The sequence below is a fragment of the Oryx dammah genome, unplaced genomic scaffold (genome assembly GCF_014754425.2).
Source record: "Oryx dammah isolate SB20612 unplaced genomic scaffold, SCBI_Odam_1.1 HiC_scaffold_12, whole genome shotgun sequence".
Classification (NCBI taxonomy): domain Eukaryota; kingdom Metazoa; phylum Chordata; class Mammalia; order Artiodactyla; family Bovidae; genus Oryx; species Oryx dammah.
The window spans coordinates 50,303,121-50,445,532 of NW_024070196.1; the positions used below are offsets into that span (position 1 = coordinate 50,303,121).

The 142,412-nt window shown below is 48.6% G+C and overlaps 1 protein-coding gene, 1 long non-coding RNA gene and 1 other non-coding gene across 7 annotated transcripts; 1 reads left to right on the forward strand and 2 right to left on the reverse strand.

The window, feature by feature from the left end:
• Nucleotides 1-1,425: 1,425 nt before the first annotated feature.
• LOC120871012 lies at nt 1,426-5,810 on the reverse strand. Its single transcript, XR_005722925.1, has 2 exons — nt 4,617-5,810; nt 1,426-1,538 (listed from the first exon to the last, which is right to left on the reverse strand). It is a non-coding gene; the product is annotated as an uncharacterized LOC120871012 (long non-coding RNA).
• On the forward strand, nt 3,946-97,763 carry SCARB1 (scavenger receptor class B member 1). Of its 5 annotated transcripts, none has more exons than XM_040250593.1 (13): nt 3,946-4,292; nt 54,175-54,332; nt 57,436-57,577; nt 61,534-61,737; nt 64,196-64,291; nt 66,553-66,668; nt 69,358-69,524; nt 76,477-76,595; nt 82,078-82,151; nt 86,865-86,916; nt 87,778-87,924; nt 91,833-91,961; nt 96,817-97,708. In XM_040250593.1, the coding sequence occupies exons 1-12, from the start codon at nt 4,167-4,169 to the stop codon at nt 91,959-91,961; spliced, it is 1,530 nt and encodes a 509-aa protein (XP_040106527.1). In that variant the 5' UTR covers nt 3,946-4,166; the 3' UTR covers nt 96,817-97,708. The 5 variants fall into 5 exon arrangements, with proteins under 5 accessions (XP_040106527.1, XP_040106528.1, XP_040106531.1 ...); XM_040250596.1 differs by lacking the exon at nt 3,946-4,292 and adding an exon at nt 6,296-6,378 and having other exon boundaries at nt 96,817-97,763; XM_040250595.1 differs by lacking the exon at nt 3,946-4,292 and adding an exon at nt 28,973-29,445 and having other exon boundaries at nt 96,817-97,763.
• A 7,881-nt stretch (nt 97,764-105,644) lies between these two features.
• On the reverse strand, nt 105,645-105,717 carry TRNAG-UCC. Its single transcript has one exon. It is a non-coding gene; the product is annotated as a tRNA-Gly (tRNA).
• Between the last annotated feature and the right edge of the window lie 36,695 nt (nt 105,718-142,412).

The window sequence follows — 142,412 nt, forward strand, 5'->3', positions numbered from 1 at the left end:
CTTGTGTATCCCCAGCAGAGGAACAATGGGGACTTATGGTAATTCTGTGTTTAGTTTTTTTATTAGAAAACTAATTAATTTACGTTTTGGCAGTGCTAAGTCTTCATTGCTGCACTCAAAGTTTCTCTAATTGCAGTGAATGGGGGCTACTCTCCAGTTGTGGTGCACAGGCTTATTGTGGTGTTTTCTCTTGTTGCGGAGCACAGGCTCTAGGGCACATGGATTTCAGTAGTTGCAGTTCCTGGGCTCTAGGGCATAGGCTCAGTAGTTGTGGTCCACGGGCTTAGCTGCCCTGAGGTATGTGGAATCCACCTGGACCAGAGATTAAGCCCTGGTCCCCTGCATTGGCAGGCAGATTCTTAACCACTAGGGAAGTCCTGTACTTAGTCTTTTGAGGAGCTATTTCCAGACTCTTCTCCACAGTGGCTGGGCCATTTCACAATCCCACAAGCAGTGTATATGAGAGTCTCGATTTCTCCATGTCTTTGTTGACACCCTCACCAACTGTCTTTTCTTCGTGGGGGGATTTGGAGCCAAGGAGGAACATCGTCTGACTTGGTGTTTACAGGGTTCTCCAAAATTGACGTTGATTATATTTTGTTGCTGTTTTTCAGTTGCTGTCCTGTCCAACTCTTTGCAACCCCATGGACTTCAGCACACCAGGCTTCCCTGTCCTTCACCATCTCCCAGAGCTTGCTTAAACTCATGTCCATTGAGTTGATGTTGCCATCCAACCATCTCCTCCTCTGTCACCCCCTTCTCCTCCTGCCTTCAATCTTTCCCAGCATCCAGGTCTTTTCCAGTGAGTCGGCTCTTTACATCAGGTGGCCAAAGCACTGGAGCTTCAGCTTCAGCATCAGTTCTTCCAGTGAATATTCAAGATTGATAATATTGTACTGTCTTTTATCTTTCTTTTTCTCCTGCATCTTTGTCTTGCCTTGTCCTGGCAAAGCCTTTCCCTGAAACATGATGGAACATCTTTTCTCCAACTTCCTAGGTCACTGCCCACCTCCCCCCATCGGATGTGACTACCCCCTAGCAAGGTCATGGCTGGTCACGTGTCTCAGATATCCTTTCATCTCTGTCTTTCTCTTGTCAAGTGACAGTGTGGCGTGACATGAAAACACTCTTGCTGCGGCCTTGGGGGCTCTCTTGGGTAAGCGTCACGTACATTTGGACCTTGAAGATTTGAAAGTTAGATTGGGTGAGATGGTCAAGGCGAGTCAGTCCTTGCTGAGGGAAGCTGGGTATCAAAGAAGAGGGTGGTGTCAGGATGAGGACAGACCGCAGATTGTAGTTAATTAGTTAATTTCCAAGAATTCCAAAAATCAGCAAACATAAGGCAATCCCCAGAGCTGATGGCCGCTGAAGGCCTTAAAGAATTCAAGGCAAGTATATTAACAAATTAATGAATTGGTCGATTAATTAAAGAAGTAATTATTTAAAGCCTTTAATGAGTATGTACGAGATGTCAGTCATTGTTCCAGGTGCCTCGGATACATCCAAGCAAAAACAGACCAGTTTGTCTCTCTTGGGAGCTGGAGAGAGAAAGAGGCAAACAAATAAATGAAGAAGACAATTTCAGATAAAATGGGGTGAGTTGATAGAGTGATGGTAAACCTACATGGGAAGGAAATCCAGAAAAGAGAGGATATACGTATATGTACAGCTGATTGACATTGTTGTTCAGTAGAAACCAGCACAACATTGTAAAGCAGCTATACTACAATAAAAATTAATTTAAAAAAACAGTGACTGGTGGGTTGGGACTTTCATTTTGGACAGATTCAACAGTGAAGGTCTCTTTAAGGAGTGAGGTTTGAAGTGAAACCTGGAGGAGAAAGAGTCACACCTGGGCAAGGGCAGGCAGAGGGAATAACATAGGCAAACGCCCTGTGGCTGGAATAAGCTGTTTAAGGAACAGAAAGAAGGGCCAGGAGCCTAGGGTACAGAGAACAAGCTGGTGAGGTTGGGAGATGCAGGCAAAAAGGTGGGCAGAAGCCAGGACAGCTAAGACCTCGGGGCAGCAATAACAAGAATAGTTAGCTTTATGGTGCTTTCATCCCGGGGCACTGTTCTATGTCCTGTTACATCTTCCCACTCATTTAATCCTCACAATAGCCCTTGAAGAGAGGCTTTTATTTTTATTTATGTATTTAGTATTCTTTTGATATGGACCATTTTTAAAGTCTTTATTGGATTTGTTACAATATTGTTTCTGTTTTATGTTTTGGTCGGGAGGCATATAGGATCTTAGTTCCCCCACCAGGGATCGACCTCACACCCCCCTGCACTGGAACATGCAGTCTTAACCACTGGACTGCCAAGGAAACCCTAGAGAGAGGCTCATCTTATTTTCATTTGATAGGTGAAGGAACTGAGGTGCAGAAAGGGCCAAGCCACTTTCCCCAGGACCCTAGGGTAGGAAACCCTGGAGTAAGGACTTCTTGGAGCCTGTCCCCATCTGACACTATAGCCACCTGATCCAGTCACCTCTGCCCCAGCCACCCTGATCTAGGTCGGGGGTTAGGTCTCTGCTCCTGGTAACCTGGACTATGTTGGGTCCCCAGAGGAGAAGACAGTGGTAGGCAAGGCAGTCACAGCAGCTGCTTGATACATACTGACTCAGGCCAGGCTGTTGCTTAAGGATGGGTGTGGAAGAAGGCTGCTTCCTGCCAGGGTTGAAGAAGAATTTCATTCTGAGCCCTCAGGGACTGGGCTGCCTTACCCATGTGTTGGGGATCCCTGCGTGACCCCAACTAGATGATGAGGGGACTGACCTACATCAGGGGTCCAGGACTCAGTGCAGGGTCGGGGGGCCTTATGGAGGACTGCAGAGGGGCATATGCCCATGTTTTACTATTTTGGGGGAGTGTCAGTAATCCATCATTCATTTCCACACTTGCCCATCCTCTGTCTTCCTGTTCATTAGAAAGCAGACACTTGGATTTGTTGACCTAACCCGCTGTGCCTGATTCCTTATCTGCAAAATGGAGTCGGTGTGGGCAAGGCTCTAGGCACAGAACCTGGCTCCCAGAAGGCTCCTCACCGCTTCATTCTAAAATGTTCCTTGTGAGCAGACATTCCTAGGCAGGCAGCGTTCAAGCTACTGAGAAGGGGAGGGCGGGGGCAGAGAGACAAAGCTTCTGCCCCGTAGCATTTTAGGGCCTGGCGATGGTCACAATGCGAGAACAAATGACTGTGGCACAGGCCTGGTGGCGCCCCTTGATAAGGGTGAGGGGACAGCTGCCGCTATTCTGTTTCACACAGGGTGGCTGGGAAGGCCTTTCCGATAAGATGGCCCCAGCAGTCGTGAAGGAAGAAGCCGGGCAGATATCTGGGTGCGGGTGGGGGGCGGACAGAATTCCAAGTCGTGGGGAGTATGAGGTCCAGAGGCAGGAGTCTGCTAGGCTTGTTCCAGGCAGAAAGAGGCTGGAATAGAATGTGTGTGCACGTGTGTGGGGGGTTGGGGTGGGGCGGGGAGTGGGAGCATGGGGCCAGCTGAGGACGCACAGGTGGGTGCGGGGTTGGGGGGGAAACTCTGGAGTTCCTGCAAGAGTTGGGAAATTTCTACTAAATACCAACAATGATGACGGTCAGGACAGAGGAAGTGGGAGGGGAGGAGGGGTGAAATGAGAGTAGGAGCGGGAGGGAGACAGCGGGAGGAGGGAGAGAGAGATGCGGAGGAGGGAGAAGATGGAGGTGCTCATGGTAAGGGATGAGCGGGGAGCAGGTGGGAGTGAGGAAGCGGGGAAGGGTTAGGAGGTGGAGGGGAGCCAGGTCCAACTTTGCACGCGGGCCACGAGGGCCCCGGGGCTCCCTCCGCCAGAAACGGAAGCTCGGGCGCCGGGTTCCCGGCGGTGGCCCCGCCCCAGTCGGACCTTCTGATCCGCGCCCCGCCTCGAACACGCCCCTTGCTAACTTAGGCCCCGCCCCCTCGCCCATGCTCGCCCGCGCCGGCCCGAATCCCGGTGCCCAGGGCGTCCTGGGGGGGCGGTCCGACCCGGTGATGGCGCATAAAACCGCTGGCCACCTGCCGGGCCGCTCCTCCGTGTGCTGCGAGCCTCGTCCTCGGAGTCGCTGCCTCTATCACCTCCGTCCCCGTCTCGGTCCCTCCACAGGCGCGGAACCCCGCGAGCACCGCGCGGGCGCCGGGGCGCGCAGACATGGGCAACCTCTCTAGAGCGCGCCGGGTGACCGCGGCGCTGGGTTTCATCGGGCTCCTCTTCGCCGTGCTGGGCATTATCATGATCGTGATGGTGCCCTCAATCATCAAGCAGCAGGTCCTCAAGGTGGGTGAGGGGCTTGGCCTGAGACCCGTGCGCGGGATACCGTCCGAGGCTGGAGGGCGTTGGGCGCCCGGAAAGGCCAGGCGCGCAGCCGGCGGGCTGGCGACCCGGTGCCGGGATCCGCGTGCCCTGGGCCCGGGCCCCTGAGCACTGAAGAGACCAGAGGGCGTGAGGCAAGCCAGTTGGCCATCTTTCCCAGGAACCTCCCCGACTCAGGACGCAGGCTGAGTTTGGGGGCCAAGGAGGGCCCCCAGGGCCTTCTGCTGGAGGCACTGGACTGGGGTTGGGGAAGCCTGAAGGAGAGACCACCTGGGAGGCTGACCTCACCTGAAGGTGAGGGGTCCAAGGCGGGCGTGGAGTGTGCTTGTGTTTCTGATGCCGCCAGGAGAGGCCCAGGGGCAGACTCCATGCTTCTTGCCTACCGTACAGCAGCCTCTGACGGTGTCTGGTAGAACTGGCACTGCACTTTGCTTGCTTCCTGTGAGCGCAGGCGGACAGGAACCCTCCAAGCATGTGCGTGTGAGGCTCACATGGGTGCTCAGGCCGCCACTTGTTCCTGCTTCCAAAACCTCCCCATGCAGACCTCTTCTTAAAGGCAGAATGGGTTGCCCTCTCCTCCCCTGCCGCTGCCTTCCTGATGCAGATTGGCAGTGATAAGCTGCTTTACTCCCCAGATCCACGCATGGGCAGGAGTAAGCCCAAGGCTGCATAAACAGGGTCCTTCAGGAGCCCACAGCCTGAGAGTTTTCCTCTGATCCTAACCTTATACACCACTGCCCTTTCAACCAGGGAGACAAATTAAGGCTGTCAGCTGGCCTTCAGACCGGCAGACTCTGCCCTGGGTGTCTGGGCAGCCTGTTTGAATGAGCCTGGAGTTACTGAAGGACAGGCAGATTCCAGAGTATCACATTCGAGCTAAAAGCATTCAGAGCTTTGAGGCCAAGGCTACAGCACCTGCAGGGCTCAGAGGGGAAACTGAGGCTTACCTTGGTGCCTCCCAGATACAACCGAGATGCAGAGCTGGGATAAAGATGTGTCTCTTGTCACTTGCTAATTGATTGCTCTTTCCCCCTGCTTTAGGTGAGTTTCTTGAGAATGAGGACTGGGTCACATTTCATGTCCATGCCCCATGCCCAATGCAAGATGCTTGAGATGAATGAATGAATGAAGGCTGGATCTGCGTAGACCCGGCTGCCAGTTTTTTGGCTTTAAAGATGGTTTTTCTTGAAATCTCTGGGCAAGTGGTTGTCTGAGTCATATTGGCCACTCCATGTCCTTTGTTTTGTTCTCAAATCTTGTCCCATTAAGTCCTGTAATCTGATTGCAGGGAGGTCCTGGCCAATGGTGACACTGAGTTCCTAGTTCCTCTTAGTGGTTTGTTAATTTTGCCTGTGAAGTGGCGGGAAAAAGTTTTGTGGGGAGACCTCAGAGCAACAGAACTGCGTCTTTTTATCCCATGGCGGCCAATGGGTGTTTTTGCTTTGCTTTTCAAAGTAGCTGTAAGAAAAAAAAAAAAAAAAGTAGCTATGAGAACTTAATCTCAGTGAAAGCCTGCTGTAAATGCCTGCCGATTTTGTAAGTTTCTGTGCTGTGTGCATCATGGAGGGATGGTCTCTCATGTGCTGTATGCATGGTGAACCCTGTCGTGATCCTGTGCAAACAGCCTCTTGCCTTGGGGGCGGCGGGATGGGGATGAGTGGAATTTATAGTTGATGAAGAATCTTGTCAACCCAGTCCTTCTTGGACTTAATGCGGGTGTTTTCTTTTTATGGCAAGTCAGAAGGATGTGTGTGTGTGTGTGAGTGTACATGCACACATGCACGCCCTACCTAATTTCTCATTCCTCCTCTGGGCTTCCAGAGAGGAAAGCGCCACTGTCCTCAGTTGTCCCGGAGCTAAGATTTCCAGGCTTAAACTTGAGGGAGAGTCACCTAGCATCTACCACAAATATCCCAAAGGTGATTGGTCTGTGGCTGAGTGGTGTGAAGACACGGAGGCGAGCCCAGCCTGTGCCAGCTTCTTGGACAGCTCAGGCCACGCTCCAGCCAAGAGCCTTCCGTCAGAAGAGTGCCTGTGTTCAGGAGACTGAGTGAGTAGTACATTAGGAGAGGAAGGGATGGCCTGTTGGTGTTTGCTTTGGCTGCACGTGTCCATATACAATTCGAATGGGAGGACTTGTCCTTTGATTTCTACTGTTTTATGCTTTGGGGTTAATGAAAGAAGTCCCTGTATATAAAAAACATGCATTCTTTTTTAACCGAGAAACTATTTCTTTTCTTTTTTAAAATATAATTTTATTTATTTGTTTTGTGGCTGTGCTGGCTCTTCACTGCTGTGCGGGCTCCTTTCTAGTTGCGGCGAGCAGGGGCTCCTCTTTTCGGGGCACAGGCTTCTCATTATGGTGGCTTCTCTTGTTGCGGAGCAGGGGCTCTAGGGCACTCGGACTTCAGTGGTTGTGGCATGTGGGCTCCGTAGTTGCGGTTCCTGGACCCTGGAGCACAGGCTCAGTAGCTGTGGTACACGGGCTTAGCGGCTCTGCAGCATGTGGGATCTTCCTGGAACAGGGGTCAAAACTGTGTCTCTGCCATTGGCAGGTGGATTCTTTATCACTGAGCCACCAGGGAAACCCCAGGACATGCATTCTTGTTTGTAAAAAAAAATTCAAGTTGAGGGAAAACAGGGCCTCTCCCCCCGCTCATTTTATTCCCCTTCTCGATAGTACCACCATCGTCCAAGATTATCTTCATAAGAAGACTTTTATAGAGATACACATCATGGATGTGTATTTAGACATAGACATAGACATAATATATATTTACATGTATTGAACTATACTATGTCTAAACAGCCTGCAGTTTGCTTTTCAATTCACAGATACCATTTGAAAATTTTTCCATATCTGTCACATTTTCACTATTGCATAGTATTTCTTTGAATACTATACACTTACTTACCTGTTTCTCCATTGACTGATAATTTTCTCATACATACCTTTCTGTGTACGTGGATAACCACTTCCACTGGGTGCATTTCTAGAAGAGAAGCCTCTAGACCAGAAGGTCTGTCCGTTTTGAATTTGGTCACAGCCTAATGACCCCTCTGAAGATCAAGAGCATTTATAATTCCATCCAGAGTATGAAACTACTCACTCCCCCACATCTCTGCTATTATTGGTGATGACCAATTTATTAGCATCTTGAATAATTTTGGCGGGTTAATCTGATGCATGTAATTTACGTTTCTCAGGTTGCTGATGGGGTTGTACCCGTTTTGAAACTGGTGTCAGTTTCCAGAGCTCAAGGTTTGCAGCTCTGGCCGTGCCCTTTGCTTGCTGGGGACCTCAGGCCAGTTACTTCACCTCCGAGCCAGGGATTGTGTCTTCAGCTCTGAGGCAGGAATCAGATCTAGTTTGCTTCCTGTCAAGATGATGAAATACAAAGGTGATGACATGTGTGTCACACTGCCCTGGATGTACCCGTTTTCTCATTTGAAGGTTATCACACTTTTGTAAGCTGTTGTGGTCTTTTTCCTTCCTACAGATAAGGAAACTGAGGCATACAAAGCCCAGAGACATGTCAGGGTTCGCACAGCTCATGGCAGTTATGGTCAGGAATCCTGACCACAAATCTGGGTCTACACTTCAAGAGGGGAATAGGAAGGAATGCAGAAGTCTTTTTTATCCAGTGGATTTCTGGGCAGAGATTAGAGAGAAAGAACTAGATCTTTATATATTTGGGCACAGAAAAGCAAAGCGGACGAACACATGACTAATTGAAAAAAAGCTATAAGGTTCTTCGTGTTAAAAAAAAAAAACACTCCACGAAACTCTGTATTTTCACTAGATTTCTATCAGTGCATGTAAAAGCACAGAAAAAGGTGTGGAAGGGTACACCAGACTGACAAAAGTGGTTACTCAGGGAATTGGGGGTGTGGTGGGGGGAAACATGCTTTATCTGTGAAGTTCATACTTCTTTTTTTAATAATTAATTAATTATTAATTTGTCTGGGCCAGGTCTTAATTTTGGCCTGCGGGATCTTTTTTTTTTTTTTTTTTTAGTTGCAGCGTGCGGAGTCTTTTTTAGTTTCGGCATGCAAACTCTTAGTTGTGGCTTGTGGAAACTAGTTCCCTGACCAGGGACTGAATCTGGGCTCCCTGCACTGGGAACCCCCTGACTTTTTCTTTTTAAACAAGGAGAATATTTTCACGTATTATGTGTTTAGTTAAAGGTTAGTTATGAATCCATAGCTTTCCCCCAAAGAATGGCCAAATGAGTTCAGTACAGAGTGTGGGAGGCACACAGCCGAGGGGACCTGTGGATGGAGCTCCCTGGGAGAGGCCTTGAGGGAGAATGAGACTCATTCCTTCTCCTTTCTCCCCGCCAGTGGGGAGGGTTGGATGAGAGGTGTTCAGACTGAACGCATTTAGGAGTGTAATCAAGGATGACTTTGTGCCAGGCATCTTTGTAAATGTCAATCATCTCAATTAGTCCTGGGAGAATTCTGGGACACACCTCTCATTGTCATCGTATACAGTTAGGGAAACAAAAGCTTAAGAGAGTATTTGCTGGTGTGTGTGTGTGTGTGAAAATATCCTGAGACAAATCCCAGGAGGATGGTCATGCTTGTATCCATAGCCTCGAATGGAGCCTGGCATGCGTGGCCCTCTGTTTGCGTGGATTGGGAACCCTGGGCAACATCTCTGGGCATGTATTCCCAAATTACTGGCTGTCTCTGGTCCACCAGGGGAGGTCTTGCTGGGCCAAGGGGAAGGGGCTTATCTGCTGGGCCACCATGTGTAGAGACGGACCTGGTAGCCTTCTTCATGGCTGGGGGTGGGGGAAGTGGGAAACTGAGTCTCTCTCTCTCTTTTTTTAAAAAAATATTTTATTTATTTTGGCTGTGCTGGGTCTTAGTTGAAGCATGTGATTTTGGCTGTGCCGGGTCTTAGTTGAAGCATGTGAGATCTTTAGTTGTGGTGTGTGGGATCTAGTTCTCTGACCAGGGATTGAACCCGGGCCCCCTGCAATGGGAACTCAGACTGTAAGCCACTGGACCACCAGGGAAGCTCTTTCTCTGCCATCTTTAAAGTTTTATAGTTAGAATCAGCCTTGGGTGCTTTATCCACTCATTTTTCCAGCTGCCAAATTCTTCCCTCACCTGTGTCCCCAGCTCGATAAATGACACCTCCATTTGTTTCCTCCAAGTATAGAGGTACAAACCTTGGGTTATCCTGGCTGCATTTTGTGGTATCCTTGTATCTGCTCCATCGGCAAAATCTATTAGGATTACCTTCAAAACATATTTGCATTCTGACACCTTCTCAATATCTTTACCATTCTGGCCTCCTCCATTCACCACTTGGACCGATGCCGTAGTCTCATCTCTGGTCTCCATAGACAACCTGATCACGTGTCCTCTCTGCTTACAGCCCTTTGAGGTATCCCCATTTCACTCTGAGTGAATACCGAGGTCAGTTTGGTGACCTGAACTCCCTGCCATGATCCAGCTCCTGTTACCTCCTTCACTGCACCCCCTGCCTTGACCCCCTGCTCACCTGCCACAGTGTCCAGTCTTCAGCGTCCTTGAGCCCACTGAGCCTGGTTCCACCAAACTCTGGCTTGCTTTCCCCACCGCCCTGAAGGCTCACCCCCCAGGCGTGCATAGCTCGCCTCTCACGTCCCTAAAGCCTCCCCAACTTATGTTACATGTCGATTTGTGCATTTTCTTTCTCCCTCGTGGGCAGGAGTGGGGGCTGTCCAGTCACTCTCTCTGTAGTGTCCCCAGGACCAGATCAGTGCTTGGGTTCACAATGGGATGGTGGGATGAACAGACCCTGAGTGCTTTGAGGTTGGGCTCTCTCCTTGGCCTTTCCCCACCCCAGTCCTCAGCCTCCCTATTTTTACCCCTTCTCCCTCTGCAAGGGCCACCCAAGGAACCATGCTCTGCCCCAGTTGCTTCTCACCAAGGCGTAAATGCTCAGTCATGTGTGACTCTTGGTGGCCCCATGGCCTGTAACCCACCAGGCTCCTCTGTCCGTAGGAATTTTCCAGCAAGAATGCTGGAGCTGGTTGCCGTTTCCTCCTCCAGGGGATCTTCTTGACCCAGGGATTGAACCCACATCTTCTGCAATGTGTCACCTGCATTGACAGGTGAGTTCTTTACCATGGAACCGCCTGGAAGCCACCAGTTGCTTTTCGCCCTCTGGCAAATTTCTTTTGTGCATCAGTTCAGAGGTGGGGGTTGGGAGAGATAACTATCGGTAGACACCAATTAAGCACCAGATACTGTTCTAGGTGTTTTACCTGCAGTCACTCGCTTTATTTAGCGTCTAAATAGCTTCTGTTGCCTCTTTTTATTGAGGGAAATGGAAGCACAGAGCCAAAAAGACACTTGCCCCAGGTCACACCACTGTAGTGCTGTGGTGGGTAGCTGTAGCTCTAGCTGGGTGGGCTGCCGCCTGTGGACCCTCTCTTCCCCACTCTCTGTATCCCTGAGAACTCAACTTGGTGTTTGGAGGCAGGGCAAACCCTTCCCCTGGTCTCTGCTTGGGTCCACTGTCCCTTGTCCTTTTCCTGCACAGACAGTGGGGCGGTGGGGTCCTTCCCAGGCTTTTCTCCTGATCATCACCTCCCTCAAACTGTGAGTGCAGGTGCCTCCCAACGCCTTCCCTCTATGGCTGTTTGATAGGCCTGGGTGGGCTCTAGAATCACCGATGCCAAGGGAAGCTGGCCTGTGGTCCCAGCGATTCTCAGGGTGTCCCCGCTGTCCTGAAGGGTCTGCTTGGCCAGCTCTGTTCCCTGTCCCCTGTCTGGGGCTCCAGAAAGCCCCAGGGGTCGTGTCTCGGAGGGTGTCAAAGTGTTGAGGGCTGACTGCATCTGGCTGGCCCTGGCCATGGAGGATAAGGCTGTAGACTTGACCCGTGGCCACAGATCGCAGGGGACGCACTCTCTTCTCAGGGGGCAGTGGGGTCGCAGGTGTGTTCCAATTTTGTTGTGTTTTTCTTCCTCTTTCCTGCCTGGGGCTTCCTACCCCTCTGGTGTGTGAGAGGGCGGCTTCCACTTACTCCAGAGCCAGGGCTGAAAAACATGGGCTATTTTTAGTTTCCCTGAGTGTCGGTTATTTTTGTTTCCCTCTTTGTATCCTCATGGATTTGCTTCACCAGTGTGTGTGTTTGAGAGTGTGCTGGATATACATGTTGATGTATGTATATGCATGCCGGTAGTACACGTGTGACGCACGAACACATGTTGGCATGCACCCATGCACACTTGTGTGTGACCATGTGCTGAAGCATGCACACATTCATGTTGCGTGTTGGCATGGGGCACAGTGTCTTTGTGATAGCATATGCGTGTATGTACATGAACACATGTGTACACATACATTGACATGTGCCCAGACTTGGTTCTTGGCACACATGGGTTCACACGTATTATTGTTATCCATGTGTATATGCATGGGTTCACATGTGTGTCAACACATGCTGGGCATATAGTTACACATGTAGACACACATGGTAACACGTGTTCTGAGTGTGTTGGGGTGTGTATGCACACGCATGGTCATGTGTCCTATTGCGGTCTGGCCTTCTGGAGGCCTGGCCCGAGGCTATGTTCAGTGCACCTAAAGAAAGAAAGAAAGAAAGAAAAAGTGAAGTCACTTAGTCGTGTCTGACTCTTGCGACCCCATGGATTGTAGCCTGCCAGGCTCCTCGTCTATGGAATTTTCCAGGGAAGGATACTCGAGTGGATTGCCATTTCCTTCTCCAAGGGATCTTCAGGCGGGCTTCCCTGGAGGCTCAGATGGTAAAGAGTCTGCCTGCAGTGCGGGAGACCCGGGTTCAGTGCGCCTGGCTTTTCCCATTTCATGACATGTTCCCCAAGCCTTCCTAGGATGACTCATACTTGCCAGGCCTTCTCTCTGACCCATGTGATTAGCTAGAATTTAGAGAAGCTTGGCTACCTGGAATCATCCTGTTATGACTTCAACATGTAGCAAACGGGACGGAAGTGAGTGGATGTCAAGGACTTGCTCGTTGAAGATTTTCATTTTCTCTTGGGCAGTTTTATTCTCCTGGAACTTGGGCCCAGGCATGTCTGCTCCGTCAGTGACTGTGGATCTTGGTGCCTGGAAGCATGGTCCTATGCGCTTGGTCAGCAGCAGAGAGGGCCCCCCCCCCCCCAAGGCAGGTTTCAGCCACAAGGCTGACTTCTCTGGCTCATCATCTTAGAATTAGAGAATTTGGTTACAAGAGCACCTACTCGCGCGGCCCCCCCCCCCCCTTCGGTGCCATAGTGATCCAGCAGCTTCATTCCCATAAACACATTTAGAGTGCAAATAATTCAACTGTAGGTAGGACTCAGCCAAAAAAAAAAAAAAGACAAAAGGAGAAGTTCTTTTATGTGCCTCATCTCCTGCCCGCTGGTTCAGATGTGACCTTGGCCTCCACTGACCCTTGGAGGGGCCAGGGGAGCTGAAATGCAAAGAGAAACAAAAAACAACACCAAAAAGCTCATTCTTGGTTTTGGGGCTCTCTGGGGCCCTGGAGCTGGCGAGTTACAGCCTGTCCAGGGGTGCCTGGGACCCATATTTGAAGCTCAGAACCTCCCTGAACCCAGAGGTCCGGGCCCCTGGTGACCCTGGGCGCAGCTGGCTTCATTGTCTGGCTTCCTTCCCCCACCTCCACCCCATCATTTCCTCCTGTGCCCCGATTTATTGCTTCGTGCTGGGTAGGAGGAAGGAACAGGAGTGGCCCGACCTGTGCTTGCTTCCTGGCATTTGGGGTGAAGTTCCTTCCACCTTTTCTGGAAGCTGCTAGAAGGACTCTTGAGACACTTTGATGTGTGGTCTCTTGGGCTGCTCTTGAACTCAGATGCTGGTGTCTCCTTATCTCCCTGACCGCTGGCCATTGGCACGTCCCTGCACTAAAGCCTTTCCTGGCTGAGTTCACACGATCTCACACGTCTAATGCCATCTTTGTCTCGGCCCCTCCTAAATTGATATCCTAGGCCCAGGCCTTTCCCCTTGAACTCCAGCCTTGAGCATCTAGTGGCCAGCTCTGTATCTCAACCTGGGTGTTCAAAGGCAAGTCACGCTTACTCTAGCCAGCGCTTGACTTCCCATCACTGCCCCTGCCCCAGAACTTCATTCCCTCCTGCCATGTTCCCATCTCAGGCCATCGCTTCTCATCTTCGGCCGGGGGAGCTGGCTGAAAGCCTTGGAGTCAGCCTTGACTCTCTCACTTCCCACGTTGGACCTTCTGTTTTTGGCCTCATCTTCAAAATATATGCAGAGAGACCTCCCTGGTGGTCCAGTGGCTGAGACTCCACGTTGTCGATGCAGGGGGCCCAGGTTTGATCCCTGGTCAGGGAGCTAGATCCCACAGGGTGCAACTTTTAAAGTTCTCATTCTAGGACTAAAGATCCTACATGCTGCAATTAAGAGATTTCGCATGACATAACAGGAAAAAAAAGGTCTGTTATGCCGCAATGAAGATCAAAGATCCCCTGTGCCCTAGTTAAGATGTGGAGCAGCTAAATAAATAAACAGATAAACGTAAGATACTAAATAACCCGAAAAACACAAAAGTAAAAATATCCCCCGAGTCCAGCTTCTCTCCACACCCAGGGCCACCACGCTGGTCCAAGGCACCAGCCTGGATTCTTGCGCATCTCCTTGTGCCCACCTTTGCTCCCTGGCTAGGTTTTTCAACACAGCAGCCGAAGGGATCCCATGAAATCTGCAATCAGAGCATCACCCTCTTCTGCTTAAATAAAGCCCAACAGCGGGCCCACACCATCCCCTCCGAGTCAAGGTGAGACTTTATGTTGGCCCTTAAGGCCTGTACCATCCGAACCTCACCCCTTTCTGTCCTCGCCTTCAGCTTGACCTTGCACCTGGCCGTGCTGGCTGTTCCTCAGACTGACTGGCACATTGGCCTTATTGAGTTCTTCCCTTGCCCACAGCTCTTTCCCTGATGGGACATGTGCGTGATTCTCTCTCCTGCCTCCTTTAGGCCTTTGTTCGGATCTCGCTTTCTCATGAATCTTTCTCTTTTTTTTTTTTGGTCTCACTGTGCGGCATGCGGGACCTTACTTCCCCTACCAGGGATCGAACCCGTGCTCCTTGTAGTGCAAGTGTGGATTCTTAACCATGGGGCCACCAGGGAAGTCCTTCTCTTTTTGAATATCGCAAGTTTTCTTCCCTTTCCCTGGTGCTCCGAACCTTCCTTACCCTGCTGTTTTTCTTCTGTTGCCCCATCATCCGCTGAGATACTGCAGAATTCACCTTTGCATCCTGTTTGTTGCGTATTGTCTGTTTCTCTCCGTGAGAGTGTCAGGCCCATGAGGGCAGGGACCTTGGTTTTTGTTCATTGCTGTGTCCCAAGCACTTGGAATGATGCCTAGCACATAATGGTAGGGTCTCGAATCATTACTGAACGGATGTTTAGAAGACGAGAGTGGTTTCACAGGGAGGTACGTGACCAGTGGCAAGTTGTCACCCTCTATGGTGACACGCGGGGGCTCCCCTCCCCTGTGTGGCCCCACTCCGCATGAAGTGTTCCCATGTCTCACCCACTGCAGGAGGTCCCTCTCTGGGCCGTCTACTCCCACTTACGCCACTCGTGTCCATTTTCCCTGCCACAGTAGAATGTTCTTTATTGTTTTTCTTCTTACTTGGGATTATTTTTGATATTTCTTTCTTTCTTTGGCTGTACCTCACAGCCTGCAGAACTTCCTTGACTAGGGATTGAACCTACACTCCCGGAAGTGGAAGCATGTTGTCTTAACCACTAGACCGCCAGGGAAGCCCAGCTGCACTTATATATGTATGTAGTGTATTTACTTATGCTTGTACTGGGTCCTCATTGTGAGGGTTGTTTCTAGTTGCAGGGAGTGGGGGCTACTCTCTAGTTGGGGTGTACCGGCTTCTCATTGAGGTGGCTTCTCTTGTTGTGGGGCTCGGGCTCTAGGACTCACGGGCTTTGGTAGTTGGGGCCCACAGGCTTAGTTGCCATGTGGTGTGTGGAATCTTCCCAGACCAGGGATTGAACCCATGATCCCTGCATTGGCAGGTGGATTCTTATCCATTGGACCACCAGGGAAGTCCCCCTATGCTCTTAAAAATAATGTAAATTGCATCATTTCACAATACGGATGAAAACCTTCTTGGGTGTGGTATGAAACCCATCTGCTCCTCACGGCCTGTGAGCCCCTTTCCTGCCTCCACTCCCTGCACTTTACTCTGTTGTAGCCTCACAGACTTTTCTTCTTGTTGTTTTTTGTTTTTGGTTACGCCACGCAGCTTGCAGGATCTTAGTTCCCCAACCAGGGATCGAACCTGGGTCCTAGGCAGTGAAAGCATGGAGTCCTAACCACTGGACAACCAAAGAATTCGCCTCATGAGCTTTTCTTTTCCTCCCATGCACAGGTGTTCTTTCCTGCCTCAGAGCCTTTGCACAGACTGTTCCTTCTCCCCAGAAGCCTTTTTCCTCCTGACTTTTATGCTGGATTCTTTTCATATTTAAGCTCAAATGATACTCTTGATGATCACCCCTTTCCTCCCCCCCGCCCCACCCTATGAACCCACCCTATCTGTGTTATAAGCATTCCATGTTATTATCTTCTAAGCTGTCACCATTCTAGAATAATACTGTTTACTTGGTTGAGGTTCCCCGAGGCAGGGGCCTTGTCTGTCTTATTCATGACTGTATCCTGTGGTTGGGAACCCTGGTCTAGGGCAGAGACCTGGCTGCGAAGGGACCTCAGGCCGAGGCAGTGAGAGGAGACCAATCGGGATCTTCAAATTCATGGATTTGGAAGGCAGACTCTTTGGCTTCAATGCTGGCTCTTCCCCTTCTTCCCCTCCTATCTCCCGCACCAGAGAGGACCTGGGAGCCTGGTCTTTGTGGTGTGTTCATGGATTCAGGACCTGAATCTCAACAAGTCCTGCCTGTGTTCCAGAGATATCTCTCTGACTCCAGTGACTGGGTGTTTTTCCTGGCTGAGCGTTGGTGTCTTCTGATTGATTCCTCCTCTGCCCCAGTTCGAAGGGACACCGGTTTATGAAAGTTGTCACTGGGGCCATCTGAGGGTGGTAGGTAAAGAAACAGCACCTGTCTTGGCCCAGGGACCCAGGGAGGTGTGGAGGCTGGCCTGGAGCCACCTCACTCTGCCTCAGGGAGAAGGGATCCTCCTGCTGGCATCTTGGCTTCAGCTGGGTGGCTTGGATTGGGGGAGAGGTGGTATTTCCCTCCCACAGCATTGAGGCCCTGGTTCATCATTAAAGCGGAATTGTTTACGTTTCTTGTCCTCATGGGCAGAAATGGCGAGAGGCTGGAGTTGGGAGACCCAGGTCCAGTTTGCTGGTGATCCGTACTTCCTCTGTACTTATAGGATCTCATGTCGTCTCAACCAGGCAAAATCATTTACCCGCACTCAATAAACCACAAGTCAGCTGGGTTAGTATTGGCCTGGAGGGTGCAGAGAGAGGGGGGGGAGGGAGCTTCCTGTGGCCCTGTTGTTTCTCCCATGGGTCCTGAGAGGGGTCCAGCCTGAATGCAATCCAAGAGTTAAACATTCATTTTTAAACCGAGGGCTCAGATGGGCACCTGCATCGTGTTGGGGAGAAACTGGTCGCTTTTAATTTCCCCATGGGTCTCCACAGGGAACTTTATGGAGGGACCTTCAGAGGTAGAGAATTTTCCCAGTGGCTGGGTAAAGTTGTAGTATGAAGGCTCATGGGCTCTGATTGGCAGGGCTTGTCTTGTACGCTTATCCCTGAGCCGGTCACTGTAGCTTGAGAAATGGGCTGCTCTGATTGGTCAAGCTTGGATTAGATACCCATCCTTGGAGTTGGAGAGGGAGGTCTTTTGCCCCCCTCAAGCAGGGAGACTGAGGTGAGGTGGGTGGTGCCCTAAAGGAAAAGGGTGGGAAGGACTGTTAGGAGAAGGAGGAAAGGATGACAGGCAGCAGAAATGGGTGATGGATGCTTTTCTCCAGAATAGCTTTCTCACTTCATCTCACTGCCTCTCACTGCCTTCTGCCTATTGTAGTGTTAAAGATTATTTTCTTTGTCACTACCTTGAACTGCTTGAGAAGGGTGGTAACTGATCAGCTAATTGTTTCTGTCAGGGAATGTTTCATAAACTCAGATTGTTAGATCTGGCACTCAGTTCCATCTTTTATTCTTTGAGGAAACAAAAACCCAGAGGGAGCAAGGATTTAAGTAAGGCCAGAGAGCAAATTAGCAGTGAGTATCTGCCTGCAGTGCAGGAAACCTGGGTTCAATCCCTGGTTTGGGAAGATCCCCTGGAGAAGGAAATGGCAACCCACTCCAGTATCCTTGCCTGGAAAAGCTCATGGACAGAGAAGCCTGGTGGGCTGCAGTCCATGGGGTCGCAAAGAGTTGGACACGACTGAGCAACTAACAGTGTCAGGGAAGACTGTTGCCAAGTGGGCAGGGAAAGTGGGCGAAGGTCAGATGGGCTGGGGGAGCAGGGCTTGGGAGAAGCCAAGCAGTTGTGAAAGCAAGTCATGAGCTAATGTTTTTCAGGTAGAAAGTTCCCAGGGTCCCTGTCTGCCCGCCTGCCCACCCACCTCCTGGAAGCAGGATTGGGAGGAGGTGTTTGTTGTAACCTGGGAGAAGTGTCAGGGCTGGGGTGTGCCAAAGTGCAGGCTTTGTCTTTCCCGGGTGGGAGCCGCCCTTGGTGTGCACTGGAGGGGGTGGTGTGGAAGAGAGATAAGCCAAGTTTCTCACCTTCATCAGAACTTGCCCAGGTACAGATGCAGAGGAGTTGACCAGGAATCATTGTAGCCAGCAGGTATATTCTGCAGTGAACCAGCACAACTGTCATCGACAGTCCCCCAGATGAACTCCTGACAACCTTGTTGATCCTTGTCCCAAACCCTAGGACATACCCTTCTTCACCTAGGACAGTGAGGAGGTCGGTGTGGGAGTGACCTTCCTGGACAACCAGGCCCCAAGGGTCTCTGGGAGCATCCCCTTGTGCACAGAGAGTGCCCTGTGTGCCCACGTGAGACCCTTCCACCTGAATGAGAAGCATGGGACAGACTGGAACAGGGGGAGATGGAAGGCAGTGTTGACATGTCCCCATCAAGGTCAGGCATGGCTTCTCAGACCCCCAGGATTCTCTCTAGGGTCTGGCCAGAGTTTTGGCATCCAGGAGCTAGGTGGACCCAAGAGCGTAGACTTTGGAGCCAGGCAGCCTGGGTTCAAATCCTGGTTCTGCCCTTTCTTAGCTGTATGTCTTTGGACAAGTGACTTAACCTCTCTGTGCCTTATTTCCTCCTCTGTAAAATGGAATTAATGAAAGTATCTCCTATACAGGGCTCTTATGAAGACGACGGAGTGGGCACATGTAAAGTGCTTAGAATAGTGGTCCCAGCCTTTCTGGCACCAGGAACTGGTTTCGTGGAAGACATTTTTTCCAGGGACCCAGGTGTAAGGGGGATGGTTTTGAGATGATTCGACGCATTACGTTTATTGTGCACTTTATTTCTGTTTTTCTTACATCAGCTCCACCTCAGATCATCTGGCATTAGATCTTGGAGGTTGGGGACCCCTGACTTAGAATAACAGCTTGGCAAGCGTCACCTGAGTTTTTTCTCTTGTCATCATATTAACCTTATACACACACCCATTGTAGGATTAGTTAGTTGGTCACTTTACCGAAATGGGACTGCACTATGCCCACTTTCCAACATCTTGCTTTTCTGACTCCATTTCTTCTCTGAATTTTCCCCAGGCACCTGGGTAGCTCTCAGTGGGTATCTAGATCACTGAACATCCCATGGCTGTACCAGCCATTCCCATGACCAGTAGTGTTCTTTTCCCACCCTGATGTTTCAGTTTGAAAAATTTTGTTTTGGGAAAGTTGCGAACACAGTGCAATGAATTTCTGTAAGCCTTCTCTCAAGCTCCACTGATGCTGCAATTTGTAGCATTTGTGTTCTCTGTCTCTCGTGGTCAAACCATCTGAGAGTTGCTTGCAAACGTGATGACATCTCACTCTGGAGCACTGCCGCGTGCGTGTCTTAAGGACAGGAATATTTTTTTCTGTAACCACCAGTCACTGTCACACGCAGGAAGGCTTGTGATGGCTTGCTTCTTTGATCTCATGCTCAGATGATATTCAGAGTCCCTTACTGTCCCATGAGCCCTATTACAACAATTTTTTGTCTTTATTGTTTGAATCATGTCCTATGTCTGGTTGCCTTGTTTCTTTCTCCTCCTTTAATCCAGACTATCCCTCCAGCCCTGTTCTTTTTACTGAACCCTTCACAACATTAGCGTTTATAAAGGGACAGGCCAGTGTTTTGGCAGGATGCCCTTCAGTTTGGATTTGCCTGTTTCCGCGTGAGCGCACATTTTCTTCTGACAGATTCCTACACAAAAGTCTCCTTGTTTGAATCAGATGGGAGTAGAGCCCTCCCGGCTGAGTCGGGATGGCTGTCGGGACTCCCCTCTCTCACCCCTAGCTTGGCAGCCAGACCCCTCCTGCAGCCGGCCTGGGCCCCCCCGGGTGAGTTTGAACCTCCCCTTGGACTGGAAGAAGCCCCTGATTCCATCTGGCCTCGGCTCTTTCAGCTGTTCCTCCATCTGCTTCCTAATTTTCTTAGCTCTGATTCCTTGCCCTCACGCCCAGGTGTGTGGATCCTTCCAGCCGCCCTCAGCCAGTCTGCCCGCTCCCCTCCAGCCCTCCTCATCTCCCAGGACCATGGAAGCGTGATGGCCTGGGGGCTGGGTTGCCGCCTCATCCTCTGGCCTGGGAAGGCTTTGCACCTCTGGGGTGCCAGAGGCTGTCTGGTGGAGATGGGATGCAGGTGAGGGCCTTCTTGTCTTCCCCGCCTGTCCCTCTGAGCCTTACAGAAGTTCTTGTGCCAGGTGCCCCAACCCCATCTGGCCTCTTGGCTGGCGGATGAAGGTCACTCGGGCTTTACTCGGCTGAGAGCCCGCCGCCGCCGGAATCCCTTGGCAGCTTTGAAAGACCAACTAGGCCTCGGGACTTCCTTCAACTGCCTGTTCCCAGGGTCCCCAGATTCCACCCGCTGCAGCCTCCTGCTTTGGATTTTCAACTTTGAATTTTGTTTTTGCTGCGTTTCTCTTGTTGCGGCGCACAGACTCTAGAGCGCAGGTTCAGTAGTTGCAGTGCATGGGCTTAGTTGCCCGAAAGCATGTGGGATCTTAGTTCCCGGACCTGGGATCGAACCTGAATCCCCTGCATTGGAAGGCGGATTCTTAACCACTGGACCACCAGGGAAGTCCCCTTTGATTTCTTTTTATTGTGAAACATTACATACTTGAAAGTAAGTGTCTAAGACACACATGTTAAATAAATATCTAAGATAAGCATCAGTATGATCATCTCCAGGTAAAAAAGCAGAACCTCAGCTGCCCTCCAGAAGCCCCTGCAGAAGAACCTGTGCTTGTTTCCAGCTTGCTTGGCTTTTTATCGTGTTACGATGTCTACATCCCTAAACACTGGGATTAGTTTTGTCTGATTGTGAACTTTACATGAGTGGGATCTTACTGCTATGATCTGACTTCCTGTATTCTCTCAAAATTCATACTTTGAAATCCTAATGTCCAAAGTGATGAAGTTAGGAGGTGAGGCCTTTGGGAGGTGATTAGCTTATGAGGGTGGAGCCCTCATGAATAGGATTAGTGCCCTTTAGAAAAAACACCGCCCCCCCCCACCACCTCACAGAGAGCTCCCTTGCCTCTTCCGTAATGTGAGGACGGCACAGTAAGAGTCTCTAGCCCAGAAGAGGGTCCTTACCCAACCAAGATCTCAGACTTCCAGCCTCCTGTTTTCGTAAACCATCTGGTCTATGGCATTTTGTGAGAACCACCCAAGTGGACTAAGACAGAAATTGGTTCCAGGAGGGGCTCTGCAGTAATATACTTAAAAATGCAGAAGTGCTCTGGAGGATCTGGGTGATGAATAGAGGCTGGAAGAGTCTTCGGGTGCTTACTGGAAAAGCCCTTACTGCCAGGAAGAGATCATTAAAAGCAATTCTAAGGACTTCCCTGGTGGTCCAGTGGTTATGACCTTATGCTTTCAATGCAGAGGGCCTTGGTTCCATCCCTGGTTGGGGAACTAAGCTCCCATATGTCACCCTCATGCTGTGTGGTATGGCCAATAAAATATATATATTTTTAAAAAGAATAAAGTGATTCTAGTGGGGGTTCAGATAGAGAGGAGCATTGTTGAGAAAGCCTCTGGTTTGTTAGAGAAACCTAAGAGGTTGTGAGCAGAATGTTGGTGAGGCCATTCTGATGATATCTCAGGTGAAAAAGAGGAACTTGCAAACTGGGGGAAAGGCAGTGTTTATTGTGAAATGGCAGAGAACCTGGCTGAGTTTTGATTGTGTTGCAACGTTCTTGGTAGAATTAGTGGGTGATGAAAGCGGCTACCTGGCCGCAGCTGGTTCTGAGCACGGTAGCTCTGGAAGGCTTATGATCAAATGCCAGCAGAGAGACAGGACTTAAAGAGAATTGATACTCAAAAGGGAATCTGATCTTTAAAAATTTGGAAAATTCTCAACCTATCTCTATTGGAAAACAAAAACAAAGAAACTGCCTGTTGGGAAGAGAAGACCAAGGGTGTGGCTAATGACAATTTGATAAGATTACTGTGTGTGTCAACAAGACAATCTCCCACCTGAGCAGGAAAATAGACAGACTGGACTGAAGTAGAAGATGGGAAGGCGTGAGGTAGGAGGTCAGGATTCTTAGATTTTCCAGGACAGGACTAGGGAGCTATTTGACTGGGAAAGTGCTGTTTAAAACGAGGGAGGAAGGACCAGAAGGCCATTCAGAGATCACCAGGGCTTCCTCCTCAAAAGTGAGGTCATTGCCCACGTTTCAGATGACCTCTGCTCAGTGGAGCCATGGGGCCCGGGCTGCCCCCGCCACAAACCCAGGTAGGTGGAGCCACCAGGGTGCAAGTATCGCCTGGAGAGCCTTAGGCCTGCAGCTACCCCCACAGAGCTGTGGGGGCCCAGCCACAGCCCCAGTGGGTCTGGAAGACAGGACATCAGCCCAAGGATGGGTTCTTCTTGAACCTTGGAGTATATGTTGATTGTCCCATTAGGTTTGGGGGTCACCTTGCACCTGTTCCTTTTTTTTTTTTTTTTCCTATTTCTCCCTTTGGAATGGGAGTTCCTGTCCTATACCTGTCTCACCACTGCATTTTGGAAGCACATAACATATTTGATTTCACAGGTTCACAGCTGGAGTCTCACCTGTTCTTTTTTTATTTTTTTAATTTATTTTAATTTTTTTATTGGAGTATAATTCCTTTACAATATGTGTTAGTTTCTGCTGTACAATAAAGTGAATCAGCTATACGTATACATATATCCCCTCCCTCTTAGACCTCCTTCCCACACCCCCCTCATTCATTTTTGACTTATATAGTTAGATGAGACTTTGGACTTAACTTGGATTGATGACTTGTGAGAGAGACATGGATATGGGGCAGCATTCATTATGGCCTGAATGTTTGCGTTTCCTGGCCACCCCACCCCCTGCCCCCCGCCAATGCCTATGTTGGAAACCTAATACCCTCGGTGATAGCGTTGGGAGGTCAGGCTTTTGGGAGGTGATTTGGTTATGAGAGTGGATGGAGCCTTCCTGAATAGGATTAGTGCCCTCATAAAAGAGACCTTAGAGAGCTCCCTCACCCCTTCCACCATGTGAGAACACAGCGAGAAGTCTGCACGCCAGAAGAGCACACTCACTGGACCACGCTAGCACCCTGACCCCAGACTTCCAGCCTGCCGCCTTATGAAATGAATGTCTGTTGTTTATAAGCCACCCACTTGGTGATGTTTTGTTACAGCAGCCCAGTCCTGATGGAATAAGACATATACTCTGTATTTGTGTGTGTGTGTGTGTTGTTCTTGCTTCCCATTATGTTTGTGAGACCCATCCATGTTGTTGCAATAAACTACACCCCATCTTTATATCTGTAAAATATTCCATGAGGCTGTCCTGGTTTCTCCATCCTGTGAGCATCTCCACCTCCAGGTTATGAACACCCTTGGCCCTTGCCCTCAGAGTGCACACGCCTGATTTCCTCTAGGGTCCACAAGAAGGGGCAACCCTGCTGGTTCCCGGAAGTGCCAGACTTCTGAAGTGATCCAATCAGTGTTCAGTTTCATCACAGGCTTTTTATTTAATAACTTAGAGAGGTGAAATTCACATAACAAAATTAATCATTTAAAGTGATCCATTCAGTGGCAGTTAGCACATTCACGGTGCTGTATAACCATCACCTCTGTCTGCTTCTAGAATGTTTCTATCACCATCCTTTCTTCCTTCCAATTCCCCTGTTCCCTGGCAGTCACTAGTCTGCTTTCTGGCTCTAAGGATGTATCCGTTCTGGACATTCCCTATAAATGAAGACCGACACTGTGTGGCCCTTTGTGCCAGGCTTCTTTCCCTCGGCATTATGTTTCCAAGGTTCTTCAGGTTGTAGCCTGTGTCAGTGCTTTACTCCTTTTTATGACTGGATCGTATTTCACTGTGTGTAGAGGAAACACGTTCTGTTTATCCATCGGTGAGGGACACTTTGGTTATTTCCACCTTTTGGTCACTGTGAATGGTGCTGCTGGGGATTTGTGTGTACACGTGCTTGTTTACTTTCCCTTTTAAAATACTGTCTCCTTTAAAAAAACGTCATTTTACTTTTGGCCGTGTTGGGTCTTCGTTGCTGCACGTGGGCTTTCTCTAGTGCTTGGCCTTCTCACTGTGGTGGCCTCTCTCGTTGTGAAGCACAGGCTCTAGGCTATCGGGCTTCAGTAGTTGCAGCTCCCGGGTTCTAGAGCTCGGGCTCAGAACTTGTGGTGCGTAGGCTTAGTTGCCCCAAGTCGTGTGGAATCTTCCCGGATCAGGGGTTGAACCCATGTGCCCTGCATTGCAGGGCAGATTCTTAAACCACTGGACTATCAGGGAAGTCCCTTTGTCTCCTTATATTTCTTCTTCTCCTCCTCTTTCTCATGTCTCACCCCTCCCTGCCCCTGCCCCCATCCCCTGGGGGGTTTGTCTTTAAATAGGACATGTGTGTCCTTGTGCCTCAGGCGGTGCCAGGGGTCTGCTCAGAACAGTGGTCCGGAGCTCAGTTTTGAGCCAGGTAGGTGTGGCAGCCCATCCTGGCTCTGCCTTTTGCCTGTGCGTGACCTGGGGCAGGTTTCCCAAGTCTCTGGGTTTGGTTAGACTCCCATAAAATGGTACAAACCACACTTTCCCAAAGGGTTGAAATGAAGATCGAATGGGCTAATAGGTGGCAAGTGCTTTGAGCTGGGCATGGCCAGGCAGGTCATGGGCTGCCAGAGCCTGGGAAGAGAGCAGACCTCTTTCTTGGTACCCGACTCCTGCTCTTAGCCCTACACTTGTCCCTTCATCATTTGGAAATCTATCCACGTATTCTTGTCTGGCCCATGGCTTCTTCTAATGCCTGGATTTCCGAGTTTATATTTCTCTCATTTTATTTATTCTTTTTATGACGGGTGTCTGGTTCCTTCCACTCCTACCTCCCCAAGCAGCAAACATCCTGGAACTTCCCATCATAAAGTTCTCACGTATTTCCTTGGGATGTGCAGGGCCTGGGGCAGCCAGGTCGTAGGGCACGCATGGGAAAGGGGAGGCGGGGGAGCCAGAGTCATCAGATGTGCCTTCCAGAAGGGTTCTTGCCATGCCCTCCCACATCTCCTCCAGCGCCTGATACCATCTGGCCTTCTAGAATGCCAGCGGTTGCCATGGGTGTTGTTTTGTTTTGCCTTTCTGAGTTGTGTTCGATCCTTCTTCCATTTGTAAGCCAATGGGAGGACAGGGTTGAGGCTCAGAGTTTGGGGGGCCCGTGGGGGGGCACACAGTAAACTGAGGATAGACCCCAGGATTTGGACTTGGTTTAATTAGAAATCTTTTGTCCCCAGTGACCGAGGTCAGCTGCAGGGAGAGGACAGAGGATGCAAAGGGCATCTGTTCAGCTGTAGAGGCTCAGCGGGAGAGTTCAGGCTCATTCAGGATGGGGAGGGATTGCGGCTGACCCCACGTGCCCTGGGCTGTTGCCTACGGTCAGCGTAGGGGTCCCCTCCTGCTAAGGGTGTGCCTGTGGTCACCTTGCTGTGTAATTGTCACCTGTGTCTTAATTTCCGAGGGCTTTGTCTTCACGTGGCCGTCCCCTCTGTAAGCCTCTGTGTCCTTGTCTCTTATTTGATTTAACTTTTGGCCACACTGTTTTCATTTGGCTACACTGCGCACAGGCAGGATCTTAGTTTCCTTACCAGGAGTGACAGCCACACCCCCTGCAGTAGAAGTCTTAACTGCTGGACTGCCAGGGAAGCCCCCTCCCTGCCTTTTCCTATCTGTCACTGAACTTAGGACCCACCCTCAGTCCAGGAGGACTTCATCTGGAGATCTGTAACTTGTTCGCATCTCCAGAGACAGTTTTCCAGTGTCGCCTTCTGAGGTTCCAGCTGGGCATGACTTCTTGAGGATACTGTTCGACCCAGAACCAAGTGTTTGTCCGATCTTCGGACTGGCAGAACTCCAGGTTCAAATCCAGGCCCTGGCTCTTGGGTTCTCTAGGAACTTGATTTTCTTCTGAAAGTCAGTGTCCTCTTCTGCAACTGGCAGCCCATTTTCTCAGCTCCCACAAACTAAAATACAGGTAGAGTGGCCTCTGATGTGGCATGACAGCTTAAGACATGTCACTTAAGACAGCTGGACGGGATGTGCTTGGTAGGACGGGCTCTTGCCGAGACAGCCCCCACTGGCACCAGAAATAAGGAAAATAAAATAGGGGCACAGTGAAAAAAATTGAAAGTGGGGACTTCCCTGGTGGCCCATTGGTTATGACCCTGAGCTCCCAGTTGCAGGGGTCACAGGTTCCATCCCTGATTGGGGAACTAGGATCCCACATGCCACCCATAGCCTAGCCTAAGACAGGATAAATGAAGATTAAAGTTTCTTTAAAAAAAAAATAAAATGAAAACATACAGAAAAAGAGTCACAACTGCAATTAAAAAAAAAGAAAGAAAGAAAAGGCAGTACATGAAAAGTCATAGCTCCCTTGCCCCACAGCGGGTCCTGGCTCCAAAGGCAACTTGTGTTAATAGTTCCTTCCTGACAAACAATGTTTGTGTTCTCGGGGAGCGGGATGTCTTCCCGTCTCAGGCCCACCCACCAGGACCCCGCATGCCTTTCTCCACCTTGGGTTTGGCACCAAGGGGTTATCTTGGAGACCTTTGTTCTAGCCCGGACACCCTCCTGTTCCTGGGCTGAGGGCCTGTCTCTGTGTGTACAAAGCTGTGGGCTTTGTATAGGGAGCGCTGCAAAGGGTGGGGCTGTTTCTCTATTTACTGCTGAAGCAGTGACCAGAGGCCTCGTTCCTTGGGACCTGACAAAGGAAGACACAGGTTGGGATCCATTCTGAAGAAACCTTCCTGCTGGTGACAGCCATGGTGTCTTCTGGAACTTTCTCAGGGCAAGTGTGTTTCCTGGGGCTTCTGTATCACATGATCACAGATGTCTTTTATTTTACTTTTTGACCACACCTCGAGGCATGTGGGGTCTTAGTTCCCTGACTAGGGATTGAATCCACACCCCCTGCATTGGAAGGTGGAGTCTTAACCGCTGGACCAATGGAGAAGACCCATACAGATGGGTGGTTTAGAATAAAGATGTCTTCTCTCTCAGTTTTGGAGACCAGAAGTCTGAAGTTGAAGTGTTGGCCATACTCTCACTAAGGAGCCTTGTGTCTTTTGGTGACTCCAGGCACTCCTTGGCTTGTGTCCTCATCCCCCTAGTCTCTGCTTTTATCTCCCATGGCGTCTGCCTCTGTGTCTTTGCTACTGTGGACACTTACCATTGGATTTAAGGTCCACCCATGTAATCCATAATGATCTCATTTTGAGATCCTTAATTACATCTGCAAAGATATCTTTTTCTGGGATTTCCCTAGTGGCCCAGTGGTTAAGACTGTGTATTCTCAATGTGAGGGCACAGGTTCTGTTCCAGGTTAGGGAACTAGATCCCACATACAGCATGGTGCATGCAGCCAAAAAAAAAACAAAGACCTTGTCTCCAAATAAAGTCATGTTCACAATTAAAGAAAAAATTAATTTGGCAGTGCCAGCTCTTTGTTGTGGAATGCAGAATCTCTTAGTTGCAGCATGCAGGATCTTTGGTTGTGGCATGTGGGTCTAGTTCACTAACCAGGGGTTGAACCTGGTCTCCCTGCATTGGGAGTTTGGAGTCTTAACCACTGGACCACCAGGGAAGTCTCCACATTCACAGGTTTGGGGGCAGAACTTCCTGTGTGCTAGGTACCAGGCTGCCTATGGTATAGGCTCATTGGATCCTCATAACCTCTTCTGAGTTGCGGGAATGTTTATTTTCCCGCTGGAGTCATGGAGGCTCAGAGAGGTTGAGGCACCTGCCGGAAGTTACACAGCTGGTGTAGACGGAACTTGGACCAGTGCTTGAGCTCCTCACTTTTGTGCCAAGGTTGCAGCCCAGCCTCTCCCAGAATTCAGACCATGTTGGAGAGATGTTTTGTGTGGTCCATGCTGCTATTAAAAAAATGAAACTGGTCACTAAAGTTTAACGATGGGCCGATGATAGATACAAATCTAGATTTCTAGGCAATGGTGACAGTTTGGAAATTCTACACGGCAGCCATTGGCCAGGGACGGTCCCTGTTGGATGAGGTCTGTTCCTCGGTAGACCTCATTCTTGCCGGGTTGATGTTTCCTACTTCCATGGCTGTGGGGAAGTGACTTGGCCCTTCCAGGCCTCAATTTCCTCCTCTGTAAAATGGGGATAATCATAGCCTTGGCCTCATGGGTTATAGCTGTGAGGGATAAGTGGGTTGATAAATGGGAAGTGAGTAAGTGCTGTTGGCTGCGGTTGTGAGCTGTGAGGTGGCTGCATCAGGCTGGCCTTGTAGCTGTTAATTATGTGTGCATGCGTGCGTGCTCAGTCGTGTCTGACTCTTTGTGACCCCTTGGACTGTAGCCCACCAGGCTCCTCTGTCCATGAGATTTTCCCAGGCAAGAAAACAGGAGCAGGTTGCCGTATACAGGGGATCTTCCCGACCCAGGGATCAAGCCCGTGTCTCCTGCACTGGCAGGTGAATTCTTTTACCACTGAGCCACCAGGGAAGCCCAGCTGTTAATCACCAGCCCTCTTTTGGAATAAATTCAGACTTAGTTCATGGAGGTCGTCCAGGGTCCTGGGTGATGGAAGCGTTGGCTGTAGCGGGAAGCTGGGCAGTCGAGAGCCTCTCAGGGTTCTGGTGCCTTAGGTGCATTGTAAATCTCGGTTTCCGTATCTCTGACAGCACTTGTGCTTTCTGCCTGAGGGAATAATGAAAATAATTTTAAAATATAATTTATGACTATAATTATCATTCTATTGATAGTATATGTGACAGTATATATAGAGAGAGGGTGAGAATTCAGAAAACTGGCCATACTTGGGCAGTGATCTCATCTTCCTGAGTCTCCGTTTCCTCAAATGTCAGATGAGATGATGTTAGTGTCCATGGCATGGAGCGCTCTGCGGGAGTCAGGGAGCAAAGTGCTTTCGAGTGTTCCCCTCCCTTACAGAGAGCCAAGGGGATGGTGGGGGTGGTAGAGGGGGTGGGGCTGATGAGAGTGGTGGGGATGGGGGTGATGATGGGGGTGGTGGTGCTAGGGATAGGAAAGAAGGGTGTATGTCAGGGCGCATGGAATAGCGTGGCCTGGGGAAGTGGGAGCCGAGGTGGCTGCGGCCACGGGCCTGGGCTGGGGCTGGAGCTGCAGCCTGTCCCTGGGGGCATCCTGGTCCTCCCTGTCTTGTCTTGCAAGAGGATGACATCACTGACCTCCATGTTCCCTTGGGCTCCGGCAGCTGTGATGTGTGGCCTGGGAGCCCAGATAAGTGGGGCAAAGCTGTCAGCAGTCCTGGCCACCTGTGTCCTTGGTGGGGGAGGGAGAAAGGCTGGGGGCGGGGGCAGAGTCCAGCTGAGGCTTTTGATGTCCTTTCAACCCGGAGGAAGGAGGGTGAGTGTGGGGAGGGTGTTTTTTGAATCCTCTTCATGGTTTTGGACTCGAGCAGGCTTCAGTGCATGTTTTCTGAGCAGGTACCGTGAACCGGGCATTGTTCGGGGCAGGGGCGATGCAGTTGTGGACACCCCAGGCCAGGTCCTTCTCCTTTGGGTGGGTGGTTGGGAGGCCCTCCCTGAGGAGGGGCTGGTGGAGGTGATGAGGAGTTGGGCGTAGGAACAGCAGGGTGGACTGAGGGCACAGCAAGCGCAAAGGGCTGGATGTGGGAGGTTGCTTACTGCACTGGAGGAAGAGGAAGCCGTGGGCTCGGGGAGCAGGGTCAGGGAGAGGGTGGTGAGAGTGAGAGGCGGGCTGAGGGCCTGTGGGACCTGGGGAGGAGTTTAGATATGGTTTTCAGTTCTTGAGATGCCGGTGTTCCTGAGCAGGGGAGCCCACGATCTGATGCGTGTAACAGAGCCCTCTGGTGCTGTGAATAGAAAGCGGGGGTGGGGTGGGGGGCGGGGCTGGGGGGCTCGGCGAGGAGACAGTGTAATTGGAAGGAGCGAACAGAGTCCAGATCCCTTTTGCAGGGAGAGTCAGCCACATGTGCTGACAGATGAGACTTGCGGTGAGGGGGCAGAAGAGAAGTCAAGCTCTTCAGTTTCTATCTGAAGGACCCCGTGGATGGTGGAGGTGTTTTCCCAGATGGAAATATCCAGGAGGGCGGTCAAAAGCAGGTGGAGGGACTTCCCTGGTGGTCCAGCGGCTCAGATTCCATGCCCCCCATGCAGTGGGCCTGGGGTTTGATCCCTGGTTAGGGAACTAGATCCCACGTACTGCAACTAAGAGCCTTGGTGTGTGCAGTCGCTCAGCCATGTCCGACTCTGCCACCCCATTGACTGTAGCCCGCCAGGCTCCTCTGTCCATAGGATTTTCCAGGCAGGATACTGGAGTGGGTTGCCATTCCCTGCTGCAGTTTATCTTCCTGTCCCAGGGATCGAACCACATCTCCTGCGTCTCTTGCATTGGCAGGCGGATTCTTTACCACTGAGCCAGTTGGGAAGCCCCACCTAACAGTCTGCTTGCCACAACTAAAAAAAAAATCCTGTGTGCCGCAGCTAAGAGCTGGTATAGCCAAATAAATAAGTAAGTATATATATAAAAGGAGATGGAAAGTATGGGGCATAAATCTGGTCTTAAAGTCTTGGTAGGACAACTCAATCACACCAAAAAACAATCCAATTAGAAAATAGGCCAAGGACTTAGAGATTTCTCCAAGGAAGATATACAGATATCCAACAGGCACAGGAGGAAGCGCCCTGCGTCACTCATCACTGGGGAAATACAAATCCTAACCACAGTGAGTGATCACCTCATGCCTGATGGAAGGGCTGCTATTAAAAAAAAAAATGACGGTGATTGGCCAGGGCGTGGAGAGGTTGGAACCCTTCTGCTGTGTTGGAGGGATTGTAAAATGGTGAAGCTGCTGTGGGGTAAGTCTGGCAGTCAGTGCCTCACTCAGAAAATGAAAACATAGAATTGCCATCAGATGCAGCAATTTTACCTCTGGGATACATATTCAAAATAATTGAAAGCAGAGACTTGAAGAGATAGGTGCACACTCTTCTTCATTGCAGCCTTATTCACGATTGCCAAAATGTGAAAACAACCCACGAGTCCCTCCATAGATGGATGAATAAACAGAATGGTTCATCCATATTTTGGAATGGGATTCAGCCTCAGAAAGGAAGGAAATTCTGACACAGGCTACAATATGGATGAACTTTGAGGATATTGTGCTAAGTGAAATAAGCTAGTCATGAAAAGAGACATATTGTATGATTGATTCTACTTATGGGAGGTCCCCATGGGAGGCAAACTCACAGAGACAAAGGATAGAAGGGTGGGTACCAGGGGCTGATGGGAGTACAGTTTCCGTTGGGGATGAGAAGTTTTGGAGATGGCTGATGGTGATGGTTACACAGTAATGTGAATATACTTCACGCTGCTGAGGTGTAGACTTAAAAATGGTGAAGAGGGTACATTCGATGTTAATGTGTATCGGAGCACAATTTTAAAGTCATGATAGAGTTTAACCTGAGGGAAGGTCGGCACCTGTCCCCTTCTTGCCCCCCAACCTCATCCCAGTGGCATGGATCGGGTTCAGTAGGTGGTAGCCCGGGTTGCCTGGCCCCCGGGTGATTACAGCATGCCCAGCTACTTGCAAAAGAAGAAGCCTTTGAAGGACGCAGCCCTGAGCCTCTGATTCTTCCAGGCTTACAGCACCATTGCGCCATCTTACGAGACCTTGGCAAGTTTCCCCATGTGTTCTTGAACCCGGGCCAAGGTGAGTGGAGGAAGCCTCATTTAGCAACCATCGTTGTGTGGCCTGTCTAAACCCGGGTGCCTTCTTCAGAGCAGTTCATGTCCTTGGCCACTTGGCGCTGCCACCAAGGAGGAAGGGGAGGTACTCGAGTCTCCATGGGGACTGAGGGGGAGGGGACAGGGGTTGCCACATTAGTGGTAGAGGACAAATAGTAAATAGTTTTCAGCTTTAGAGGCCAAACAGGTTCTGTCTCAGCCTCTCACCTCCACATGGTCCTCTATGTGGACATCCTTGAGACATCCTGAGCGGGGGCTGTCTAAGTGTCACAACAGCTTTGCTTGAGGACACCAACTTGTGAATTTCATGTAAATTTCATGTGTTGCCAATAAGTATTCTTGTTTTTTTTTTCTTCAAACATTTAAGAATGTATGGACAGGAAGAGAGTTTGGGGGAGAATGGATACATGTATGACTGAGTCCTTTGGCTGTCCACCTGAAATTATCACAGCATTGTTAATCGGCTCTACTCCAATATAAAATAGAAAGTTAAAAAATAAAATAAAAATGTAAAACCATTGTTAGCTCCCAGGATGCCCAGAAACAGGCACCAGGCCAGATGTGGCCCACGGGCTGTAGTTTGCTGAGCTGTTTCATGCTTGAGAAATAGCCCACTTTCTTATTGGGGTGAAATTAGGGTGTTTGAAGGCTTCCCTGGTGGCTCAGAGGTTAAAGTATCTGCCTGCAATGCGGGAGACCCGGGTTTGATCCCTGGGTCGAGAAGATCCTCTGGAGAAGGAAATGGCAGCCTACTCCAGTATTCTTGCCTGGAGAATCCCAGGGATGGAGGAGCCTGGTAGGCTACAGTCCACAGGGTCTCGAAGAGTCGGATACGACTGAGCGACTTCACTTTTACTTTCTAGGGTGTTTGAAGGAAGGGCTACCCTCTGCCTGATTTATATTATACCAGCCACTTGGAAGCAGGTTTTCTGTTGCTTGCAGCCCAGAGGATTCCATCTAAAGCAATGCTTTCATGTAAATCTGACAGTCCATGAGGTAGGCTGAAGTCAGTCCTGGGGGAGATTGTGCTTGTCTTAAAGAGCAGGGTCAATTGCACTGCCTGGAGTTCTCATCATGGTGGTGTAGTTGGTGGAGGATGAGATTGTGCCCGATTCGCCTGGGGTCCTAGAATCGGAACAGTGTGTGTTTCAGCAGTTTTCTCCCTTCCCTGTGATCCTTTCCCATCCACACCTATGATGAGCCTTTACCAAGGCAGTAGAATGTTAGGGCCCAGGCTCTGGGTGCAGACTCGAGTTGAGGACCCTCTGTCACTACTGGGTTTGTGCCCTTGGGCAAGTAAGTGGTTTAATCTCTGGGTGCCTCAGTTTTCTCATCAACAAAACAGAGCAGATAATGGTACCTACCTCATGGACTGTCAGATTTACATGAAAGCATTGCTTTAGATGGAATCCTCTGGGCTGCAAGCAACAGAAAACCTGCTTTCAAGTGGCTGGTATAATAGAGAGCTTTATTATTGTGCTTTGGGAGGTGGTGGATGCTTCCAGATTTATTTAGCAGTTCATTTATTTCAGGGCACTGGTTCAGTGTCTATGTGACTTTCTGAGCCTTGCCCTCATAATCTCATGATGGCTGCCACAGTGCCAGACATCACACTGTCACACACATCATTCAAACCCAGAAGGAGGGATGGTACAACGGGAGAGCTCTGTTCAGTTCTTCCTCTTATCGCAGAGGATTTTTTTTTTTTCCTCAGAAGCTACCAGAAGCTAGACAGGCTCATGGGCCTGGACTACAGTCGGGGCCCATCTTCTCTGAGATTTAAGGCTTTGTGCCCAATACTGGAAGCAAGTCAGGGATTGTTTTGTGGGAGAAGGGGATAAAGGTGACCTTTGAGCCTGGTATCCAGTAAATGCTGGCATCATCATATCAGACAGGCAGAACTTTCACAACTGAACATCCTCAAGTAACCAGCAGCTCTTAGAATCCCCTGGTGCTCCTCACTCCCTTTCCACCCAGCCCCAAGGATGACTGCTACCCTGACTTCTTCCAGCATAGCTTAGTTTTACCTGGTTTTGTACTTTATCAAAATGGAATCACATACTGGGTACTGATATGGTTTGGCTTCTTTGCTCAACGTTAGGCTTATGAGATAGACCCACATTGCATGTGGCTGTTGTTCCTCAGTTCAGTTCAGTTCAGTTCAGTTGCTCAGTCGTGTCCGACTCTTTGCGACCCCATGAATCGCAGCACACCAGGCCTCCCTGTCCATCACCATCTCCCGGAGTTCACTCAGACTCATGTCCATCGAGTCGGTGATGCCATCCAGCCATCTCATCCTCTGTCATCCCCTTTTCCTCCTGCCCCCAATCCCTCCCAGCATCAGAGTCTTTTCCAATGAGTCAACTCTTGGCATGAGGTGGCCAAAGTACTGGAGTTTCAGCTTTAGCATCATTCCTTCCAAAGAACACCCAGGGCTGATCTCCTTTAGCATGGACTGATTGGATCTCCTTGCAGTCCAAGGGACCCTCAAGAGTCTTCTCCAACACCACAGTTCAAAAGCGTCAATTCTTCGGCTCTCAGCTTTCTTCACAGTCCAACTCTCACATCCATACATGACTGCTGGAAAAACCATAGCCTTGACTAGATAGACCTTTGTTGGAAAAGTAATGTCTCTGCTTTTGAATATGCTATCTAGGTTGGTCATAACTTTTCTTCCAAGGAGTAAATGTCTTTTAATTTCATGGCTGCAGTCACCATCTGCAGTGATTTTGGAGCCCTCAGAAATGCTGTGTAAATATACCATTGTGTGAATATACAGTGAAGTCCTGGTTAATAGCTGGGTTGTTTCTAGTTTGGGGCTACCAGGAGTAAAGCTGCTGGGAGCATTTGTGTGGACGTGGATTTCTTTTCTCCTAGCGAATACCCAGGAATGGGATTACTGCGGTATTGGGCTTGGACTTTTGCTTTAGTAGCTAATTCCCCAATAGTATCCCAGAGAGTATACCAGAATGTATCATCACTCACACCAGAGTTTGCTTTAGTAGCTAATGCCCCAGCAGTATCCCAGCCTATTGACAGTCCTGCCAATAATGTTTTGTTTCTTCGGCCACATCATGTGGCATCCAGGTTCTTAGTTCCCCAACCAGTGATCGAACCCGTACTCCCTGCAGTGGAAATGTGGAGTCCTAACCGCTGGGCCGCCAGGGAAGTCCCAGTCCTGCTAGTGTTAAATGATGTCCCACTGCTAGTAAATAGGCTTAATGAGCTGAGCTCTTCCTATTGTGTGTCTGAGTCATTTGTGAATAACCTGTCATTTTCCTAATCCCTACTCAGCTCTGTCTGATGAACTTTGCTTCCCCATGGCACTTGAGGACCAGTTGTGAGCATATTAGATGCTTAGGCAGGGTTGGAATGAATGAATGAGTACCATATTCTCATCCTGTGTTATTGTAGGTCAGGGCTTACAAACTCAGATCCCTGGAAGGGCAATGCCAGTGAATAAAGCAGCCTGGTGTGAGGTGTTAGGGAGCCATGGAGCCTCTGGTGACCTGGATTGCAAGTCCTGTGCCAGGAGCAGCTGCTGCTTAGTTCAGCATGCTAGGCTACGTGGGGATGCAGACCCAGAGCCAGCACACCTTCATGTTTTTTGGAAGAAGCTGGAAATCCGGAACGTACCTGCCATTTTTAAGATGTTGTCAACAAGTTCAAGTATTTTGAAATACAACACGATCCCAAACTCATCCAGTGGCCAAAGCTGACAGTTTGTGGAGTTGGCTTCAGGAAGACAGAAGATCTGTTTCTCTGAGGGTACGGTAGGGGTTGCAAATTATAACTAGTTTAAAAGAACATGTTATGAAAATTTCAAATGTGCATTTAAAAAAAGAGCACAGCAAGGTTGCCACGTGCCCTTCTCCTGCTTTAATAGACATCGAGTCCCTGCCTTCCGGTTTCATCTGTACCGCCACCCACATCCATTTCCCCTTTCCTGAGTTATTCTGAAGCAAGTATCTGACATCAGTTCATCTTAGTCTCTGACACTGTGGTTCTCTAACCGTCTCATGTGGCAGGAGCCCCAGGAGCGCTTGTTAAAACACAGATGTCCGAGTCCCTCCCCGAGAGGCTGAGTCCGCAGGTCTGAGAAGGACCTGAGAACCAGCATTTCTATCAGGTGATGCTGCTGGTCCAGGGACCACGCTTTGAGAACCACTGCTCAAACAGGCCCGAGGTAAACAACAATGATGTCAAGCAAAGGACCCCCGCCTCTGAAGCTGCCACGGGGCTGTTATCCATCAAAAAGAATGCCGAGGTATAGTGGGGAGTTTTCGGAATGGTGAACTTGCTCAGTTGTTCAGAAATGCCCTGGGCCCCCGCCTTTGGGTCCCTTTTGTGGGGCTGAGGGAGTGTGCCTCAGTGGTCACTTGGTCCCTGCCCAGCCAGGAAGCTTCCTGAGACCCTTAGAACCCTGAGTCTGTCTCTCCTCTGACCATTGCTCCCCCGTCTGCCCTGTGGGAGCCTGTTGGCTTTTGGAGGGTTGCTTTGGGAGACACCCCCCCACCCCCGCGTTTCTGATGCTGCCCTGGGGGGGGCCTGGCCTTTTAGACTCTCCGCTTTCCGGCTGACGGTGCAGCTGGCGGAGCTCCCTGGGGCGCATCGCAGTCCCTGTTCCGATGGACACCCTGTGTCCTTGTCAGGCCAGGCTGTGTTTTGGTCTTAGAATTTGGGAGGAGGAAGGGGCCTGTCTGAGGCCCCAAAGGGGCTTCTCGCAGACCTGAGTTTTGAGGACAAAGGCGCCCAGACCCACCCAGACTGTGTTCTCCCCCATGTTTCTTTTTTTACAAAAATAATTTTATTTATCTATTTTTGGCTATGCCGAGTCTTCGTTGCCACAGGGCGTCTCTCCGCTTGTGGGGACCGGGGACCACGCTCTCCCTGGGTGACTTATCTTGTTGTGGAGTACAGGTTCTAGGGCACTTGAGGTTCAGTAGTTGCAGCACGTGGGTTCAGGAGTTTCAGCTTTCGGGCTCTGGAGCGTAGGCTCAGTAGTTGTAGTGCACGGACTTAGATGCCCTGCAGCACGTGGGAATCTCCCAGATCAGGGATTGAATCTGTGTCTCCTGCATTGGCAGGCGGATTCTTTACCACTGAGCCACCAGGGAACCCTCCCCTGCTCTGTTTCTTTTAAGGAAGTTCAGATTGCAGATAAAGGGTGGAAGTTCACACAAGGAGGGGTGGACTGAGCACCCTGGGTGTGGGGCTGCACTTTAGGAGGACAGTGGGCCTCCCGCAGTGGGAGCTGGTCCACCTTGTTCTGGCGGGGTCCCTGCTTGGTGGCTGCAGACAAGGATGCCTTGGAAAGGAAAGGGCACATGGGGAACAAACGTCACCCTGCCCTGGCAGTGGGGCGCTCCTGGGTGTGGATGGGGCTGTGTGGGAGGAAGCCTCGCATCTCTGAATGGGTGTGGGAAGCAGGATGATGGCCCCTCAAAGAAGTTCTAATCCCGGGACCTGTGGATGTGTTACCGCTATGTGACAAAAGGGGCTTTGTAGATGTGATTACATTAAGGAGTTCAGGATGGGAAGATTGTCCGGAATGATCTGGATGGGACTAACGTCATCATAAGGGTCCTTGTAAGAGGGAGGCAGGGGAGTCAGAAAGGATGCAATGATGAAAGCTGAGGTTGGAGTGATAAGGGGGCCAAGGAGTGCAGGCGGATTCTAGGAACTGGAAAAGCTAGGCGACTGGATTCTCCCAGAAAGCCTCCAGGAGGAACCAGCCCTGCAGACACCTTGATTTTAGCTCTGGTATGGTGTGTGCGTGTTAAGTCACTTCAGTTATGTTCGACTCTGTGGGACCCCATAGACTATAGCCCTCCAGGCTCCTCTGTCCATGGGAATTCTCCAGGCAAGAATACTGAAGTGGGTTGCCATTCCCTTCTCCAGGGGATCTTCCCAACCCAGGGATCGAACCCAGGTCTCTTAGGTCTCCCACACTGGCAGGTGAGTTTTTACCACTAGTGCCACCTGGGACCCATTTTGGATTTCTGACCTCCAAAGCTGTCAGATAGTAAATGTGTGACATTTTAAGCCAGTACATGTTTGATAATTTGTTACATGGCAATAGAAATCGAATGCAATGAATTTGTTTCCATTTAAGCTAGGGAAGTAAAAAAAAAAAAAGAAAAGCCAGGAGTAAATTTATAATAAATTCTGGTTTGGGTTTAAATAAAATATTTAAACTTAATGTTAAATAAGTTGTGGCAGAAAGTGAAGAGGAACTAAAAAGCCTCTTGATGAAAGTGAAAGAGGAGAGTGAAAAAGTTGGCTTAAAGCTCAACATTCAGAAAACGAAGATCATGGCATCTGGTCCCATCACTTCATGGGAAATAGATGGGGAAACAGTGGAAACAGTGTCAGACTTTATTTTTTTGGGCTCCAGAATCTCTGCAGATGGTGACTGCAGCCATGAAATTAAAAGACGCTTACTCCTTGGAAGGAAAGTTATGACCAACCTAGATAGCATATTGAAAAGCAGAGACATTACTTTGCCAACAAAGGTCTGTCTAGTCAAGGCTATGGTTTTTCGAGTGGTCATGTATGGATGTGAGAGTTGGACTGTGAAGAAAGCTGAGCACCGAAGAATTGATGCTTTTGAACTGTGGTGTTGGAGAAGACTCTTGAGAGTCCCTTGGACTGCAAGGAGATCCAACCAGTCCATTCTGAAGGAGATCAGCCCTGGGATTTCTTTGGAAGGAATGATGCTAAAGCTGAAACTCCAGTACTTTGGCCACCTCATGCCAAGAGTTGACTCATTGGAAAAGACTCTGATGTTGGGAGGGATTTGGGGCAGGAGGATAAGGGGACGACAGAGGATGAGATGGCTGGATGGTATCACTGACTCAATGGACATGAGTCTGAGTGAACTCCGGGAGTTGGTGATGGACAGGGAGGCCTGGGGTGCTGCAATTCATGGGGTCACAGAGTCGGACACGACTGAGCAACTGAACTGAACTGAACTGACTGAATGTTATTTTATTTTTTATTAATTTTTTTTTATGCTGGGTCTTCGCTGTGGTGTGTGGGCTTTCTCTAGTTGCAGTGCACACAGGCTTAGTCTCCCCATGGCATGCAAGATCTTCGTTCCCTGATCAGGGCTCCCATGCATTGGAAGGTGGTTTCTTAACTGGTGGACCACCAGGGAAGTCCCAGTATTGTTTTGGTATATCTACTTTTAAACATTTCAATATTTTCTCAACAAATTTAATGTTCTGGAGCATTACTGGGGCTCTCATTTTTCCTTTGCTTCTCAGCTCTGATATAACTCAGCCAGGCACTGATGTGACCCTCATGGAGCCCTGTGTTTCTCGATAGCTTCCTATTTTTAAAACAAGTTTAGATTTACAGAAAAATGGAGAAGACAGTACGGAGGGTGCCCTCGTTTCCCACACTTGGCTTCCCCTATTGTTAACGTCTTTAATTAGTGTGGTCCATTAGTGGTAATCCATTAGTATTAACTGATGACAGCGCTTTGTTGGGGTTTCCTTAGTTCCTGTCACATTTCCTTTATCTTTTCCCTTTAAAACAATTGTTTTCGGCTGCACCTCGAGGCATGCGGATCTTAGTTTCCTGGCCAAGGATTGAACCTGCGCCCCATACAGTGGAAGTGTAGGGTCTTCAGCCACTGGACCTCCAGAGAAGTCCTTCATCTCCTTTTTTCTCTCCTAGGATCCCGTCCAGACACCACGTCACACTTAGTCTTTGTGTTTCCTTAGGCTCCTCTTGGCTGTGCCTGTTTCTCAGGCCGTTGTTGGCTTTGGTGACCTGGATGATTTTGAAGAGCACTAGTTAGGAGTGTGGTCGGATGCCTTTCCATGGGGATTTGTCTGATGTTTCTCTTGTGATGAGACTGTGGTTCTGGGTTTGGGCAGGAAGGGCACAGAGGCTCAGTGCTGTGCTCATCTCATTATGTCAATGTGACTCCCCAGTTGAGGTTGGTCCTCCCTGTTTCCAAACCCTATTTACAGATGAGGAAACCAGGGCACAGAAAGTTCTGGTAGATGGAGAAGGGCAGGAAGTTAGGAGATGGGGAGTGGCTGGCTGCAGACATAGAGCTGGGTCCCCTTGCTTATAGGAAGGGCCTCCAGACCCCACCCCCACCCCCCGCCCTTCCTCCTGGGTCCCCAGAGGTCTCCTTGCTGGTCTCCCAGAGGCAGGCTGAGAGCTTCAGAGGTCAGATTTGACGGGATACAGTCTCCCTGTTAAGCCTTTGTGGGCTGGGTGCCTCTTGAGGGAGTGCTAAACAGCTCAAAAGCCCTCACCCTTTATATTAAAAAATTTTTTGCTTTAATTTTTTTCATTAAAAATAAAATCTAAATTGCCTGGCAGTCCAGTGGGTAGGGCTCTGGCACTTCCACTGCAGGGTACATGGGTTTGATCCCTGGTCCTGAAACTAAGATCCTGCAAGCTGAGTGGCGAGGCTGGGGAAAAAAAAAAATTCTAAATTTAGCATCAGTGCAGGAAAGTGTACAACCTTAGGTGTAGGGGTCGATGAATTATATGGATGTATGTTTGGCATGCTCACCTGTGGAAGGCTCTCCTGAATCCCTCCATGTCAGCTCTCATCCCAAGGTGCTACAACCCCCGCCTCTAGCACCAGAGATTAGCTTTGCCCATTCCCTGGAATACCACATCAATGGGCGTTGAGTTTCTGTTGGTCATCACTGTGCTCGTTTAGGTCATCTGTGTCCATTCCTTTTCTTTGCTTGGGTGATGTCCCATTGTATGAACATGCCATTTGTCATTCATTTGTGGACATTTGTGTTATTTAGCTTTAGGAGACACTGCCACATCATTTTCTGTACTGACTGCACTTTCACCAGTGTGCATTCTGGTGGCTCCACATTCTTGCTGACATTTGTCAGTCTTTTTCTTGTTAGCCCTTTTGGTATATGGTATAGGATCTCTTTGTGAGTCTAATGGACCTTTCTCTGAGGACTTACTGAACAGGGCTGATGGGGTGACTCCATGAAGTCACGGGGATTGCGTTTCCTATCTTTCTTCTCTACCTTCCTTTGTGTGTGGCTTCCATTCTCAAGGCTGCCTCATGACCCAAGGTGACTGCTGTGGCTCAATCTATTGTGACTGCATTCCAGGCAGTAGGAAGGGGGACTTATCAACAAATACATAGGAATTGCTGATGTTGATAATGCTGGGCAGACAAAACAGGTGATGGATGGAATGTGATGGGGGAAGGACTGCTTTAGAAAGGATAGACTCTTTGTCCATTTTGTTCACTGCTATAGTCCCCAGGACCTAGAAAAGAGACTGACATGCAGTGCTGCTGCTGCTGCTGCTGCTAAGTCGCTTCAGTCGTGTCCAACTCTGTGTGACCCCATAGACGGCAGCCCACCGGGCTCCCTCATCCCTGGGATTCTCCAGGCAAGAACACTGGAGTGGGTTGCCATTTCCTTCTCCGATGCATGAAAGTGAAAAGTGAAAGTGAAGTCGCTCAGTCGTGTCCGACTCTTAGCGACCCCATGGACTGCAGCCCACCAGGCTCCTCTGTCCATTGGATTTTCCAGGCAAGAGTACTGGGGTGGGATGCCATTACATTCCCCGGACATGCAGTGAGAAACCAGCAAATATTGTTGATGGAAGGCCTCATTGAGAAGGTGACTTTAGACTTGAGAAATGAAGGGATCACCTATGTGGACCTTGGTGGGAAGATTGCCCTTGGAGGAGCAAACGGTCAATGCAAAGGCCCTATGGCAGAATCTTGCCTGGTGGGCTCAGGAACAGTGAGGCCAATGTGGCTGGATCAGAGTGAGCGAGATGGACTGTAAAGGGAGCTACGATTAGCGTAGCTGCAGGGAGCTAGAGGGTGCGAGACTTTGTAGGTCACTGTTAGAGATTGGGATTTAATCCCTAGATAAGTAGGGAGCTGTGGGAGGTGTTTGACCAGGAAGATGCCATGATCAGATGTACCTTTTAAACCAGTAGCTCTGATCTGGGTGGGGAACAGCCTAGGGACAAAGGCAAACGTGAGAAAACCAGTGAAGAGATGACTGCATTGGTCCAAGCAAATGATGCTGGCAGCCAGGGTGGTGTTGGAAAAAAGTGGATGGATTTTGGGTGTGTCTTAGAGCAAGAGCAGCCAAGACTTCCTGATGGATGGCTTTTGGGTGGGAGAGAAATGGAGGAGTCAGGCATGACTCAACTTCTTAGCTTAAGCAACTGATTCTGCTGTTTTAGCAATGTGCTTAGGTTTCCTGGTTTTTTTTTCTTTTTTTTTTTTTAATCTTTTCTTTAATTCTTCTTGCCTTTAAAATCAAAGGAAGTCAGAACTTTAGTCAAGGGTATGGCATCCCAAATCCAGACTGAATCAGCCCACACTACAATCTTCCCTGAGTTGAGTTAACTCATTGGAAAAGACCCTGATGCTGGGAAAGATTGAGGGCAGGAGGAGAAGGAGGTGACAGAGGACGAGATGGTTAGATGGCATCACTGACTCCGTGGATATGAGTTTGGGTTAGATGCCATCACTGACTCAATGGACATGAGTTTGAGCAAACTCTGGGAGATTGGAGGGCCGCAGTCCCGGGGTCGCAAAGAGTAGGATACAACCCTACAACTGAACAACAATGACAACAAAATGGGCCCCATGGGGCTGGCGAGTGTCTCTGGATCCTCAGATCCAGGAGGTAGAGAGTGACTGACTGGAGCGGGAAGAGTCTGGTCTCATCCCAGAACCCGGCCTCGTACAGGTGAATCAGAGTCTTGGCTCATCTGGTTATTAGAGGTGTGTTTCCTGTTATCAGTCGGGGCAGGATTGCATTTTGCAATTCATTGGGCAGATCAAATTAATGATTAATTTGTGCAACTCCTGTCCTGTGTGCTCCAAGCCCAGTGGGAGAGAGACGTGAGGACACGGGCCTGCATGTTGATGCAAAACCAGGGGCTCAGACTCTTCCTGCACCTGTGGCCTCAGGTGATATTTGGCCCTCAGGCCTCAGTGTCTGTGTCTGTTCAGTGGGCCTTTGAGAATATAATGAGGCAAGGTAGGCAGAAGTGTTTTGTTACTGGACCAGTGCTGTACAGATGGTGGACAGGATTCTCTGGCTTCCTTGCCCTCCCCAGCTTCTCAGGGACCCCATCTTATTCATTTATCTTTATTTTTAAAAAATATTTACTTATTTATGGCTGTGTTGGGTCTTAGTTGCGGCATGCAGGATCTTCCTTGCGTCACGTGGGATCTTTTGTTGCGATGCACAGACTCTAGTTGTGGTGCACAGGCTTCAGCAGTTGCGGCACTAAGGGCTTAACTGCCCCTCGGCATGTGGGATCTTAGTTCCCTGACCAGGGATTGAACCGGCATCCTCTGTCTTGCGAGCAAGGAGAATTCTTAGCCATTGGTCCACCAAGGAAGTCCCTTGTTCATCTATGTTTAAATTCAGAACATAGCATCTAGCATGAGATGGGGTGACTGTTTATGGAATGACCCAGGTCTTAATTAGATCAGAGCAGGCTCATCTTAGGTAGTTCCCTGAAGGCTTCTTAGAGGAGGTGGCACCTGGAGAGTGGAGTTTTGGAGTTGGCAGTCAGAGTCATCCTGGGAGCCAGGAAGAGTGCAGTGGGAGGCAGTAGGCACTTGTGGTTCAAGCAACACCCTGATCACTCAGCTTTGCCCTGGCTTTTTCTCCCTGGATTGGACTGAGCAGGGTCTCCCCCTGCCCCGCCGCCAAAAAAAAAGTATGTCCAAGTCCTAACCCCCGTTACTGGCGAATGTGATCTTATTTGGAAATAGGATCTTTGCAGATGTGATGAAAGTATGGATCAGATGGACCCTAAGTCCAACAAGAATGTCTTTATAGGAAGAGGACACACAGAGAGGAGGGGGATGCGATGATGGAGGCCAAGATTGGAGGGAGGTGGCTACAAGCCAAGGAATGCTTGAGACCACCAGGGGCTGGAGGAGCAAGTTAGTCTCCTCCCCTGGAACCTTCAGTAGGAGCCCACACCTCAATTCCGGACTTCCAGCCTCTAGAATTGAGAGAGGATAGGTGTTTTACGTCATCCCGAGTGTGGCTTTGTTACAACAGCCCAAGGAGCCTTACCGCTCCGGAGATGGGTAAGGGGAGGTTTCCTGGTGGATGGTTTAACCGGGGTTGCAGACTTCCTGGCCCCAGTGACCCCTTGAGAGATGCTTTCCTGGCGTCTGTGAACAGAGATCCTGTGATTAGGCTGCTCACTCCCAAGGGTGAGAACAGAGGCCCCTGGAGTTGTGGGGCCCCTCTCAGCCTCTGCCTGCTTCTCTACTCCAAGCTCATCCCAGGCTTGTGCTGGAGGCCTGCATGGCTGGCCTGAGTTCCTTGGAGGGACAGTTATGTGAAGCCTGAGCCTTTCCCCTGCCTTCTGTGGGCCTCTCTGTGAAGCAGAAGACTGGTCTGGGGTCCCACTTCCCTGCCTCTGGGCCTCAGGAGATCTGCTCTGAGCCCCCTCTGGGCAGGGTCTTTACTGCCCCACCCAGAAAGGAAATGGGAGCTGTTGGAGGTGGACCACTGCTGATCTGAGTCTCAGCATCCATTCACCCCAGTCTCAAGGCTGCAGCGTGGCCAGAGAGGTTGCAGATCACATTTTAATTAAAATTATAATGTTTGTTGTTGGTCAGTCACTCAGTTGTGTCTGACTCTTTGCAACCCCGTGGACTGCAGCACAGTGGGCTTTCCTGTCCTTCACCATCTCCCAGAGTTTGCTCACACTCACGTCCATCGAGTCGGTGATGCCATCCAACCATCTTGTCCTCTGTCACCCCCTTCTCCTCCTGCCCTCAATCTTTCCCAGCATCAGGGTCTTTTCCAATGAGTCTGTTCTTCGTATCAGGTGCCCAAGTATTGGAGCTTTAGCTTCAGTGTAAGCCCTTCCAGTGAATATTCAGGGTTGATTTCCTTTAGCATTATAATATTTAAGATTTACTTAATTGAGATTTCTCTAGTGGTCCAGTGGTTGAGACTGCACTTCCACTGCTGAGGGCCTGGGTTCAATCCCTGATCAGGGAACTAAAATACTGCAAACCTCGTAGTGTGCCACCCCCGCCCCCAACCCCTACCTTGTAGTACCTCAAGTACAAGCTTTTTAAAACATACACAAAGGAGAAGGCAGGTAGCTGCTCCCAAGACATTTCTACTCTGATTCTGTTTGTTCCTGAGCTCATATTGCTGAGTGCCTGCTGGGTGCCAACCTCTGTTCCAAGCCTGGGAGATCCATCAGTGAATAAAGCAACTGAGGATCTGGTCCTGGTGGCTTTATGATCTAGCAGGAGAGACAGATGAAGAACAGTAGACATGATTAATTATAAGTATGCTGGAAGGTAACAATGACTCTGGAAAACATAGAGCAGGTTAAGGGGTTTGGGGATTTGGGGGTAGATTTTGGAAGGAATGATGCTAAAGCTGAAACTCCAGTACTTTGGTCACCTCATGCAAAGAGTTGACTCATTGGAAAAGACTCTGATGCTGGGAGGGATTGGGGGCAGGAGGAGAAGGGGACGACAGAGGATGAGATGGCTGGATGGCATCACTGACTGGCTGGATGGCATCACTGACTCGATGGAAGGGAATCTCAGTGAACTCCGGGAGTTGGTGATGGACAGGGATACGATTCATGGGGTCGCAAAGAGTCGGACACGACTGAGCAACTGAACTGAACTGAACTGAGGGTGTGTCTTCCTAAGAGGAGGCATGTGAGCAAAGATTAAGAAGGATGAGAGATTTGGCTATGCTGCTACCTTATGAGAAACATTGAGGGCAGAGAGAAGAGCCTATGCAAAGGTCCTGGGGCAGGGCTGTGCCTACTTGTACAAGGGATGCCAAGGAGGCCAGCATGGCTGGGCTGAGTGCCAGGGACACGGCACGATGTCGGATCTGGAGAGACCACAGGGGCCGGGCCAGTTGGCTTCTAGGCCAACACTGTGCTGGCAACTTAAATAAAATGTTTCACGTTATTCTGTGTGTGAAAAATTCACGTGAATAGGTAGTTGCTGTTCAGTCGCTCAGTCGTGTCCGACTCTTTGCGACCCCATGGATTGCAGTACTCCAGGCTCCCGTGTCCTTCACCAGCTCCCAGAGTTTGCTCAAACTCATATCCATTGAGTCAGTGATTCCATGAACAGGCCGTAGTGACTGTTATCTTTCTGCAGCTTGTCTTTTTTTCCCTCAAGTTTCTGTCTGCCACGAAGCATGTGGGATCTTAGTTCCCCAACCAGGAGTTGAACCCATACATTAGAAGCATGGAATTTTAACCCCTGGACCACCAGGGAAGTCCCTCGATGATTGTTTTGCAACCATCTTGCATGTGTGTGGAGACCTGTAGGGCATAGTTGTCCAGCTCCGGGCTGCACGCAATCCTGTCTTGGGATGCGAGATGACTGGGGTGGGTGGGGACCAGCACTGTAAGAACAGAATGGACGAGGAGAGGATATCTGAGCAGCAGATAATCCTTTGGGAGTGTAAGTCGCATTGTGCTGGAAAGGTGGGTGTTCTTTCCTGAAGCTTGTTTCCATCGCCCCAAGTGTGCAGCAGTGGGGTCAGCAGTGTCTGAAAGCCAGTGTGCCAAGCCTGGCACTGTAGGGTCATGAGGAGGGGGAGCGGTGTGCTCACATTCTTGGGCATTTCTGACTCCCACACCTTTTCCTGGGCTTGTTTTTCTCAGGTGACTTAATTTGGGTCCATCTTTAGGGAAGTGATCTTGTTTTAATTTGCAGTTAGTCTTTTTTTTTTTCTTTTTTAAAAGTTGTGTCAAGGCTTCCCTGATTTAGCAGTTGGTAAAGAATCCGCCTACAATGCAGGAGACCCTGGTTCGATTCCTGGGTTGGGAAGATCCCTTGGAGAAGGGCTAGGCTACCCACCCAGTATTCTTGGACTTCCCTTGTGGCTCAGCTGGTAAAGAATCCTCCTGCAGCATGGGAGACCTGGGTTTGATCCCAGGGTTGGGAAGATCCCCTGGAGAAGGGAAAGGCTACCCACTTGTATTCTGGCCTGGAGTAGTCCATGGGATCCCAAAGAGTTGGACACGACTGAGCAATTTTCACTTTCATTTTCTTTTTTCAAGTTTCACTTAATAAAAAACTCACTATTTAAACCATTAAAAACCATACGATTGAGTGACATTTAGGACATTCACAATGTTGGACAACCATTACACACACGTCTAGTTCCAGAATATTTTCATCACCCCAAAATGAAACCCTGTAGCTGTTAAGTAGTCACTCCCCTGGCAACTCCCAGGCTGTTTTCCGTGCCTATCGGTTTAGTTCAGTCACTCACTGGTGTCCGACTCTTTGCGACCCCGTGGACTGCAGCACGCCAGGCTCCCCTGTTCTTCACCAACTTCCAGAGCCTGCTCAAACTCATGTCCGTGGAGTCGGTAATGGCATCCAACCATCTCATCCTCTGTTGTCCTCTTCTCCTCCTGCCTTCAATCTTTCCCAACATCAGGGTCTTTTCCAATGAGTCAGTTCTTCACATCAGGTGGCCAAAGTATTGGAGTTTCAGCTTCAGCATCAGTCCTTCCAATGAATATTCAGGCTTGATTTCCTTTAGGATGGACCGGTTTGATCTCGTTGCAGTCCAAGGGACTCTCAAGAATCTTCTCCTATAGATCTGTCCCTATAGATTTGCCTATTTTTTTTTTTTAAAACCATCTTGCACAGCTTATGGGATCTCAGTTTCCTGACCTGGAATTAAACCCAGGCCACAGCACTGAAAGCCCGGAATCTTAACCACTAGCCTGCCAGGGAACTCCCTTGCCTGTTCTAGACACTTCACACAAATGGAATCATATAATACGTGTTTTTTTCGACTGTCTTATTGCCTATAGGAATGTTTTAAAAGTTCCCTCATGATGTAGCACATATGAGAATTTCTTTCTTTTTTTTTTTTTTTTTTAAGGCTGAATAACCTTGGCTACACCACATTACATCCACCCATTCATCTGTCAGTGGACACTTGGGTCACATCCACCTTTTGGCTCTTAAAGATAATGCTGCCAGAAGCACAGAAAGGCTCATACACATCCTTTTAAGCAAGGCGTGATGAAAATGTCCCATTTCTTGTTGCCAGACAGGTGAGGTATGTACAGTTGATAAAAGTCAACAACTGGGACTTCCTCGTGGGTCTGGTGGCCAAGATACCTTGCTCTCATTGCAGGGGGCCTGGGTTTGATCCCTGGTCAGGGCACTAGGTCCTACATGCCACAACTAAGAGTTCGAACGCTGCAACTAAAAGATCACCCATGCTGCAACTGAGACCTGGCGCAAACACATTAAAACAACAAGAGTCAGCAAACTACACTTTAAAAAGATTAATGATCAGGACCTCAAAAATATTTTGCTAAGTAAAAGGAGACGTAGATGGTCTTTTGTATCTCTGCTTGTTTTCAAGGAATAGAGAATTATGGATACATTTGAAGACTTGTATGATTCTCTTTACAGGGCTTTGCAGGTCACTCTAGTGGTAAAGAACCTGCCTGCCAAGCAGGAGACGTAAAAGATGCAGGTTCAGTCCCTGGGTGGAGAGGATCCCCTGGAGGCAGGCATAGCAACCCACTCCAGTATTCTTGCCTGGAGAATCCCATGGACAGAGGCGCCTGGAGGGCTACAGTCCATAGGGTTGCAAAGAGTCTCTCAAGAGTCTTCTCCAGCACCATAATTCGAAAGCATCAGTTCTCCTTTTTATCTATTTATTCCCTTGTATAGATACACAGCAGTTGATTTATCCATCGTGAACATTTGAATTGTTTTAAAAACATTTGAGATTGGTGGACTTTCAGGTAGGTCACGTTCTTGGAAGCTACCGAGCTTTTGCACAGGCTGTGTCCCCTGTCAGTAACACCCTCCTCGTCTTTTTCTCCTGCCAAAGCCCAACTCTTTCACGTGCCCTCTCTTCCAGGCAGCCCTCTTGCCTGTCCAGAATGAGCTTAGAGAATCTGGTTGGATAAGAGGGAGCTGCATCCAGGAAGGGATCACCTTGGCTTGCTTTCTTGGTCTTTGTGTGTGGGCTGTGATCTTTGACCTTGGGGGGTGGGGGTGGGGGCAGGGATAGAATCAGCTATGTTGGGCAAAAGGCCGTGAGCTTGGCCTGCACACTGCTATCTAATCAGCTGCCTGGTCCTAATGCTTCTGGTCCAGTGTGACCGAAAGAAAGTTATCCCTCTGATTGTAAGCAGTGCAAAGTCCAACCCCCACCAGAGGTGGGGCAGCAGTGGGGGAGGGGGAAGGGCTGGTCACTTTGTGCCAGGTGACTGCATGGCTGACCTGCTGGGTCCCTAGGCTCTACTTGCCACTGTTCTAAGCATTTTACAAAGGCACTTAAACTTCACATCAGACCTATGAGATGGATGCTATATCATTACACCCATTTTATGGATGAGGAAACTGAGGCACAGAAAAGATTAATAACGTGTCCAGAAGGCAAAGCTGGCTAATGGAAGATTCCCCGTGAGTGAGTACCCACGAACGGAGTGGAGCCCCAGAACTCCACAGTCCCTTCTGTTGGAGAGAGAAACGTAAGCCTTCGTCTGCTGATTCATTGATCTGACCTTGATTTAGCCCTAAATTGGGTGGGAAGACCAGGAGATTAGGAAAGCACAGCAGAATTCTGGAATTTCAAAGGCTTCTCCAGGCTTCTCTGGGTCACCATACCTTTACTAAAAAACAGGGCTGTGGGAGGGAGGCAGGAACTGGAAACTTTTTTTTGTTGTTGTTGTTGTTAATTTTAAGCCACTTTACTGCTGTATGATTGACATAATAAATTAGTTGTATGTATATAATTATACAACTTCCCTAATGGCTCAGCAGGTAAAGAATCTGCCTGCAATGCAGGAGACACAAGACGTGGGGTTTGATCCCTGGGTCAGGAAGATGCCCTGGAGAAGGAAATGGCAACCCACTCCAGTATTCTTGCCTGGGAAATCCCATGAACAGAAGAGCCTGGCAGGCTATAGTCAGTCCATGGGGTTGCAAAGAATCGTACATGACTGAGCGACTCAGCACATGTACAACCAGATGAGTTTAGAGAGAAGTGAAGCCATCACCACAATCTGCATTGTAAACAAGTCCATCACCTCTGAAAGTTTCCTTGCTTCCTTTTTATTAATGGTTGTTGTTGTTCAGTTGCTAAATTGTGTCTGTCTCTTTGCAACACCATGGACTGCAGCACACCAGGCTTCCCTGTCCTTCACTATCTCCCGCAGTTTGCTCAAACTCCTGTCCATCAAGTCGGTGATGCCATCCAACCATCTCATCCTCTGTCGTCCCCTTCTGTTCCTGCCTTCAATCTTTCGCAGCATCAGGGTCTTTTACAATTATATTTCCAATATTATATAATATTGTTGTTAGTCATGATGAATAAAAGATCTGTATAGTGCCTAGAGTTAGCAGAGCTACATGGTAGGGAACTCCCTGGCGGTCCAGTGGTTAGGAATCTGTGCTCTCACTGCCGAGGGCCCAGGTTTGGTCCCTGGTTGGGGAACTAAGGTCTCACAAGCACAGCAAAAAATAGAAAACCCACTGCATTGTATATTTAAATATTTGCTAAGAGGTTAGAGCTTATGTGTTTTATCACAAACACGTAAAAAGAAGGAGACTGGGTTGATGTGTTTTCTTCTGACCGCTGTTCTGCGGATGAGGGGATGGAGAGAGGGCAGGACAGACCGCCTCCGCCTGTGGGCCTGTCTTTGTTCCTTCGTATTAAAATCTGAGGGTTCCCATCCGACCCCCAAACTCACCAACAACTTCCAGGCTGAGGTCTGAATTCCACTTTCTGGCTTCCTCAGTAGCTCATGTGGTAAAGAATCTGCCTGCAATGCAGGAGACATGGGAGAGGCATGCTCTCTCTCTGGCTCGGGAAGATCCCCTAGAGGAGGAAATGGCAACCCACTCCAGTACTCCTGCCTGGGAAACCGCAGGGACAGGGGAGCCTGGCGGGCCCCAGTCCATGGGGTTGCAAAGAGTCGGACGTGACGGGGCAAGCATTCACCTCGTTCACCAAGCCCGTGCTGAGGGGCAGGTGGTGGGGCTGGAGAGGAGCCACACAGCCTCGCTGGGCCTCAGTGTCCCTGCCTGTGACACGGAGAGGTCCCCCCCTCTGGGAGATGGTCTGGGTGAGGTGCTTTGGCAAGTGTGGCAAAGGGGTCTCCTGGGGTCCAGCCGTGACCTGAAGATGCGCCATCTGCCTCCTGGGTGTGTTGATTTTGAATAATACCGTGTTGCTCTTGAAACAATCGGGAGATGCCAGAGAAACATCTGGATTTCTGGCAGCTCACAGAATTTGGGAGAAGCTGGAAAAACCTGAGCCCCAGGGACCTCGGGGCCCAGAAGGGAGTTGCAGCTGCTACCCTTGTTTAAGGCGAGGGCCGTGACCCTCTTGGTTTGAGGAGTCATGGTGTTGGTTAGGGAGGTGACAAAGATGTGAAGAGCCTAGAACAGCACCTGATACACAGGCAATCCCTGGGAAATGCTTGTTTGTTTTTAAATTTTATATTGGTCTAAAGTTGATTTACAATGTTATGTTAGTTTCAGGTATACAGCACAGCAATTTGTATATAGTAGTGTCTCTGTGTTAATCCCAACCTCCTGATATATACCTGCCGCCACCCTTCCTCCCTGGCACCTATAAGCTTGTTTTCTGTGTCTGTGAGTCTGTTTCTGTCTTACAAATAAGTTCATTTGTATCATATTTTAAGATTCCTCATGTGATACCATAGGATATTTGTCTTTCTTTGTCTGACTTACTTCACTTAGTGTGACAATCTCTAGTTTAATCCATGTTGCCACAAATGGCATTATTTCATCTTTTCTATGGTGAGAATATTCCATTGTATATATGCCATAACTTCTTTATCCATTCATCTGTGAGTAGACACTTAGGTTACTTCCATGTCTTGGCTATTGTGAATAGTGCTGCAATGAACATTGGGGGTGCATGTATCTTTTCGAATGAGTTTTGTCCAGATATATGCCCAGGAGTGGGATTGTAGTATCATATGGTAATTTTATTTTTAGTTTTTTGAGGAATTCCAATACTGTTCTCCATAGTGACTGCACCAGTTTACATTTCCACCAACAATGTAGGAGGGTTCCCTTTTCTCCATACCCTCTTCAGCAAGGAAATACTCATTTGTGTTGCTTTGTACAAATCACATTTTCTAGTCACCTTTATTTGCATGTACTGGATGCTCAGGTTATAAAAATGATCCTGGATTTCCCTCGTGGTTCAGGGGTTAAGAAGCTGCCTGCCAGTGCAGGGGACGCGGGTTCGATCCCTGGTCTGGGAAGATTCCACATGCTGTGGGGCAGCTGAGCCTGTGCACCGCAAATACTGGGCCTGCATGCTGCAACTACTGAAATCTGAGCACTGCAACTAGAAAGTAGCCCCTGCTCACTGCAACTAGAGAAAGTCTGCACGCAGCAGTGAAGATTCAACGCAGCCAAAGATAAAGAAATAAATTTTAAAAACCTTAAAAAAAAAAAGATCCTTGTGACTCTTGTAGCTGGTAGGAAGATGTGTTCATCAATAAAGGATTGTTACACCCGAAGGCAAGTCTCTGATCTGATGTTTTCAAGAGAACTTTGAAATCCAGATTTTATGTTAAATCATTTTTGTTGTTGTTCTTGACAGTGAGTTCAACTTTTCTTCATTGAAGTGCCATGTAGATCAAATGAAGCACAGCTGAGGCTACAGAGTCACTGGCCCCATTGCACAGATGGGAAAACTGAGGTTCAGGGCTGGCCAACTTGCCCTCAGGTCTGACTCTCTCCAAACCCACTTCTTCCCCAAATCTACCAGTTAGGGACATGGGGCTGGGCCTTACTGGCCAGCTCCAGTCTTCTTCCTTCTCCAGAGCCCCTGCCCACTGGTTCTGGGACAGTCTGTCTGGAGACAGTGGGAGTGGCTGTCCTTGTCCTGGGAGGCCACATTCAAAGAAAAAGTGAAGGTAATGCAAGCTGTTCCAGACACTTGGCTTTGCAACATGGAGCAACTACCTGATGGGCTGGTCAGGTTGGGAGCGGGGTTGGGTGGCAAGGGGTTTTTGCCAAGCTTTATAAACCTGGAGATTTATAGTTCATATGGCGCTAGTGATAAAGAACCTGCCTGCCAGTGCAGCAGACACAGGAGACACGGGCTTGACCCCTGGGTCAGGGAAGACCCCCTGGAGGAAGAAATGACAACCCACTCCAGTATTCTTGCCTGGAGAATCCCATGGACAGAGGAGCCTGGCAGGCTACAGTTCATAGGGTCACAAAGAGTCAGACATGACTGAAGTGACTTAGCACAAGAGCACAGCACATAAATTTCTGTATTTCTGGCTTTTCATCGAAAATTGCTCTTGCTCTCATCTCCTGCCCTCCCACTCACAGGCTCTGCTCCCCACCACACTGGCCTCCTTGCTGTTCCCCATTGCTCTCAGTTCTCCCAGCCCCAGGGCCTTTGCATGGGCTGTGTCTTATGCATGAAATTACCCATCACCACTAAATCCACGTGTTCCCTCCAGTGTCTTTAGTTATTAATTTTGGTTTAGTTTTTTGTGCTTTGTTTTTCCTTACATTTTACCTGTCTGACTCCTCTGTTTAAAATTGCAGTCCTCCTCCCAGTCCCTGCTTGTGTTTTCACTATGTCCTTTCATACACCACGTATTTTACCCTAATTGTTGATGACCTGTCTTTCCTCTACTGGAATTAAAGCCCCATTAAGTTAGAGATCTGCGTCTGTCTTGTTCTCTTTTCTAACCCCAGCTGTTAGAAGAGGGCCTGGCATGTAGAAGGTGTTCAGTAAATGTGTAGTGACATGGAGAACAAACAGGGTTACCAAAGGGGAAGGGGGGAGGGATAAATTAGGAATTAACAGATACACATGACTATATATAAATATATAAACAACAAGGACCTACTATATAGCACAAGGAACTATATTCAATATCTTATAATAACCTACAGTGGAAAAGAATCTGAAAAAGAATATATATATATATATATAATTGAATATTTTGCTGTACACCTGAAACATTGTAAATAACTATACTTCAGTTTTTAAAAATGTGTGTTAAATGAATGAGTGAATGAATGAATGATGAATTTGATACATGGAGCTCACTTCCCACCAGGTGTCATGAGCTGTGGTTGAGCAGTGGCCACCTCCTAGTCTCTTGATCAGGCTGTTGTTATTAAAACACATTTAAAAATAATGCATAAAAATAATATCAACTATTAACGTTAATTATGTCATATGTCAACTCTGGAGCAGCAGGTGTCAGCAGCTTTCCCACCTCCTCCTGCCCCTAGAGCATCTCCAGGGAGCCCCTTCCTCAATGACCCTGTGGAGTCTGTGATGCAGGCTGGCACCAAGCAGCCATTTTGGAGCCTTGTGGTAGGGCAGGTGGGTGGGTAGGGGCCCTGGCCCTCTTCCTCATGAGTTTGTTTGTCTCGTCCCCCACAGAATGTGCGCATCGACCCCAACAGCCTGTCTTTCAACATGTGGAAGGAAATCCCTGTCCCCTTCTACCTGTCTGTCTACTTTTTCAACATCGTCAACCCTGAGGAGATCATCCAAGGCCAGAAGCCACAGGTGCAGGAGCGCGGGCCTTATGTGTACAGGTGAGGATGGAGGTTGGGCTGGGACTCAGGTCATCACCCCATTTTACAGATGATGAAACCGAGGCCCCTTGCAGAGGGCTCATTCAGGGCCAATCTGCTTGCTCCAATCCGGTGCTCCAGTGCTTGAGACTTGGGAGTGACTGTCTGGCTTTGCCACTCAGCAGGTCTCTGACTATGGGCAAGGGCCTTTACTTTCCTGTCCTGCAGTGTCCCCTTCTGTAAAATGGGGATGACCGTATCCATGGTGGAGTGGTTATGAGGATTGGATGAGATAATGGGGAGCCTAGCACAGTGCCTGGCATGCAGTAAGTGATCAGTAAATGTTAGTTATTAACACATTATCGTTACCTGAGTTTGGCTGCTTGCCACTCAAAGGGCAAGTGTTGGGATTTCCTTGGCAGTCCAACAGCTAAGAATGAGCACTTCCACTGTAGGGGGTGCAGGTTCGATCCCTGGTCAAGGAACTAAGATCCCACATGCTTCGAGGTGTGGCCAAAATGTTAAAAAAGAAAAAGAAAAAGGCAACTGCTGGTTGGAAAGGAAAGATTGCTTTATTCAAGAGGCCAGCAATGTGGGGAGAAGGCGGATTCATGTCCAAAAACCAACTCTAAAGATTCTGCTCAACCATGAAAGTTTTTAAAGGGAGAATCATTTGGAGAAAAGGTCAGGGCCTTTATCTTCTTCCACTGTGTGCAAAACTTTGTTCTGATTGGTTGGTGGTGCAGTTAACAGGGAAGTGTTCTAGGAATCTTCCGCTCGGCCAGAGGATACCATCTGCCACCTTGGTGGGGTCCTTAGTTCCTGCAGAAGAACTCAGAGATACTGTTCTGTGTGTCCCTTGAGGAGGAGCCAGGACCCTACCCCAAGGCTGCACTATTGTTTCCTGACTGCCCCTCCTTTGCTTCTGCATCCCCTCCCTCCCCTGATAAACAACTGTTTGAACCTGCCCCCTGGAACTCAGGGAAGGTCAGAGAGGCTGAATGAAGCTTATTCCCTACAAGAAAATTGGGGACATGGGAAAGGATTTTTACCTGGGAGGGCCCCACAGGGTCCTGCTGTCTTTCTTTATGACCACAGCTGTCACAACTTCTTCATTTGATCATTTTCTTTGGGAGGGTGAAGCTCTCCAGTGGCTCCTGGGCTCTGTGGGGTTGGCTGGAGCAGTTTTCCAAGAGAGGCTCTGCCACAAGGCTCCAGAAGAGCTGCCAGGTGCCAACCTGCACCACAGATTCCACAGGGACATCGGGGAAGGGGCTTCCTGGAAGACAACACCCAATTTCTGGTGCTGCCCATTCTGCCCTCAGGAAACTGCAATCCTGGCTTAGCTCATCCACGCAAGGCTTCTGTGTCGAAGCTGAGCCTGGTTTGCCAAAGTTCTTACTTATCTCTTCATTCCATAAGTGTTTATTGAGTACTGAACATCTCCTGTATGCCAGGCACTGTGCCAGTTCACTGTTAAAGGCAGACAAAAGACCCTGCCTCACAGAGCTGACATTCCCATTGGGAGAGAATAAACAAGTGGACAAATGAGGGGAAACCCGGCAGCATAAGTGTGGTGCAAACAAAGCAGGTCAAGCCATGGAGGGGGCTGGAGGCAGGGCTTGGCGGAGGCTGGTCTAACTGAAGGGTCAGGGAGGACCTCGACAAAGGGGGACAATTCCCTAGACCCAGATGGTGAGAAACGGGCACTTCAGTGTGAGGATCTGGGGGGAAGTGAGTCCTGGACAGAGGGAGCAGCGAACGCAAAGGGCCTGAGGCAGGAATAGTCTGGTAGTCCAGGAGGGGAGAAGTCATGTGTGGCTGACGTGTTAGGAGTGAGGGGAGAGTGAGGGGGAGAGAGGAAGCCTGAGAATTGGACGGGGCCGGATGGTGAGGACCCTGGAGGCCACAGAAGGAGCTCAGTTTTATCCTGTGTGCAAAGGAGGGTTTGGGGGAGAGGATGACGTGATCTGATTTCCCCTTTTCAAAGATTCTTCTGGATGCTCTGCAGAAAATGGATAGCAGAGCATGATGGAATAAAGACAGCATAACAGCAATAAAAACTGCAGCTGATAAAATGCTTTACTCTATGCATTAGGCAATCGTTTTAATTGCTTGACATGCATTGAAAGTGAAAGTGAAAGTTAAGTCGCTCAGTCGTGTCCGACTCTTTTCGACCCCGTGGACGGTAGCCCACCAGGCTCTTCCGTCCATGGGGTTCTCCAGGCAAGAGTACTGGAGTGGGTTGCCATTTCCTTCTCCAGGGGATCTTCCCGACCCAGGGATCGAACCCAGGTCTCCCACATTGCAGGCAGACGCTTTAACCTCTGAGCCACATTAGTTCACTCAATTCTCACAAGTAGGGACCTAATGACGTAAGTCTGCTTATTACTCCCATTTTATTTTTTTCCTTGGCCGCACTTCGTGGTACGCGGGATCTTAGTTCCCCATCAGGGGATTGAACCCATGCCCCCTGCAGCGGAAGCATGCAGTCTTAACTTAACCACGGACTGCCAGGGAAGTCCCATTACTCCCATTTTAAACGTGGGAAAACAGGCTTGAGTAGTAAGAGATGGAGACAGGATTCAGGCCCCCTGCCTTCTGTCTCCATCTCTTACTCACTGCCTCCCTCAGAAAAGCTAGGATGCCCAGGGGGAGGGTGATGAGGGACAGGGGGATGGTGGCAGCTTGCTCAGGGGGAGGGAGCATATGGGATTTGGTGACAAAAGGCTTCTGTGCCTGTCCTGCAGTAGGTGGGCTTCCCAGGGGGCTCAGTGGTAAAGAATCCGCCTGTCAAGGCACGAGATTCAGGAGACCCGGCTTCGATCCCTGGGTCAGGAAGATCCCCTGGAGAAGGAAATGGCAACCCAATCCAGTATTTTTGCCTGGAAGATCCCATGGACAGAGGAGCCTGGCAGGACACAACTGAGTGACTAACACTTTCACTTTAAGAGGATCCTGGCGGGCTACCTACAGTCCTTGGGGTCACAAAGAGGCGACTAAGCACATCTCGCAGTGGGTGGGTGGTGGAACAGACGTGTAGGAGGCAGTCAAGCTGGGCACACAGACAGCCGAGGGCCCCCTGGGCTCCTGGCAGCTGACCCACCGGCTTCCTCCCCAACAGGGAGTACAGGCACAAGAGCAACATCACCTTCAACAACAATGACACGGTGTCCTTCCTGGAGTACCGCAGCTACCAGTTCCAGCCAGATAAGTCCCGCGGCCAGGAGAGCGACTACATCGTCATGCCCAACATCCTGGTCTTGGTGAGATACCCCTGGTCCGTCTCTCTGCCTGCCCCCTGCACTGGGCGGTCCCTTGAGGGCTCACTCTGTCACTCCTGGATTGACTCGGCGGGCTTCCTGGGTGCATCTTGGTCTCTGCTTGGGGGCATTGGCCTTTCCCTTTTCAATCTGCAAATCTAGAGACTTCCCTGGTAGTCCAGTGGTTAAGACTTCCACTGCAGGGGTACGCAGGTTCAACCCCTAATCGGGTGCTGCAACAAAGGCAAATCTAGAATCTCCAAAAGGAAGTACTTGGTGGGAAGCTGAATGGGGGCGCGGTGTGCTTGTCTGTGGTGTTTGGAGGGAGGTTATGGACAGAATGTCCATTCTCTGCAGGTAAGAGTCACAGAAGTAGCTGGGTTTACTGCCTGCCTGCCGTGTGTGCCGGGGTCCCCGAGACCACCCCCAGGTTCGCTGACTCACTTGTAGGGCTTGCAAGACCCGGCATATATGGTTGTGCTCTTGGCTATAGGTTGGTAGAGTGGAAGGAGGCAGAAGAGAATCAGCAGAGGGAAAGGGCACGTGGGGTGGTGACCAGACGCAGGCTTCCAGAGCCACCTCCCAGGGGATTCATGCTTCATTCCTTGAGCGGTGATTTATGACCACACACAGGTAGGTCTCCTTTACCAGGAATGCCCACTACAGAGACTCAGCACCCAGGGGGTGTTTACTGGGGGCTCATCACAAGACGCCCTCTGCCTGGCACGGATCTGCATTCCAGGAAAGCAGGTGGTACAGTCCAGGCACAGTGAGCCCCTCTTATCAGTTAGGGAGCAGTGGGAGGCCTCCTAACATCAGGATCTCAGACGCCAGCCAAGGCCCAGGCCTTTCTAGAGAGAACTGTCTCAGGTCTGCTGTATGAGCATCTTGCTGACACTACGTGTTAGAACTTGTGTGTCAGGCTTCACACATACCACCTTGTTTACTTGTCAGCAGTCCCATGATCATTAGGTACTATTATTTTCTCCGTTTGTAGAAGAGGAAAACTGAAGAACAGAGAGGTTAGGTGACTTATCTAAAGTCACTCAACTAGCAGGTAGCAGATTAGGGTTTTGAAACTAGTTTGGTCTATGAGGCTGCCACTCTGTGGTACTCAGCCTCTCATTCAATCCTCTGTCCACCCAGCTGAGGATTAGCAGATGTGTGCTCCGGGGCTGGCCCCAGGCTGGGCTCAGGACCAGATGTGAATGCACCTAGGAAGTCTGTTGGGTGGACAGGAGGAAAGCTCAGATAAATGCAGCCTGAAGCCTTGCTGCTGCCTCCCTCAGAGTCAGAGGTGCATGTTTAGGCACTGAAGTCACTTTCCTCACCAGTTAGGTTGGCAAGGACTGTGTGATAAATGCCCAGGGCTTAGGAGCGTTTGTGGGAACAGACACTGTCGTTAGGAACGGAACTGGTATGAGCTGTTGGAGGGTAATTTTCAACTTAAATTGAGGTGATTTTCAGTGTAAATTGCCTGTGCCCTTGACCTCAGAAGTTTCATAGGTAGGAATGTGTCTTCTTGATAGAATAACACATGTGGGCAAAGATGTTTGTTCTCAAGGATGTTTATTTCAGCAACGTTTTCAGAGCAAACATCTGCTGATCATCATGTGGAGTTATGTTGTGATATCTACTGCAAACAGTGGACTAGTATACATCCAGCAAAAGGAGGCAGGGCTGCAGAGGGTGTCGTGGAGCAGTCTCTTTGTTATGTCTAACTAGGGAAAATCGAACACAAGCATAGTGCCCCTACTTATTGTTTCTGAAGGAGAAATACTTGCGTGCATGCACACACCCACTTACACACGTGCTTTTACATACCTAGACCAGCTGGGCTTTTTCTATAAAGGGCCAGATAATGTTTTAGGCTTTGAGGGCTAGACATTCTCTGTTGCAGCTGTTCAAGTCTGCCATTATAATGCAAAAGCAGGGGCTTCCCTGGTGGTCCAATGGCTAAGGCTCCGAGCTCCCAATACAGGGGGCCTGGGTTCGACCCCTGCTCAGGGAACTAGATCCTATATGCCATAACTAAAGATCCTGCATGCCTCAGCTAAGTCTTGAAGCAGCCAAATAAATAAATAAATATTTTTAAAATGCAAAAGAAGCCCAAGACAAAAACATAAATGAGTGGGCGTGGCTATATGCCAAGAGACCTATTTCATGGATACACTGAAATGTGAGTTTCATATAATTTTCATGTTTTTCATACGGTCTTCTTCTGTTTTCCTTTCAACCACTTGAAAACATGCAGAACGTCTTAGCTCCTGGACTGTAAAAAGCAGGCCATGGGCTGGCTTTGGCCCATGGACCACAGCTTGCTGACTTCTGGTGTTGATGCTTCCTGCAGGAATACTCAAGAACCCAGAGCAGTGGGTTGTCTTGGGGGAGGCGATTAGGAAGAGGAGGGTCACGGGTTAGAGAGGGACTTTATATCCTTTCACGATTTTTAAAAACCATCTAAGAGACTTCCCTGGTGGTCCAGTAGTTAAGAATCCACCTTGCAATGTAGGGAATACAAGTTTGATCTCTGGCCGGGGAACTAAGATCCCACATGCCGTGGGGTAACCAAGCCCACACGCCACAACGAAAGATTCTGCATGCTGCAACTAAGACCTGACACAGCCAGAAAGGAAAGAAAAAGAAGAAATACTGACTTAGAGAAACACGATGCCAGTATTTATACAAAATAAATAAAACCCATCTATTTATTACCCTAAAAATCATAATGTTAAGGAGACCCTTGTGAATTCTTATAGAATCAGACCTTTATGTTTAAGAAAATGCTGGTTGCCTTCCCCTTTCTACAGGTAGAGATTAGATACTCGATGTGCTTGTGCTTATTGTTCAGTCGTGTCTGACTATTTGTGACCCCATGGACTGTAGCCCACCAGGCTCCTCTGTCCTTGGGGATTCTCCAGGCAAGAATACTGGAGTGAGTTGCCATGCCCTCCTGCAGGAGATCTTCCTGACCGAGGGATTGAACCCAGGTCTTCTGCATTGCAGGTGGATTCTTTACCATCTGAGGCACCAGGGAAGCTCAAGTATACTGGAGTGACTAGTCTATTCCGTCTCCAGGGGAACTTCCCAACCCAGGAATCGAACCAAGGTCTCCTGCATTGCAGGCGGTTTCCTTACCAGCTGAGCTACCAGGGAAGCCCAGATACTGGATGAGGTGCCTTTAAAAAGTAAACCAAGTGCCAAGATGGTATCTCCAGAGGAAAACACAAATTCGAAAATAAATTCACCCATATTCTAAGCACCCAGATACTAGGTAGAACTGGTGCTTGGGGCTCTTGGAGTTTGGAAGGGAGATGCTAAGGAAGTAGAGTAAAGTCTGCATCGAGATTCTTTGCTTATAAGGTGACAGTGAAAGGTACTCTAAATTGGCATAACTAAAAAGGGCATTTATGGGCTCATGTTACTGAAAGGTCAGGAGTTGGCCTGGTTTCAGATGTGGCTTGATCCAGAGTGCAAACGAGGTTGCCCAGGTCTGTGTCGGTTCCATGTTCTGGCAGATCCACCCCTCAGGGTGGCTGCAGCCTTGCACACACCATGTTCCAGGGCAGCCAGAGCCACCGTCCCTCTCTACCTCACAACCCCAGCTGATTTGCTTCTTGTGGCTTGTTGGTTCTGATGGGGCTGCATACATATTCCCAAACCAATCACTGTAGCCAGAGAGAGGAAGGTTTCTGATTAACCAGGACTAAGGCACATGACTGCCTCTGGGGCTGGGGGTGGAGTTAACTCGGCCTGAACCCGAGAGCACAGGTGGTCCTGTTACTGAAGGATCAGGGCATGGTTCCGGATGCCCCAGATACCCCAGATGTCCACTGCAGGGATCCTTCTAGGCCTGACCATGTCCTGGGATGGCTGTGCCTTGAAGCTTGGCTTGAGGTCCAGGGAGGGCAGACAAGCTGTGTCTAGCCTCTAACCTGTGGTGTCCCCTGGCTCTGCAGAGTGCGTCGATGATGATGGAGAACAGGCCTGGATTCTTGAAGCTGATCATGACCTTGGCGTTCAGCACACTTGGCCAGCGTGCCTTCATGAACCGCACTGTTGGCGAGATCATGTGGGGCTATGACGACCCCTTAATCCACCTCATCAATCAGTACTTCCCAAACTCGCTCCCCTTCAAGGGCAAGTTCGGCTTATTTGCTGAGGTAAGTGTGGCCCAGTGAGAAGTGCAGGGCCTCTGTCTTGTCCTCCACTGACACAGCCTGGAAACCAGTTACCAGCTTGCTTTTGGAGCTGGCAGAGGCCCTACGAGCTGTGGGTTGTCAGTGACAGAAAACCTAACTTATACTGGCTTAAGCCAAAGTCAGTTTCAGTTAAATTCTATTTATTGATTTATTGGTTCATATAACTGAAAACTGTAGGGAGAGAGATTTAGGTACAGCTTGATCCAGGCTCAAATGATGTGACTGGGGCTGAGCTTAGATGGTTGGAGGTTGGTGCTGGAAGAAAGAGGAATGGCTGCTGGGGAGGCAGGTCAAAAATGTCAATTATTGCTTTGCTCTGAGTTGCCTGCTTTTTCTTAATCTTGATCCAACCTAGTGGTGTCAATGATTGGGATCCTGAGTCATGATCTGATGTAGAGTCAGATCCCTGACCTCTGATCCCTGACCTTGGCTCCCTCAATTACAGATTGTAAACAGCCCTCTGAGTTGCACCAGCCTAAGTTTCCTTTTGGGGCTCTGCTGATCTGGTGTTGGGGGTAGTAGGAGGGAGAAATCATGATTCAGTTATAGGCACGTGATAGCTGCTCAGTACAGTTTTGAGCAGGATGACAGGTTCTGGGTGTGTGGGTAAGTTGACAAGTTTAAGATAATTTAAGTGACATGATTCTTGTCGAAGCAAACTGTAAACTGGTAAACAAATGAAAGTTATTACAAATTGAGTCACATGCTTATAAACTGTTTTTGACTCGGTATAGTGGAAATCCCAAAGCAATAGCCCAGCAGTGTTGGTGTGGTGGCTTCCCACTCTTCAGGGCTCTAGAATTCTGCTACTGTGCTCTCCCCACCTTCGAGTGTGGTTTCCATACTCAAGATTATTGCATGGTCCAAGAGGCTGCTGGGGCACCAGCTGTCACACTCACTTTCCAGGTAGCAGCAGGAAGGAAGAAGTGGTGGGGGATTTAGGGGCAGTCAGGGGAGTTGAGGACAAAGCAACATGTCCTGGCTGTTTCCCTCTTTGAGAGGGAGATTTCCTCCCAAAGCAATTTCCACTTGCTTTCCATTAGCCAGAACTAGACCTGTGGCCATACTTAGCTGCAAGGGAAGCTGGAAAATGTTAACTTATAGCTAGTGTGTTGATGCCCTGAGTAAGGTTTGGGTTTTGATATGAAGGAGAAAGGGGAGAATGGACTCTGGGGTAACTAGAAGTCTCTGATACACTTTGCTATAATTATTATGATAGATTCTTTTGGGTGAGCATTTATTAATAATATTAACAGCAATAATAAAAATAAAGGCTAGCATTTGGAGATGTTACTATTTCTTAGGCACTGTCCTCAACAGGCTTTACACATTAGGTCTTTTAATACTCCCAGTGTCTCTTTGTAATGGTGTCTGTTACTGTCTCTTTATACTGGCTGGAGTTTGGGTTCCTTTTTTTTTTTTTTGAATTTGGGCTCTTGAAGCTCTGAGTGGACAAATGACAGGGCACACTGATATTAGGAAGCTAGAATAGGCTTTGAACTTAGGCCCTGTTGGCTTACCCAGTCAGTAATCAATGTAGCTATTCGGCCGGTAAACAACCCCTATTGAGTTCCTCATGGGTGCTGTACCTTACATTATACAGCGTCCTCAGAGGTAAAAGCGTGCTTTCTAAATTTTACCCAGCGGTCACTCATTTTTTGGTGTGTGCTTTGCACAGTTTTGCTTTGAATTAGAAATCTTTTTCTAAGAAATTCCCTCAGGGTGCCAAAGCCTGGACTTTCTGTCTGGAAAGAACTTGATAAACATCAAGTCCTCTTTGCCTGTATGTTTCAGGATAGGCAGGTTAAGCAGCCCCCAGATCTCCATGGCTTGGAACAGCAAAGGTTTATTCCTTACTTGTATGCCAGGTCTAGTATGGGTGAACAGGGCTCCTCTGCTCTTTGTGGTCACTCAGGGACCCAGGCTGAGGGAGGCTTCTGCTGGATACATGCCTCTCCGGTCTCGATAGCAATGATGGAAAGCACAGTGACATGTGCATGCACCAGCCCTTAAAGCTCCCACCTGGAAGTGACATTATCATTTCTCTCCTTTCTCATTGATTGTTTTCACTGATCGAAGAGGTCACGTGGCCATGCTTTCTTGTAACTTGGGGAATGGGATGGGGTGGCCCTACCGTTCACCTGAGAGGAGAACCAGACTCTCCTGGAGTCAGGCAGGGAAAATGGGACGTTTTCTAGGACGGATGTGGTCTTCAGAGGAGTGTTCCTCCTAGAAAGCCCTCAAGTCCTCCTCTTCTCGACTCCCCCAGTGCTGGACTTGCAGCGGTGAACAAGACAATGAAGCCCTTGTTCTCTGGGTGAAGGGGGAGCAGCCTGTGGGTGGGCCTGAGTATTGACTCCCCATGTCCTTTACCTCCATCCTGGGGCTTAAAGATGTCATTCTCTGCTGTTGTCTGCAGCTCAACAACTCCGATTCTGGCCTCTTCACCGTGTTCACAGGGGTCAAAGACTTCAGCAGGATCCACCTCGTGGACAAGTGGAATGGAGTCAGCAAGGTGAGGGCAAGAGGCGACAACCATCCTGTGCAGGGACCGGGTGGGGGTGGCAAGGGCTGGGATCTGCCACCCAGAGCACCTTCTTCCTTTGAAAACAGGAGTTTGGGATTGACATGTACACACTGCTATATTTAAAACAGACAACCAACGAGGATCTCCTGTGTAGCACAAGGAGTGCTGCTCAATATTCCTTAATAACCTAAATGGGAAAAGAATCTGAAAAAGGATAGATGCACGTGTATGTAAAATGGAATCACTTTGCTGTACACCTGAAACTAACACAGCATTATAAATCAGCTATCCTTCAGTTAAAGAAACAAACAGAGGAGGGGATTGCATCTGTAGGGGAGATGCTCTTGAGTCCCGGACCTTGTCTGTGTTTAAGGCTCAACTAGGACTTTCTAGGTGGCTTAGTGGTAAACAGTGTGCCTGCCAAGCAGGAGATCCCTGGAGGAGGAAATGGAAACCTGTTCCAGTACTCTTTCTTGTTTGAAAAATCCCATGGACAAAGGAGCCTAGTGTGCTGTAGTCCATGAGGTTGCAAAGAGTCAGACATGATTGAGCAAGCAAGCAAAGCCTCAGGTAGGACTTTCCTGGCGGCCTGGTGGTTAAGACTCTGCCCTTCCACTGCAGCGGGGGTGGGTTCGATCCCTCCTGGGGGGAAGTTCTGTCCATATGCCCCAAGGCATGGCCAAAATGAAACAAAAGGAAAACTAGTTCTTGCGGGTGGAGCATATGATTTATTTAGCTTTGGTGCTTCACTTACAAGAATGCTTCAAAAATATTACACTGAAGATACAGCCATCCATTGCACTGAAAGATTGTTGAGTTAAAAAAAAAAAAATTGCGCTAGAAACACAGGAAGACATTCACATTAAAAAATAAAATAATAGAGACAGATATAAAGTGCACTTTGTACGTCTTAACACGGCCAGCCCCATTCCCATCCGAACTACAGAGGAAACCCACAGTTATCAGTATTGGGTATATTTTTCCTGTGTATTTTTATCCATTTGAGGTGCGATTTTTTTTTTTTTTCTTCTAGGAGCAGAATGAAATCATACTATGTGCATTGTTTTGCAACTTGCTTTTTTCACCTGAGCGGCCTTTCGGCATTTCTCATGAAAATGATTATGTAGTGATGGTGCCCACACCTTCCAAATACTCATCAGGGTGATGGTTACAGAGATCGAAGGGCTGGGGTCAGATTATCCCCCATCAGGGCCCGGACTGACAGGATTACCATCGCAACCAGTAATAACCATTCTGAATGGACACTTGAAATTCTCTTTGGCTTGCTTTCTCAAGATAAAAATGTACAGGGACTTCCTTGGTGGTCCAGTGGTTAGGACTCTGCACTTCCACTACAGGGGGCCTGGGTTCAGTCTCTGGTTGGGGAATATGCAGCGTGGTATGGCCAAAATGTGTGTGTGTGTGTGTGTGTGTGTGTGTGTATGTTGTTGTTGTTTAGTCTCTAAGTCATGTCCAATTCTTTTGTGACCCCATGGACTGTACCCACCAGGCTCCTCTGTCCATTGGATTTCCCAGGCAAGAATACCTGAGTGGGTTGTCAATTCCTTCTCCAGAGGATCTTCCCGACCCAGGGATCAAACCCGTGTCTCCTGCATTGGCAGGTGGATTCCTTACCACTGAGCCACCAGGGAGGCCCAATATGATGTACATATATATATACACACACACACACACACACGCACACATGAACATATGCTTAAAAACCTTCTACTAGAACAGATGGGTAAAAAGTGAGAAGTCTATTTTTTTCTGTCTGAGTGTCACTCTCCAGAAGCAACTACTGTTTTGCAATCTCCTGGTAGCAACCATTATGATTTTAAATATTTTACTTATGGGACTACCTTCTCACTTGATCTGCTTTGACGATGTGCCTGCCCACTTCCTGTCTGAGAGGCGATGATGTCTGTCTCTCCTGCTCACTGTGCTCCTTGGAGGTGTGAGTGACAGGTCTGTTTTACAGATGAAGTTACTGAGTCCCCAGCAAAGTTGTACATTCAGGGATGCACGGTCAGGGAATGGGGAGCTGCCATCGACAGTCTCTCTGGCTGTCTGTCTACACAGCCTGATCTCCTTGCACCAGGACGTCTATCCAGGAGGACTGGCTTCTCTCAATTGGGTGGTGACTTCACACAGTGTGTGAAGTCAGAGCTGTAAGTCACTTGGGCAATGTCCAAGTCTTTATGAGTCCTTGCTTGACTAAGAGGCCATGTTTAAATGCTTCCCCACAGGTCAACTTCTGGCATTCCGATCAGTGCAACATGATTAACGGAACTTCTGGGCAGATGTGGGCACCATTTATGACCCCCGAATCCTCGCTGGAATTCTACAGCCCCGAGGCCTGCCGGTAATCTCCCTGATGTGTGACATTCCGGGCCTCCTTCTGCTTTGTGGATGCTCAGAGCCGAACCAAGTGGCTTGTAGCGTGTGCTTGGAAAGTGCCTGGCTCTTCTGCATGTCCACTGGCCCCTGGCAGCAGCTTGAATTCTCTTTGGCTGCTCCATGAAGAGCCGAACTCCAACTGCTGGTGCTTTTGCAAGGCTCAGGGAGGCTGCTGGCGGTTGTTGGGGCTTGGTGGTGGTGATGGACAGGAAATGGGCAAGATGGCAAGGGGCCGTGGAATAAGGCAACAAAGGGCTCCCTGTGCCAGCTGCCCTGTTTCCAGTTGGGTGCTGAGAGGCCCGGATGCCTCTCGCAGCCCCTCCGCTTTCCAGAGTACAGCCTCGGAGGTCAGCTTGGGGCTTAACAATTCCAGTGGCGCCAGCAGAGGGGCGAGAAGAGACAGCGGCTCCTAGAGCCTTTCTCTGGGTGTTTCCCTGTCCTCGGCTCCTCTGTTGAGGCCACTCTGGAAAAATCCTTTGCTTGGGATTTCACTGATGTGAACTCAAGAGACCCACCTGCCACCCTAGCAGATCTTGACACAGCCCTGTCTGCACGAGGCGCTGGGGTCCCGGCAGAGACAGGATGGCCGGGTCCTTGGTCCCTGGGGGTTGTGTCCTGGCAGGGGACTCAGGCCCATGGACCTGCAGGGGAGGGTCAGAGAGTAGAGGTGTTTTTGTTCTGTGTGTGTTCACTTCCTGAAATTAGAAATTTCAACTTAGAGAAGTGTTCCCAGAAAGTGCAGTTTCCTCTGCATTTGTTGTTGTTTAAAACGTCACTAAGTCGTGTTTGATTCTTTTGTGACCCCATGGACTGTGTAGCCTGCCAGGCTCCTCTGTCCCTGGGATTCTCCAGGCAAGAGTACTGGAGTTGGTTGCCATTTCCTTCTCTAGGGGATCTTCCCGACCCAGAGACTGAACCCTCGTCTCCTGCATTTCCTGCTTGGCAGGCAGATTCTTGGCAGGCGGAACCACGAGGGAAGCTGTTTCTCTGCATTCCCTTCTCCAATTTCCCTGATTGTTTCTTTTGTCCCATCAGCTTTATCCTCCTCACTTCTCTCTCTCCCTCTCTCTCTCCTTCCCTCCCTCTCTTCTTTCTGTATATTTTTTCTGGACCCCTTGAGAGTATGTTGGACACCTAAATACTTCAGTGGGTGTTTTCTAAAAACAAGGGCGTTTCCTTATGTAACCACATCACACCACCATAATGAGAAAATTTAGCACTGACCTGATACTATTGTCTAGGGTGATACTCTCCAATAAAAATATAATACAAGTCCCATCCACAATTTTAAATTTTCTAGTGTCTGCATTAAAGAAAAATCAGTTAAAGTCATTTTAATGATGTTTTATTGGACCCAGGAGATCCAAAATGGTATCATGTCACAGTGGGTAAACAAATGTAAAATACTAAAGATGGACTTGCCTGGGGGTCCAGTGGTTGAGACTCCACACTTCTGCTGCAGGGATCACGGGTTCTGTCCCTGGCCAGGGAAATTCCACATACTGTGCAGTGTGGCAAAAAAAAAAGAGAGAGAGAGAGAGAGAAATATCGAAGAGCTGTTTTCCATTGCTTGGGGGTATCAAGCCATAGGAATCTGGAGTGTGTTTGACATAGCCACATCCCAACTTGGACTGGCCCCATTCCAAGGGCTCTAAGGCCATGTATGCTGAGTGGACCCTGTGGATAGGACAGGTGGGGTGGTTCTGATCCACAGGCCATGTTCAAGTTTAGAAGCGCCTTTGAGAAATAAGGCAGGGTGAACCGAAAGAGGGTGAAATGGGGGTGGGTTATGTTGCCGCTCCCTGCGGAGGTGACAGCCGAAACGGGACCTGAGTGAAGAACTGAAGTCCGATGTGGGAATAAGCGAGAGGAACATTCCAGGCACTGGGAGCAGCAGGTACAAAGGCCCTGGGGCAGGAGGGAGCATGTTGGAGGAATGGCCAGGAGGCCCATGGGGTGCAGTACACGGTGTTGCTGGGTTATTGTTCAGTCGCTAACGTCGTGTCCGACTCTGCGACCCCATGGACTGCAGCCTGCCAGCTTCCTCTGTCCTCCACTATCTCCCAGAGTTTGTTCACATAGATGTCCATCGAATCAATGATGCTGTCTAACCATCTCATCCTCTGCTGCCCACTTCTCCTTTTGCTCTCAGTCTCTTTCCTAGCATCAGGGTCTTTTCCAGTGAGTCAGCTGTTTGCATCAGGTGGCTAAAGTACTGGAGCTTCAGCTTCAGCATCAGTCCTTCCAGTGACTATTCAGGATGGATTTCCTTTAGGATTGACTGGTTTGATCTCCTTGCAGTCCAAGGGACTCTCAAGAGTCTTCTCCAGTTAGCAGGGGCTGAATCCTATAGAAGCTTGTGGCCATGGTGATGATGTTGAATTTTATTCTAGATCAGACTGGAAGCAGTTACAGTCTTACGTGGGGTTGTGATATATTTTGTCCTTGTTTTAAAGCTGTGGAGAATGGATTGGTGTAGGTGGTGGAGGCAGGGAGACGCATAAGGAGGTTGCTGTAATTTGCCAGGGAGAGATGGGGCAAACTGGGACACGGGGGGCGGGGGTGGCCGTGCCTGTGGGGAATGAGTTTACTCAGGCCACCCAGTTCTGGTCACCGCCTTCTGGGATGTCATCCTACATCATCTGTCCCTGCAGATCCATGAAGCTCGTCTACAAGGAGCAGGGGGTGTTTGGAGGCATCCCCACCTTTCGCTTCGTGGCTCCCAACACCTTATTTGCCAACGGGTCCGTCTACCCGCCCAACGAGGGCTTCTGCCCCTGCCGGGAGTCCGGAATCCAAAACGTCAGCACCTGCAGGTTCAGTATGTGTCATCCCTGATGGGAGGGTGGGAGGGTGTGGCCCGGGATGAGGGCTTTATCTGCCTCTTTAATTCCTGGCCTCTGTACCCTCGACAATTCATTAGTCCAGAGATAATGAGGGCAGCAGGAAGATAACTCCGGGAAAAAAAAAAAATGCCATGTGTATCTGTTGCTGTCGTAATAAATTCCCACAAACTTGGTGGCCTGGAATAGCACAGGTTTATGATCTTAAGCACTCCTGTGGTTCAGAAGTCCGACACAGGCCTCCCCATGCTAAGAGCCAGGTGTCAGCAGGCTGTGTTCCTGTCTGGAGGTGGAAGCGGTAGCTCTGTTTCCTTGCCTTTTCCAGCTTCTAGTTTTTGTTGTTCAGTCGTGCCCGACTTTGCAACCTCATGGACTGCAGCACACCAGGCTCCTCTGTCCTTCACTGTCTCCCTGAGTTTTCTCCAATTCATGCCCATTGAGTTGGTGATGGTATCTAACCATCTTATCCTCTCCCCCCCTTCTCCTTCTGCCCTCAATCTTTCCTAGCATCAGGATATTTTCCAGTGAGTCAGCTCTTCACATCAGGTAGCCAAAGTATTGGAGCTTCAGCATCAGTCCTTCCAATGAATATTCAGGACTGATTTCCTTCATTATTGACTTATTTGATCTCCTTGGATTCCAAGGGACTCTCAAAAGTCTTCTCCAGCACCACAGTTTCAAAGCATCAATTCACTGGCACTCAGCTGCCTTTATGGTCCAACTCTCATGTTCAGATGGTCCATCCATACATGACTACTGGAAATACCATAGCTTTGACTAGATGGACCTTTGTTGGCAAAGTGATGTCTCTGCTTTTTAATACCTTGTCTAGGTTTGTCATAGCTTTCCATCCAAGGGGCAAGCATCTTTTAATTTCAAGGCTGCAGTCACCATCCGCAGTGACTTGGCGCCCCAGAAAACAAACTCTGTCACTGCTTCCAGCTTCCAGAGACCCTTAGAATTCCTCGCTCAGGGTTCCCTTCCTTCTTTTTCAAAACCAGCAACATCACAGCTCTCTGATCCCACTCCTGTGGTCACATCTCTTTTTCTGATGCTTTTGTGCTTCGCTTTTCCAGTTTTAAGGGCCCTGGAGACTATATCTGGCCTACCTGAATAATCTAGGCCACACTCCTATTTTAAGCTGATTAGCAGCCCTCATCCCTCCTGTAGCCTAATTCCCTTTGTAACCTTTGTAATCCACAGGTCCCAGGGGTTAGGAAGCAGACATCTTTGGGAAGGGCATCATTCTGCCTCCCCAGCCATGATAGGTAGCTTAATAATAAGGCATCGTAGGGAGGACCTTTCCCCTCATTTGGGGAGGAAAGGAAGCTGGCAATGGCTTGAGTTCCATGAAATCTTGTTCAGCGTGGGACTTCCCTGCCTGTCCAGTGGTTAAGGCTGCGTGCTTTCCGCTGCAGGGGGCTCAGGTTCGATCCTTGATCAGGAAACTAAGATCCAGCGTTCCTGTCGCATGCCATGGCCAAAAAACTACAAAAAATAGAAAAATTAATTTAAAAAAATCTGTTCAGTGGCGTGCAAAAATCTTGTTCAATGGCATGCAGTTACGGGCTTGGGTGTGGTCCCTGGCGCTGCCACATTGTCCTCTAGCATCGTCAGTGTTTCCTGGTTGTGTGCCAGTCCTCAAGGCACCCCGCCTCACGTGCTTATTGTGGAGACTTGGATGTCAGCGCAATTTCACTCTCCTGACCCTCATCCGGGTCACTGGCAAGCCCGGCCTTCAAATTAATTCCTGAGTCCTTCTTCTCTTCCTGCTGCCTCATGGCCAGGGCCCTTCAGTTGGCCTTCCTCTTGCATTGTGGCTACCCTCTGTGCCACCCATTTCTCAGACTTCCCAGTGTGTTCCCCTTATGTGGCTATTTAAATTGAAATTGGTGTATTCCCTGGTGGTCCGGTGGTTAAGGCTTCCACTCCAAGGGGTGTGGGTTCAATCCCTGGTTGGGGAACTAAGATCTTGCATACGACATGACATGGCCAGGAAAAAAAAAAAGAAATCAATAAATTGAAACTGGTTTGATTGAAATCAAATTAAAAAGATGAAGGTGAAGTTGCTCAGTTGTGTCTGACTCTTTGCGACCCCATGGACTGTAGCCTACCAGGCTCTTCCGTCCATGGGATTCTCCAGGCAAGAATACTGGAGTGGGTTGCCATTTCCTTCTCCAGGGGATCTTTCCGACCCAGGGATTGAACCCAGGTCTCCCACGTTGAAGGCAGACGCTTTAACCTCTGAGCCACCAGGGAAGCCCCAAATTAAAAAAGCAGTGCCTTATTGCACTGGCCATATTTCAGATGGCCCCCACCCACATGTGCTGAGTCGAATGACTGTCCCATGGGATGAACAGTGCAGAAAGAGAACATTTTCGTTATCGTAGAAAGTTCTATTGGACATGGTTCCAGCCAGCTGCCTAGGGGGCCTTTCCGAGACTCTGATTGGCACCCAACCATTTGCTTTAAATGTCTGACCCATGCGCCATGCATGTAGAGCGAAGTCCTTACGGGGGCCCCAGTGTTGTTGGGATGTGGCCTCTGCCAGTCTCTCTAATGTGATTTCTTCCCGTACTTTCCCCTTAAATATTCTTTAGCCCCGCTGCCTTTGCCCTCTTTCTAGGGTGTATCTAGTTTGGTCCTGCCTCAGGGCTTTTGTATCAGTGGTTCCCCAGGCTGCTGTAGATCCCTATGGGTCTTTCCCTCATCCCCTCCTGGTCTGTTCCAATGCCACCTCCTCCAGCAGGCCCGTTCTGATTTCCCACTCTAAAGTTGCTCTCCCCACCCCACCTCCCAAATACTCTATGTCTTTTCACCCTTATTGTCTTCCTGGTGCTCATCACCCCCGGAAATCACTGAAAGTGTCTCCACTGGACTGTAAACACTGTAGGCAGGTCTGTGTTCTCAGCTTCTAGAATTGTTCTCGGTATGTAGGGGACTCACGCAGTGGGTAAACATATGGATGTGTGGGTATATCCTACTTAGGAAATTGAGGCTCAAGGCTGGGGTGTGACTGAGCTCACAGGGCTGGTAGGACAAGAAGCCATTCCTCATCTTTCTAGGTCTTGTCTTTTGGGGCCTGTTTGATTAGAGCCACGTTGTCAGCTGGAGATGGGGATTCGGGAGGGGTTGTTTGCAGGAGGGTTGGGAGGCGGGACTGTCAGCAGGTTGGGTGGTTTCCCCAAGTTCAGGCAGAATGAGGTACTTTATGGGCAACATGTTTGAAGCTGGGACCTGGAAGCGCCCATCTCTGGCATGGCCTTTTCTGGCCCTCCTGCCCTTTTCCTCTGTTTGCTTCTTTCTTCACTGGTGTCTGTGGGAATTTCTGCTTGTAGGTGAGCTGACAGTGCAGAGACCTGGTAGGCTGTGTGCTACACAGTTGTCATAGCAAGTGGCAGATGCTATACCAGCCTGATTAGGCCGAAAAGGGCACTTCTTGGTTTATCTTTGTATTAGGCATGGCTCCAGAGCTCGGCTGTGGTCCGAAGCTGCCTTTTGCCATGGGCCAGCTCGATTTTCCTCTGGATTGGTTTCATTGTCAGGGAGGCTTTCAGCTCCAGGGTCCAGGCTCACCTCCTCCCAGCAGAAAGGGGGCCTCTGTATTCCAGCAAAAGTCCCAGAGTTTGCTCTGATTGGGCTGGCTTATATCACATGACCGGCTGTGAACCAATCAGTGGCCAAGGGTGGGCTATGTGGATTGGGTAGGCTGTATCACATGCTCAGTGCCTGGTTCCAGTGAGTGGAGCCAACACCCACATGGCAAGAGGCTGAAAGTAGGGGAGGGGCTTAATTGAAGCGTGGGTTCCAGGAGATGGTGCATACTGGGCAGGCAGAAACAACATATCCGTCCACTGCCAAGGGCTAGGCTTGAAAATTACACTGCCTCATCTTAGCACATGTGCCAAAAGAACTTCAGAAGTGCAAGGGAATTATGTATGCATTATGTAAATGCAACTTTTTCTTTTACATTGAAATAGACATAGATACAAGAAAGGTACCCAGCTGACACATGCACTTTGAAAGTCCACAGAGGGATGGAGAAAGAGAGCAGGTGTGATCCTCTCAGTTGCTGGCCTCACTTCCAGCACCATGGCTTTGCCTGCCTTTGGTCTTTATGTAAATGGAGTCATAAAGCATATATTTCTGTTTCTCTATTTCTGGCTTCTTTCACCCATTTTCGAATTGGTAAAGTCCGTCCCCATTGTTGTGAGTGCTCTTTTCATTGCTGTATAGTATTTCAGTGGGACCACACTTCCATTTCCTTACCTCTTTTACTGTTCATGGGCATCCAGTAAGGTTCTGCTCATTGACCATTACCCTAGTATTGCTAGGAACGTTCTCATACATGTCTTTGGGTGCACTTGTGTGTGTATTTCTGTGGTATTTTATCTGAAGATAAGAAATACCCGCTCATTTCCCTTTCTAGGCCTTGAGGAGTTCTTGGACTCAGAGAACTGTCTCTCCTCCAAACTCCATGCTGTGTAAGGTCCTGAGACTTGCTCACTGGAGCCCCTTAATTGTATTCCATGGTGATCCTGGGCAATTAGGTCTGGTTAGATGTGTCATAAAGCTATAAATTAATTACCACTTATTACCCGGGCGTTGTCTCTCTCAATCTGTTTGGAAATAAAATAGAAAAAACACTTACATGCATACATGCTATTAAAAAACCAAGCAAGCTGAAGCAAGAGCAGGTGATGGCAAATTGGTCTAGCCCATCTCAGTCTCCCCCGAGCCTTGCAGGCATGATGGAGCTTGTTTGAGGTTCATCATCTTCTAGGGCCTGGCTCAGTGACTGCTTCCCTTACTGAGGGGGAGGGGTTCCTCGTGTGTTTGCTCTGTTGATTTCCTCTTACAGTAGAGATGGGAGAATGGGAAACAAGGTTTTTCAAATTGTGAAACCTTGTCCTTGGTGGTGCCCAAGACCTCAAAGGTCCAAGGAGGCAACTTTAAATAAAATTGACTTATGTGGTGTGAGGGGGTCTTCTGGGGTGGCTCAACTGGTAAAGAACCCACCTGCCAATGCAGGAGATGCAAGAGGGGAGGGTTCGGTCCTTGGTCGGGAAGATCCCCTGGAGAAGGAAATGGCAACCTGCTCCAGTATTCTTGCCTGGAAAATCTCATGGACAGAGGAGCCTGGTGGGCTACAGTCCGTGGGATCACAAAGAGTCGGACACAACTGAGTGTGTGCACGCGTGCAGATAGATAGGGTGAGATAGGGCTTCTGTTTTCCATTCTTTTTGTCCTCCTGATTATCTCTAGGAGAAAGTGTTGGTGCTAAGAGGGCTTGAGTGCCTTTCTTACACTCATCTGTCCTTTTTGACAGAGAAAGAGCAAGTTTCAGGGTGCCAGCCTCTTTTTTTTCATGTAGGTAACAGTCTCTGGATAGAATCTACAGCATTCATTTGTTCACATTGTATTTATTCCTGTATTTATTTTCTAATTCTGGCAAGTGTTTACCAGTTATGCTTCAGATAGCAAGCATCTTTAAAATATAGCTGTTGAAATAAAGCAATAGCAGCTGCTTCAAAGAAGCACATTATGTAACAGTGCAAGGGGTATCCGGATATGGCAACACATCAGAGAAATACTGGGAATAATAAGTTAATGTTGAGAAACTTGAAGGGAATGGATGGAAAAGAACTCTGGGAAAAATGAAGTCAGACAGCAGTGAAATCCCAGCTTTTATTTTAAACCAGTGCTTGGCTTTGCTAAGAAAAGCAGAAAGAATCTAGACATTTGAGGTTGCCAGACACACATAAACAGGAATGTGGGTCACCTGGCTGGCAGTTGATGGGCTGCTGGTTTTAGGGGAGGAGACCTTGTGAGTTTTTTGTTCTTTCTTTTTTCGCATCACAGTGAAGTTCCTGTAATATCCAGTTAACCATTTTAAAGTTTACGATTCGGTGACGTTTAGTGCATTCAAAATGTCGTGCAGCCTCCACCGCAGTCTAGTTCCAGAGCGTTCTCATCAACCCCAGAGCAGCCCCTGTACCCCTTAGCGCACACTCCCCGTCTTTCCTCTCCCTGGCCCCTATCACCGCCAGTCTGTGCTCTTTCTCTGTGATTTGCCCATTCTTGACCTTTGCCAGTTTCTGAGAGAGGCTTATTCTTTTCCTCCTTGACTCATTGTCCGTCAGGCTTGTTGTTTGTTGTCTTGAGCACATGAGGATGCCCTGGTGTTTGCCTTGCTTGGTTGGTTGATGGAGAGGTTCAGCTTCGGGTATCTGGGTGTGAATTCCTCACTCGGAGGGACCCGAGTCAGTGTCTGTTTTCACACACTGGCGTTCATCCCACAGACCAGCTGCTGGGAGAGAAAGAACGAAGCAGGTTTGTCTTCTCCCCTCCCGTGGACGTTAGGGAGACCTGAGGTGTGCACACCCGAACAACTCTGATTATTGCATTGCCTGCAGAAGACAGTCCGGGTTGCTTGGCTTGGCAATCCAGAGGCCCTTCCTCTCACCCAAGTCTTTCTATCCTCAGTTTCCATCATTCCCTTCAGGCACTGTCTGCTCCATACGCACTGTGCATTTTCTCACCTCCTTGCCTTCGCCTCTGCCATCCCTTCACCGGGAATGCCATCCCCTGACCTCCTCTGCTGGCATCTTTGAGCCAGCGTCTTCTCCTTGCTTTGATTTCTCCCCCTTTACCATTCTTATGACACCGAGCTTGTCCCTTACTGGGTGGGTTCCAGTTCCTGGTGCCTCCTGGGTGCTTGGTAAGTAATTACACACTGAATGAGTTCTGTCTAGTTATTGCTGTTTGCATCTTGTCATCATCACGAGGTGGGTGCACTGCGGGCAGTGGCTGTGTTTTCATCGCCTGTGCTTCCCTTCACCCAGCTCAGGGCATGACGTGAGCAGGTCTCTGGATGTGCAAATGTGCTGCCTTTGTCTGACACCCCCTCTCTGCCCCTTTGCTTTCCAGATGCACCCTTGTTTCTCTCCCATCCTCACTTCTACAATGCTGATCCAGTCCTGGCAGAGGCAGTGTCTGGCCTCCATCCTAACCCAAAAGAACATTCCTTGTTCCTGGACATCCACCCGGTGAGCCCCTGCCTCTCAGCCTGTGGGTGGGGGTGGGGAGAATTTCTGTTTGGGGCACACTCAACTTTCTCCTCTCCCTGCCAGGTACCAGGCTGTTCCAGGGTGGGGGGGATGGGAAGCTTGGGTTTCTTTGGCATTGATAGCTTCTAGGCTAGCAAGTCATCAAAGTTTGCCCTGACTCCATAGTGCAAGGACTTTATTATCTCTTTATAAGGGAATTGTCTCTATAAAAAGATCATAACACAGTAAATTAATTAGGAATTATCAACCTGTAAATTAGCCAGAGGCAGCCCTCTGGCTGTGCCAACATACTATAAAGATCTTTAGGTACCGACAAGAACTTGGAACGTCTTGCAGATAAACTGGGTTCTGGGGAATTTGTCCTATGTAATGTTTTGTCTACAAACAGGGACCAGGAGGATATCAGACCTACACGTGTGACCCTCCCTTGGGCATGTCTTTACCCTATTGCTTCTTCTCTTAGGGCCTCCATTCACTGCAGATTTGCCCATTTGGACTTGGTGGCTTTATTGTTAATTAAAAAAATTCTTTGGGTCTCTGTTTCTGGAGTGGACATTCATGGTCTCCCCCCATAGGCCTTTTTGGAAGCTCTTCTTCTTGATGCTTTTTCATGCTGTTTTCCTTGGTACTACTCAGGTTTTCTTAGCCACTGACTCAACCCACAGCCCCTAGCACTCCACCTTCTAGCTCTTTCTCTTCTTTTTTCCCTAAAAATACAGACTGGGAATTCCCTGGCTGTCCAGTGGTTAGGACTCCATGCCTTCGCTGCTGAGGGTGTGTCTTCAATCCCTGTTTGGGGAATGAAGATCCTGAAAATTATGTGGCTTGGCCAAATTAATAAAATAAAATAAAACTGGGTTAGTGAAGTCAGCCATGACTGCACACACTTCACATTCATATTTCTAGAATGCTCATTATGCTCCAGACATAATGCTATTCATCCACATGCACCAACTCATTTAATTTTCACAATAATCAGGGAGGTGGGCATTGCCATTCCCATTTTACAGATGGGTAAACTGCAGCCCAAAGAGGTTAAGTGCTCCAGCTAGTAAATGGGGTTCTTGGCTCCATCAGGGAAAGAGCTGTTCTGTCTTGTTAATTGCTTGAATTCTAGCGGTTAGCACAGAAGTACTTGTATCTCAGTAAACATGGGTTTGATTTACTGAGATCCTAGTGGTTGAGAGTAAGTAAGGGATAAGGTTGACTTCAAACATAGGTCTTCTTTTTTAATTAAAATTTTTTTATTATTTCAAAACGTTTTTTCTTTAAACCTGAGTATCCTTTGTGTATGTCTGCTTTTAAAAAAATTAGTATACTTTGGTTTTTTGTTTGTTTGTTTGACCATACCACGTGGGATCTTGGTTCCCTTGACCAGGGACCAAATCCTTGCCCCCTTCAGTGGAAGTATGGAGTCTTAACTACTGAATCTCCAGGGAAGTCCCTACTTTGTTTTTGTTTTGTTTTTTTTTAGATTAGTTTTAGGCTTACAGATAAACTGAGCAGAAAATACAGAGTTCCTAGACCTCGTTTTCCCTTGGCACGAAGTTTATTACAGTTGATGAATGAATGTTATTATTAACTAAAGTCAGTAGCTTATATTACACTTCACTCTGTGTTGTTCAGGTTTATGGGTTTTGACAAATGCATGATGACCTGTATCCACCATTCAGTCTCCTAAGAATGGTTTCACTGCCTTCAGCATCCTGTGTGTTCTACCCATTTATCCCCCGACTACCTTGTACATTCACCACCATCAAACCCTTGGCAGCAGCTGATCTTTTGTATCTCTATAGTTCTGCCTTTTCCAGAATGTCATATAGTTGGAACCCTCAAGTATGTAGCCTTTTAAAGAAATTGAAGTATAATTAATAGACTATATTATTCAAGTGACAAGTGTACAATATGTGCTTGTGCTCAGCTGCTTCAGTCGTGTCTGACTCTGTGCGGCCCCGTGGACTGCAGCCTGCCAGGCTCCTCTGTCCATGCGATTTCCCAGGCAAGAACACTGGAGTGGGTTCCCATTTCCTCCTCCAGGGGATCTTCCTGACCCCGGGATCGAACCTGGGTCTTCTGCATTGGCAGGTAGATTCTTTACCACTGAATCTCCTGGGAAGCCTCAGTGTATAATACAGGGATTCACAATTTTTGAAGCTTGTACTACACTTACAGTTACTTAATTTAAAATATTGACTATACAAACAGGTCTTTTAATGCCCACTACCGTCTGTCCTGTATTAACATACAGTTGATGAAGTGAGTATTAATGAATTAAGTTGATCATAATTAATATGATTCTATTACATGTTCTAGATTAAATTCAGTCTTTATTGTTAGACATGTTAAGGCTTTTCCATATTGTCCTAAACTTTTAACCAGTTTTTAAAAGGTTTTTATTAGGGACTTCCCTGGTGGTCCTTTGGTTAAGGCTCTGCATTCCCAATGCGAGCGACACAGGTTTGATCCCTGGTCAGGGAAATAAGATCCCATGTGCCATGCGGTATGGCCGAAAGAAAAAAACAAAGGCTTTTATGAGAAAGCTAACAAATGGTTTTCCACTTTCTTTTTTAGTTCATTCATTTCACTGCTTCTCTCTCTCTATTCCTTTCTTTCTCTCTGCTGACTTTTCTCTGTTCTCACTGGTGACTTTCATTTTAACGTGTGGACTTTCTTTTTCTCCCCCCTCATTGAGAAAGAAAGTTAAGTCTGGGAGGCTGGAGAGATGCAAATTGTTTTGCGGCAGTGCATCAGCAGGTGCAGAAGTGGGCTTCTCCTAGTTCTCATTTCAGGCCGGAGGCAGACAGGGAGAGGAAGTGGCCTTGAATTTGTTGTTGATTTGGGGAGGATGAACATGGGGGTGGATCTGCTGATTTCTGATCTCATTAGCTTTGAAAACAGAATGCCTCCTGGCAGCAACTTCTCTGTTGCCTGCTTTTCTGCTCCTGAAACCAGGGGAGGGAAACCCCTGACAGATGTGGGTTCATGGGGCAAGTATCTGTTCTGTGGGGTTGGGATGGGGGGGGGAGGCAGGGCTTTGCTCAAGAAGAGGTGGCCAGACAGCAGCTGGAGGGACAACCAGGGAGGGAAGGAGACGTATTTCCTGGGGAAGGAAGTGGCCCGAGTAGAGACCCCAGCATGTAGAGTCTGGAGAGCAGGATGTGTCGGGGTCTACAGGATCACCCTCAAATTGGAGGATTTGCTAGAAGGATTCCCAGGACCCAGCAGGTAGTCACACTCACTTCTGTGATTTGTCACAGTGAAGGACAGAAAGCACAGTCAGTAAAGGGGGAAGGCACGTGGGGTGAAGCCTGCAGGAACCAGACACAGGCTTCCAGAGCCTTCTCCTGGGAGATCACACAGGGCACGCTTCGCTTCCCGTGTGAGGTGTCCTCAACCAGGGACGCCCAGTCAGGATTCAGCGCTCAGGATGTTTACTGCGGGCACCCTCTGCCTAGCACGGACTCCAGACTCCAGGAAGGAAAGCAGGTGTCAGCATAAACTAAACTGTTTTACAAACCCACTAGGCCCAGGGAGCCCCTCTTATCTGTCAGGGAGAGGTGGGAGCCCCCTGAAATCCAGGATCCCAGAGGCCAGACAGGGGCCACCGTGCCAGGAAGGCAGCCTCAGGCCCACTGGATGAACGCTTTTTCACACACAGGGGATCTCACTCACATCCTGCCAGGTTCTCAAGTTCAAACTCTCCCCGGTCATGGCAGCGTGGCCTTTGGCCAGTTCCTCTGTGCCCTGGGGCCCCAGAAGACCTCAGGATGCCGGGCTATGCTGGAAGATAATGCCTGTTTCCACTGGTGTCCGTGATAACGACACAGCGATTTATGGCCCTGAGTGTGGCTGTCTTGCATCCCTGACTTTGCCCTTGCAGAAACCCTACGAGGTGGGCAGAGCTGTCTCCACCTTTCAGATGAGAAAGAGTCTCAGCTGAGAAGCAGCAGTCTGTCCTCAAACCTAAGTTCCTTTCCATTCTCATTTCCTTTCTTTAAAAAACTTTATTTGGCTGCATTGGGTCTTAGGTGCACAGTGTGGGATCCTTCATGGTACACAGATTCTCTAGTTGTTGCACGGACTCAGTAGCTGTGGCACGAGGGTTCAGTTGCCCCGAGGCATGTAGGATCTTAGTTCCCCCACCAGGGATCAAAGCCGTGTCACCTGCATTGCAAGGCAGATTCTTCTTTTTTTTTTTTTTTGCAAGGCAGATTCTTAACCACTGGACCACCAGGAAAGTCCCTCCAGTCTCATTTCCTGACACCATTCTGGAACCACCTTCCTGTTTTTTGGTTCTAGATGTCTGTCACTTCTCCCATTATTAACCACTACTTAAAAAACAAGATCTCATTAAAAAAAAAAGAATCCTGTGCAAAGGAAGCTTTCAAATTGGAAATTAAAAATTTCTCCAGGACTTCCCTGACAGTCCAATGGTTAAGACTCTGCGCTTCTAATACAAGGGGCACAGGTTTGATCCCTGGTCAGAGAACTAAGACCCACAGGCTGCATGGGGCAGCCAAAAAAAATTCTCTCCAAATGGAGAGTTCACTGGCAGTCCAGTGATTAGGACTCCGCCCTTTTGCTGAGGTGACCTGGGGTTCGATCTGTGGTCAGGGAGCTAAGATTCTGCAAGCTGTGCAGTGGAGCCAAAAAAAAAAAGGAAAAAAATTTTCTCTAAGAAGGTTAACATAAAATTAAACACAAAGAAAACATATCACTAAACTCTCTGTGAAATATCATCGCCTGCCCTTGGCATGAGCTCTGTTGAAATGGAGATTCCATGAAACTGTATTTCAGAGGCACTAGGGACCAGGCAAGTTTCCCCGGTGGCTCAGTGGTAAAGAATCCTCCTGTCAATGCAGGAGAAGTGGGTTTGATCCCTGGGTTGGGAAGATTCCCCCGGAGAAGGAAATGGCAACCCACTCCAGTATTCTTGCCTGGAAAATCCCACGGACAGAGGACCCTGGTGGGCTGTAGTCCACGGGGTCACAGAGAGTCGGACACGACTGAGGGAGTGAACAGTAGGGACCAGGCATGCTTCCTGATTCAGACTTTCTCTTCTAGATGCTGGCAGGAGGGAATGGAGCGGGGTGGGTGATTGGAGAAGATAGAGACTTTATCAACATGCGAATCTATTTTATTTTATTTGGAGGCTGGAGGGAGGGGCAGTGACTGAGAAATATCCTTCTGTACTCAGGAATGCATTGTATGAGTGGAAAGATGGAAAGGATTATTTTTTCCCATCCAGAGAGAGTCTGGTTCTCTGGAGGGGATCCCTCAACATTGTGGACATAAGAGACATTTGGGGAATATGTTTTTACCCATCAGGGGTTAGAGTGGGTAGAAGAGACCCCAGCAGATGGGCACTTCACCTTCTTGAATGGGACCAGGGAGAGGGGGATTAGAAGGAATTCCCGGGGGTCCAGGAAGGGCTAGCCCCTCACTGTACTTGTTGCCGCAGGTCACTGGAATCCCCATGAACTGCTCTGTGAAACTGCAGCTGAGCCTCTTCCTTAAGTCTGTGAAAGGCATCGGGTGAGTGGGGTCTGGGAGCCACGGTTGCCTTGTGGTTGAGAGACTGGGGACTCAGGGAGACTCTGGCCTTGTTCTGGGGAACTCAAAGTCTGGGGAGGGATGTGGGATTTGGTCCCTGCCCCTTGAACTGCTGAGGGGAATCTTAGCTCTGAGCTGAGTCCAGACCACATCCTGACACCCCTGCCCTTTTCTCTGTTGATGTTTGTCCCCCGTTAGTCAGAATGTTCTGTCCAGGCTGTTTCTCCCTTGACAGAGTAGCAAAAATTAAATCATGCCCAAACCGAGTGTTTGAAAATGGAAACTTGGCCAATAGCATTCTCTAGTGAGGCCATTCACCTGGGGGGAAGAAGGTTTTTTTTTTTTGTTTTTTTTTTTACCTGGAGTGTAGTTGCCTTACAGTGTTGTTTTGTTTCTGCTGTGCAGCAAAGTGAATCAGCTCTGTGTGTGCATTCATCTCTTCTTCTTGGGTTTCCTTCCCGTTCAGGTCACCATGGAGCGCTGAGTAGAGTTCCCTGAGCTGTAAAGCAGGTTTTCACTAGTTACCTATTTTATATATAGCATCCATAGTATGCATGTCAGTCCCAATCTCCCAGCCCATCCCAGCTCCCTTCCCTCCTTGGAATCCATACGTTTGTTCTTTAATGCCTGTGTCTCTATTTCTGCTTTTCAGATAGATTCATCTGTGCCATCTTTTTAGATTCCATATATACGTGTTAATATACAACATTTGTGTTTCTCTTTCTGACTTATTTCATTCTGTGTGACTGTCTCTAGGCCCATCCATGTCTCTGCAAACGGCACAGTTTCATTCCTTTTTATGACTGAGTAATATTCCACTATATATATATACACCACATCTTCTTTATCCATTCTCCTGTTGAGGAACATTTGGGTTGCCTCTGTGTCTTGGCTGCAGTGAGCCCTGGGGTGCATGCATCTTTTTGAATTATGGTTTTCTCTGGGTACACGCCCAAGAGCGGGCTTGCTGGGTCATACGGTGGACAGGGGAAATTTTTTAAGTGCAGGTTTTCTTTTTCTGTGTTTTTGTTTTTCCAGTAGCAGCTTCATCAAGATTTAATTCACATAGTACAAAACTCAGCCTCTAAGAATGTACAGTACAGAAGGATATTCACAGAGTTGGGCAATATCGCCACAGTCAATTTTGAAACTTTTCCATCAACCCGCAAAAGAAACCCCGCACCGTTAGCTGTCACTCCCCATTTCCCTCAGCCTCAGGCAGCCCTTAATTTACTTCCCATTTCTGTGGATTTGCCCAGTTGAGCCATCTTGTGTGAACAGAGCTGTATCACATGTGACTGGCTTCTTTCACTTAACCTGGTGTTCTCAGGGTTGATCCATGTTGTAGAAGGTGTCAGCACTTCAGTCCATTTTATTGCTGAATAATATGCCATTGCCTGGCAAGACCATGTTTTTATCCATCAACTGATGGACATTGGGCTGTTTCTACTTTTTGGCCGTTATGAATAATGCTGCTCTGAATCTTTAAAAAAGTTTCTATCTTTTGTTTTCGGCTGTGCTACGTCTTTGTTACTGTGCTCAGGCTTTCTCTAGCTGCAGCGGGCAGGGGCTACTCTCTAGTTGCGTTGCAGGGACTTCTCGTTGCGGTGGCTTCTCTTGTTGTGGAGGACAGGCTCTAGACGCACAGGCTCCGTAGTTGGGGTGTACCGGCTTAGTTGCCCCTTGGCACGTGAAGTCTTCCTGGACCAGGGATGGGACCTGGGTCCCCAGCATTGGCAGGCGGATTCTTAACCACTGGACCACCAGGGAAGTCTTGCTCTGAATATTTATGCCTGAGCATGTGGATGTCTGTTTTCATTTCTCTTTGGTAGATATCTTACAGCAGAGTTGCTGGGTCCTCTGGCAGCTCTGTTTAACCGTTTGAGGAACTGTCAGACTGTTTTCCAGGGCGGCTGCACTATTTCCCACTGCCCCCCCAGCAGTGTGGGAGGGCGCCAGCATCTCCACATCCCTGCCAACTCTTGCTATAACATCACTATAAAATAGAGCTGGTGGCTCAGATGGGAATGAGTCTTGCCTGCAATGCCAGAGACCCGGGTTCGATCCCTGGGTTGGGAAGATATCCTGGAGTAGGAAATGGCAACTCACTCCAGTATTCTGGCCTGGAGAATTCCATGGTCAGAGAGCCTGGCTAGCTACAGTCCATGGGATGGCAAAGAGTTGGACACAACTGAGCAACTTTCACTCACTCATTCAGGATAGAGCCGGGTGAGGGAGCATGCTGACTGGTTGTTCTGTCAAGGTCTGTACTTAGTGTGTTTGAAATAGTTCCATTAAAAAAAAAATCCTTCAGGAAGATTCCTGGGCTGCAGGAATGTGAGCATCTGTTTGGCTTTGTGAGACGTCTCTCAGCTGGAAAGAATAACACTTTGTCTGAGTGCACTGGGGATCATTCGTATAGCTCATCTGCACTCCTCTGCTGGCTTTTTTTTTTTTAATTATTATTCAGTTAATTAGTTTTTAATTTTTTGGCTTTGCTAGGTCTTCGTTGCTGTCTCATTGCGGTGCACAGGCTTCTCATTGCAGTCGCTTAGCTTGTTGTAGAGTTCAGGCAGGCTCAGTAGTTGTGGTGCTGGCTTAGTTGCTCGACAGCAAGTGGAATGTTCCCAACCAGGGATTGAACCTGTGTCCCCTGCTTTGGCTGGTGGATTCTTAACCACTGGACCGCCAGGGAAGTCCAAGCTTTCCATCTTTACCTTTTGAGTCTGCTCAGAGAGTTTGTTCCTGAAGTGTTTGTGGCTGGTGAAACAGCCCTTAGGCGTCTGCTGCTCAGGCTGGAATTCCAGAGGGCCCTCCATTACTCGATGCCTGGTCTGCTAACTTCATGCTCAGGGCGAGCAGGTGACTAGGACAGAGGAGCCGGACAGGCTGGGTGGGGACAGGCCAAGGGCCAGTCTCTGTCGAGCACCAGGGGCCTCGGGCTCAGTGTGACCACATCCGATGCATTTGCAAATGCAGGTTTCAGAATCTGAATTTTAACATATGCTTTCTCAGTTTCACCTGTTGGGAGTTCATTCTGATTCTTGACAAACGTTGCCCAAGCCAGCAGTCTCTCTGGGTGGCTGGATTCTGCCTGTTGGTGGCCACACACTGCTACTTTAATCTCTCTGGGACTCTGTGTCCCCAGCTGTTCAGAGCTGCTGTGGGCTGGGGTGGTGGTCTCAAAGACGATGTTTATCAACATCCCTGAAGGCTGTTGAGGAACCAGTGTGGGAAAAGTCTAGAAGCACAGCTGTTCCAAAAACAGAGCCATCTAGCTGTGACTTCTCTGAGGAACTTCTGTGCTGTTTGGTCACAAGATAGAGGCACGAGGGTTGCACGGTCTGTGCATTTAACTGACATCAGTTCTTACAAACTCAGATTAAAGAGGCCAAAGTGAAGGGGGACCCCCCCCCTTGTATTTCTAGAATGTTTTCCATGTCTGTCTCCTCTGTAGGTGATACTGTGTAAATTCATTTCACTACCCAGCACTCTACTTAATAAGTGATCTTTGAGAATTGTGATTGAGGATTTAGGCCTTTTGTGCCTATCCCCCAAGTGGGTTCCATCTCCTCTTGAGCTGTGCCTTCTTTAAGCAGACTCAGGAATGTGAAGTTACGGAATATTTGTTTGTTCTATTGTTTCCTGGCATTTAACAGCTGCATGCTCAGTCGCTAGGTCATGTCTGACTCTTTAGGACACTGGACTGTAATCCTCCAGGTTCCTCTCTCCATGCAGTTTTCCAGGCAAGAGTACTGGAATGTATTGCCATTTCCTCTTCCAGGGGATCTTCTCAACCCAAGGGTTAAACCTGTGCCTCCTGAGTCTCCTGTACTGGCAGGCAGATTCTTTACTATGGAACCACCCACCTGGAAAGCCATTTAACAACTAGACAACAGTAATAAACACTGAACACTTTCTGTATGCTGGGTATTTTTCATGTATCCACATTCAGTCCTCACTAGAGCCCTGTGAGGAATTCATTATAATCCCCATTTTTTCAGAGGAAGCACAGAGAGGGTAAGGAGCATGCCCGAGGTCACACAGCTTGTTGGTAACTGACTGTGTCGGGGGTTCCCAGGACCCCTCTCAGGTTCGATGATTCACTGTGAAGACTCAGCTGTGATTTATTATATAGAAAATATTCAAAACATAACCAGCAAAGGGGACAGGCTCACAGGGTGAAGTCTTGGGGAACCAGACAGAGGCTTCTAGAGCCCTCTCTTAGGCAAGTCACACAGGACATGCTTCCTCCTCCCAGTGTTGAGCTGTGATATGTGTGAAGTGTCCCCTACCAGGGATGCCCAGTAGAAACTCTTCCCAGGGGATGTTTACTGGGGGCTGGTCACATCAGCGCTTGCTGCCTGGTTCCAGACTCCCTGAAGGAAAGTAGGAGGTCAGCATAAACTGCGTTGTTTGTTAGCTGGGTATATTGCCATCCTGAATAAAACTGGCATTCTGTTTCAAAGAGGAAGAAATGGACATCAGCTAGGTCCCTGGCAGCACCCACCACATAGAAGACATGAAGTTTTCATTTAAAAAGATATTGTCGGATTGTCAGGTTGCTTCCTGTCAGGAGATACCCATTCCTCAAGACCACGCCGATCTAGTCGTTGTAGAATCACAGGTCCAGAGCTGTCTGACCTGAGGCACCCCGACAAAACTTCTCACTTGCTTGATCTCCCTTATTTCCAGACAAACTGGGAACATCCAGCCAGTGGTTCTGCCGCTAATGTGGTTCGAAGAGGTAAGGCTGCCTCCCTCTCCCTGGGTATCAGGTACCTGTGGTCATGGTGTCTGATGCCTCAGTGAGGAACTGATGTGGGCATTTGAGGCAAGAGGCTGTGTGTGGTGGGGAGGCGGGGCTGGGTAGCTGGACTCTGTGATGCAGAACAATCTATTAGAAATTTCGCCCTCTCCAAGCTCTGTATGTCAATTATGCCACTGGACTGAAAGGCTCACCTGAGATGAGGAAGACGAAGCTGCCTGAAATTATAAAGTCCCTGGTCAGAGTATAAAATAATATTGCTAATGCATGTGACCACTTCTCCAAAGATGAAGGGAAGTTCGTTTTCAGTGTGTCAGCTTTTTATTGAACTTCCTTTTCTCCCAGGTTTTCAAGATTCCTTCTGTCTTAGTTCATTTTAATTCATGGTGAGCTAACAGCCAGAACAGACAGCCTCCAAATGTCAAATTCGCTTCCTGCTCACATCACAGTCTGATGGAGGGGGGAGGTGGAGCTCTGCTCCATGCAGACATTTGGGGACATCTGGGCTCCTTCCATCGTTTGGTCCTGACCTTTCGGAGATCCTCAGAATCCATTTCCGTTCAGTAAATTGGCAAAGAGATGGAGAGAATCACATGGGAGCCAGGTGTGGAAATTGTAACATCCTTGTGCCCACATCCCATTGGCCAGAAGTAGTCACGTGGGCCTGTCTAGCTGCAAGGGAGTCTGGGAAGTGTAGTCCTGTTGTGTGGCCCTGGAAGACATAGAGGCTGGCCTAATGCTTTGGCCAGTGGACTTGGGATGGGGAAGGGGTGGAGTAGCATCTGCACCCTCGGCTCATAGTATGTGGCCCTAGTCCATCTGTTTGTCCTTCTTCCGCAGAGTGGGGCAATGGAGGGTGAGACCCTTGAGACGTTCTATACCCAGCTGGTGTTGATGCCCAAAGTGCTGAACTATGCCCAGTATGTGCTCCTTGCCCTGGGCTGCGTCCTACTGCTCTTCCCCATCATCTACCAAATCCGGAGCCAAGTAAGTAGTGGTCAGAGCATGGCCTGGGCTGAGTGGTCCCTTGCTTGCCTGCTTGGGGGAAGGAGGGGCTCAGATCAGATCCCCCAACTGTCCCTTCCTGCTGTGCCCATGGACACAGCCTGCACCCTCAGCCTGCGCCCACTTCGAGCAGCAGTCCTAGGTCTCTACTCGGGCTGGGGAGCCATCCATCACTGCATCCTTGCCTCTCCTGCATCTTCTGTTACCACGTCTCTGCCTGTCCTGGGAGGCTTGGGGGCCCAACTTTGGAGGGACTGCAGTGGTTTTGGATCATGAGACCTGGGACTCGAATGCTTTGTTCAGCCAGCCAGCAGCTGCTGGCTGCCAGGTTCTGGCAGGTACAGCGCGTACAACAGTGAGCAAGACAGTTCCTGCTGATGGGTGTGCGGGGACCAGCATTCTAGTTGGAGAGACAGGTGGGAGTCGAGTGACTAAACAGAAGAAGTGATTTCACCAGTGGTAAAGATGATAGAGAATGTGCTGGGCTCAGGGCAGCGCTAGTACAGGACAGATACCATATGAGCCACATGTGTGATTTTAAATTTAAATGTTCTAATAGCCACATTAGGTAAAAGGGAATTAATTTGAATCATATCTTTTATTTAACCTTGATACATCCAAAAGATTACCATTTCAATCTGCAATCAATATAAAAAAATTAAGTACTTTTGCACTGTGTTTTTGAGTGAAGTCTTTGGAATCGGTATGTATTTGACACAGCAGATCTTGATTGGGACTCACCCCATTTCAAAGCCTCCACAGCCACATTTGGCTGCTAGACTAGGTGCCACAGTATCCAGGGAGGTTGGGGACAATGATAGCGATAATGTCAGAAGACGTTTCTCTGAAGAGGTTGAATTTAGGCTTAGATGTGAGTGCTCAGCACAGAGTCATGGAAAGACTGCTGCAGGTGGAGGAATGGCCAGTGCAAAGGCCCTGAGGCAACAGTGGGTGGGGCTGTATTGGAGGATCCTGCTGCACCATATTGGCTGCAGGGGAGCGGACATAGGGGCGGCAGGGGAGGTGGTATCTCAGAGGCAGAGGTAGGTCATGCCTGGCCCTGTAACTCAGGGTGAGCGGCTTGGAACTGATTCCAAGGGATGACTGGAAGCTTTTAACTCATTATTGACTGGGGAATTTTTGCAGAAGCAAATGCCTGTAGCTGGCGATTTTTATTTTGGCCAGCCAAAAATTACTTCTGTTATTTCACTGTGTGCGGGTTATTGCATTCAGTAGTCACCCCTGACACACCTGTACAGTCTTCTCCTTTTCATGAAACGTTGTCTTCAACCCGCTCCTCTGTAGAAACAAAGGAGCATTCTCTAGCATCGTGAGTTCTGTTTTCACTTTCTGCATCAAAGTCAATCACTAAGGTTTTTTGTCTCTTTGTTGGTTTAATATTCACATTGTCTTAATCAGAACTATGTTCTGAAGAACTATCGTCTTCTGAGACACTAGTATATATGTTGCGCAGACAGTCAGAGAAAGTATCTGCCTGAAATTCACCAAAAAATTATTCTTCACTCAAAATTTCACAATGTGTCATTTTGGGGAAAATTTTACGTTTATAATATAAACAGGATTGGAACAAAAACCTTAATGAAGCAAACCGTGAATGATAATGACAATCATAAGTTGTGTAATGAGCCCTTGATCAATTTTAAGCTCTAACAACTTCGCATGGCGATGTTAATTGTATATTAATGTGTTTTTTTTTTTTAACGTGTTAATTCACTCTCTAAAAACATGTTGATATGTCTCTGATCAATAACGGGTTTAAGGAGAGGAGTGACTGGGTCGGTTGACATGTGGCAACTATTAATAGGCCTTCCAATGAGAGAGCAGAAGCAGGGGGACCAGTGAGGAGGCTCAGGTGAGCTAGGATACTGGCTTGGACCAGAATGGGAGCAAGTATTCAGGCACAGGAGCCCTGAAGAACCAGTCCTGGGGCATCTGCCATTCAAAGTCAGGAAGAAGATTGGGGGACAACAAATACCCCCTTTCTTTCTTTTCTTCCTTGGGCTTTTTCCCCCTGCCTTGCAGCAGGGCCTGCAAGCTCTTAGCTCCCCGACCAGGGATTGAACCTCTGCCCCCTGCAGTGGAAGCACATGGTGTTAACCTTTGGACTGCCATGGAAGTCCCAAGGAAAACCCCTTCTTGATTTAGCATCATTCAGTAATTCATTCATGGCATTAGCTGACACTTTCACAGCTTATTTTGCGGGGACACTGCACAGTTTAGGGGGTACAGACCTGAATAGGATGTGAGGTCTGGAGACCAGGGGGCTTTAGGCAGGTTACTGCCATCACATGGTGACAAGGGCCCCCGGGGCAGAGGACTTGGGTGAGTAGCTAGCTGGTAGACGGCGGACACCACTCAGTGGCAGAGTCTTGCAAGGCCATATTGAATCCATGAACCAGAAACCCCCACTTTGGGCCCCCCAACTCCAAGTTTTCCTGGAGCCCTAGGCCTGGGCCTTGGAGGGGGGTTGCCCAGCTTCCCTGCTGCCCCCTCGGGCCACCTGCAACACCCACTTTCTTGCTTTAGCTTTGGCAAACAGCCTTTGCTCTTTTGCCTTTTTCTCAGAGACAGATTGCATGCTTGCTTGCTTGTTGGTAGCTGGGGCGATGATAAACCTTTCCAGGCTCTTAACCTGGGCTTTCAGACCTTTATCACCATTTCTCTTCCAAATTCCCCATCCTTCGGGGGAAAAGGTTTGCACTGATGTGAGGGTACCAGGGCCTCTGGTGTCTTGAGCCCCCAATGACCGATGGGGACCCTGTCCTCTGTCACTGCCCCAGCCAGAGCAGAAGGAAACTTGTGATGGTGTTTGGAATTATGCTGGAGGACAGAGGAGACCAGAGGCCCTAGCCCCCAGTCTGTGGATGACTCCCCAGGCCCAGCATCACCGTGGGTTTCCAGGAGTGAAGACATACACAGCCACACAGGCGGGGATGGGGGTGGGGGTGAGGTGGGCAGGTCCAAGGGAAGCAGCTGGTGAGGGACGGGGCCAGACAGCCCCCACCCTCTGTCCCCTCTGTTTCTCTCCTAATGGTCCATCAGAAGGGGAAGGGGGAGGAGACTGAGGATGCAGGATGTGAACACTTCCCTGCTTCACCCCCACCCCGAGTCCTTGTCTCCCAAGTCCCATACGATTATTCATCATTTCTATTAATGATGGTGAGGCTCCCTCCCCACAGGTTATATTGAGGGCCCAATCAATGAAATTTATCCCATTGTGTATTTTGGACAGAGGAGCTGACAGGCTACAGTCTATGAGGTCGCAAAGAGCTGGACACAGCTGAATGACAAACACGTGTATTTTTTGGTTTAGCAAGGGTTAGGCCTTTTGTGTTTTTATATATTTCCCCTGAGGAAAAAAAAAAAGAATGGCACGTCGTTAAACTCAACATATTTTAATTTCTCTTCAAAGACATTCTTTTGTTCAAGTCATTCTTGAAAACAAAAATTATTTTAAACAGAAACACCTCTGTTTCTGGTCTATTTAAAACGCCATCTGCTAGCTCAGTCAGTACAGCATGAAATTCTTCACATGCCACTTGCTCACCTCTCTGAGACTAGGCCGAGCCACCTTGCGCACCATGGCCCATCGCCCCTCCTCAACTTGGCCTAAATTTTCAGGCCGAAAGACCCTTTTTAGTTTGCCCATCTGACCAAATGTGTTTCCTGAAGATGCTGGTGTATCTGTCTTCGGTGAAGGGCACTATCACTTCCCAAATCTCCCAACTGTAATCATTAATGGTGGTTGGACGCGAAAGTTCTGTACCCCACCCTCTGCTTTTTGAAGAACGCTGCAAATTGAAGAAACCTATAAAACCATGTGTGTTCAGCTGCAACGGCAACTATAAATTAGCTTGGTTATCTTCTAGGAGAAATGCTATTTATTTTGGATTAGTTTTAAAAAGGGCTCAAAGGATAAGGAGGCCGTTCAGGCCTATTCTGAATTCCTGATGACATCAGCTCCCAAGGGGACTGTACTGCAAGAAGCAAGACTGTAGGTGGGTACCAGGTAATGCCCCGCCCCACCCCCCACCTCCTCTCGTAGTGAGTAGAATTCTGGCACCTTGAAACTCTTTGGATCTTATACATCTCTTCAGCCTGCACTTCACCTGTCTACAGATTGAAAATATGTACTTGTATACTTTGCTGTCTTCTTACATTCTGAGTGATCCCAGGGGTGGTAGGGGATGGAGGGCAACTAGTGGGCTGGTGTCTTATTTTCAAGGTTGTGTTAAAAAGGCAAGATTGAGGTTTAGGTCAGCTGCATCTCAGACTTCCGGTCCAATTGACTCTTCTGGGGAAGTCTGCTAAAAATGAAGATCTGAGGACATTCTTCTAAACCTCCTGAAATAGAATCATGGACGGGCCCCGGGAATGTGTTATTTTAATTCCCTGGTGACTCACTGGTAAAGAATCCGCCTGCCAGTGCAGGAGACGTGGGTTTGATCCCTGGCTTGGGAAGATCCCCTGAAGAAGGAAATGTCATCCTGCTCCAGCATTCTTGCCTGGGGAATCCCATGGACGGAGGAGCCTAGCGGGCTACCATCCATGGGGTCGCAAAGAGTTGGACACGGTTGAGCGCACACGACCAAGGGGATTATGAGTAGATTGGTCTATTTATTTATTTTTGGCTGTGCCCTGCGGAGTGTAGCATCTTAGTTCCCCAACCAGAAATCGAACCCACGTCCCCTGCATTGGAAGCGTGGAGTCTTAGCCACTGGACTGCCAGGGAAGTCCCTGATATAGATTGGTTTAAGTGAATCTGGGATGACTGACCAAGAAAGAAACAATTTAGGCATCACCTGGGCACCCATTATATATCCAGAACTCAGTCTGAAGGTAGGATTGCCAGATTGAGCAAAAACAAACCCAAAAAACTCCCAAGAAATAACAGCAGCAAAGAGATGCTCAGTTAAATGTGAATTTTAGGTAGACAGTGAATGATTTTTTGCCTAAGTGTGTCCCATGCAATTGTCGGGACACGCTTATACTGAAAACCTGTTTGTTGGTTACCTGAAATTCACATTTAATGAGCTGCCCTCTCTGTATCTGACAACCTACCTGCGGGAGAAGTAGGCTGGTGCCTTGTGGGTTCACCTCCCTCTGAGCTGTGTTCCTTTAGGTCTGAGGTCTTAGGAGAGCCAGGTCCAGCCAGGGGAGGTGACAGGCAGAGCTCTGAGCCCTGCTGTTGGGGTTTGGGCAGCAGTGAGTCAGTCGCACTATGGTTGTGCCTCTGATCATAGCTGTTATTTTGGTTTCTGAAAAATGTGCCGCCCTCGCCAGCTTCTGGGGCTGTGCCTGCTTGGGTTTAAATAGCTTTCTTGAGAGCTAAAGCCTGAGGACGAGTCGACAGCCCTTCTCTTTGGGGCCAGTTGGCTGCTCCAGTTTGCTTCGACTGCCAGGGTTGGAGGAGGAGAGAAAACGGAACACGCCAAGTGCTGGGCGTGGGTGTGTTTGCTGGCAGGCGCTGCCAGTCCCTGCGAGGAGCAGAAGGGAGGGACAGCTGTGTCCCCAGCCAGACTCTGGGGGGCTTCTCCTGCCGATCTGGGGATAAGAGAGCCCGACCACGTCAGGGCTGAGTGTTAAGGAGGTGTCCTCCTGAGCTTGGGAGCAGGACATCCTAGCCAGAGATGGGTACCCCGCTTTCCTTCCTCTCTCCCAGAATTCCTCTGGGACACCTTCTTAGGTACAGTTTGGCCCCTTGGATACCCCTCCCCCTTCCAGCCAAAATTCCCTTCTGCAGAAACTTGTTTGGTGTTCTGGGGGTGTAAGGGTGAGGTCTTCCTAGAAGTGGGTTATTTGCTTTTAGCACAGATAGAGCTGGTGATTGTGAGGTCTCAGCCCTGTGGCTGTGCCTCCCTGGACACAACCAGGATATCCTGCCCACTGCTCCCTGCCCCCTCCAAAAAAACCCCACACCAAACATTGGAGTCTCCTCTTGACTTTACCAACAGAATTCAAGCTTCAAGTTATCAGGGAAGGCTTTTTTAAAAAAATCTTTTGGCCATACCACACAGCATGTGGGATCTTAGTTCCCTGACCAGGAATCAAACCTGTGCCCCGTACATTGGCAGTGTGGTCTTATGGACCACCAGGGAAGTCCCAGAGAAGTTTTTGATTAAAGAGGCTATTGCCTTGCCTTCTGGAAGGCTAAGCCCAGATGAGACCCAGCCCAGATGAGACCCCTATCCCCAGTCATGTGTGCTTGGGGAAGGCAGTGTCCTGTTCGTGCTGTTTTAGGGGGCCAGGCAGGCACCTGAGAAGTTGCCAGTGGTCCAGAAGACCTAGAATCCCTTCAGGGAAGCCTCTAACCTGTTTTGAACACCTGAGGGAGATCCCACACCTTGCCTTGCACTTGGGCATGGGGTGACCTTGAGCTGCTAGCCCAGAAAGATGTCTTTATGTGAGTAAGAAAAAGACAGCCCTTCTGTGCAGACATGGCCTGCTTTAGGACCGAAGGTTTAGAACACACAATACAACCCATGTATAGCCCGCGTGGCTGAATGCCTTTGTGCAGTGATCAACCTGGACAACTGTAGTAGGCAGCCCTGCAGATCATGTTCCTGATCTATCTTTCTTACCTTCTCATGAGTCTCATTATTTCCAAGTCCTCATTACTCAGTTAAAGGACAGTGTTAGGGAACAGGAGGAGGAGGAGGAATCTGTCTCAGGTTCTGGTTCCTTGAGGGTTTGTTACATGTGTCTTTCTTGGAAAAGCAGTTTCCCTTTTCACTTTTTAAAAAAAATTTAATTGGAGGCTAATTACAGTATTGTGGTGGGTTTTGCCATACATTCACATGAATCAGCCATAGGTGTACATGTGTTCCCCATCCTGACCCTCCGTCCCACCTCCCTCCCCATCCCATCCCTGAGGGTCATCCCAGTGCACCATCCCCCAGCACCCTGCCTCATGCATTGAACCTGGACTGGTGATCTATTTCACATATGGTAATATACATGTTTCAATGCTGTTCTTTCAAATCATCCCACCCTCTCCCTCTCCCACAGAGTCCAACAGTCTGTTCTTTACATCTGTGTCTCTTTTGCTGTCTCGCATATAGGGTCATCGTTACCATCTTTCTAAATTCCATATATATGCGTTAATATACTGTATTGGTGTTTTTCTTTCTGCCTTACTTCACTCGGTATAATAGGCTCCAGTTTCATCCACCTCATTAGAACTGATCACTTTTGAGTGAGGCTGTCTCCAGTCATAGTTCTTTGGGTCCACATTGCTGAGAGTCTGCCCCTCACCTGCCACCCCGACTGTCCGCATGCTGCCTGTATGTGGGAGTCTGGGTCAGCAGGGGTCACTGGTCTCGCTCTGACACTGCCCCACCCTTGGTCCTGGCTGGAATGTGGCTCAGTCTGGGTAGCCTGAGATCAGTCCCACAGGAGAGGAGCCAGGAGTTTCACCTTCCCCTTGGTCCTGCCAAGAGTGGGGTTTGATTTTTCCCCACCCTGCAGTGAAGCAGACCTCTGGGCTTTGTGAGCAAGGTCCAAGCTGGCAGGGGTTTTGGGGGTTTTCCAGCCACAGCTGCTGGGCAAGAAGGCATCTCTCTCCATTCTTCAAAGGGAATGAAGATAGAAGGCTTAGGGGGATGAAAAGTTACCTCCAGTTTTACTATCACAGCTTACCTTAAAAAATTTTTTTTGTTGGAGTATGATTGCTTTTCAGTGTTGTGCCAGGATCTGCTGTACAACAAGTGACTCATCTATATGCATGCATATATCCTCTCCCTCTTGAGCCTCCCTCCCACACCCCCATCTCACCCATCTAGGTCAGCACAGAGCCCCGAACTGAGCTCTCTGTGTTATACAGCAGCTTCCCACTGGCTATCTGTTTTACATATGGCAGTACCCACATGTCAGTCCTGATCTCCCAGCTCGGCCCGCCCTCCCCTTCCCCTGGGTCCGCATGTCTGCTCCCTACATCTGCTTCTCCATTCTTGCCCTGCAAAAACATTCATCTGTTCCATTTTTTTTCTAGATTCTACATACATGCGTTCATATACAATATTTGTTTTTCTCTCTCTGACTTACTTCACTCTGTATAACCAACTCTAGGTCCATCCATGTCTCTTTAATTTCATGAAATTTTCTTAAATTGTGAAATTAAAAAACAAAAGTAAAGCTAGATGAACTACACCGAGTTCCCTCTCACCCAGGCTCAGCAGCAGCAATTGTTCACTTCTTGTCCTAGCTCTCCTTTCCACTGTATGCCCTTTGCCCCACCCCCCAAGCCCCACAGCCCCACCCCCTATCCCGAGACAATCATTTCTAGGAATTTGGTCCGTGCCTGTTTCCCCCCTCTAAATCTGTATCCATGAGCAACAGTTCAGTTTTTGAAACATTATCTCTGGAGGACATGCTGTATTAATCACTCTGCAGCTGGTTTTCCCTTTCTCAATTTTCTGTTTGAGACAGCTGTGTAGGTTGACTACCACCTTGCGACTCTATGTTTTCGATGCATTATGATATCAGTGGACATTTAGGCAGTTTCCAATTTTCCTGTGTCGACAGTATTGCTTATATAAGCCCTGAACTCCTTGCTCTGCCCTTCTCTCTGGATTAGGCGAGTCCCTTTGGACCTCAGTTTCCCCATCTCTAAAATGGGTTGAGAGCAGGGCGGGATGGTGTTTCATGAGATAGGGAGACCCTTACAGTTGCAGCCGAGGAGTCTGTAGGTCACTCCAGTCTTTTCTCATCTCAAGCTTGATTGGTGGGGGCTGCTGATGGGGACTCCCAGGGGGGTTTCCATCCTGGTGGAGGATGTGCAGGGGCGGGGCGGGGTGTGGGCGGGGCTTGGTGGCTGGCCTTAGTGATGCAGCACCCCCTGCCTTTTCTCCACAGGGTTCCAAAGATGCCATCAGCCAGCCCAGTCTGGCTGCTCAGCAAGACCAGCTTCCCAGCCCCTACACACCGCTTCTTCAGGACTCGCTCAGTGGACAGCCCACCAGTCCCAAAGTCTGAGCCCCCCACCTCCTGCACATTCCACGTGCACACACACACACACACATACACACGCATGCCCTGGCACGTGTCCACACGTGTGCACAGGTGTGTGCAGACACTCAGGGATGGAGCCGCTGCTGAGAGACTTGGGGTAAAGACTGGTCAACAAGGACTCTTCTGGAAACGTCTCTCCAAGTAATCCACAGGCCTGACCATAGGTGCTATGGGCACGGGGTCCCCTAGCCCAGGCTCTTAATGACTCACATCACTTCTCCCCAGCGGCCCGCTCCATCTGTCTTGAAACACTGCAGCCCCTTCCTGGTGGCTCATCCAGGCAGGACAGGGTGTTTACCCTGAGAGGCCGCCACTGTCCCCAAATCCAGCCTAGGAGTGCTGACTTCTTGTGCCCGAACCTGGTGGGCAAGGTTTTGTGGTTCAGCACCCAGCCCGGACCAGAGCTGTAGCCACTGGACACCCATCTGGGCCTCAGAAATGGAGATGCATCCTAAACCCCCTGCAGGATCATGGGTTTGGATGTCCGGGTCCCTTCCCTCCAGCCTAAACTGACATCATCCTGTATACTGAGCCGGTCACTTCCTGGCTGGGGTGGCGGGAGGCTGTGCCCTGAGCTGCTCCCCACCAAGGTCTGCAGCTACCAGATGCCAGAGCAGAGGTAGAGAGGCTCCGTCCGGGACGTCAGCCTGGCTGTCTGGTCAGGAGAACCATCCATCTGGGACTCCTGGTCTCTGGGACAAGCCTCTGTCTCTTTTCTACTGGAAGAAAAACTGAATATCATCTTTTAAAAATAATTCACAATTGAAGTAATAAACCTTTTTTAAAAGTGATCGCCTGAGTCTGTAACCGCCTGTTTGTGGGAGGCTGGGTTGGGGGTGGGCTGCGGTTCCATGGGAAGTTCTAGGCTCTTCTTGAGTGCTAAGTCGCTTCAGTTGTGTCTGACTCTCTGTGATCCTGTGGACTGTGGCCTGCCAGGCTCCTCTGGTCCATGGGGCTTCCCAGGCAAGAATACTGGAGCGGCTTGCCATTTCCTCCTCCAGGAGATCTTCCCGACCCAGGGATCGAACCTGCATCTCTTGGATCCCCTGCTCTGGCAGGCGGGTTCTTTGTCACTAGCACCAGCTGGGAAGCCCCAGGCTCTTTTTAGCTAGCATCTCATTTTCTGGTTGCTGCCATGAGTGTCTCTCAGAGACTGGGCTGCAGGCCTGCCTCTCCACTGTTTCAAGAATTCCAACTTGGGTATATTTAACATTTTATATAAATTCTGCATGAATTCAGTTCTCTTAAGAAAGAATAGCATCCATGTGAACCATTATCCCCACCCCGCCTTTTGACCCACATTTTGATTTTTGAGTAGAATTCCCTCATAGGTACATATCACAGGTTTCCAACCATTTGTGAGTTGAAGGACATTTCAGTATGTCAAGTTTTTAGTGATTATGCATAGAAAGCTGCTACAAACATGAATATACAGGTTTTTTTGTGAACATATATTTGTTCTTTCCCTTCTTTTTTTTTTTGCTCTTGGGATCTTAGTTCCTCAAGCAGGAATTGAACCGGGGCCCACGGCAGTGGAAGCACAGAGTCCTAACTACTGGCCCACCCGGGAATCCCCGATTTTCATTTCTCTTAAGGAAAATACGTAGGAGTGAGAGTGCTAGGCCATATGGTAACACATAGCATAAGTTGTGCGTAACCTTGTTCATGGTAGCCGCGCCATTCTACATTCCCACCATCCAGGTATACCTTCCAGGTACTTTCAGGTTTTTAAAAAATTGTTATCACTTGTAGTGGTATCCCATTTTTGTGTGTTTTTTATTTGCATGGAAGTACATTTGCTAATGAGATGGTGGTTTCCTCTTCTCTCTCAGCTAATTTATGTATCCATGAATGACTGTGACTGCCAGAATGGGACCGATTTTGACATCAATCCTAGTCTTGTTTTGCATAAGTGCAGAGAAGCCTTGTTTACATGAATAAATAGCTGGAAGTCGAAGGAATATTCTGATAGCAGAGTCACTCAGTTCTTTTATTTAAAATTTTTTTTATTTTTAAAAGATGAGGGTATTTTTATTTTAGATTGGAGCATAGCTGATTAGCAATATTGTTAGTTTCAGGTGTACAGCAAAGTGATTCAGTTATACACATGCATACATGCACTTTTTTTCCAAATTATTTTTCCATGTAGATCATTAAGAGTATTGAGCAGAGTTCCTCATGCTATACAGCAGGCCCTTCACTCAGTTTTTAGACTGCTGAGTAATGGGCAAAAATCGGGTGGTGATCTATCACCAAAAAAGTATTTTTACTGATCTATCAACTGACACCTCCATCTGACCTTTCTTCAAATTCACAGAAGGCTACAAAGTGGAAACCACCCACTTGCAAAAGGATTACACAGTCTTTTAGATAAGTTCTCGAAACCAGTGTTTGAGAGTATCCCTCTGGTGGGGGCTGAATGGCCGAGAAGGGCTGCACCTGCCTGCTTCAGAGTGAGGGGCTTGTGAGGGGGCCCAGGGAAGAGAGCTTGCTGCCTGCTTTTGGGAAGACTCACAAGTGACAAGTGTTCCTCAGCTTGAGTTTGAGACTACTGAGAAGACTGCTGACTTCCCAAGTGTCCAAGCCTCATCACAGACACTTGGAACTTTTGCATTCAGCCCTGCCTGCTCATAAAGGAAAAAAGAGACAGTCTCCACAAACCATTCTGCCGTGTGTGTGTGTGTGTGTGTGTGTGTGTGTGTGTGTGTGTGTTCCCCCAAGTGAGCACAGGATGGAAGAGGTGAATTAAGCCTCCAGGCATATCATTATGTGAACATCTTGCTTCTGAATATCTTGGTAAAGTTCAAGCTAATTTGTTTTTTTGGTACAAACTTGGTCCTTAAACCCAGCCACTGACTACATTGAGGGTTCAGAAAGGAATTGCCCTCTGGCCTCACAGGGGAAGGATGGGCTTCGAGGCCACCTTAAGAGACACGGCATCAGGCTTTAACACGGCCAGGGCCTCGAGAGTTCTTGGAGTACCTCTGACTCAGGCTTTATTCCTACCCTCTCACTTTACACTGCAACCCCGCCTATGATGTGACTTGGCTAACAATATTTTTCTTCAGTTTGATCCACTTTTTTGACTTAAAAGAAATTTTCTTTAAAAAAAATTTGTTTTTTTAAAAACAGTTTTATCTGAACTTGTGGGTCCAACAGGCAAGTTAAATTTTTCTTGCTGTTGTTGTTATCAGTAGCTTTGTCGTGTCCAACCCTTTTCGAGCCCATGGACCTTAGCCCGCCAGGCTCCTTGTCTGTGGAATTCTCCAGGCAAGAGTACTGGAGTTGGGTTGCCATTCCCTTCTCGAGGGGAGCTTCTGACCCAGGGATCGAACCTGGGTCCCGTGCATTGCAGGCCGATTCTTCACTTTCTGAGCCACCAACAAAGACGTAATTGCGTGGAATCTAAAAAATAAAGCAAACTAGTGAATATAACAAAAAAGAAACAGACTCTTAGATGTGGAGAACAAGCCAGTGGTTACCAGTGGGGAAAGGGAAGTGGGGAGGGACATGATAGGGTTAGGGAACTAAGAGGTACAAACTACTATGTATTAAAAAAACTAGCTGCAACATATACTGTACATATAGCCAATATTTGATAATATAGCCAATATTTGATAACTATAAATGGAACATAACCTTTAAAAATTGTGAACCACTATGTTGTACATCTAAAGCTTACATAATATTGTACATCAACGGTACCACAATCAAAAAGGAAAAAATATTTAAAAATACTTGACTATTAAAGCTTAAAGGTGTTCATCCAGGTACCACCAGACCTGCCTAATTCCAGAGCTCTGTACTGTGCCTCATTGTGCCCTCGCCTTCCTCCTCTTACCACTCTGCCTGAGGAATAAGTGTCTGGCTCAGTCCTGGCCATCATCACTCAATTCCAGCCATGCCCCCTCTTCCAGGAAGCCTGCCTGATCTTTTCTGCTCACTCAGCTCCCCCCCACCTCCACCCCACAACTCCCTGCTTGGGATTCCTGGGTTGCTGTGTCTGTACCTTAGAAGATACTAGAATGTTCTAGAATACTAGCAGCCCTAACCCCAGTTACTAGAGTCCCTAAACCCCGAGAGTCTGTAATGTAAGCCCTGCCACCTCACCAGAAACTAGTTTTAACCAAGATGGTTACTCACATTCCCATGTATTCCTTTGCTCATTCAGATGGTCACTCTTTCAACCAATATTTATGGAGTGTTTGCTACACACTGAGAATGGAGCTATTAGGGTGGTTTTCCTAGTATTAAAGAGGAAGAAGAAGAATACCTGCTTGGCAAAGTCAGTGCGGAGCTCAAAAAAGTCGGCGGACCCGATTGGTGGGTTCAGGGCTGGGGACCCTGCGTTCAACGCTCCAGTTCCAGGGCTGTCCTAATTGGTACCCCTGGGGTCTCTCGCCTGGAGGAGGCTCTGGCAGCCTGCTCCATCTGGCTCCCACGCTTGTCCTGTGCGGTCCCTTCCTCCAGCAGGGCCCTGAGAGGTCCTCCTGAAATGTAAACTATCACCACGCTCATCTTTTGTTTAAATCCTTACTCGGTTTTTCCCCACCTGGAGGGTCAATCCCCTTCTGGCCGGCTGATGGGAAAATCCTTCCCCTTTTCAGGCTACGATGCTGGGCTTCTGGGCAATTACAGGTTTGGCCACTGGAGGGCGAGCTGCGCACACAGGTTGTTAGGAGGCCTGGGTTCTCCTTCTCAGAGGTCCTCATTCTCAGAGGTGCTGAGATGACCACTTAAATTCCTTAAATTGAAAGGGGAGAAACGCGGGGGTCACAGTCTGGCTTCAGGAACTTCCAACCTCCAGAAATTTCATTTTATGCCTCAGTTTCAGTCACTCAGTCGTGTCCGACTCTTCGTGACCCCATGGTCTGCAGCATGCCAGGCTTCCCTGTCCATCACCAGCTCCTGGAGCTTGCTCAAACTCATGTCCATGGAGTCAGTGATGCCATCCAACCATCTCATCCTCTGTCATCCCCTTCTCCTCCTGCCTTCAATCTTTTCCAGCATCAGGGTCTTTTCCAGTGAGTCAGTTCTTTTCATCAGGTGATCAAAGTATTGGAGTTTCATATTCAGGACTGATTTCCTTTAGGATTGACTGGTTGGATCTCCTTGCAGTCCAAGGGACTCTCGAGAGTCTTCTCCAACACCACAGTTCAAAAGCATCAGTCCATTAGCACTCAGCCTTCTTGATGGTCCAACTCTCACATCCATACATGACTGCTGGAAAAACCATAACTTTGACTAGACAATCTGCATATTTTCTGGGAAGCATTTCCTTAATATTCTTCAGATTTTCAAAGGGGTCTTGACCTCCAAGGTTCCTCTGAGCAAGAGTGAGACTCCTAAAATAAAACTAGGTTCATGGGATATTCATGCTTCCTTAACATGAATAGGAAAGGGCTCTGATCTTGGAGGCAGGTCACCTGCACACGAGTCCAGTTGTACCAGTTGCTGGGCAGCCTTGGAGAACTCTGTAACCTCTCTGAACCTTGAGTTTCCTGCCCTTGGGAGTGAAGATTGCTGCTCTATGAGTTCCTGAGAAGCCTTATGAAGGTGGAATAGAAATGAATGTGTGAACATACAGGGTCCAGGACTATTGTGAAAGATCTCAGATACTGAGCCTCCAGCAAGCATTTATTAGATACCTACTGTGTGCAGAGCACTGGGTGGGGTACTGAGAGGGAGTCTCTCTCAAAGGGCTGTGTAGATGCATACATTCATTCAGCTAATATTTTCTGGGTGCCAATTGTGAGTCAGATGCTTGAGAACACACATTGGGAGTTGTCTTGGTTGGAGATGCTGACACAGAGACTCCTGGCCAAGGGGTGTCCCAGGAGGGCAAACTGGGCTCCAGCCGCCAGAGAGGGTAGTTTTTCAAGGAAGACCAGCAGGCCCTGGGCTTTGGGGGGAAAGTACCCAGAAACCAGAGGAAACACCGAAACAGTCAAAAGGGATCTGTTTGGATCTGTGAGAGTACCAGTGTTATCTGCCTCAGAACCACAGTGGTTGGGGGCTTCCCTAGTGGTAAACAGATAAGAATCCACCTGCCAATGCAGGGGACACAGGTTTGATACCTGGTTGGGGAAGATTCCACCTGCTGTGGGGCAACTAAGCACAAGCACCACAACTACTGAGTTCCTGCACTCTAGAGCCTGTGCTCTGCAGAGAGAAGCCCCTGCTCGCCTGCGACTAGAGAAAGCCAGCAAGGAAGACCCAGGGCAATCGCACATTTTGTGTGTGTGTGTGTGTGTGTGTGTGTGTGTGTGTAGTGGTGGACAAAGCAGGAGGGGTCCCTGCCCTTGTGGGTTTATATTCTAGTGGGGGCGACAGTGAACAAGTGAGTAAGATAACACCAGACAGTGATAGGTGCTGGGGAAGAAGTAAAACAGGTGACATGAGGAGAGGAAGAGTTTGGTGTGTGTGGGGGGTGGGGCAGGAGTGCTACTTAGATTAGAAGGGTGCTACTTAGATGTGCTCTGAGAAGGGCCATTTATGCTGTTTCCCAAAGGATTTGAAGGGATCAGGAAAAGAGCCCTTTAAGAACCGAGAACTGCACGTGCAAAGGTCCTGAGGTAGCAGCATGCAGACAGGAAATGAGCGGGGCGTGGCAGGAGTGTACTCAACACAGAGGCAGAGGAGGTTGTAGAACTGGGCAGAGGCTAAATCCGGCAGGGCCCTGGAGTTTGGATTTCAAGTATAGTGGGAGTCATTGGAGCGTTTTAAGCTGGGCAGCAAGGTGATCGCTGATTGGCTGTGTGGGGAATTACGGCGGGGGCACAGTGGGTGAAGAGACAGGTGGCAGGAAGCACGCTACAGTTTATAAAACCCCCCTTGTCGCCCTGCCCTTGCCATGGAACCCTCAGAGCGCTTGTGGAATGGCCAGGGCAGGAGAATCAGGCCGGATTTACCGGTGGGGAAACTGAAAGACATTCCTTACTTCTCCGTCTTTTCTGCTTCCTGGGTGATCCCTTGAGGGGAGGCCGTCTGCCTTTGGCTTTTCACTCTCAAGGCCTTGCCCTTTGCAGTCTGATTCTTTTTTTGTATGTAAGCATTTGATCACGCTCTGCCTCCCTCCTTAGACTCTAAGCTCCTGAGGGCATGTACTAGGTCTGTAGGGGGTACCAGCTGTGTCCCTGGAGCCTGGCACAGTGCCTGGCAGGAAAGTGGGTGCGCAAAGGCCTTGTGGAATAAATGAACGAATGACGGGGGAGTGGTGAACGTAAGAGATGTGACTGAGGGAGGGCAGTGTGCAGAGCACGCCCAGCTGCCTCGCTCTGCACCCCTCCCTTCTCTCTCCCATCCCCACCTTGTGTTCAAGACCCAGAGCCCGCCCAGGGCCCACCAGATGCTGAAAGTGCAGACCTTGGCCACCAGGGGGCGCCATGGGCCCGCCCTCTGAAGGGCAGCTCCTGGTTATGTATTCAAAGACCTGGGGGCCTGAGCCACGTCTATTTCTTTTTCTTTCTTTCTTTTTTTTTTTTTTTTCATTCAAGAGTGGGAAAAAAAAAAAAAATAGAAAGATCGACAGATCAGCGCTGCATAACCTGTGCTCCTTGTGTTTCTCCATTGTACATATTAAGAGTTTCTACACATAAAAAATGCTCTGCAGTATTCTCGTGTGAAGTTACAGGGTCTGTAAAGTTATTAATTAGCAATGTCCGCAGAGGGCCGGATTGGCTGACGGGTAATAACTATGATTCTTTCAATCTGGGTGGCCGGCTCCCAGGATAGTGCCTTCAACCTGGTCTGGAGAGTGGCTCCTGGTGGCTCCAGGCCTCGTGGCTGACACTGCGCCCTGCCCCCACCCGAGATGGGCCTCAGCCTCATCCAAGTCGCAGATGCTGGGGACTTTTGGCCCAGAGCCGGGCTCTGGTGGACTGGTTTCCTCTCCTAAAACAGTTGCTGCCAACATTGACTGAATGCTTCCTATGTGCCATGCACTGCTTTAAACTCTTCATATGAGGGCGTCTCATTTTCCTCATAACCCAGGTGAATGTTCTTATTATCACCATCTTTTTACAGATGAGGAGACAGGTGCAGAGAGGACAAGTAAACATCCAAGGTCTTATGGCTGCTAAGTGTCAGAGTCCAGATTTTAGGATCAGCAGCTGGGTCCAGGGCACGCATGCTCATCTGTCACCCAGCGCATCTCCTCATGGTCCAGTTAACCAGGACTCATGACTGTTGTTGGTCAGAGACTCCTACTCTCTCTTTTTTAATTAAAAAAATATATATATATTTGGTAGTACCATGTGGCATGCATCTTAGTTCTCTGAGCAGGGATCAAAACCTGGGAACCCTGCATTGGAAGATCAGAGTCTTAATCACTGGACCACCGGGAAAATACTGCCCCCCCTACACCCCACCTTTAAAGGTATGAAAGTAAACTGAAAGTGTTAGTCGCTCAGTTGGGTCCAACTCTTTGCGACCCCATGGACTGTAGCCTGCCAGGCTCCTCTGTCTATGAAATCCTCCAGGCAAGAATACTGAAGTGGGTAGCTGTTCCCTTTTCCAGAGGATCTTCCTGACCCAGTGATTGACTCCAGGTGTCCAACATTGTGGGCAGATTCTTTACCATCTGAGCCACCAGGGAAGCCCCTTTTAAAGGTATGTGCGTCTTTATTTTTATTTTATTTATTTTTTCGGTCGCACTGTGTGACATGTGGAACTTTCCTGAGCAGGGATTGAACCTGGGTCCCCTACATTGGAAGTGTGTAGTCTTAACCATTGGACCATCAGGGAAGTCCAGAGACTCCTGCTGTCTTGTATCCTTTCTGGAAATCATGCTGGGGAAACCAGCTTTGAGGAACGTCATTTTCAAGCAAATATACAGACGGGTCCTGATTCTGGAGCATCTGAGATTGAAAAGTTTGTTTACTCCCAACTCAATCCCGGCTCCATCCAGAAAGAGGTCCCGCACACCAACACGTGCCCTGCGATGCCAGAAAAGCCCTTAGCGGGGGTACATCTAGGCTCGTTCCACAGAGGTCGAGAACGGGAGGGAAGGAGAAGAGTAAGAATAAACATTGCTAAAAATAGTGCTTGGCTCTCTCACACCCACAACAAGACTGCAAAGGGAGGGCAGAGGAGACTGGAGGAAGCCGCCCAGGACTTTTGCCAGAGGGAGGGCTAAGGGCCACTGCTTCGGTGGGGGCTGTTTCTCAGACTGTTCTCTCCCAGGGCTCGGGTGCCAGCTTCTGAGGGTTCCAGGCCTGGCATGCCTCCCCAGAGGGTGAAGGCCAAGTGGCCGTGTCTTGGAGTCTGGAGTCGTGAATGTTCCCAGATCTCACAGGCACTTTTGCCATGAGGCCTGAGCCACAGCAAACTTGATAACATCCAGAGGTCCTCAGCTGAAGATGAAGGGGGTCCTTGGAGATGGAGATGTTTGTTTTCAACTTTAAGTGACAGATGTTTGAGCAACATCAGTCACGATGCACATTTCTGCACACTGACTCTCATCCGCCCCCTCAACTTCCATGATGAAATGGGACTTCCGCTCCCCGGGGAAGACATCTCAGCAGATGGGCTGGAATAATGCGGTGTGGAAGGCATCCTTGTGGTGGCCCGGCCTGTGGCAGGCTCTCAGAACTGTGGAACGTTGTTCTGGTCTCTGGGATCTTCCATCTGTGCCCATGGCCCGCCCCATCTGCTCTTCCCTGGGCTGCTGGAATTTCTTCCATTTTAGGGGACAGGAACTCCCAGAGGAGACACTAAGAGTGTCTGGTCACAGGGTGGTGACCCAGCCCCTGTGGTCTCTGGCTGTGGCAGCTGCAACTGTTTGGGGGAAGGACATGGTTTCTTCCATGATATCAGACCTAGAGATTAGGCAGCCAGTGGGGTTTGGAAGCCAGAGCTGTTTGCAAAAGAGGCCCCAACATGCTGTATTCTGCAGGCAAGTCCCTTTGACCCCTTGGTGCCCCTGCCCTCCTCTCTCCAAAAGACACTCCGATTCCTGTTGCATTGATTTCATAGGTCCTCATGATGATCACACAGAGGACTTTTCTTTCTTTCTTTGGCTGCGCTACATGCCATACAGGATCTTAAGCGCCCTGATCAGAGACTGAACCCTTGCCCCCTGCAGGAGAAGCACATCTTAACCACTAGACCTCCAGGGAAGTCCTGAAAAGACTTTCAAACGCCTCACAAAGTACTCTTGGATCAAACATTCAGAATGCAGTTTATCTAAGTATCTATAAGGTCTAGTAGAGGTGAGCTGTGAAACCATACACCCCCAGGAGGTGTTGCTCTCACACATGGCGTTCTCCCAGGTGAATCATTGGATGGATCTCTACTGTGTAAAACTAGCTTCTTTAAATGTTATGTGGAGATCAGTGGAAGTGTCAGTCATTCAGCTGTGTCTGACTCTTTGGGACCCTGTGGACTGTAGCCTGTCAGACTCTTCTGTCCATGGAATTCTCAAAGCAAGGCTACTGGAGTGGATAGCTGTTTCCTTCTCCAAGGGATCTTCCCGACCTAGGGACTGAACCCAGATCTCCTGCATCGCAGGCAGATTCTTAACTGTCTGAGCGACCAGAGGCAAGTTCAAATGCCCACAGAACCAGGCAGCAATGTCAATAAGTCTAGAAGGCCTGGTGTTTGGTCTCTGAATGGTAGGGTAGCTAGTGGGAGAAGGTTTTATCTGCCCAAAACTTAACAAGAGAGCTAGTGAGTATATGCGTTCCCAAAGTGACACCTTCTCAACACTTTTTAAAGGTACACAGATGACACCGTTATTGCTAAGACTTTGATGAAATTATGTTAAAGTGTGAGAGTGACGCTGTTACACCTGTAGTTAAAGAGAACGTCATTTTGTGTCTGGGGTTCTGGGTTATTTGACACCCTGCCTTGCAGACTCCAGTCCAGGCAGCCTCTCTGTCATCTGAGAGCCTGGCTTTGTCTTCAGTCACGCTGATGACTGCCTGAACTGATGGGAATGCAGGCTCTGGTTGCCAGGTCTTTCAGTGTTATTGTTGTTGTTGTTGTTGTTGTTTAAGTTTCAAGATAATTTTTTAAAAAGTGAAATTTCCTGGTTTTTAATTATTGGCAACATATTCCAGTTAAATAAAGTACTGTGTAGGCCAAAGCAAACATGTCTTGAATAGGACTTGGTCTATTTGTTTTTGTTCAGTATTTGCCTTTGCTTGTTATTCATGTAATTTAAGTATAAGTGACTGTGGTGATATGCCCCTTTCTGGAGGTGTGTAGGGAGGTGTCTTGCCTGTACTCCCTAAATCACTCAATCGTGTCCAATTCTTTGCGACCCCATGGACTGTAGCCCACCAGGATCCTCTGTCCATAGGATTCTCCAGGCAAGAATACTGGAGTGGGCTGCCATTTCCTTCTCCAAGGGATTTTCCTGACCCAGGGATCAAACCTGGTCACCTGCATTACAGGTGGATTCTTTACTATGTGAACTGCCAGGGAAGCCCCTCAGAAAGATGTCTTATATCAGCCTAATTCCCTGAACATGTTTGTTTTTTACCTTTTATTTTTGGCCACACCAAGTAGCTTGTAGGATCTTAGTTCCCCAATCAGGGATTGAACCCAGGCCCATGGCAGTGAAAGCCTGGAATCCTAACCAGTAGGCCACCATGGAATTCCCAGAATGTGTTTGTCTTGTGTACAAATTTATGGTTGAACAGGCCATACTTCAGGGTTTATAAGTGGTAGTGGCTGAGATACTAGTTTCCAGAGTTAGATAGAACTGGGTATAAATCCCAGATCTGCTATTTCTTAGCTTAGTAATCTCAGGCAAGTAAGTCACTTAACTTCTCTGAGCCTTGATAGCCTCATCTATAAAAATGGAGATAACAAAAATACGACTGTGGTAGCCATTAGTGGTCTGTACACCAGATCTTTTTAACTTTCACCTTCTGGGCATTTGGGTGGAAGATACTTCCTGACCCCCACGTGGTTGGTTGGGATCACTCTGGCCAATGAGATGATGGTAGAGTATCACTTGTATCACTTCTTGGGCTGCAGCATTTAATTGCAGGGGTGAGAATCTCCTTTTTTTCTCAGAGAAGTCACTTAACCTCTCTGAGGTTGTATACTCTCTGGTGACAGGCAATGTCTGAGATTTTTGGGTGCTCCATCAGCTCGAGTCTCAGAATGAAGACTCCACAAAATATGGCCCCATGTTGATTTCTATAACGTGAGCAAGAAATAAACCTTTGTTATTTTAAACCTTGTTATTTTACTGGGATCTAGGGGATTGTTTGTTACTGCAGCATAACCTAAACCATCCTGACTGATACAAACCACCTCCTCGGGAATGTAGTGAGGACTGAATGAAACAAAGCCTTGAGGGGACTTCGCAGTATCTGGTACAGAATGAGGGCTCCATGAAAGACAGGTTCCTCTTAGGTCATTCAACAAATATTGACTGAGGGCCTACACCTTGCCAGGCCCTGGGAGATAGAGCAGTAAGCAAAACAGACCAAAATCCTCGACCCACCAAACTTCCATGCGAGTGACCTGGTGGCTGTTTCCTCTCTCAACTGGGTGTGTGAGTTAAATGGAATCATTTGTTTTTTCTGGGCCCATGGTGGACCGAAAGCAAGCCTGCAGATCCCATTGGTGGCAGGCAAACAGGGGCTGGGGGAAGATCCCATTGGTGGCAGGCAAACTCTCTGTTTGGAGGAGGTAGCAGCCAGGTTGTGGCAATCATGAATGTTTCAGGCCAGGCCACCCCAGCCTGCCCACGGTGACGTCAGTAACAGCCAGGCCTTGGGCAGAGGTCAGAATTGACTTTCCCTGGGGAGCAGGAAACACAGAGCTCATACAAGACACATCTGCCCCAGGTTGGGGAGGAAGGCACATCTTAGAAAACCTGAAGGTGTAAAAGCTTTCTGTTCAAGCTCCGCCCCCTTCGACACCTAAACCAGGAAGTGGATGAAAAGAGGATGTGGGGAGTTTCTGAAAGGACACTACTTTTTTTTTTGTAAGCCACATTCCTAGTTTCCTGACCAGGGAACCTGGGCCCCCTGTAATGGAAGGGCACAGTCCCAACAACTGGACCACCAGGGGATTCCCATCAAGTGCCTTTTCATGTGCTTAGTGCTTGGCTTTCTTCCCTGGTGGCTCAGTGGGAAAGAATCTGCCTGCAATGCAGGAGACCTGGGTTCAGTCTCTGTGTTGGGAAGATCCCCTGGAGAAGGGCGTGGCAACCCACTCCAGTATTCTTGCGTAGAGAATCCCTATGGACAGAGGAGCCTGACAGGCTACGGTCCATGAGATTGCACAGAGTTGGACTCAGCTGAGTGACTAAGCACAGCACAGTGCTTGCCTTCTCTTATGCTTTCAGTCCCTACAAATTTCTCCTACCTACAAGGAGAAATTCACTCCAGATTACAAGTGAGGAAACCAAGACTCAGAGAGGTTGAGTAAGCAGGCAAAAGCTGCACAGCGAGGTAATAGGGCAGGTGGTATCCAAACCCAAGGCTTCTGACCCCAGTTCCTATGCTAACCTCTCATGATATTCTTGGGAACGAGAGGAAAATACAGACAAGACAGTCTTGGGCCCCCTTCTCCAAGAATCTAGCCAAGGAGAATCCAGCCAAGGCCATCTTTTATTGTCCTTTTTGGTTTTGATAATTTTTGCCCTGATGACTGAGAACCACTGTGATGGTCCTTGCCAAGTGCACCATCTGGACTCCCTCTCCACACTCACAAGGCTCCACAGAGGCCCATTATACAGATGGGGCCACCGAGGCTCAGGGACCTGATTTAGCCACATGGCCAGCTGGCCTAGGGTGTCTGCGGAAGTGATCTGGGGGCAAAGGGAGGAGTCAGGGGCAGCTGAAGGGTCCTCAAGCTTCAGATGCACGTCCCCTGGAGGCCGCTGGCCAGGAGCCGCCTTGGCTGTGTCTCTGGCTGTGACCCCGAGCAGGGTGAACTCTAGGATAACTACAGGCGGGCATGACATCATCTCCCAAAGGATAGAAATGGCTGTGGACCAGACCAGAGGGTGCAAACCAGTGGCCTATAGACTTGTTGACTTTGGCTTACACAGTGTTTGAAGGGGGAAGAAAAACCTGAATTAGTGGCCAATATTGAAAAATCAAGGGATTTCATGGAAAAATCTGTGCTTCAGCTACTTTCGCAAAAATCTGAGCATCTGGCCACACTGAGCCCGCATGCCTGCCTGGCAGCTGTCCCCACCCCCTCCCCCGGGGTGGTGGCTGCTCCGAGCAGGGACACATATTCTCCGTGTCACTGCCCAGGTCAGCCACGCTCAATAAATGCTGACGTGCCCTGGTGGCATCTGAGCCGGCAACCTTGCACTGAACCTGAACTCCTGGAACAGACTCCTTGAAGCTGGCCGAGGGCTGTCCAGAACTCCGGAACACATTGTGAGGAGCCCGTCAGTGGTGCGTGGACCCACAGCCTGGCAGTCCCTCATTTCCATTCTGCTGCCACCTTGCAAGTGACCCCTTGACGCTCCAGGTTTTCTCTTGAGAAGCAGCGTGGAATCACAGGAAGCAAACCAAATGAAGATGGGGGACGGTAACAATGAAGACTGTGCCCCTCCCCTCCCCTGGCCACTGATGTCCACGTCCTTATTCCCAGAGCCTGGCTTGGTCAGGCCTCTGCCTCCAGGCATAATATTTCTTCCCCAGCCCCTTCCCCTATTATTCTGGCAACAGTTTCCCACTGGTACCCACCCCTGGGTACCTCAGTGCCCTTGCCCAGCACTGCCCACGTCTCTGTCCATACTTCCTTTGATTAAAATCTCTTAAGCCACTGGACTTAGATTCTATTTCCTTACATCTAAGGGCTATCTCGGGCTTCCCTGGTAACTCAGCTGGTAAAGAATCAGCCTGCAAGGCAGGAGACCTTGGGTCAGGAAGATCCTCTGGTGAGGGGATAGGTTACCCACTCCAGTATTCTTGCCGGGTGGCTTAGATGGAGAAGAATCCACCTGCAATGCGGGAGAGCTGGGTTCAGTTCCTGGATTGGGAAGATTCCCTGGAGAAGGGCATGGCAACCTACGCCAGTATTCTTGCCTGGAAAATCCCCATGGACAGAGGAGCCTGATGGGCAATAGTCCACGGGGTCACAAAGAGTTGGACACGACAGCCACTAAGCACAGCACACAGCAAGGGCTATCCGGCTCATTCCTGGGGCAACCTCATGGGGCAGGTTTATGAGCCCATTTTACAGACATGGAAACAAAGACCCTGAGAGGTCGAGTTGCTCACGTAACATGACCAGCTGGCAAAGGATGAGGCCAGGTTCTGAGCCCAGGCCACCCTCTTCCCTGACCCCTTTGTCTCCCTAACTGCTATTGTGACTGGGCAGCCCACTGCGGGAACTCTACTTCCTGGTCTGTAAAATAAAGAGGAAACATAATAATGTTCTCAAAGGGCAGATGGGAAAACCTAACTGAGACAGGGTTGGGTTTTGTGGTTATACTCCAGGATAGGCTTTTGTTGGGTGTGCCATGAAGCAAGCAGGATTTTAGTTCCCCAGCCAGGGATCCAAACTGTGCCCCCTGCAGTGGAAAGGCAGAGTCCCAACCACTGGACTGCCAGGGAGCAACCACCAAGTGCCTTTGCATTTGCTTGCTCTATCTTATGCTCATCTGTTCCTACAAATTCTTGCTACAAGGAGGAATTCACCCTAGATTACAGATGAAGAAACCGAGGCTCAGAGAGAGGTTGAGTGAGCTGGCAAAAGCTGTGCAGTGGATCTTAACCACTGGACCGCTAGGGAAGTCCCCAGATACGCTTTCACTGTAGGTTGTAATCTAGCCTTTCGCTGGCTACCCCTGGATGCTTAAGCTACATATCTGTATATCTTCTTCGCAAAGTGGGCAGCTATGCAGTATTTCTAGACTCTTCTCAACCACATCAAGGCCTTTTGCCTTCTCCAACAAACTCACCAACCCCTTCCCCTCTCACGAGCATCACTGTTGACCTTTGGGCTGGATGATTCCTTGTGGTGGGGGCCGTTCTGGTCATTGGAGGACATTTGGCAGCATCCTTGGTCTCTACTAGCTAGATGCCAGTAGTGTCCAGCCTTTGGTTTCCAGACTGTGCCAAATGACCCCCCACCCGGCGCGGGGGAGCTAAGTCACTTCTGACTGAGAGCCGCTGGTTTAGACTTTGAGTATTCACCGGTTTGGGTTTGGAGCACTGAGGCTTTCAAAGCATGAATGCAGTTGGCCCCTCTTGCTCCCAAAGTGTCAGGTCCGCGTAAATGTTAATGTTATGACTCTGACTTTTGGGTGACCCCTCTCCACTGTCCACTAGTTTCAAAAGGGTGTCCAGATTGCTTTCCTGAGCCATCTCAAAGCCTCTGCTTGCCCTGTCCCCAAGCAACCCCTCCCCCCCAGAACCCTGTTCACTCTGAACTCTGGCAGATGTTTCTTCCGCTCTTGAGGACCCAGAGGAGTTGCAAAATGGGATTTCCTCCAGAAGCTCTTCCCTCGACCTCCCTGCCCCTGAACGGAATTAATTTCCTGGGGAGAAAAAAAAAAGCACTGCCTGTCTCCTTTATGTGACATAGCAAATCGTTTTGCAGGACTACAGTTGAAGGCTTATTAATTGTGATGGGGTGAAGCGCCCTCTGATTTGGGGGGATGGAGATGGATGGGAGGGGGCAGTGGGGGGAGGCGAAAGCCCAGCTGATGCCCTGAAATCGTCACCTCCCTGCCACCTCCCACCACCCTGGGAGCTTTGTCATTGACGAGGCAGGACACACACAGAGCCCCCATATCCATTTGTCTCTCCTCATTTGCAAGAGCTGAATGAAATCCTTCAGCGTTTCCCCCGAAAGGAGAATGCGGCAACTCCAAACGAGCTATTTATGGGCCATTTTTTTCAGCATTACTTGCATATTATAATTAAGAGATAATGTCAGTGGAATAGAACGTTGTCACCGGGTAATGGTCTCCCGCTGCTTCCGAAATGTCAAGGCAAAGTCACAGCATTTATCAAAAATAAATGTTGGCGGGAAGACGCGACGTTTGTTTTCACAGCAGGGACATTAATCCTGGGACCACGAGAGGGTAACGTCTTTATTTCTTTTCTCCGATGATGATGGATGCCAGCGGATGGTGGTGTTTGACGGATGTGGGATCTTGCCGGTACAGGGGGAGGCCAGCTGGGGCAGGGGTGCCCGTGGCGGGGCCAGGTGGCCATGTTGGGATGGGGTTGGCGGGAGGCTTCTGGCTGCTCTGTCTCTGCCCAGAATCAGCCAATTCACTCCCCAAGGATGCACTGGAGGTGGCCTGTGGGGGTGTCCTGGCTCCCGATTGGACAGGACATCTTCTGCAGCTGGTGGTGGCTTGCTGATTGGGTGGGGAGAGGGCGGACATTTGGCAGAAGGCCTCTTCTCTGACTCTGCATCATCCTTGGGGACAACCTCAGTTTCTGCATCATGTTTACCTCAGAGGGAGCCAACCCAGGCAATGGGCAGCTAAAACAGCTGACCACTGGCGACTCCTGATGATCCGGGCACCGTCTGCACCACATTTTGGCACAGGGACCTCTGACTCTCCAGGCAGCCTTCACGGCCGGGCTTATTGCATGTGAACGTCCCTTCTACACCCCTGCCTGAGTGATCTTTCTCAAGTGCACTTCTGATCACGCAGCAATATGGCTGAAATCCCCATCCCCCTACCCCAGCCACCACCGCCCTGCCCCAGGCCCTCAGGATAAAGTCCCTGCTCAGAAATGGCTCCAGCACAACTTCTCAGCATTCCTGCCTTTCTCCCAAGCAGCCAGGCTCTGTCTCCGCAACCAGCCCAGGCCTTTACTCTTGTTCCTTCCACTGGGACACCCTTCTCTGCTCTTACCTTCACATAACCCTCACTTGGCCATCTCCTACTTCTTCAGGCCTCCATTTCAACAACTCCTCTTCCAGGAAGCCTTCCCTGACCGCCCAAGCCTGAGATACGTGCCCTTCTCATGCACTTCTCCCACAGTCCCTATACTTAGGTCCTTTACAGCACTTAATTATACCACTGTAAGCACACTGGCCACCTGATGCGAAGAGCCAACTCATTGGAAAAGACCCTGATGCTGGGAAAGACTGAGGGCAGGAGGAGAAGGGGACGACAGAGAAGGAGATGGTTGGATGGCATCACTGACTCAATGGACAAGAGTTTCACTTCTAGGGAGTGGGGGAAGAAGATGAATGACACAAGAAAGGAAAACTCAAGAAAGGAAAAGAACTCAAGAAAGGAAAACTCAAGTTTAGCAAACTCCAGGAGACAGTGAAGGACAGGGAAGCCTGGCATGCTGCAGTCCATGGCGCTGCAGAGTCAGACACGACAAGCTGAAGAACAACAATGAAGTACTTGGATTATAGTCTGTCTCCCCTCTCTCAACTGTGGTCTCCAAGAAGACCTTGCCAGCTGCTCTGTCACTGGATACAGAATAGGGGCTTAGTACTTATGTGTTGGAGCAGCTGAATAAGTGACGAAGGGCTAGAGGCCTTTTATGTGAGTTTGTATCAGTCACCTATTGGCAAAATAATGCATAACAAATTGCCCCAAATATGGATGACCTTCATCAGTAAGAATTTATGTGGCTCATGAGTCTGCAGGTCAGAGGCTGGGGCTAGACTTGGCTGGGGTAGACGTGGTTCTTCTGGCTCAGCTGGGCTCAGACACATGTCTAGGGGCCAATGGCTGTTGGCTGATCTTGGGGAGCCTCAGCTGGGATTGTTGGGCGAGCTCTGTTTCACATGTGCCTCCTCCAGAAGGCTAGCCCAAGCGTGACCCATGTGAGGGCAGAGGGCAGGAGGGCAAGCAGGAACCTGCGCATCTTGCAAAACTGGAACTCTGTACCCAGTCAACCCTGCCTCCCCTGCCTCCTCCTTCAGGCCCTGGCAACCACTCTTTTACTTTCTGTCTCTGTGAACCTGACTCCTCCAGGGCCTCATAGGAGTGGAATTATCTTTTGGGGATTGGCTTATATTATTTCACTTAGGATAATGTCCTCAAGTTTTATCCATGCTCTAGAGGGACAGGATTTCCTCCCCCTTTTAAGGCTGAATAATATTCCATTGTATGGATAGACCACATTTTGTTTATCCACTCATCCACTGATGGAGATTTGGATTGCTTCCACCTTTTGGCAATTGTGAATAATGCTGCCAGGACCATGGGTGTGTAGTTATCTTTCAAAACCCTGCTTTCAATCTTTTTGGGTTGACCGTTGAACAATGTGGGGGTGATAGGAGTGGACCCCCACTCCCAATCTTAAATCTTAGTATAACTTTGCAGTCAGTCCTCTGTATCTAAGATTCAAACCTCTATCCATGGATTCAATCAACCTCAGACTGAATAACCTAGTGGTATACATGGTGCGTGCGTGTAAGTCGCTTCCGTTGTGTCTGAATGTTTGCGACCCTATGGACTGTAGCCCGCCAGGCTCCTCTGTCCATGGGATTCTCCAGGCAGGAATACTGGAGTGGGTTGCCATGCCCTCCTCAAGGAGATCTTCCTGACCCAGGGATCGAACCCGCATCTCTTTTGTCTCCTGCATTGGGAGATGGGATCTTTACCACTAGCGCCACCTTGGAAGCCCAGTATACATGATACATTTATTGAAAAAAAACAGGCATATAAGTGGACTTGTGTCTTTCAAACCCATGTCGTTCAAAGTCAGCTATATACCCAGAAGTGGGATGGCTGGATCACAAGTAGTGTGACTTTTAAGTTTATTTATTTATTTTTGGGGGGCCACATTTCATGGCATGTGCGATCTTAGTTCCCTGACCAGGGATCAAACCCCTCACTCCCTGTGTTGGCAACATGGAGTCTCAACCACTGGACCACCAGGGAAGTCCCACAAGTGGTATGACTTTTAGCCTAGTGGGCAAACCCTTTGGGAACAGAGATCCACACATTTACAGAGCAGCAGTTGATTGGACAAGCTTTATCCTGGGGCCTGACTGTTTGGTTTGGATCCCAGCTCTGCTGCTTCCTAACTGTGTGTTCTCAGCTGAATCACTCCTTCTGAGCCTCAGTTTCCTCCTCTGCAAAATTGGGGGTAATATGAGCATCTATTCAGAGAGCGAGATTACGTGAGAAGGTATTTAGAGAAGAGCCTGACACAGAGTATATAATACCCGCGTGTTGTTTTATGCAAAGTTCTTGCCCTAGATCCTGCTTTTGACCCTGCCCTGGTGGACAGCTTGTAGTGATGCTTTTCTGGGACTTCCCTGGTGGTCAAGTGGTTAAGAATCTGCATGCCAAGATTCGATCCCTGGGTTCGATCCCTGGTCCAGGAAGATTCCACGTGCCTCAGGGAAACTGAGCTCGTGTGCCACAGCTACTGAGCCCATGTGCTCTGGAGCCCATGCTCTGCAACAGAGAAGCTACTGCAATGAGAAGACCCTCTCATCTCAACTAGAGCGTAGCCTCTACTTGGCGCAACTAGAGAAAGCCGAGCACAGCAACGAAGACCCAGAGCTGTCAAAAATAAACAAATCGATGATTTTCTGCCCTTTCTGAACACAACCAGGGGTTATCTGTCCTGGGCAGACCCCAGGAACAGCTGTGTTAATTCTGGATGACAGGCGCTGACACAGCTCCCCTCTGCTGGGGTGTTGGCTCGGACCTGGGGGGCCGAGGAGGCCAGTGTTGCTGCAGGGTGAGGGGTTGGGGCCTTGGGCAGGGTAGTGGTGGGGGAGAGGTTTCCTGCCAGAGCTGTTCAGCTCCCCAATTCAGGCCTCCGTCTCCCTCTCTTCCCCTGGCGCACATTGCAGTTTGGGCCCGGCAGGAAGAGAGAAATGAGCTTGCATAATAGAGGAACATTTGGTTCTTTCGGGCTGGGCCTGGAGAAGGGTTTTGTGCTGAAGTGTGCAGTGTGGGGGCAGACTGGAGATGCTGCCTGTGTGCCTGGCTCGGGGGAGGCCACCCTGCCTGGTGGGATGGAGGTGCTGAGGGCCAGATGGACGCAAGGGGCGGGCAGCTCCCCCAGGAGAGGGCAGACCCGGAGGGGGCAGAGGGTCCTTGACTTTGCTGTTTCCAGCAGACAGGAGGGAGGGCTGGAGGGAAACCACACAGGGCGGCACCGTAACCTCAGGGGCTCTGGGCCAAGCACGTGGCCACAGCGGGCTGTCTCTCCTGGGGCCGTTTGGGCCACTTCCTTCTCACCCCAGAGAGATCTGTGTTCTCAGCGCAGAGTTGAACCTGAACTTCCCAATCTAAGGGGGAGGGGCCTCTCCAGGACCACCAGGGCAGACTGAGAGACACAGACTAACCAAGGGTGGGTGTGATGCCCCCACCCATTATTGGACCCCTGACTCTGTTGTTTATCAGGGGGACAGAGATGGGACAGTTACCCCTGTTCCCTGAGGAGATCCAACATGCAGGTGGAGTGAGGATCACCACTCTGAGACGGCTCCTTTTTTTTTTGGCTGCGCTGTGTCTTTGTTGCAGTGCCTGGGCTCTCTAGCTGTGGCACACAGGCTCAGTAGTCAATGGCATATGGTCTTAGTTGCCCTGGGGCATGTGGGGTCTTAGTTCTCCAACCAGGGATCGAACCGACGTCCCCTGCATTGGAAGGCAGATTCTTAAGCACTAGACCACCAGGAAAGTCCCTGGGAGGGCTTCTCTAAATCCCAGAGTGTTGCTTGTGTTTCTGACCTGGTTTAGTCTTTGTGACAGTGTAGGGAGAGGAGGACAACCTCTCAGCTTTTCAACAAAAGTTGGCTGAACACTGACACAGTCCCAGGCCCTGTTCTAGGAGGCTGGAGCTACCACCACCACCCAGAGCAGAGCAGATTAAGAGTCACGCGTTGGGCGAAGTTATATTCCAGTAGAGCAGCTGACTTTGAACAAGGAAACAGGTAAACAAAAGCGGTCACATCTGTGTGGGAGAATGCACACACGGGCTCCAGTTTTCACCTCTCCCTGCATCTGTGCTCTTTGCCATAGAGTTGACCATGAACTTCAACTTGTGTGGCTTGCTTTGGCCAAAACATGAAATGGAAGTGATGCGGGGCTACTCCTGTCCCTTGAGAGGCTTTGTGCTTTTCTGCACCTTTGCCATGGTGTGTGACAAACACCCTGGATTAGTCTGCTAATTCCAAAGAATGAAATTCTGGTGGAGCAGAGCTAACCAGTCAAACCCCACTCTGGATCAGGTAACCCCCCCACCAAGATGCAACTGACAGATGTGTGAATGATAAAGCGTGATTGTTGTTTTAAGACACAGAATTTAGAGGTTATTTGTTATGCAGCATATTGGTGGCAATAGCTAACCAATACAACCAACTGTTGGTAAGTGTGGCCCAAAGAGGTGAAGAGAGCGTTTAGATGTTACAGAGTTGATGTGGCTGAGTCCAGACAAGAACCCGGCCGTCTTGACTCCAGCTTGCTTATTCACCCATTCAACCCATGTTTATTGAGCATCGACTACACACATGGAATAGTGGTAGCAGCTAGAGACAGCTCAATGAAAAAGATATTCCTTCTGTGAACAATATCTGTTAAAAGGGAACTTCTCTTTTTCTGAGGATTTCAACAAAAGTCTGAAAATCAAGTCCCATTACCCCAGGGTATATCCTCACTGTGAACCACTCATGGCAGCAACAGGACGTGGGTTGTGAGCAACCAAGGCTAGATCTCATGTTCCCTCTCTGTAGCTGGAGGGGAGCAATGACCCCACCTGACCCATATGGACTGAGAGTGGAGGAGAATTTTCTCTAAAGAAAAAGTGTTGCTGTTAAACTTTAAGAAGGGAAAATAGATGTTGGGAAGATTAAAAAAAAATGATGCTCACCCCAGACCTCTGGGGTCCAGATGAGGACCTCCCAGCAGCTCTGTGGTCCTTGGTGAAGTCCCCCAGAGTCTGCAGCTGCTCCAGGACACTACCCTGTCTCCAACATCCCTCGCGGGAGCTAGGCCTGACTCTCAGAAGATCAGATGTGATTTATTCCTGGCATCTGTGCTGCCACTGGCTGTGAGGTGCTTTGCAGTAGAACAATAAGTTACAGGGCCATTTATCTTGCTGGCGGCTTCTGATAAAATGAGCAGCCTGAGCAGACAGGGCCTTTAACGAACATGATCAGGGCTGTTTATTTAGAAAATAGAAGACCTTGAAATTGGCTTTAATTGCAGGGGTTAGAAGTGAGGGATTTGACCGGATCTGTTGAGAGCGGAGACACCCCACCTCTGGAAAGGTCACAGTGATGGGCAGGCCTGGCTTTGAATCTCAGCTGTGCCCCCAAGTTTGACTTTGGGTAAGTTCCATGACGTCTTCCAGCCTTTGTTTCCCCATCTGTGAAATGGAGATGTATGGGTCAGCATCATCTTGGTTATGCTGCAGTAACAAACAACCCCCTCCAAACCTTATGGCTTAAAACAACCAGTTTGTATCTTACTGATGCTCCATGGCCATGGCGGGTTGCTGGTGACTCTGCCACACCTCCTCACTGTGGGACTCAGATTAACGGAACGTGCCATCTGCAACATGACCATCATTGGGCATGGGGGAAACTGGGCACTGGTGTGTTTGCTTTTTCAAATTTATTTATTTGCTTTTGGCTCTCCTCGGTCTTCATTGCTATGCCTGGGCTTTCTCCAGTTGTGGAGCGTGGGGCCTACTCTTTCTTGTGGTACTTGGGCTTAGTTGCTCCGGGGCTTATGAGATCCTGCCGGACCACGGATTGAACCCATGTCCCCTGCATTGGCAGGGAAGTCGTGCAGTGGTTCTTAAAGATTCTTCCCATGAGCAACTTAAATCATTTCCACTCATATTGAGTTGGTCCAGGCAAGTCATGTGGCCATGCTTAACTCCTGGTGGGGCAGTGGGAGTGGAGAAGAGAGACCTTGCTATGTGACCATTAGCCGGAAAGCCAGAAGGTTAGTATTTATTAGAGAGAGCTGTTCTGCTGAGCTATCATAGAAGTCAGGAATTTTCTTCTCCCTTCTGGAGATGCTAATTATCTGAGTCTAATCCATTACGCTTTTCCTGGCCAGCTTCATCACCCTCCCCCCCCGCCCCCAATTTCTGCCATGTCACTCCATCTGCTGTGAACTTCCATGTCTGGTGCTGAACATTAAAGCTGGGCAGCCTGACATTTAGGAACCCCTAAGGCTGGCATCTCTCAAGGGCCCCAAATATAGCTTAGAGAGAACTGGGGCTAGGTATTTCTTACCCACCCCCCTGTAGCCCCAGAATTTACCACAGTGCCTGGCCCACAGCAAGTGTTCAATGATTACTCGTTGCAATTGTGAAATGATGTACTGGACATCACATGCCCTGGAAAACGTCAAAGGCAGGATCCTACGTGCTTGGTGCCCCAGGGGTCATTGCCACTTACTGGGTACTAGCTGAGGGCCAGGCCTCATGAGCCAATTGCCCTGAGTGGAGGCATGATTGCTTTCATCTTTCGAGCAACCCCCACCCCCAACCCCATAGTAGGCATTACTGTGACAGGATTCTTTATTTGAAATTTTAACTCCTCTCCCCAAGTTTCACTGAAATATAATAGACATGCAACACTGTATTTGTTTGAGGCACATGACATGATGATTTGATACATGTACACATTCTGAAGGGCTTCCCTGGCGGCTTAGATGGGAAAGAATCTGCCTGCAACGCAGGAGACCTGGCTTCAATCCCTGGATTGGGAAAATCCCCTGGAGAAGGGAATGGCTACTCACTCCAGTATTCTTGCCTGGAGAACTCCATGGACAGAGGAGCCTGGCAGGCTACAGTCCATGGGGTTGCAAAGAGTCGGACACAACTGAGTGATGAAGCGCACGCACACACACACACACACACACACACACACACACACACGCACACACAGACATTGTGAAATGTTCCCCACAGTAAATTTAGTTAACATCCATCAACTCACATAGTTACAATTTTTCTGTCTTGTGATGAGAACTTTTAAGATCTACTGTCTTAGCAACTTTCAAATATACGATATTGTTAACAATAAGCAGGACTCTTTATGGAGCTATTCATTCATATTTATTCACCCTGTAATTTTCTTTCATTGGATTCCAAGACAGACTTCAGCCCTTTGTATTTTCTTAATTTATGTTTTTTTCCCCCCATGCAGAGGGTAGAAGTTTCTGGAAGATAGTCTACTTGCTTTGTATTAATCTGGGCTCTCTAGAGACAGAGACTAATAGGATATAGTATATTTCTGTCCTTATCATCTCTATTTATCTACTTACAAATAGTTCTTTTTTTTTCATCTGGCTGTGCTGTGAGGCTTGTAGGATCTTAGTTCCCTAATTAGGGATCAAACCCATGCTTCCTGCATTGGGAGCATAGTCTTAACCACTGGACCGCCAAAGATGTCCAAGGAGATTTATTATAAAGAATTCATTCACATGGTAATGGAGGCTGATAAATCTCACAAACTGCCATCTGCAAGCAGGACACCCAGGAGAGCTGATGGTTTGAGTTCCAGCTCAAGTCTGAGTCCCAAGGCAGGAGATCAGTGTCCCAGCTTGAAGACAATAAAGCAGAGAAAGTGAATTCTCCCTTCCACATCTTTTTGTTCTACTCTAGCCTTCAACTGATTTAACAAGGCCCACCCACATTGAGAAGAAGGGGACGACCGAGGATGAGATGGTTGGAAGGCATCACCGACTCAATGGACATGAGTTTGAGCAACTTCAGGAGCTGGTGAAGGACAGGGAAGCCTGGCATGCTGCAGTCCATGGGGTCACAAAGAGTCGGACACGACTGAGCGACTGAACTGACTGAACTGAACCCACGTTGAGGAGGGCAATCTGCTTTACTCAGTCTACTGACTCAAATGTCAATTTCCACCGGAAATATCCTCATGGACTCACCCAGAATAACATTTAACCAAATATCTGCACAGCCCATGGTCCAGTCAAATTGACATGTAAAATTAATCATCACAAGTCTTTTGTGAAAACTTCGTGTATTAGGATATGTCAGACTCTGTAACATGGGCCCCATCCCCCTCAAAAAACCCACATCGATTAAATCAAAACTGAAGTTTCTCTATCTTTGATGTAAGAGGTCTGAGGGTGGGGGGTATGCCAGGAGGGCTAGGGGCTCAGCTCTGCAGCCATCGGGGTCCCAGATCCTTCAGTTCTGTTCTGCGGACGGTGATGGCACCCATGAAATTAAAAGACATTTACTCCTTGGAAGAAAACCTATGACAAACCTAGAAAGTCTGTTAAAAAGCAGAGACATCACTTTGCCAACAAAGTCCATATAGTCAAAACTATGGTTTCTCCAGTAGTCATGTACAGATGTGAGAGTTGGACCATAAAGAAGGATGAGCACCAAAGAATTGATGCTTTCAAACTGTGGTGCTGGAGAAGACTCTCAAGAATCCCTTGGATGCCAAGGAGATCAAACCCATCAATTCTAAAGGAAATCAACCCTGAATATTCACTGGAAGGACTGATGCTCCAATACTTTGGCCACCTGATGGTGAAGAGCTGACTCACTGGAAAAGACCCTGATCCTGGGAAAGACTGAGGGCAGGAGGAGAAGGGGATGACAGAGGATGAGATGGTTGGATGGCATCACCGACTCAATGGACATGAGTTTGAGCAAGCTCCGGGAGATGGTGAAGGACAGGAAGCCTGGCGTGCTGCAGTCCGTGGGCTCACAAAGAGGCAAACGTGACTGAGTGACTGAACAACAGCAAAGGACAGGGATGCTCCCTCCAAGCATGGTTGAAGCAGAATCAAAACCGGACCCACGTGCCAGCTCTCAGAAATGGGGAGAGAGAGAAAAAGTGGAGGCAGGCAACTTCCTGTTAAGCAAGTGGTGTGCAAGCCACACAAACCATTCCTGCTCACCCTCAAAGGGGAGCAAGAGGGGCCGTCTCTGGCTCAGCAGCCAGATCCCAGCAGAAGTTCTCTTCCTGGAGGACAGGAGTCATTCTGGAACTGGCTGAAAAGTTGCTCCTGGTTCTGGAGGGAGAGCGAGCGGTGGCGGGAAATTTGCATAGGCTGGAGTTGGTGGCAGGGAGGCCGGCCTGGTGACTTCATTTGGTGCCGGTGCTCTTGGGAGGAGTCAGAATCTAGAAGCTGCATTGTGTACCAGGAAGAGGGCACCCTGAGTGGAGAGGTCCTAGTGCAGACAAGCTCCCTCCCCCAACCCCCACCACAGGGATGCTGAAGAATTTCCCAGCAGAAGAGGCTGCACGTCCTGGATCTCCTGGGTTCTCAGTGGGAGCCAGTGGCCAGATGGACTCTCAAATTTGGTCTCTGACCTTAGCCAGCATGGAGGAACTCCAGTCTTGAGACTGAGAATATATCTATATCTATCTATCTATCTATTTTACCATCTTGGGAGGATATGGGTTTGGAATTGACTCTATGTTGATCAGAAAGAAGTAAAATGGGTTCCATCTTGCAGACTTGGATTTGGGATGTACACCAATGATGCCACCTGCTGCATCAATGTCCCTGTTTTATTGGAGATGGGCTCAGAGATATCAAGTCACTGTCCCCTGGTCACACAGCAAGTCGTGGTAAAAGCGGGGTTTGGAATGAGGTTAGCAGACCCCACGGGCATCACCGCTGCACCCTCCTATTCTGCTTGGTGTGCAAGCGCTGTCTGGAGTTAAGACACAACAGAGGAGAGAGCATGGGGGTGGTGGCATCATGCGATATGTGATGGCAGATATGTGATCTTTTGTGTCTGGTTTCTCTCGCTCAGCCTCATGGTTTCAAGGTTCATTTACATTGTAGCAGGTGTCAGGGCTTCATTCCTTTCTACGGCTGAATGAAATTCCATTGTATGAAGGGACCATATTCTGTTTATTCATCTATATATGGACATCTGGGTTGCTCAGACTTTTGACTATTGTGAATAATGCTATGGTGAACATTTGCGTTGAGATTGTTGGGTGGATTCCGGGTGCCTGAGGAGAGGGCTGTGATGTGTGATGTGGGTTTGTCAGCACCATCTAGAAGGTTCAGCAGGCCCCAGCCTGGGAAGCCTCTTGCAGGCTCCTCCATATGTATGTCTCAGAAGCAGTGGGCTGTTTTCTAAACAAGTTGCCTCCTGCTGTCATCTCTGCACCCAGGCTGAGCTGGAAGCGGCTGGTGAATTATTCAAAGTGGCTTCTGTACAAGTCCCCCACTGCCCCCCGCCACGCTGCTGGAAGCATGGAGCTTGGGGAAGCCTGTCACTCAGGCGTGCAGGGGAGTTCACTGTAGAAAGTGTGGCTGACAGCTTCTGTCTGATCTGCTCGTCCTGGGCCAGGCCAGTTCATTCACCTCTCTGAGCCTCAGTGTCCTTGTCTCGAAAATGGGTGAGAAAACAGGCAGACTATTTAGCCCATGTCCTAACTATTGTAAATAACGTTGCAAACATTGGGGTACATGTATCTTTTTCAACTATGGTTTCCTTAGGGTATATGCCCAGCAGTGGGATTGCTGGGTCATATGGTAGTTTTATTCCTAGTTTTTTGTTTTTTAAAGAATCTCCATACTGTTCTCCATAGTTGCTATGTCAATTTGCATTCTCACCGACAATGCAAGGGGGCAGACAGATTCTTTACCACTGAGCCACCAGGGAACCCTGCCTGGCATGAGTGAGAAATAATAAAATGGCTGGCATTTTCTGGTATACGTCCCTGTTCCTTGTGACTTGGTCATTTTTCTCTTATGTCCATGCCAAAATGAAACTCTTGCGTGTGCACCCTGAGCGATGAGTACAAGAGGGCGCATGGCAGCTCAGTTCACTGTGGCAACACCTGAAACCGACCCAGATATTCACTGGCAGGAAGAAGGACACCTACACCGTGGTGTATTCACACTGTGGAGTATTATACAGCAGTGAAAATGAACAGGTAGCAATTCCAGGCCCACACAGGGTGAATCTTAGTAACAGTGTATGGCAGAATTTCTCAACTCTGACACTAGTGACATTTTGCTCATTATTATGATTAATATTTTCTTTTTTGACCATGTGGCATGTGAGATCTTAGCTCCCTAGCCGGGAATTGAACCCATGTCCCCTGCAGTGGAGGTACAGAGTCTTAGCCACGGGAGCACTGGGGAAGCCCCTCATTATTATTTATTTCTTTATGGGCTGCACTGGGTCTTGGCTGCTGCTCGTGGGCTTTCTCAAGCCGCGGTGACCAGGGGCTATTCTCTAGTTGTGGTGCGTGGACTTCTTCTTGTGCTGGCTTCTCTAGTTGCAGAGCACAGAACCTGGAGCGTGTGCTGCAGCTGTTGTAGCACGTGGGCTACAGCCAGTTGCGGCTTGTGGGCTGAGTGGTTGTGCCACACGGGCTTAGCTGCTCCTCGGCATGTGGACTCTTCCCGGACCAGGTATCGAACCTGTGTCTCCTACATTGGCAGTGGATTCTTATCCACTGTACCGCCAAGGAAGTCCCCCTTATTATTATTTTTAGTAGCAATTTTATTGAGACGTAACTCACATACAATGCAATCCACCCACTTAAATCTGGATATAAGTGTGTGGAGCAAGGAGGTGACCCTGGGGCTCACCCAGAGGACCCTTTGTGAGCTATTCACCCTTTACTCCCTCACCTCAGAGTGGTCGGGGTCAGAGATCTTCAACTTCGCAAACTAAATTGAAACAGGGAGGCTTCAATTTCCTAAACAGTAAATCCAATGACTACCAGCAGTTACCAAACATTATGCACCCAGCGCCCTGATGGATGAACACATTCAAGACAACTTACAGTCTTTCCTAGTATTATCACCATCACCTGCATTTTACAGTTGAGGAACCCAAGGCACAGAGAAGTTAGGTGGCTGGCCCAAGGTCACATAGCCACAAAGAAAAGGAGATGTGAGCTCCCTCCTTTGGATGGAGAGACTCCAATTAGGGCAATATTTTAAGCTCCCCATAGGTGAGGATCCAAACCAAGGCCAGGAGGCCTGTGAGGCTGCTTTTAGGTTTCTATCCTGTTTCTCCGGGGTAGCCGGCCCAGGCGGCAGCTCTATCCCACACTCAGCCCCGGCCAAGCAATGTCACAGCGGCTGTCGCCCAGCGGGGCGAGGGTGGGCGTAGAGGAGGGAGTGGCATCTTGGCAGCTGTGACAAATAGAAAACAGATTGCATTTCCCTTCACTTCCACCCCCAGCCTGGGGAGGGGATACGCCGGAACCCAATTACCCACTTACAATGGGTGCTCTATTGTGGGATGAGGCAAGGTCAGGGGCAAGGGGGCGGGGCGCTGGCCCTGCCTGGGGCACAGTGTCCTTGGCAGAGCCGGTTGGCTGGGTCTTGGCTGACCTGGCTTCCTCCTACCAGCCCCACCACCTCCTCTCCTGCCTCACAAAGACTCAGCATCCCTATCAACACTTGGTTACGCTCTCCAACTAACCTTGACATTCTCATTGTCTAGGACAAGATCTATGGATTCTGCTCTGAGCGTTCCAGATTCTAGAAAAGACTGTCGTTCATTCATCCTGCCCACCTCTCCTTCATCTCCTTATCTGTATCTATCTTTTTAAAAATAATTAATGATTTTGGGTGCACGAGGTCTTAGGCTTGGCATGCAGGGTCTTCCATCTTTGCAATGGCAGGAGGAATTTTCTTACTTGCGGCATTTGAAATCTTTACTTGCGATATGCCAACTCTTAATTGTGGCATGCAGGATCTAGTCCCCTGACCAGGGATTGAACCCAGGCGTCCTGCGTTGGGAGTGCAGTCTTAGCCACTGGACCATCAGGGAAGTCCTTGCATCTCTCTGTTGATGTTGTTCACTTGCTAAGTTGTGTCCGACTCTGCAATCCCATGGACTGCATGCAGCATGCCAGGCTCCCCTGTCTACCATGATCTCCCAGAGTTTGCTCAAATCCATGTCCATTGAGTTGGTGATGCCATCCAGCCATCTCATCCTCTTTCATCCCCTTCCCCTCCTGCCTTCAATCTTTCCCAGAATCAGAGTCTTTTTCAATGAGTCAGCTCTTTGCATCAGGTGGCTGAAGTATTGGAGCTTGACCTTCAGCATCTGTCCTTCCAATGACTATTCAGGGTTGATTTCTTTTAGAATTGACTGGTTTGATCTCCTTGCAGTCCAAGGGATTCTTAAGTCTTCTTCAACACCACAGTTTGAAAGCATCAATTCTTTGGCGCTCGGCCTTCCTTATGGTCCAACTCTCACACCCATAACTGACTGTTGGACAAACTATAACTTTGACTATATATGGACTTTTGTTGGCAAAGTGATTTCTCTGCTTTTAAATACCTGTCTAGGTTTGACATAGCTTTCCTTTCAAGGAACAAGCATTTTAATATCATGGCTGCAGCCACTATCGCAGTGAGTTTGGAGCAGAGAAAATAAAATCTGTCACTGCTTCCACGTTTTCCCCTTCTATTTCCCATGATGTGATGAGACCAGATACCATGATTTTAGTTTTTTAATGAGTTTTAAACCAACTTTTTCACTCTCCTCTTTCACCCTCATTAAGATTTAAAGAATCCGCCTGCAATGTGGGAGACCTGGGTTCGATTCTGGGTAGAGAAGATCCCCTGGAGAAGGGAAAGGCTACCTACTCCAGTATTCTGGCCTGGAGAATTCCATGGACTGTACAGCCCATGGGGTCACAAAGGGTAAGACATGACTGAGCAACTTTCACTTGCTTTCTGGAATTAGAGTGGTATCATCTTCATATCTGAGGTTGTTGATATTTCTCCTGCAATCTTGATTCCATCTTGTGTCTTGTCCAGCCCTTCATTTTGCATGATGTACTCTGCATATAAGTCAAATAAGCAGGGTGGCAATATACAGCCTTGATGTATTCCTTTCCCAATTTGGAACCAGTCCGTTGTTCCATGTTCAGTTCTAACTGTTGCTTCTTGACCTGCATACAGATTTCTCAGGAGGCAGGTAAGGAGGTCTGGTATTCCCATCTCTTTAAGAATTTTCCACAGTTTGTTGTGATCCACACAGTCAAAGGCTTCAGCTTAGTCAATGATGCAGAAGTAGCTGTTTTTCTGAAATTTCTTTGGTTTCTCCATGATCCAATGAATGTTGTCAATTTGATCTCTGGTTCCTCTGCCTTTTCTAAATCCAGCTTGTACATCTGGAAGTTCTTGGTTCACATACTGCTGAAGCCTAGATTAAAGGGTTTTGAGCATAACCTTGCTAGCATGTGAATGAGCGCAACTGTAAGGTAGTTTGGACATTCTTTGGCCTTGCCTTTCTTTGGGATTGGAATGAAAATTGACCTTTCCAATTCTGTGGCCACTAATGAGATGGTTGGATGGCATCACCTACTCAATGGACATGAGTTTGAGTAAGCTCCAGGAGTTGGTAATGGACAGGGAGGCTTGGTGTGCTGCAGTACATGAGGTCACAGTTAGATAGTTAGACACGTCTGAGCAACTGAACTGAACTGAGTTTTCCAAAGTTGCTGACATATTGAGTGCAGTACTTTAATAGCATCATCTTTTAGGATTTTAAATAGCTCAGCTGGAATTTGTCACCTCCACTAGCTTTGTTCATAGTAAGATTTCACCCACTCGACTTCATACTCCAGGACTTCTGGCTCTAGGTGAGTGACCACACTATTGTGGGCATCCGGGTCAGTAAGACCTTTCTTGTGTAGTTCTGTGTATTCCTGCCATCTCTTCTTTATCTTTTCTGCTTCTGTTAGGTCCTTACCATTTCTGTCCTTTTTGGTGCCTATCCTAGCATGAAACCTTCCCTTGCTATCTCCAATTTTCTTGAAGAGATCTCTAGTCTTTCCCATTCTATTGTTTTCTTTTATATCTTTCCATTGTTCATTTAAGAAGGCCTTCTTATCTCTCTTTGCTATTCTCTGGAACTCTGCATTCAGTTGGGTATATTTTTCCCTTTCTCCCTTGCCTTTCACTTCTCTTCTTTCCCCAACTATTTATAAAGCCTCCTCAGACAAACACTTCACTTTCTTGCATTTCTCTTTCTTTGGGTTGGTTTTGGTCACTGCCTCCTGTACAATGTCATGAACCTCTGGACCCGGTTCTTAAGGCAGTCTGTCTACCAGATCTAATCCCTTAAATGTATTCATCATTGTATAATCATAAGGGATTTGATTTAGGTCATACCTGAATGGCTTAATGGATTTCCCTACTTTCTTCAGTTTAAGCCTGAATTTTGCAATAAGGAGCTCATGATCTGAGTCACAGTCAGCTCCAGGTCTTGTTTTTGTTGACTGTCTAGAGCTTCTCCATCTTTGGCTGCCAAGAATACAATCAATCTGATTTTGGAATTGACCATCTGACAATGTCCATGTGTAGAGTCTTCTCTTGTGTTGTTGGAAAAGGATGTTTGCTATGACCAGCATGTTTTCTTGGCAAAATTCTGTTAGCTTTTACTTGCTTCATTTTGTACTCCAAGGCCAAACTTGCACATTATTCCAGGTATTTCGACTTCCTACTTTTGCATTCCAATCCCCATGATAAAAAGGACATCTTTGGCTGTTAGTTCTAGAATGTGTTGTAGGTCTTCATATAACTGGTCAACTTCAGCTTCTTTGGCATCTGTGGTTGGGGAATAGATTTGGATTATTGTGACATTGAATGGTTTGCCTTGGAAACAAACCGAGATCATTCTGTCGTTTCTGAGATTGCACCTAAGTACTGCATTTTGGACTCTTTTGTTGACTATGAGGGTTACTCCATTTCTTCTAAAGGGTTCTTGCTCACAGTAGTAGATATAACGGTCACCTGAATTAAATTTGCCCATTCCCATCCATTTAGTTCACTGATCATCTATTAATGATCTGGAAATGTTTGAACTGCCAGGCAGCTTGATTTCTATTGAGATTCCTTCATTTATTCACCAACTACTTATGGAACACCTACTATGTGCTAAATGCTAAGGCTGTATGCATAGATTTGCCAAGTGTCTGTGGACCACCTACTATGTACAGGTGGTGGGACGCTGTGGTGAACAAGCAGACATGTCTCTGCCCTCAGGTATCTTATGGTCTAGAGGGGAGGCAGTCAGTCAGCAATGGTTGGATGTGACGTGCATTTATTGCACACCAACTATGTGCAGGCTTCTCAGGCTTTTTAAGGGCAGGACTGGAGATGCATGGTGGTCCATGTGGGCAGTAGGTGTTATGAGTCAGGCTCAGATTAAGATTAGAATCCTGTCTCCCGCATGAACCAGGTTTATCTCCTTGAAAGACTGACTTTACCTCCAGGATATGTTTCAACTATCATATGGCTGGGTGGTGATGAAACTTAGCAAAGGGGCCTGAGAATATCAGTCTGGAAAATCCCCTGGCAGTCTAGTGGTTAGAACTCACTGCTTTCACTGCCAAAGGCCCAGGTTCAATCCCTGGTCCTGGAACTAAGATCCCTCAAGCCATGTGGTGTGGCTTAAAAAAAGAAAAAAAGATCAGTTGGCTTCTGTAGGGACAGGAGTTGGTTTTGAAGGTTCAGCACCTGTGTCTCCTTCTGATAATGGCCCCCAGTCTTGTTGGGGGAAATAATTCTCTTCTCGACTCTCTTGGCTGTGGTTCAGGTGGGGCTGGCTGATCCCTTTCGCCACTCCCAAAGGAGCACATGACCAAACTTGGCCATCAGATCATCCCATCCCTCAACCATGATCCAGATAGAGTCCAATGAGATTCAATTCTGGAACATCAAAGACAGACCCTCTTTTGGCTGGGGATGGCAAGTGGAAGGGAAGGAATGTGGTGGTGTTATCTTGCCTCATGAGGGGAGAGCCTTCCTGAGAACAAAACCAACCCAGAAGAAACGGAGAGAAGGAATATAGATGGTGCCATTTTGAGCCTCTAGATCCAGCTATGCCTGAAGCTTCTGCAACTCCTGGACTTTTCAGTAACATGGTCCAATAAATTCTCTTTGTTGCTTCAGTCCTTCTGAATTGGGATTTTATCACTTGGAAGGAAGAGTCCTGACTCATAACTAGGCCTTTTGTCTTCCTTTGTTTCCTAAAACAGAAATGCTACCTCCCCATATGCAGAACAGGGAAAATTAATTTCCTCACTTTCTAAAAAGCTGATGAGGAATGGGTAATGGCAGAGGCTGCCTGACCACTCCTTTCTCTTTGGTGTGTGAGGACATCCATTTTCCCGCGGCCCCTGACCTCGCCTCACTGAGCTGGAGCAGAAATCACTTAACCTTCTGGGCCTTGGCTTTGAAAGGTTTATGATGGATCGTGCTTGGCCTCGTGGGTAGAAATGGAAAATTCTCTGCTGTCTGGTCTGTCCCTTCATTCTGCCTTTCCCAGCTGGTCCAGGCTGGGAATGTTTTACAGGAGCGGAAACCGGTGGGATTCAGAGGCGGCAGACATTTTCTGTGAAGGGCCAAACAGAAAATGTTTTAGGCATTGTGTGCCACGAGGTCTGTTACGTGTTCTTTGTTTCTTGTTTTGGTTGATTTTTTTTTTACGACCCTTTAAAAACGTAAAAACATCATTCTTAGTTCTCAGGACACACAAAAACAGGCTGGATTTGGCTCACAGCTCTAGCTGGTTGATTCCTGGATTAGATTATATTTATGGGGACTGAATATCTCTTCTTTCTCCTTTCCTTATTTTTTTTTTCCTTTCCCCTCCTTCCCTCTTCCTCCCTCTCTCCTTCCCACTTTTCTTTATTTTTGGGGGACAAAAATCCTCATTCCTGGGACTTCCATGGAGGTCTAGTCCTCCACCATCTCCCAGAGTTTGCTCAGATTCATGTCCACTGAGCCAGTGATGCTGTCTAACCATCTCATCTCTGCTACCCGCTTCTCCTTTTGCCTTCAATCTTTCCTAGCATCATCTTTTCCAGTGAGTTGGCTTTTCTCATCAGGTGGCCAAAGTATTGGAGCTTCACCTTCAGCAACAGCCCTTCCAATAAATATTCAAGGATGATTTCCTTTATGACTGACTGGTTTGATCTCCTTGCAGTCCAAGGGGCTCTCAAGAGTCTTCTGAGACTCTGTGCTTCCACTGCAGGTGACGAAGTTTTGATCCCTGGTCCGGGAATTAAGATCCCACATGCTGTGGGACATTGCCAAAAGAAGTTAAGCAATAAATAATTTTTTTCCAAAGAGGGCTCACTGAGTTCCAGACTGGTCTGATGAGATAAGAGTTCTATGTGGGCATAATCTGGTAAAATTCTTAAATATCTTACAAGTGTCAAGGGGAAAGTAGAAGATATTCACGAAGGGAAAAAAAAGACTGGAATTGGATTTTCATCTAAGGTGGTGGAAAGAGGACAGTGGAACAGTATCTACAGAGAAGAGAGAGAAGGGATGCAAACTCAAGAATCTTCTCTCCAGTTTTCAAAATTTGTTGCTGTTACTCAGTCACTAAATCATGTCCGACTCTTTATGACTCCATGGACTGCAGCATGCCAGGCTCCTCTGTCCTCCACTATCTGTCAGAGTTGGCTCCAATTCATGTCCATTGAGTCAGTGATGCTGTATAACCATCTCATGCTCTGCCGTCTAACCATCTCATGCTCTGCCACCCCCTTCTCCTCTTGCCTTCAATCTTTCCCAGCATCAGAGTCATTTCCAATGAGTTGGCTCTTCCCAACAAGTGGCCAAAGTATTGGAACTTCAGCTTTAGCATAAGTCCTTCCAATGAATATTCAGGGTTAATTTTCTTTAGGATTGATTGGTTTGATCTCCATGCAGTCCAAGGACTCTCAAGAGTCTTCTCCAACACCACAGTTCAAAAGCATCAGTTCTTTGGTGCTCACCCTTCTTTATGATCCAATGCTCATATCTGTACATGGTTACTGGAAAAACCATAGTTTTGACTATATGAACCTTTGTTGGCAAAGTGATGACTCTGCTTTTTAGTATGCTGTCTAAGTTTGTCATAGCTTTCTTTCCAAAGAGCAAGCGTCTTTTAATTTCATGGCTGTAGTCACCATCCACAGTGATTTTAGTACTTTCCATCTTTTGCAGCAAAAGGAGAATAGTTGAGGAGTCAGAGAATATAACTTCCAGGTCTCCATCTAGGGAAATGACTTGAAGAAAGACTAACCACACTACAACTGAACCTGAAAAGAAAACCGAAAAATGGAGAAGAAAAAAAAAAGAGAAAACAGTGTTAAGAACATAGGCATGTGACAGCTTACATCTATGTGGATCCAGGGACCTCGCTGGTGGTCCAGTGGTTAAGACTTCGTCTTCCAATGCAGGGAGTGTGGGTTTGATCCCTAACTGGGGAGCTAAGATCCCATGTGCCTCACAGCCAAAAAAGCAAAACATGAAACAGAAGCAATATTGTAACAACTTCAATAAAGACTTAAAAAATGGTCCACATCAAAAAAATCTAAAAAAAAAAAAATCTCATTTTTCAAAGCCAGGAAATATCCCTGTAACCCCTGTCTCCTTTGCCTGCCATTTCTCTCTATGGAACTTATCACAGTTTGTAATTATAGATTTATTTCTTTGATTATTTTGGAGTGTCTGCTTCCTCATTCTAGAATATAAGCTCCACGAACAAGGAGTGCCCCAGGAGGCCCAGGGCCTGGGGGTTTCTGGCAATTTCAGACTGATATTAATGACTGTGGGGTTGAGCAAAGATGTGTGGCGAACGTGACAAAAGTACAGAGATATACTGGCATCTGTGTAAACAGTGTGGGGAAGACGAGTGGTTGCTGGAGTTCTCTCTGCTGAGGCGAACTCAATTCATAATCCTGAATCAGGAACACAGAAAGGAGTGAGCTCCCCGTCCCTGGGGGTATGTGAGTGGAAATTGGCTGCCCACTAGGGCCAGCTTGCAGATGTGATTCCTGACCCCAAAAGTAGGTTGCTTCTCTGTCAGAGGATGTCCACAACATTCTGGCCTGCTTGAGAACTCCTGGCTATCATTTGACGAGATCCAGATCTGGCTTCTTTAGGATCAGGGGGCTGCCAGGAATTATCCTGTGATCTTATACTTATACTTTTCCTGTGATCTTATACTTGTCCTTATACTTATACTTATCCTTGTCCTTATACTTATACTTATCCTGTGATCTTATATTTGTCAAGCAGAATCAGAGAAACACGTGGGGTTCGTAAGTTCTCTCTGAGCCCAGTTCTCTGGGGAACTCCTGGCTTGGTGAATTCCCGCAGCCTGGACTTTTCTTTGGCTGCGCCCACCACATGTGGGAGCTTAGCTCCCTGACCAGGGATTGAACCTGCACCCCCTGCATTGAACACTGGACCACCAGGTAAGTCATCAGCTTGGATGTCTAAAATCCCAAGCCATCCATGACACCGTCCAACAGGGCTCCCCTTGCCACTTACACTCCACTGCCTGAGCCAAGGGGAGAAGCCAGATCTCAGCGGGGATCAGGGTCAGACAGGTCTCAGAGCTTCCCCTGGGTGTGGGGAGGACAACCTTGGTGGAGAGTGGAGTGGTCCCCCCTCCGGTTTTTTTCCAGGCTTGGCTGCCACCCCTGGAATCTGCAAAAGGCCCCCGAGACTCACTCATGCTGGGCACTGTTCCCGCTCCTATAAGATCCCCTTGGCTTGTCCCAGTGCAAGTGTGGGTTAGTCGGAGGCCGAAGGACCCACCTGTCAGAGCTGGCTGGGGGCCTACTTACCTGGATCCATGCCAGTCCACTGTCCTGAGTGCAGTTTATGACTGGTTTCATTCTGATGGTAGGTGCCCAGGCTGATGAACCTGTTAAATATTTACAACATCACCCCTGGGCCTCTATGGGGCGGTGTGACCTCAATCACAGACTTGAAGATGTATTGAGACCAAACCCCAATCTCTTGTTTGAATTCCTTCTGAGAGCCCTCCTTAAGAGGAGATACGCAGGTCCATCCTTGTCAAGGTGAGTGCTATTATCCTTCCCATTTCACAAAGGCGAAACTGAAACATACAAAGGTTAAGTGCCCAAGGTCACGTAGCTTGACTGCATACTCAGTTACTTATGTACTTACGCACCCATCCAGTGATGGTGCTGGGGGTCAGAAGTGAATGCGGCAGTACTTGTCCTCGTGGAGCACAGGATCTGATGGGGGCTGGGGGCGGACACAGCAGAGGACTTGGCCAAAAGCCTTGGGTTCAGGGGATCTGCCCCGAGGACCACAAGTCTCCAGCTTGGTACAGCTCAGGGGTTGAATAGTCAGCCCCTGTGGACAGCTCTGTCTGTCTGCCACTCACCAATTGTGCCGTTTTCTCGTCCCTTAGACTTGGGGTGAAGATTAGGTAAGTTATGCACATCTATAATAGAGAGAGTCTGGTACATCCTAAGTGCTATACTGTTGCTGCTGTTTAGTTGCTAAGGTGCATCTCACTCTTTTATGACCCTACAGGCTCTAGCCCACCAGGATCCTCTGTCCATGGGATTTCCAGGCAAGAACACTGAAGTGGGTTTCCATTCTTTTCTCCAGGGGATCTTCCTGACCCAGGGATCGAACCACATCTGCTGGATTGGACTTTACCACTGAGTCACCAGGGAAGCCCTAAGTGTTATTAATTATTTGCCTCAATCCCAATTGATTAAATAAACAAATGTGACATATCTTCTCAGACTTCAAGCATCCATGGAAGACATTAGCCAGTCAAAGGCATAACCAGTGTGGGGAAGAGTGTCCCAGGAACAGCATCCCAGAAACAGCATGTGCAAAGACTTGCATTATTGCTACACTTCAATGCGCAATGAACTAAGTATGGGGCCCAGTGCAGAAGCGGCAAAGGCTGAGCCCTGCCCTTTGGAGCGCACCATAAAGAGTTCACCATAACTCCTTTAGAGGGATAAACCATACCCTCTAAAGTGAAATGCGAAAGGAACAGGCAGATGTGTCTGGGATGGGGTGAAGGAGAGGGAAGGATCACTCCCTCAGACCTCATTTCTCAGAAGTATGTGGGGGGAACAAAAATGGCAGGGGCTTTGTTGATTAAAATGATAGCTCAGGGACTTCCCTAGAGGTTCAGTGGTTAGGACTCTGTGCTCCCAATGTAGGGGGCCCAGGGTTCAATCCTTGGTCAGAGAACTATATCCTGAGTGCTGCAACTAAGACCCGTTGCAGCCAAATGAATTGTATAAAAACAGTTAAAAAAAAAAAAAAAAAGGTAGTTCAGTTCTGAGGACAGAGCCAGGTATGTTTTTATTCTCTCATCTTCTCTCCTCCTTTCATGAAAACCCTCCTTACCAGGCCGGCCCTGCAGCCCTGGAAAACAAGGAGTCTGTCTTTTCCGGCTGCCCAAAGGGACCTGCTGTGATTCTCATTTAAGAGCGAGGCGCTTCCTGACCAGAAATGACTCAGATAGATTTGTCGGTGGAGGACTGCAGCTGCCATCCTGGGATTAATTTGGAACTGCTGCCTCAGGATGGCAGGGCTGCTGGCTGCCCACAAAGGTCAGGCCTTCTCCAAGCCTTCCGTCTGGGTCACTCCCAGGGCCTCTCTCTGAGGAAGCTGCCACCCTCAGAGAGGAAATGACTGGCCTGCAATTCACCCCTGGAAAATTCTGCTGAGGCTTCTCTCCAGCCTCGTGTTTTAGCGATGGCTGCTGAGGGAGGGCGTGTGGGAGGGTGTTTATTCAGTCGTTCAATCAGTAAATTGTTATTCAATCAACAAACCCTTGTTCAGGACCTCTTCCGTGGGAGGCGCTGTTGCGAGGTCTGAGGATGCAAAGTTAAATAAGGTATTGTTTCTGCTCTCAAAGAATCTCAGCCTCACGTGAGAGAGACACGGGAACTGGTAATTACTCATTGTGACATTCTTATGGGTTGAGAATTGGATTAGTCAGGCTCTGTTTGCAAGTGATAAAACAAAGCAAAAACCTCAAGCTTTGTTAAGCACAAAGGAAAGGCATTTAAGGCAAAGGAAAGGCAACAGTCATCATGTAACTGAGAGGTTCAGGTATAGCTTGACTCAGAGGCTAGAAACCTTTACCAGGATTTACTTTCTTTCCAGCTCAGAACTCATGGTTTTGATTTCTGTGGTAGGCTGAGTAATGGACTCTTCCCCACCCCTGCCAAAGATGTCCATGCCCTAATTTCAGGGAACCTGTGACTGTTACTTTACATGGTAAAATAAATTTGGCAAATGTGATTCAGTTTAGGATCTTGAGATGGGCAGATTATCTCTGAATATCACATGAGTAATCAGAAGGGTCCTTATCAGTGAAAGAGAGGAAGGAGAATCTATCACAGAGAGGAGGTGTGACTCTATGGAAGTAGTGATCGGATAGAAGTGATGCCATTTCTGGAAGGGGCTGTGAGGCGCCAAGTGTGGGCAGCCTCTAGAAGGGGCTGGAAAAGGCAAGCCATGGATTCTCTCCTAGAATTGCCAGAAACAACGCAGCCCAGCAGACACCTTGATTTTAGCCTGGTGAGACCCATTTCAGACGTCTGAGCTCCAGAACCATAAGATAATCAGTCTGTGTTGCTTAAACTCACATCTGCCTTGGCTTCCAGTCTAGCAGAAAAGATGGAACGCTTTCTTCTTGGTAACTTCTGCACAAGTCATTATTCTGATTAGATCAGTTTGGGTCACATCCCCATCTCTGAGCCAACCACCTGGCAAGCAATGCTCTGATTGGCCAGGTGTGGGTCAAGACTCCTCCCCTTGAGGGGGTGGAGCCCCACAGGAACATCCTGAACTGAGAATCAGGTTAGGGAGGTGAAGGAAATTCAGATACTACTCCTGTTAGAAATGGGAATTAATACAGCTAAAAATAGCAATCTTTCATTACAACAGAGGGAAAATTCTCACCTAGTTCTAAAGCAAGAGGAAAGAGCACTGGGGGGCATTGGGAGACTTGGGTTTTACTCCCAGTTTTCTGTTTCATGAGCTGTGTGCTCTCAGGTAGGTGGCCTAACCTCTCTGGTCCTCTGTTTTCTCAGGAGCTGATTGCCACCGCCTTGTGACTTCCTCGGGGTGGGATCATTCTTGAGTCACAGGCCAGCTTTGATCCATCCTCAGTTACTGTCAAACCAGCCCCAGGGTCCTGGAGGGTTGGTGTGCTCAAGCTTCAGCGGTCTCGATGGTTTTGCTTTATCGGGGCTTTAGAATGGAATCTTCATCTCATGACTCAGACTTCAAAGGAGACTGAACTTGTCGGCAAATCTGCCTTGGTCTGTTGATGGTGTGGGAGAAAGAAATGTGGCTTCTTCCGTTTGTGGTCTCATGATTCCTGACCCCTCTGGAGGTTTTTCTTGCTGGCGTGAGAGCCGGCCACCTTTGTTTGCCAGAGGTTCCTGTCAGAGGAAAGTTGCGACTTTGGCCTGTTTGTTGAGAATTAAGGGGCTCAATGAGGGCCAGCTAACCCCTTGGTTTGACTCAGAGTGGGTCAAGGGTTGCATGATCTATTAATTAGGACTTACTGGCTGATTTTAAAAAAAATAATAATAATCAGCCAAATCAAATGGGTTCAAATCCCAAATTCTGCCACTTCATTGCTGTGTGACGCTGGGCAAGTTACTTAATCTCTCTGAGTGTCAGTTTCTTAATCTGCAAAATGGAGGTAACCTTCTGTGGGCAGCTGGTTTTGTTTTCTGTTAATATTTATACAGGCTGCAGCCACTAGGAATTCCCTGTAGATCCCCACCCTGCTCAATAAATAGATTTTCTATTGCATGCAACTGTATCTAATTCTAACTCCTAACATGACTTTTCTCTGGTCCTTTGCCCTCTGGTTCCATGGGTGCTTCCTGCTGGCTGCTTTCCCTACCTCTCTTGAGGCTCTCTTCACCCTGGCTTTCTCCTGGCTTCTCCCTGCTTTCCTTAACCTCTCCTGGATTACTCAAGAGTGTCTGGGTCATGCAGGGTGAAGAGTTAGCAATCTCTTGCTCGAAATTGGCCAGTGGAGAATTCCCAGTGAGACTGTAGACACCACCCTGTGTTGGGGGTGGGGAGGGCGAGTCATCTCTGCACCCTGCTGGGACTTGAGGTTTGGCATCTGTATCAGGCCAGGCCTCTGTCAAAAGCTTTGTCCTCTGAGGTAGGCAGAATTCTAAGATAGGCCCAAGATCATCCCTCGTGAATTCCTCATGGGACTCCCACTGCTGGGATGTGAATGTGATGAGATGGACGTTGTCTTGATCAGGTTATGTTATAGATGAAAAAAAAAAGTAAAGGTATAGTCACACCTGGGGTTCCTCTGGTGGCTTAGTGGCAAAGAATCCGCCTGCAATGCAGGAGACACAGGAGACTTGGGTTCAGTCGTTGGGTCAGGAAGATCCCCTGGAGGAGGGCATGGCAACCCACTCCAGTATTCTTGCCTGGAGAATCCCATGGACAGAGGAGCCTGGCGGGCTACAGTCTATAGCGTTGCAAAGAGTCTGACATGACGGAAGCGACTTAGCACACATATACACAGTCACTCCCATAGTTATGTTATATAAAAATCTATCTTATAGTAGCAGATAGTAGTGAGATGAACCCCTCCCTGCTGGCTTTGAGGAATTAAACTGCAGGGTCTCTGAGAGCCAAGAGCCAGCCCCAGCTCACCACCAGCAAGAAAGTGAGGCTTTCAGTCCTAGTGAATTCTGCCAACTGGAGGGGCTTGCAAGAGGAACCAGAGTCTCAGCAACCCTGCTGACACCTGGCTTCCAGCCTGGTGAGACCCTGAGCAGGGGATCAAGCTAGCCTGGGCTTGCATTCCTGCCCCACAGAAACAGTGAGGTAATCACTAGATGTTGTGAGCTCATAAACTTGTGATGATTTGTTACCCAGTTTTCGAAACTAATACATTCTCTGAATTCTGGGAGAATCCCAGTTTGGAAGGAGCAGGAAGGAATGGCCAACTGGCTTGGAGGGTCCTTTGTACTCTGACTCTTGAATCTGTCTCATGTAATGGTCTTCTCTCCTATCTAAAGTGTATATCGCTCCAACATCCCTCAATTTTCCTGGAGAAATTCATAAGGTGAGGTAGGAAAGAAGTTTAGACTTTGCTTGGTGTTTGAGTTAGATTTGGCTGTGCAGGTCAGGAAGCAACAGTTGGAACTGGACATGGAACAACAGACTGGTTCCAAACAGGAAAAGGAGTACGTCAAGGCTGTATACTGTCACCCTGCTTATTTAGCTTATATGCAGAGTACATCATGAGAAACGCTGGACTGGAAGAAACACAAGCTGGAATCAAGATTGCCGGGAGAAATATCAATAACCTCAGATATGCAGATGACACCACCCTTATGGCAGAAAGTGAAGAGGAACTAAAAAGCCTCTTGATGAAAGTGAAAGAGGAGAGTGAAAAAGTTGGCTTAAACCTCAACATTCAGAAAACAAAGATTATGGCATCTGGTCCCATCACTTCATGGGAAATAGATGGGGAAACAGTGGAGACAGTGTCAGACTTCATTTTTTTGGACTCCAAAATCACTGCAGATGGTGACTGCAGCCATGAAATTAAAAGACGCTTACTCCTTGGAAGGAAATCTATGATCAACCTAGATAGCATATTCAACGGCAGAGACATTACTTTGCTGACTAAGGTCCGTCTAGTCAAGGCTATGGTTTTTCCAGTAGTCATGTATGAATGTGAGAGTTGGACTGTGAAGAAGGCTGAGTGCCGAAGAATTGATGCTTTTGAACTGTGGTGTTGGAGAAGACTCTTGAGAGTCCCTTGGACTGCAAGGAGATCCAACCAGTCCATTCTGAAGGAAATCAACCCTGGGATTTCTTTGGAAGGAATGATGCTAAAGCTAAACTCCAGTACTTTGGCCACCTCATGCGAAGAGTTGACTCATTGGAAAAGACTCTGATGCTGGGAGGGATTAGGGGCAGGAGGAGAAGGGGACAACAGAGGATGAGATGGCTGGATGGCATCACGGACTCAATGGATGTGAGTATGAGTGAACTCCGGGAGTTGGTGATGGACAGGGAGGCCTGACGTGCTGCACTTCATGGGGTCACAAAGAGTTGGACATGACTGAGAAACTGAACTGAACTGAGTAGAAAATCATTTAAGAGTTGATTAGATAAAAGAACTTCTTTTACCATAGGAAGTCTGGGGACTTCCCTGATAGTACAGTGGATAAGAATCTGCCTGCCAGTTCAGGGTCACAAGTTCAATCCCTGGTCCAGGAAGACTCCACATCTTTGCAGCAACTAAGCCTGTGTAGCACAACTACTGAGCTCATGCTCTAGCCCCCACAAGCCACAACTACTGAGCTAGCGCACTGCAACTACTGAAGCCTGTGTGTGCTAGAGCCTGTGCTCCAAAACAAGAGAAGCCACCCAGTGAGAAGCCCATGCACTGTGACAAAGTGTAGCCCCTGCTCACTGCAACTAGAGGAAGCCCAAGAGCAACACTGAAGACCCAGTACAACCATAAAAATACATAAATAAATAAAAATAAGTTATTTAAGAAAAAAAAAAGTCTGGAGGCAGGTGGGGCTCAACTGGAAGACAGTTGAATGCTCCTGTCTTCAGGCTTCTCCTACCATTTTATACTACCATTCTTATCATTGTCTTTGTTTGTCTCATGGTGACAAAATGGCTGCTGTAGCTCCAGTCATTATATCTATATGAAGACAGGAAGGAGGTGAAAAGGGAAAGGGCAGATTCAATAGGTGAACAGATAAATAAGCTATAATGTATCCATACAATGAAATACTGCTGCTGC

Coding starts and splice junctions, on each gene's coding strand:
- SCARB1 (XM_040250593.1), top strand. CDS start 4,167: ATGGGCAACCTCTCTAGAGCGCGCCGGGTGACCGCGGCGCTGGGTTTC. Junction 4,293..54,174: donor TCAAGCAGCAGGTCCTCAAG/GTGGGTGAGGGG, acceptor CGTCCCCCACAG/AATGTGCGCATCGACCCCAA. Junction 86,917..87,777: donor CGCTAATGTGGTTCGAAGAG/GTAAGGCTGCCT, acceptor CTTCTTCCGCAG/AGTGGGGCAATGGAGGGTGA.